The 121,896-nt window shown below is 40.8% G+C and overlaps 1 protein-coding gene, 1 long non-coding RNA gene and 1 pseudogene across 3 annotated transcripts; 2 read left to right on the top strand and 1 right to left on the bottom strand.

The window, feature by feature from the left end:
- Window positions 1–8,465: 8,465 nt before the first annotated feature.
- On the bottom strand, window positions 8,466–56,794 carry PARP11 (poly(ADP-ribose) polymerase family member 11). Of its 2 annotated transcripts, XM_036457544.2 has the most exons (8): window positions 56,588–56,793; window positions 30,871–30,999; window positions 29,932–30,052; window positions 27,361–27,436; window positions 23,305–23,377; window positions 23,095–23,225; window positions 12,000–12,151; window positions 8,466–10,494 (listed from the first exon to the last, which is right to left on the bottom strand). In XM_036457544.2, the coding sequence occupies exons 1-8, from the start codon at window positions 56,603–56,605 to the stop codon at window positions 10,178–10,180; spliced, it is 1,017 nt and encodes a 338-aa protein (XP_036313437.1). In that variant the 5' UTR covers window positions 56,606–56,793; the 3' UTR covers window positions 8,466–10,177. The 2 variants fall into 2 exon arrangements, with proteins under 2 accessions (XP_036313437.1, XP_036313438.1); XM_036457545.2 differs by lacking the exon at window positions 29,932–30,052 and having other exon boundaries at window positions 56,588–56,794.
- Window positions 56,795–56,829: 35 nt separating this feature from the next.
- On the top strand, window positions 56,830–65,411 carry LOC118729952. The gene is made up of 3 exons (XR_004991319.2): window positions 56,830–56,972; window positions 63,007–63,116; window positions 65,215–65,411. It is a non-coding gene; the product is annotated as an uncharacterized LOC118729952 (long non-coding RNA).
- A 27,503-nt stretch (window positions 65,412–92,914) lies between these two features.
- Window positions 92,915–94,065, top strand: LOC118729554 (annotated as a pseudogene).
- The last annotated feature ends 27,831 nt before the right edge of the window (window positions 94,066–121,896 follow it).

The raw sequence follows: 121,896 nt of genomic DNA, 5'->3' as shown, positions 1-121,896 counted from the left end.
CAGCTTTGAGGGAGTAAAAGCCGTGTACTTTAAAAAACGAGAGCTAGCAGAGGCATTTGACCACCCTCCCATTTTACAGATGTGGAACTGAAGCTCAGAAGAAGGAAATTGGTGGAAGAGCCAAAACTAGATTCAGACTAATGCAATTAATTGTAAATCCAACAAATATAAATGTGAATATTCAAAGCACTGATCTAAGAGCTACAAGAAGAAAAGAGTTAATTTCAACCTGGCTCTGAGGATTTGATAGTCAGTGATGGCAGGTTACTTAACTACAGTCCATGATAATCTAGATGTAGGCATTAGGTGCTATTGTTGCTATTTTAAAAATGTTTTTAATTTTTATTTGTGTGAGAGAGAGAAACATTGATTTGTTGTTCCACTTATTTATGCATTCCTTAGTTGCTTCTTGTATGCATTGTTGCTATTTGTTGATGAAAATGTACAAAAAATTCTCAACAGAAAGTCATCAGATTGGAAGGTATTCAAAATCCTGCTCTGTCCCCAGCCCACTAGTGTTATCTGGAATGGACAAAATACAAATCTGTGTTGGAAGCCAGTGGATGGATGGTAATGAATCTAAATCATATTCTATTTATGTTGCTTGGCCTTTCTATGCCTTGGCTTGTCTCTCCTGCATCCATTTCTTGTGCTTTCTGAGAGGTAAAGAGCTGTGTTGAGATCTGACACTCTATCATTCCAGTATGTCTTCCCCAAGACCATCTGGTTCTTTTACCATGACCTTACAGATCCTCTCCTTTTGGAACAATTCAATTAATAATCATAACTGTATCTAAGTATTGAGCAACTGGCATATGTCAGACACTGTGCTAAGTGCTTTTCTTACTCACACAGCCTCAGGTAATTCTCACAACATTAAAGACAAGGAAACAGCTATTCAGAGAATCTGGGCAACTTCCCCAAGGCTACACGCTCCAAAGTGGCAAAGCTGTTCTATAGCCTAGGATGGGCTGACTCTGAAACCTAGGTTTTTCATTATAGCACATTGTTTTCAAACACCAAATGCTAAACCCATGACACATATATTTTTAAAACATTGATCTTATAATACATATCTTATATAATAAAAGCCCAGTGACCATAACAGCAGAATGACCAGAACAACTGCTCGACCAGTCACTGTAAGGTGCACTGACCACCTCTCAGTCTCTTTCCTCGGCCAGCAGGATCCCATTGCCTGATGGCGAACAGGTACCTGAGGGTGGGTGGTCGGAGGATGTGGGTGGCACCAGGCCAAGGCCCCCGCCCCACTGGTCACCCCACACACAGAAGGCAACCCACGGCAGGCGGCAGGGAGGGGACTGTGTGGGGGGTGAGGAGGGGGCGCAGGCTCCAATCACCCAATGGCAAACTGGGATCCTGGGTGAGTGAAGGCGGGAAGCGGGGCCAGCTGCTGGCATCCGGGGAAGATGGCCCTGATGGCAGATTATGCCTAGGGACTGTACCCGTGCACGAATTTGGTGCACTGGGCTTCTAGTATAATGAAGGATATCAGTGCTAAGATGAGGCAAATATAGCCACATTGCAACAAAGTAAATTAAGATTGCTGGCTGGTCTGGAAGTCACGCCTGAGGTCTGGAAGTCAGGACTAGAAGTCACGCCAGCTCTGACACTGAAGTGTACCCTCAGGAGTCAGTTCTTCCTGTCCTCGTGAGTGGCAAGTTAATATCTGACCCCACCACAGTTTCATAGGGACACTGTGAAATTATACCTTTAAAACATTTATAGTGGACCAAGTTCAGCTCATTAAATTATGAGAGAAGTGTTTCAGAAACATGTGTGTTGGAATATCACATATTGGAATATCACAGATTCCAATTTTAAGCTAAATTTATGGCCCATCGTTTCTGACTCACATTTTGTAAAGAGTACAGAATGTGCCTATTGTGTTCTAAAGTATTACCTTTACAACTATAAGAAACTGAGTGTCTTGTTTGTGTCAAGGATGCAGAACTTTGGGTCTCCGTAACTTGAGGAGGACATAGAGCACATGGAGATAGCACTGCCAATAGATAAAGTGCTGGAGAGGAAGACAAGAAATAAGTTAGAGGATTACAGATTTTTAGCTTGTCTCTGAAAAGATAATATTTATGGATTCAGAAAGTACCCAGTAATTATTTACTGAGTTAAATAAAACTTCACATGCAAAAAGGAAAGAAAATAATAGTGAACAATAGTATATGAAAGGGTTATTTAGGAAGAACTTTTAGACAGGTAGGATTCTAAACTAGTGGGAAGAGGCTCACTTTTCCTAGCAATTATCCCAAATATGATACATAAAAGCCCAGGTGGCTTCGATGAGGGCTGTCCAGCCTGGTGGCAAAAACAGGCAGGATTACTTGGTCCTCTGACCCTACTCTCTAAAATGGGGAGGGATGAACTTGGTTCCCAGACCTGGCTGTGCCAGTTCTGAAGTTAGATGCTGCCACCTAGTGTTCGCCTCTCTCACCTCTCAATAACGTGGTCTCCCTCAGACCTAAATACCAAAGGCATACCAACACGGAATCTACATTAAGGTATTTGTTGAATGGAGTACCATACTTTTCCATATATAAGATGCTATTTTTTTTCTAAAATAGTTAGACTGAAAATTGAGGGAGTCTTATACACAGAAGTCAGCCAAGGAGGGAGCTGTGCAGGTGCATAGCTGCCCACATCTTGTCCAATCACCAGCCTTATTATTACTGACATCAGTTGATGTCATAATTGAGGTGGAGGTGGAGAGTGTGCAGATGCAAAGGGAACAGAGCCTTCTGAGCCCGTGAAGGTGTGAAAAAATAAAAAGACAAATACTGGTAAGCAATTGTCTTATTCTGCAAAATTCAAACTGAATGTAGTCAACTATGCAAAAGAGCATGGAAATAGAGCTGCAGAGAGAGAATTTGGACCTCCTCCCACTAAGTGTATGATCAGACAGTAGAGTAAATAGAAAGAACAACTCTTTAAGAGGCCAAAAAAAGAAGAAGGCCTTGGGAGGAAAACCAGCAAAATGGGCAAACTTGGAGGCTTAAGTCTTGGACTATGGAGCAACATCAGAGTGGTTTATGTATGTCAACCAAACTTATTCAATGTCAGGCAAGAATGTTTGCAAGCAAAATAAATATTGTTGATTTTACAGGAAAGGCAAAATGGTGCTTTAATTTCATGAGGAGAGAAGGGTTGGCCATGAGAACATGAACAAAGTATCTCAGAAAATGCTACCAGATTATGAAGATGATCTCACATATATAGGTAGTGACCCAGAAGATAGCACGGATACAACAGAAGTTGAAGAAATTGATATGTCTGGAACTAATAGTGATGAAGAAGAGAGCAGTGATGCAACAGAGGCTGAATAAAGTAATATGCTGCATAATATCATATTAGTGATATGTAAACATTACCTATGTTTATATATGTAAATATAAGGTGCTAGAGATATTTATGTAATATTTATTTATATAAATATTATATATGTAAACAATGTAGTAATTACTAAATAAAAATGTGTTCTGTTTTGTTTAAAATATTGATTTCTTAATTTTGGATTGGAAAAGTTGGGGGGGGCATCTTATACACAGAAAAATATAGTACTCTTGAGAAAAATATGAGTAGTCAGTACAGCCTTGAGACTTGAGAATCAGATTTCAGTCAGACCTTCCATGTGTTGACTACACAGAGGTGCTACAGGGAACATGCAGAGAACCTGTTGTGTGCACTTTGAATGGAAGACAGGCACAGATGATGGAATACAGGGGAAGAGATTACAGATCAAGGTAAGGATTGATTTTCTAACACCAAATCTCTAGAATTGCTTAGAGGGGGCAAGTGTTTCTTGTCACTGGAAGCATGCAGGCATAGCCTCGGATATTCTTTGCAGGAAAGTTGAAGAAGGCATTTAAAACAAAACACACAAAAAATAGTTGATTGAAGCAATCTTGAAATCTGTTCTCATACTAGACTTTGAGCACCCTGCACATGGGCATTTTACCATTGCAGCCTATGTTTAACATAGTGGGTGGTATGTAGTAGATATACTCAATGTTTTGTTGAATGAATGAATATATTGACTTACCATTTCCATGAAGGAAGAAAACTAGCCGAAATAAAAGTTACTCAATGACAAAGAAAAACAAAGCATTCTGACATTTAGAAGCTGGCCTGGAACTCAGACTAAACTATATTATTCTCCTACTGAACATAAACTCTCAAGATATCAACCTCAGACAAAGGTACTTGGAGACTGAGAAAATGAGATAAAACAAGGTCACTTCATAATTTTGTCTAAGCACAGACAAAAATAAGCTCACTATGCCACCTGCAGAATACCCAGCAGCCCAGCCCACCCTAAGCGAGTGCCTGCTGCCTCTTTACAAGTGGCAGTGCCTCCTCCAGTAGTCCTTCTTTCAGACTGAGATGCCCAATCAGAGACTTGCCTGCTTTTGACAGCTCCCAATGGAAGGCAAAACCCCATTTCCTTAGATACTCCCCAATCACCTAACCCTAACAAATCCTATAGGAAGTTCTTTCTAACTTCCTTACTAACATACTCTGTGGTTCCCCACGGCCTGTGCTCTCCCTCACTAAAATCCGACAGGGGCTGCTTCTGGTAGTCTTTGGCTAAAGAGAAATGACCAAGTAAATGCTAAGAGGGGGGAAAGTTTGCTCTTAACTCCAGTGAAGAGTGAATTCTGTAAGAATCCCAGGTCATCGAGAGCTGTATTAGTTACACAACACTGCCTAAAAGTGGTCTTACTTATTACCACTAATATTGACTGATACTTACTCCACAGCAGTATTTTATCACACACGGTAGATATTATCACTATCCCTATTTACAGATGAGGGAGCTAAAGCACAGAGAGTAGTCTCAAGTGCAGACAGCTGGTAAATGGAGGTGCTGGGATTCCACTTGGTCATCTGACTCCCAAGCCCACACTCCAATAAACAGGACTTGAAAGGTGTGAGAGGTCTGTGAGCTTGTGTTCTGAGGGCAGGCAGCAAGGCATGAGCAAAGGCACAGGAGTGATGAATATCTCTACGTAACAAGCATCTTGATTCTCTCAGTAAATTGTATAAAAACCAACATAATCCATGCTTATCTCTCCACATACCCTTCAGTGCTAGTCCTGGTTCCCTTAACACTGACCCACAGGGCCGGGTGCAGGAGTAGGGTTAGCACTCTGGTTCTTTAGGTGGCTTAGATTCTGTCACCTTAATTTTAATGATTAAAAAAATGCTCCAATCTGCCTCCATTCCACCTAGTTTTTCTCATCTCCCCAAAGTTGTGTGGCACTAGCTGGGTATAGCCAGGGGCACTAAAATCAACCCTTCACCTTCACTCATCTTTCAGGTCTCCACCGCCATGTGTCACTTCCCAGGGAAGCCTGCTCTGACCCCCTAGGATAGGTTGACTCCTTCATCACAGGCGCTCATACTGGTTTGAACTTCCCCTCTGGTAAACCTGTCATTCTTGTTACAGTTCAGCATCTGCCCCTCCCTGCCAGACTTTAAGTTCATCAGGGCGGGGCCATGTTGGACTGGCACACTGCAGGAACTCAGAGTTGCCACCTTGATGGGTGGTAGAGATTTGGGGGGAACCAGGTCAATTTCTTTTCCTTCCTGTTCTAAACTCTTGCTTCCTAATGCATCATGATCCTTGCTCTAGTGCAGTTGTCGGCAAACTCATTAGTCAACAGAGCCAAATATCAACAGTACAACAATTAAAATTTCTTTTGAGAACCAATTATTTTAAACTTAAACTCCTTCTAACGCCACTTCTTCAAAAATAGACTCGCTAAGGCTGTGGTATTTTGTGGAAGAGCCACACTCACGGGGCCAAAGAGCCGCAATTTGCCGACCACGGCTCTAGTGTATTTCTTGACCCAAACTCAAACATTGTCATCAGTCAGGCCAGATGTTGAAACTTAGAAATCTTTTAGGTGTTTTTCTTTTAACAATAGTCTGATTGGTCCTTCATAAACTTCACCTTCTGAAAAGTGAACCTTACCCCTGTGAGTTACCCAAGGTCACACTAAATTAATCTGCAAAGTCAGAAAACTCAGATTCAGCAACCCCCAAAATGGTCCTTGATCATCTTAAAAGGATAAAAGAGAAAACGGGCTTCAATACTGATTCTCTAAGGTTGTTAATCAAATGTGGACTTATAATGCCTGCAGATACTACGGTACATGTTATCTAGGAGACATTAAACTGAAATGAGCCCTTCAGGAAAGGGTGTTCTCTAAAAAGGAACAGGAAAACACATGGACAATCTGTTTTATAATTAATTAGAGGCCCAATACACGTGAATTTCGTGCACTGGTAGGGCCCCTAGCTGGCCAGCCCGGCCCCCTGGTCAAACTCCTGGACGAACTCCCAGCAGAGGGAACAATTTGCAAACTATGCTTTTATCATATAGGATATTGCAAAAATAATTGGAATTAAATTCTGATTGTGACTCCCCTACACTGGCTTAACAAAGTGAAGTTAGCATGAGCCAGAATAACCATCAGCATTGTATAACCTCTCAGGGGAGGGCCCAATAAGGCTTTTCAGTTGCAGAAAACACCAATGTCTTTGGCATAACCCTATGTTCCAATCTTATGAGAAGCCACTTAAAAATGAATAAGATAGATGCTAAATTCTTAGATACAGGGCCACACAATGAGAAAGTTCAAAACAAAGCCAGGTTCTTAGCCTGCAGTGCTAAAGAATGACAGCCAAGCAATTAGAGCTGAGAAAATGCATTCTACAGCAGGGGTCTGAGGTCATTGTCTGGGTGCTGGAAATAAATAAGACATCTTTTTAAAAAAACTTTCTACTGAGTTTTAGAGAGACAGGGAGCGGGAGAGAATCATTGAACCTGCAGCAATCTGGGCATGTGCCCTGATTGGGAATCGAACCAACAACCTTTGAGTGGACAGGATGATGCCCAACCAGGCCACACCAGCCAAAGCTAAACAAGACATCTTTTTAGCTGAGATGATCAAATACAGTTCAGTACAGGAAGGGGCAGGGGCAGAGAAAGAATACACATCCTACCAAAGCCTGGAGTTTTTGAAAAACATGAGAAGTAAATTACAGCTGCAAAAAAGTGAAGGTTAATGGATGAACTCTGAATGTCTTTTCTAAATATTTAGGACTCACCTCTCCTGTATATTTATTACTCACACTAACCAGGAAGCCCACAGAGAATTGTGCACTTCCCCTGGCCGGCATGGCTCAGTGACTGAGCATCAGCCTATGAACCAGGAGGTCACAGTTCAATTCCCAGTCAGGGCACATGAGAGGGTTGTGGGCTCAATCCCATTGCAGGGTGTGCAGGAGGCAGCCGATCCAAGATTCTCTCATCATTGATGTTTCTCTCTCTCTGAAATCAATAAAAATGTGGGGTGTGTTTTTTTTTTAAAGAATCATGTACTTCATATTTCTTTGAAATGTTCATTTCTTCCATCACCGTTGCCCCAAACAACATCATAAAATTATTCATAGGAAATGTGGTAGGGCGGCTCTTTTTACCAAACCTCTTCCTGCAGATTAGTACAAAGGGCTAAAAATAAGTACAATCACTTTGCTACAGTTTCTAACCAAGCATAATTTTTGAGAAGGCTGATGTTTTTTCTTTCCTGGATAATCTTCATTTCCCCTTAAATTTCTTGTTTACCAGAACAAAACCCATAATTTCATCTGGAAATGGACTGTTCCAAATGATATGTTTATTGAAAACAACACAAACATCCTTCCCGTGGAGAGAGGACAACCTGGGACGAAGCACACGAGGACCTGGAGGGCGGTTTCCAGTGCTGCTCCTGTGGCCTGGGAGGGGACCTCAAACCCCGGACAGCCAGAAACAAAACTATAAACATGTCACATTTCTACATCGTCAATCAGAGCTCAGTTGAATTTTCATAACAATGAACCTTAATTATAGCCCAACATTTAGACAGAGTGGAACATGACTTTAGTAGATGTAAAACTTGATTTGTTTCCATGGGTGGTGAGCCTTGATCATTCAGTCTCTCATTTTTCTCAGCTTTAAAATTAAGATATCTTTTGAAACCTTCCTTTTTTTTTTTTTTTTTTTTTTTTTTTTTTGCCAATAGAAGCTTCAAGATGAAGTGCAATGCCTAACTCACTTCAAAAGGAGTTACTGTGGCCTTGCTGGGAGGGGCTGGTTGGAGGCAGGGTGGCGCAGGCAGCATGGTCACCTCCGGAGCAGCTCCTCCGAGCCGGGCCTTGGTCTGTTTTGAAATTTTCAACAGCACAGAGTAATTTTCTTACAGGGTATCTGATTAGGGTAATGCAAACTGAGAACAAAAGACTTGACCCATCTGTGAGTGGGTTACACAGAGTTACAAGCAATGTACTCCTTCACTTTGACCTGAAAATTGAGGCTTAATAATGCATGGTGGAGATGAGACAGAAATCACAGAAACAAATATGAGGCATAACAGACAACCAAAACCTGCGATGGAGAGCTTTAATCATCACATGTAAAAACAGTATTCTCACATAGCAAAAGGGCTCCAAATTCTTCACCATCATCACCATAGTGTAGAGATGAAAGTCACACTAGTACAAAAACCTTCCTGCTCATAACAGCAAGATTAATGGAACTTTCTTTGTAAAAACATTTTTTTTTTTACCCTGAGGCTGTTATCGCCAAAGTGAAAAAGAAAGGTCACTATCAGCTGGAATTCATCCAATGTGAAATATTTTAAATCACTGATTCTTTAACCTGGAGTGGCTTCTCTTCCCTCGCCCACCCATACTATGTGATGACAAGAAGAAAAGGTGACAAATGGATGGGTCCAGACCAGCATGTATAACATATTGATACCATGATTCTCAACTCAATCTACTGATCAATACAAAACAAACAAACAAACAAAAACAACCTGAATTATAGTGTCAATTAACTCAATACTGTCACATTAAAAATGATCTCAATTGGCTTTCTTATAAAAGGAGAGTTAACAGTAAATTCTCAAATAGTTCTTTCTTACACTGTCTACTGCAGTTGTCTGGCGTCTGCCTGAATACCTTTAGGGCAGGAAGCTGTTGCAACATTACTTCAAGAATCGGACAGCAAAACAGAAAGAACAGGGAAACAAACTTCCATTAAACATGATGATGAATTTTGTCTAACTTTTCAAGAGAGTTAGCAGATTGTCAATTGCTACTGAAAGGAATAAACCAGATTTCTTCCACGCATCCAATGATTCAAAAAGGGGAAATAAATTCCGAAGTGAATTTTATAAATCCCTGTTGAATAGCTGTGTGTGTGTGTGTGTGTGTGTGTGTGTGTGTGTGGTGATGGGGAAGCAGATAAAAATATCTTAGAAGTAATCATTGTAAGAACCCCAAAACAAAAGGAAGATGTGCTTTAAATAATAAATAAAAGTTTTGCTTTAAAGCTGCAATGAACACCTTGTGCAGCAAGTCTCAGTACAAGAAATCCAGAACTTCAGTGGACGAACTGCAGGCTAATGACAGCTGTGGAGTTTGTCGGTTCGGACGCAGGAGACAGCAGAGGGACAGGAGCAATCTGAGACGCAGCCTGCTATCCGGGCAGTCAGAAGCAGGGCACTCTGCCTTGATTTTCTCCTTCCGGCTTGTCTGGCAGGACTGCAGATAATTTTCTTATTTCCTACTTCTCTCAAGAACACTCAGGCTGCTTCAGGGTTTCAGAAGACCAACAAAGCAACATGTCGATTGGTGGACAGTAACATCAGAATTCAATTTTACAAAGGTTCAGTTCCTCTGAAGGAACAAGTTTATGTCTATAATTTATTTTCTGGACATATATATAGGTATAAGTCTATCTCAACTGAAAACGTTCACCCTAGTAACACACACAGAAACTTTAAAAACTCTACATGACCATGCTAACTGAGACTCCGCTGATTCATTTTTGAGTGGTATCTTTTACCGCGAGGTGTTAAAATGGCAATGGTGTCCATCTTTAACAAACAAGATGGTGAACAACTAGCAGAAACAAAACAACAATAAAACCAATCTTAAAGTCAGTATGTCTTTTTATATGGAGTCCACTTTTTTTTCATATCTGTTTCAAAAGTGTCAGATAATTAACATTAGTGGCTAGATGACAAGAGAGCAAATCTTCCTGCTAGAAAGAATAAACTTCCTTGACCACTGAGATTTGTGAGTCGGATCAATGAAAGTCTATTAAGTACTCAGGATAGATCTGGTTGGCATCAAACACCACAAAGATCTTTGGATTCCAGGTGTCGTCCACACAGCTGTCATACAAATTCACATAGCTACCATCTTTGGAAGGAGGTCGCATGTATTTGGAGTCTCCATTTATATAATCTCCAATCAGCACTCGAGCAAGAAACATAGACTTATATGTTCTAAATAGATGTCGGTTTTGCAGGCTTACACCATGAATTTGGAAGGTGTTTCCATGTTTTATGTCATCTTTGCAGAAGCGACTGGAGTAAGCAGCATCTCTAGCAAAATAGGTTCCTAAAACAAAAAGAACCAAGAAAACAAAAAAGCTAAGATTAAAGACTGCTCTGAAGAATACATGAAACACAAGAAAAAACAGTCTGTTAGGGGAATAGACACATGGAATTGTATAATAGAAATGGATGTGAAATTTCCTCCTATGAAGATCTTTAAGAACATAAGTTTATCTGTTATGGATGGCTGTCATTCAGACTGCCGTAGGGATAGATTTGTTAGTATGGATCAGTCCTCACTACCAACTCCATCACACCATACCACAAAGTAGTGCCAGACTTGTTTTCAGAAGAAATCTTACAAAGAAATCCAATATGTAAGACTGATACAAACTATTTCTGTGATTAAAAGAGTGGCAGGACCTGAGTTTTAATTGCTTGGACTCCCTCCCATTTCTATTTCCTTCCACTGCTTTCCTCTCCCGCTTCCCTATACAGCAGCCACTGAAGCCCTGGAGAGCACAATGGAAACTGCTGGTCTACAGAGATGATTTCAAACCCCAGATACCACATTTCCATGAAACAGAGTAACAATTCAATTGTATTTCTGGAAATAATAGAACTCTCTGTCCCCAAGCGTACAATGCTGTTCACATCCGGCCATCCCAACAGAACAATTTCACCAGTTCATTGCCTATTTGGGAAAACTCAGTAAAGCATCTGACTCTTTGGAGGACTCAGGCCTAGAAGACTGACGTCATTATGGGAACGCTTATTCTAAAATTTTTGAAAAATAATTGCAATGTCTCGTATTACCCAGTACTGATGGAATTTATGTAACACTTTTTTGATCCTCTTACATTAAAGAAATAAAATAGACGTTTTGATAGTTTTTTAAAAAAAATTATTTACTTTTTTAAAATACAGCACACCCTAATCCTAAATGGTCGTTAGTTCTCTTGATGGAGGTAAGGTACAAAGCAAGAACCAGCAAAATAAATGTCCGTCCCTTACCTTCTCCCCCTCATCTCTCTCCTCAATTTGCTTGGGTAGCGGCATAAATTGGAGAACTTGGACTTTCACAACATTAGGAAAAAGGTGAGGATTTCCCCCAATATTCCTTTTTGCTGATTAATATTCTTACCTATCTTTTTCTAAAAAACAACACAAACAAAAAATACTAGTACCTAGACTGTGTACAATGTACATTAATTTATTTGATAGTTCTCTCTTTATATGACATAAAAGTCTTAGTTTTACCCAAGGAAAGGACTTTTATATATGAAAATTAAATGTAATGAAAAAATTAGTGAACATGGACATGATGCCCTACGAACTACGGGGAGCGGGGCGTGATCTGACCCGTTCAAGTACAAAGTCTTACTTCTATCTCGCACATGCAGGAGGGGCTTTTCTGTGGCTCAGAGCTTCAGAGGGTGTGCTGGGAACCTCGTACATGACTTTTAACTAATAACTATCACCCCCCTGAATTACAGAACAGTCCATTATCTCTAAAGAGAGAAGATTTGCTCTTAGGACCAGAATTGGACCTGGAATTCTGATAATTACCTTTTCCAAAGATAGCACCATGTATACCGTTTATCCTCCAATCAAAGTTATGAATGCAAATTGCTTCCACAAATTCACTGCTGGTACCATGAAATAGCATTTGTTCATTAATCTGAGGCACACCGCTTTTTTTTTTGAGCTGAGCCTTTTTCCTAAAAACACAATACACACAGACATAAAACACACAGAAATATACCATAAGTGGCAGTTATTAATATTTCAAGGAGCAAAATTCAGTAGAAAATGTGAACCAAAAAACCTTAACATAAATCATAAATGGACAAAGCAGCTCTAAAGAAGAATCTCAAATGCTCTTGGACACATAAGTCATCTTATCAAAAATTATTAGTTAACATTGAGACTTGAGGTTGCAAATTACAATAAAAACTATAGATATGTCAGATGATGCCCATTATTAAAAAGGTGATTTCCTAAACCAACCAAGTTTTACAGATGCCTAAAAATGGCAATATAAATAATTAAATAATACAAAGCTCACAGTGAACTTTAAACAATGAACCCCTTGAGCAGGGACTATGCCGTAATCTTTTTATCCTCAGAGATTAGAAAATATCAGTTGAATTAAACTGAATTAAGTCATACAGTTCAACCTCTTCCCAATGGACAAATCTCTTAACAATGTAGGGCTGATTATAACAGTAAAAAATAAAAAAAAAAAATACAAACTGAAAACAGCTTAAAAATCTTTTATAGAAAAATGAATAATTATTTACTTATACATGAAAGTTAAAAGTAATAAATTAGATGTGGTACATTTGTTAATAGATAACTCTTGAAAAGTAACGTTGAATGTAAAAAGAATATTGCAAAAAAAGGCATATGACTCAAAATAATACTGTATATTGAATAAGCATACATTATAGGTAATCCTATATAATAAAAGGCTAATATGCAAATTGTCCCCTCAACTGGGAGTTTGACTGGAGGGACGGGCCAATTCATCAACTGCCCTTGGCCCCTCCCCCCAAATCAGCCCCGATCAGGGTAGGCCAGCCAGACCCCACCTGTGCACAAATTCGTGCACTGGGCATCTAGTAAAGAATATAAAGATATGGATAAGAAGGCATCACACCAGCCTCATGAGGAAGAAGGAAAACAGGATGGGTTTGGGGTAAACACTTCACCTGTATCATAATGTTTTATATCTTAAAAAGAAAAACAAAACTGATACAAAGAAGAAGAAAATGTGACAAATATTAAAATGTTAAATTTGATTGGTAGTTACACAAGTGTCTGTAAACTATCTCTGCTTTTTCATTTTAAAAATAATTCATAAAAATGATTTTTTAAAAATGAAAAAGAATCCCTCCCCATTATACCTTTAAATAGCTATTTAACAGCTGCTTCAATTCAGGCCAGGGTCAAGTGCTCACTGCTTTGCAACACAACACAACCTATCTGCAATCAGCTATAATTGTTAGAAAATACGTCCACTCTAATTCTGAACCAACATCTGCCTTCCTATTACTTCTATTGATTTGTCTTAGTTTTTCTGTTTTTAATACAGAACAATTAAAATATTCTTATACAAAACTACTCTGAAAATATCCAAAATTAACTATGAACACTGACCTCGGCTTTCTTTTCGAGGTTAAATATACACAACTAGTGGCCCAGTGCATGAAATTCGTGCACAGGTAGGGTGCCTAGGCCTAGCTGGTGATCAGCTACTGGCCAGGGCCTTTCTTCATTCCACACTGCCCCCTGGTGGTCAGCGCATGTCATAGTGAGCGATCAAACTCCTGGTCGAACTCCCAAGGGGACACTGTGCATATTAGGCTTTTATATATATGGATTCTATCAACTATTCCTCACACAGCACGGCTTCCAGGCTGCTCTTTTTCCATCCCGGACAGCCTTTAGTTGACGAGAATTTGTTGGATCCTTTCTAGTTTATAATGTTGGTAGGAATTAGAAGCAAGAGTCCAGATATTTCAGACAGCACTGACTCTACCAGCACATACTGAATTTATTTTGTAGCAAGGGCACCACACTGTTGGTTTACATAAGTCTGAGTCAATTAAAACTCCCAAAACTTTCTCAAACCAGACTCCTCTCAGCTTTCTATATTTGTACAACTGATGTACAAACCTAAAGCAGTACTACATTTATTTCAATTAAGCTTTATTTTTAAATTCATGCACGAGTGTGGTCCCTAGGCATGGAGGTGATTGAAGTATGAGCATCTAGTTGGAAGGGCAGGTCCAGCTGACCCCTACGTTCCCCCCTCTGCCTGAGTCCCCAAGCCCAACTCCCCATGCTCCCCATGTGGAGATGTATGGAGATGTGGTGAGCACAGCTGAGTGCGTGGGGGCGGGGGGGGGGGGGGGGGAGTAGGGAGGGGGGCTCAGTGTAGGCCTCTGGGCCTTCCATCTGCACACAAAAGCCGGGCAGGCAGCGCGCTCTCTCCCGGGTGGTCTTGCAGACCAGCTCCTGTGCAAACCCACAGGGAGCCTGACAAGCTCTGTTGTCCTGGTGGCTATGACCCAGCTCACCCGGAAGAGGCCACGCGGCTGCGGTGCAGGCTCCTCACAGGCGCCCCGCACCTGAGCTCAGGGCTTCCCAGACACATGAGCCCTGGTGTCCCCAGGGGAAGGTAGCAGGGGAGTGAGTTCAGCAGATATCCCGCATTCTCACCGCACTTCCATCCCCATCACCTCCACCCCCAGGTATCTGGGGAGAGGTCACAGCCCCTCCCCCAGGCACCATGGGAGGTTGTTCGCTGCCACCTACCGCCAATTATGAATCCTCTGCCACCCAACCCTGGTTCCCCATCCCAGCCCAGGCCCAGCCCCAATAGGGCAATGGGAACCTGCTGGCCCAGGGGAGGGACTGGGAGGTTGGCTGGCAGGCCCCATCTGGCGATCGGGCCTGTAAGCCAGGGGAAGCTCCTGTGCTGAGTGTCTGCCCCATGCTGATCAGTGCACGTCACAGCAACCAGTCATTCTGGTTGTTCCATCGTAACAGTTGCTTAGGCTTTTATATATAGAGATAGCAATTTAAAAGTGAATAATTTATTTTAAAAACAAACATGCAACTTAGTGACTATGCAGAGGGAGAGGGGATACTTGTATTTAAATGATGAAAGAATTGGAAATGTATATGGTTATTCTCAGGAGTCATTTGACAATATGTATCAAAATTTAATGTCTATGCTTTGATCTACTATTGATAGTCTTTCAAACCATTAAACATGACTTAAAAGGATGTGCATTAAACAAATATTTATTGCAGAAAAAGCCAGCATGTTTTCACTAACAATAAATTATGTCTTTAAAAAAAAAAACTTTATGTACTTACTTTTTAAAAAATTCATACTTGTTGCTTTTCTAAGAAAAAAATCTTCTTTAAAAAAAAAGATAATCTATTGTTTTGACTTACTGTTTCAGTCTTCTAAGATCATTCTGACTCTGATTCATTCATACAGCAAATAAGCTACCCATTCTAGTTTTGAATCTTTCAAAAGTGTGATAAGCAAACCTTCTACATTTTCATCCAAATTTCTGATAAAAATGTTGAAGGGCTCAAGAAGAAAGAATACATGCCATTCAGGTTCCCCTCTGCATAAAACTTTTGACTGGGTATTAATTTTTCTCTTTATATATATTCACCTGGCAAACACTTCTCTATCTTGCCTCCATCATAAGAACTTTTTCAACCACTTTGTGGAAATCAACTTACACTAAGGGGCTCACCCAATTACTACTCTGGTGAGTCTTGTACTTGGGCATTAGTAAATCGACACAGTATTTTTCTAAGTAAACGTTGTTTAATATACATCCCTCTGAGATCAAGCTTCATGGTCTATAAAGATTAGAATCCACTCTAAAATCAGCATATTCAAACATCAATACTTTTCAGGCACAGATTAAAATGAATTTCGATTTGAAAATTCACTCTAGTCTCTCTTAGATAAATGAAGTGTTGGTTAGTTAAAGACCCAAGTGTGTGGACATTAAAACCTGCTCGATCACTGGACTAAATATAGTGTCACCAGTTGAAGGCAAAATGGAATGGACTGGTCAAAGCTTTGCAACCCCACAGATGGATTATTCTAGTGCCTACTGCTAGGGCACCTGTGAAATGTGGAGACTCTCATACAATGACCTTGGTGTTCCAGAAAGGCTAGTGTTAAGTTCTAGGGCCTCCTGGACTTCAGTTAAACTTTTGGGGAAAATCATAGGATTCAAACTATACTAGTCCTGCCCACTTTTGCCCAACCCCATGTGAATTTATTTTTTCTTTCTTTTTATTGTTTAAAGTATTGCAAATAGTAGTACATATGTCTCCTTTTTCCCCCCTTTAGCTCCCCGACCTCCCAACCCTGGCACATGTCCTCACCCACCTAGTGTCTGCGTCCATTGGTTATGCTTACTAGCATATGCATGTATACAAGTCCTTTGGTTGATTTCTTACCACCTCCCAAATCCTCTCCACCATTCCCATTGAAGTTTGACAGTTTGTTTGATGCTTCTCTGTCTCTGAATCTATTTTTGTTCATCAGTTTATGATGTTTATTATATTACACAAATGAGTGAGATCGTGTGATATTTGTCTTTCTCTGACTGGCTTATTTTGCTTAGCATAATGCTCTCCAATTCCATCCATTGCTGTTGCAAATGTAAGAATTCCTTCTTTTTTACAGCAGCGTAGTATTCCATTGTGTGGGTGTACCATAGTTTTCTAATGGGCACTTGGGCTGTTTCCAAATCTTAGCTATAGTAAATTATGCTGCTATAAACATCGGGGTGCATATATCCTTTCTGATTGGTGCTTCTAGTTTTTTGGGATATATTCCTTTAAGTGGGATTACTAGGTCAAATGAGAGTTCCATTTTTAGTTTTTTTTTGAGAAAACGCCATCTTGTTTTCCACAGTGGCTGCTCCAGTCTGCATTCCCACCAGCAGTGCAGGAGGATTCCTTTTTCTCTGCATCCTCACCAGCACTTTGTCATTTGTTGATTTGTTGATGATAGCCATTCTGACAGGTGTGAGATGGTACCACATTGTTGTTTTGATTTGCATCTCTCAGATGATTAATGACTTTGAGCATGTTTTCATATCTCTCTTGGCCATTTTCTCTGTATGTCCACTTTCAAGAAGTGTCTATTTAGGTCCTTTGCCAATTTTTTTATTGGACTGTTTAACTTCCTTTTGTTAAGTTGTATGAGTTCCCTATATATTTTGGAGACTGCTAGTAAACCTTTATTGGAGGTAATGTTGGCAAATATGTTCTCCCATGCAGTAGGCTGTCTTGTTTTGTTTATAGTTTCTTTTGCTGCGCAAAAAGCTTTTTATTTTAATATAGTCCCATTTGTTTATTTTCTCCTTAGTTTCCATTGCCCTAGGAGCTGTATCAGTAAAGATATTGCTATGACAAATGTCTGCTATTTTGCTGCCTATGGCTTCTTCTAAGATTTTTATGGTTTTCCGTCTTATGTTTAAGTCCTTTATCCATTTTGAGTTTATTTTTGTGTAAGGTGTAAGTTGGTAATTTCTGAACTTACTGAAAATATTTTAACACCCACCTCTCAAAGATCTCCTAAGACTGCCCACCCTCTCAGGGACTGGAATGCCAAAAGGGCTAAATTGATGTGCTATGCACTCTGAGCCGCAGCAGGGATGTCTTCATGCTCTGGATTGAAGTACATTTGCCTAGATTTGAACCAGTGGCTCTCCATCCTGGCTGGATACTTGCAGAACTTTTTAAAGATAATGTCAAACTCGAGGTTCTGATGTAGTGGGTCAGGGGTGGGGATAGATAGCTCTACTTGTTAAGGAGCTCCACAGGTGATTCTGATAAGCAGCCAGGGCTGAGGGTCTCTGATCTCAATCCACATTCTCACACATTCTTAATGAAATAGCAGCTTTCATTGTTCTTTTTTCCTTGCTACCTTTTCCTGGATCAGCCCAACCACCACCTCTCTCTGTTTGTAAACTGCTGAGATAAGTCAAATAACATCCCCCGGTTTCCATAAATTCACACATTTTCTAACTAAGCCTTCAGCACTGATGGAAATCCTATAGTTCCCAAGTTAGCTTTTTCTCCCCCATTTTCCACAATGGCCATTCCAGATCACTCCTTTTCCTCAATCTCTCCCTCTTACCCACACCTCCTTATATCTACAGGTGACCTCAATTCTTATTTCACAAAGGGAACTGAAAGTATCAGAATGGAGCTCTCAACCTAATTCCTATGCTCATCTCCTACTTCCCATTACTTATAATATAACTGGACCACCTTTGTCTATCTCCTAACATATGTTCTCTGAGTTCTATCCCATCACACATGTTTAGGAGACTTAATCCATCAATTTCCCTTGCCTCCCCTGTCCTTTAAACTCTCCATCTCCATAGGTTCTTTCCTATTATAATGTAAACATGCTCATATCTACCTGATCTTTTATAATACTTCAAAACACATGAAACAAAAACAGCCTTCCCAACGCTACATTACCCATCTCCTCAGATCTCTCATTCTATTCACTGCCAAGTTTCTTGAAATACTGATCAACATTTGTTGTAAATACAATACAGGGTGGGGCAGCTGTAGGTTTACAGTTGTAAGTACCTGACTGTTTATTATTGTATTATTTTTCCATATGAACAATTGTAAACATACTTCTGCCCCACCCTGTATAGCATCTACCAACATTGCTCTCATCAAAGGTACTAATGACCTTTGTGTTGCAGAATCCAAAGGATTATTGTCAATATTTATCTTACTTGGCTGTTCTTCACTATGTGACCATGGGTGTCACCTACTTATGTAAACTACTTTCTTCCTTTGGCTTCTGTGATCACATTCCACTAGTTTTCTTCCACCTTTTTTGGTTGTTACTTCTCAGCTCCTTCCTTAGATTTTCTCTTCCTCTATATCTTTTAGAGTTTAATCCTTGACCCTCCTATTTTCTCTATCGACATAAAGTCCCTGGTCATCTTATCAAAGTCCTATGGTTTCTATGACCCACATTTCTTAACTACTCCAAAGCCTTTATCTCTAGTCTACACCACTCTGCCAAGCTCCCAATCCATATATGAACTACTACTCCCTTCACATCCTCCCAAGACCAAAATCTGTTTCTACCCATATTTCCTTCGTCAACTAAGACAAGTCATAAACTTCAATGACATCTTCCCCATCTCCCTAACCCACCCCATTGCACACATTAAATTATGCACCAAACAACATCATTCTACATTCTTAATACTTCAAAGTTGTCTTCTTTATTCCTTTGGTCCACTTTAGTTCAAGCCACCCAATTTGTCTCAGTTTAATTACTGAAACAATTTCCTACAATGGCCTCCCTGCTTTTGACTTTGATTCATTTAAACCAGTTTCTAAGCGTTGGCACTACTGACGTTTGGGCTGGATATTTGCTTGTTGTAGGAGGCTGTCCAGTGCACTGCACAATGTTTGGTGTTACTGGCCTTTACCGAGTAGATGTCAGTAGGATCTCCCCATCCCACTGCAGGATAATAAGGATGTGTCCAGTCATTGCCAATACCCCCTGGTGGGCAAACTCACTCCTGACTGCTTTAAATCCCTGCTCCAAATATAGGGATGAATTGTCTATTTTTTTAAAATGCAAATCAGACCCATCTCTCTCTTGCTTAAAATTCTACAATCATTTTCCAATGTCCCAGGAAAATAATCCAAATCCTTTAGTTTGGTTTGTGAGGCTCGCATAGTCTGAGCCCTGCTAACTCTCTACCTTAACTGTGGGTCAGTCCAACTCAAGTAAAGCTACCAAAGAAAAGCACACAATCACCCAGTGGCTCTACTACAAACTCCTGCATGTTCTACCTCTGGAGTACCTTTCTAGGCTCTTCTTCAACATTCATCCTTTTTTTTTTTTTTTTTTTTTTTTAATTCTCTCAATGTTCTATGCTCCCTCTCATAATCAACTTTGGTCCATGCTGCTCCCGAAGTCTGGGATGCCCTTCCCTTCTCCCACCCATGTCTAGCTTAAATGACCCGTGCTTTAGGAATTGCTTCTTGATATTCCTGACCCCACAATACATATCCTACTTTTGTCAGCAAGGGTGGGTAGATACTCTCACCTGTGCCCCCACCTACTTTTTGTGGTTCAATAGCCTGGCTTCTTGTCTATGGTCTTACACCCTGTTATATCCCAATAAAGCCTGTCACAAAGGTGGCGCTAAAACGTATTTTTAGAAAAAGGGAGGAAGTCCTGAACAACATGCAAACTGATGCGTGATGCACTCACTGGTGAGTCATAGGTTCCATGCCATTGAGATCAACTTGGTTATATCAGTTCTTCAGGAAGATGACAACATGACAGGCTGTCTTCGTAATGAGACTCAGTATTTTCTACTGTCACAGTAGGTGCCAGGTTCATTTGCCATCACAGTTTTCTAGACACTGATATTACATAAAATCATTATGGGCACCGTCAGTAAATCTGACTTCAGTAAACTCTTAATATAAAATGCTGGGGAGTCACTGTACATTTTATCACTAGGATTTAACGGAAGAGTCAAATTAGAAGGGAGACTAATATGAACTTCACTTTGGAAACCAGATTAAAAATAATGAAGATTTCATCAGACCATCTGAGAAAAAACGTTATTCACTGATGATAGAAAAATAAAAATAAAAATAAAAAATAAAAGAGAGGCTTCCATCTTCCTCTAAAATAAATTATTAATACCTAACCAAGAACTGAATAAAACCTTCTAAACTCAGTATTGTCATAAATAAAAGTTGGCTGGTCCAAAGACTCAAAACTATAAAGAATAAAGCTGAAAACTCCTTATTTTATCATATAAGCTCTTATTAGCATCAGAGCATGAAAGAATTCCATGTATCATTAACAAACAAAAAGTCAGCCTGCTTTTAATGAGACTGCAGCTTTCATTGATAGATAATATGTGCTATATCTTGACAAATGTTAAATCAGTATGATGGCTACCTAAAGGTTTGTTGTATTAAACTCTATTATTTGAATTTTTTCTGAATAAGTACTAAAGGTCTGCTTATATAAAAAAATATTAGAAACAAAAAAAATAAAAATGAAATAAAAAAATAAAATATTAGAAATCAAATCTCATACACACCCTATATAATAAAAGCATAATATGAAAATCAACTGAATGACAGAATGATGGGGGCAGGGCCAGTGAGCAGGCTGTGTCAGGTCAGTCAAGACAAGTGCCAGTGGGCAGAAGGGGATGAGGGGATGGTGATTTGGGGGAGGGGAGTTGGAAGGGTGGGGGTCGGGGTGACCAGTGGCAGAGGTGCAATGATGGAGGCGGGGGGGGGGGTGGGGGGGGGAAGGACAGGGCCAGCTGCTCACCAGCCAGCACCATCCCCTGATGGGCCTGCCTGATTACCTCCTACAGAGGAGCAGTCCTAAGCCATCAGTCGGACATCCCCTGAGGGCTCCTGGACTGCGAGACAGTGCAGTCCAGGCTGAAGGACCCCTTCCCTGAGTGCACAAATTTTTATGCACCAGGCCTCTAGTATTTAATAAAAATATTTCAGAAAATCACATATTTTAGGTACTACTTGTTATTAAAAACACATTCCTCAGCACAATTTGTGATATCATTACATACAATAAACTGCAAATATTTACTGTTAACAACCATTAATCTATTAATCTGTTGTAAAAATAATGAACATATCTATCACCTTCCCCAGGTTCCTTATTCCTATGTGTAATCCCTCCATCCTGCCTCTCCCAATTGGTCCTCTATCCTCACAAATACGGATGTATTTTGTTATTATACATTTGTAAATAAATAAATAAACAAACAAACATCACAACAAACAGATTAATTTAGACAATACCTTTATGTTTTTGTAATGGGCTTTACTTTTAGGTTAAGTGCACACTGAGCAATCCAATGGGTCATTTCCAACCTAAGTTGAATAATAAATTGAGATTTTTAAATCTACAACATAAACTTCGGGCTAAACAGAAAATTTGCAGGTATGTTTTGCAATGGTCCTTCAAACAAAATAAGCAAACGACTATAGGCAAGATAGTGTAATTGTTTAAAAAGAAATTTGTGCTGTGGTAGCACAGCCAGGTTCGGTGAGCCTGAGAGGGGGTGGTGAAGGAGTAAGAAAAGACAGACAAGAGAAGAAAGCTGGGGCTGGGTGGGATGCTGCCCTCTCTGATGGAGAGGCAGAGCCACTGCCTGCAAGCCAAGCCTTTATTTTATAGCCAGATTCCAAGAGGCAAAGTAAGAGTGTGGTTACAACATCTTCTCGGGTTTCTAATGTACTCAATTGATCAAGCTTTGTTTATTTGCTGCACCTCCCACAGCCTGTATCACTTAGCCACGTGGGACCACAGGTTCCTACCAGAAGGTCAAGCTTATAACTATAGCCTCTGGCTATAATTGTGGTGGGACTTACGCGGCTTTGCCATGAGAGGATCGTGCCCTCTCATTAGTCCCAGGCTTGAACCTGTCCAAACGCTGTAGCTACTCTCCACAGAAATTAAACAATTCAGAGAGTTATAATTCAACATAAAAGTCTGAGCGAACAAAGCATATCAACAAAACTGAATAGCTCCCCTATTCCTCTGCAATGCTGACTAAGCCAAAATGTGCAGCTCGGAACCTTGAAAGGGGCACGTTTCTAGGCGTGTGCTAAGGAGAATGACATCTACCACTGCATTACAATGTGGTAAGCCAAGGGTGGGGAACCTTTTATTTTTGCCAAGGGCATCTGGGTATTTATAACATCATTCAGGGGCCATACAAAATTATCAACTTAAAAATTAGCCTGCTGTATTTGGTCAAACATTTAATTAATTCACCCCCAATGCCTTGGCAGGGCCAGACGAAATGATTTCTTGGGCCTTATGCGTCAGGGGGGGATGTTCCTCACCTCTGTAAGTAACGCCTTGCATTTACTTACAGAGCATCTCTCTTACTCCCTGAGAAGGCTGAAGGAGAGAGCTGAGAGACCAGATCAAAACAAAACAAGAGGAAAACACAGCAGCAGTGAAAATTAATATAATTAAATATTTGTGCTTCACTATCATTTCTAAGACTACAAAAGTCAACGAGAGGGTTCAGATTAGAAACTGTCTCACCTGCAAAAGAACTCCCACAAGTCTAGGTTTTGAATTCTCTGGATTCTTTTAATTCTGTTGCGATCCATTGTTTTCCCAAAGAGACTAGCGACTTCATTATATTCATGTGTTTGATTGTGCAAAGGAACAAGCTGGAAAATAGAGTTGAACAGTTTTGTTGAAGTCCTGTTCCATCTCTAGCACAGGACAGTCAGTCAGTTCTGCTCTTACCTGATAGGGCACGTCAGTATTCACATTCTCCCAATGTGGTGGCATGGGGATAGACTCATTTTCACAGATATAACTTTAAATAGCAAAAGACAAAACAAAATATTAGGATCTGATAATAATTACTGTGATTTAGACTTTTCTTCAATGCTGAATTTTCATGTTTGGGATACTGTGATAAATGCAATTAAGTGTAATCCTTGCTTTATTTTAAAATATTTATTGAATATCTTCTTGTGTACTACCTTTTTAGGTGCTGAATTGAGAACTTTAATGGAAAACATCCAACCTTACACAACATTAAAATTTCAAGAATAGTTGTTTCATTTTGTCTTATTTTTCTGAAATTTTCATAATTTCTTTAAAATGTAAGGAAGATTTTAGCTGAAGAAAATAAATTTCCAAGAAGAAAATGAAAACCTTGATTTAAGCCGAACTGGTTTGGCTCAGTGGTAGAGCTTCGGTCTGCAGACTGAAAGGTCCCAGGTTCGATTCCGGTCAGGGGCATGTACATTGGTTACGGGCACACCCCAGTAGGGGCTGTGCAAGAGGCAGCTGGTTGGTGTTTCTCTCATCGATGTTTCTAGCTCTCTATCTCTATCCCTTGCTCTCTGTAAAAAATCAAAAAAAAAAAAAAAAAATATATATATATATATATATATATATATATCTTTAAAAAAAAGAAAACCTTGATTTAAAAAAACTCCTTAAGATATTTATTCTGTCTATTATATAAAATCTCAACCCATCAGCCTTACATTCAATGTCTTTCAAGATCTAACTCAAATCTAAACTTTTCTGTTTATTGCCCACTATTCCTCCTACACAGTTCACATTAACTCAGTTAATATAGTCAGTCAGTACAACTTTTTAAAAACTGTCTACCATGTTTAACCTGTTAACCGGGGAGCTCCCTTTTTAATTATGCAACGTATAATGGGCGCATACTCTTTCACTAGGACGTGTCAGTACATCACGCCCGGTGGACGTAATTTCATATTATTATTTTTTATTTATACTTAAAATAAATGAAATATATTTTTTGTTTATTTATATATAAAGCACAAAGGAAAATACAAAATTACAAACAAATAGAAAAGAATACCAACAAAAAAATGGAAACATCGAATTAAAAAATTATAAATTTTACAAACAATTATAAAGATTACAAAAAATATATACTGTCCATTTCAGGGTGCAACATATATTTCAAGGACGTATTCATATGTCCTCCTTGTTCCAGATATTGTTTACGTTTGACGTATTTATAAGTCCCGCTCGGTTAACAGGTTAAGCCACTGGATGTGAACACAGAAAAAGAGAGCAATCTTGGGGAGCTCAGTGGCAACAGGCTGATACTGACATATTAACCCTCTGTGGTGACTGCAGGTCACTGGAAGAAATAAATTTCAAGCCTATCTTCAGCTTAACTTTTAAAAACTCATTTCAACTTTGAAAAGATCATACAATGACATGACTTAAAAATTAGTAAGTTGCCTTAACCGGTTTGGCTCAGTGGATAGAGCATCAGCCTACGGACTGAAAGGTTCCAGGTTTGATGCCAGTCAAGGTTATGTACCTTGGTTGCAGGTACATCCCCAGTAAGGGGTGTGCAGGAGGCAGCTGAATTGGGGTCTCTCTCATCAATGTTTCTAACTTTCTATCCCTCTCTCTTATTCTCTGTAAAAAATCAATAAATTATATATATTTTTAAATTAAGTAGATAGAGAATAGTTTCCCTCCCACTCCAGTCCTTAGACTGTCCAATTCTCACCTCTCGCCCCAACTTCAAGTAATATTGTTTTCAGTCTCTTGGGTATTATTCTAGAACTTCTGTAGGTTAACACAAGCCAATCTTTCCCCAAACAGAAATGGTAACTTAAAACATATGTCTTTTGCAGCTTTTATTTTTCACTTACCACATTCTTAGATATCTTTCTGCATCAGTAGATAGAGAGTACCCTTGTTCCCAGTCCCTACCACAGCGTTTGGCACATGATAGACATTCCAGAAATACTAGTTAAATGCAAAGATGCACAGAATTCCATGGTATGGAGACATCATAATCTATTTAACAAGTCCCCTATTGAAGATCTTCAGTTCTTTCAACTTTTTGCTACTGTTAAGAATGTTACAAAGAACTAGTTCAACCATTTGTCATTGTACATGTCCTCTAGTCAATTTTTAGGATGACATTTTTGAAATGGAATTTCTTAATCAAAGAATATATTCATGATTTTGACAGATGTTGACCAAACCTTTCCTTAAGAAAGGTTGTACTCACTGACATTCACACAAGAAAATTGACATATAGAGAATGTCTATTTTCCAATCTTATAAAAAAGGTGTGTTATTAAACTTTTAAATTTTTGTCAGTCTAATAGTAAAAAATAGTCTGATGTAATTTGTATTTCTCTTATTATGAAGGAGGTTGTATGAACTGTTCAAATTTTTTGCTCAATTTTTTTAACAGGTTGTTGGTCTTCTACTTAAAGATTCATAGAAGTATTTCATATACTACAGAGATAAACCCTTAGACTGTGATAATGAGTAACAATAGTTTACCCAGTTTTTATGAAGATTTTGTCTTAAGTTTCTTTTAGCTATGGAAAAGTTTTTTGCTTTGTTTTTATGTAGCCCATAGCCTTAGTTAACTGTTAATTCTTTTCCAATGGAAAATATATACTATTCACCTTGCATGTAATATTTCCTATAATAAATAAACATTTCTATATCAGCACATACTCACCACTCCTTCTGTAGCCCACCTAACTGTTCTTAATCTTTTAATATCTTATTAGCCTCCACTCTGGTGCACTGTCTCCCTCTCCTGTCTCTTTCCTATGGTGTGTGCATCTGTGAGAGAACAAAGCGCTGGACCCCCTCATGTGTTTCTCCTCACAAAACATACCAGATACAATAATGTGCAATTACAATATCATTTCCCATTATTATGTCTCATTTTTCTCCCAGATTACATACTCTTTGAAGATAAGTAATTCCTATACTTAAGAATGATAATGATATAGTTTATAAGAAAATAGTTTTCTCTACATTCCATGAAAATACTGGAACATTCATTAATTAAATAACATTTAAATCATGATGCTAAAATGTAAGCCAAGCCGAAACCGGTTTGGCTCAGTGGTAGAGCGTCGGTCTGCGGACTGAAGGGTCCCAGGTTCGATTCCGGTCAAGGGCATGTACATTGGTTGCGGGCACATCCCCAGTGGGGGTGTGCAGGATGCAGCTGGTCAGTGTTTCTCTCTCATCGATGTTTCTAGCTCTCTATCTCTCTCCCTTCCTCTCTGTAAAAAATCAATAAAATATATATATATTTTAAAATGTAAGCCAAAATCTCATAAAACAAACTAATAGAAACTTAAAATTTTTTATTCTTTACTCTAATCCTTTCAAAATATCTCCTTGGAAGGAGCAAATGGGTATCCCTTAAAATTCATATGCTAGTTCTTTTTTTTCTTTCTGTTTCATAATAAATTCTTTGAACAGCAAGAATTTCAATACTTGCTGGAGAAATTGTTCTAGAAAATAGTAGACAAAGTGTAAGGTTTTTCCCCTTCAATTTCATTAGATAAAATGGAATATTTTATCTAAAATATTTTTCTCTTCTGGTATTTATTCCCCTTTTCAGGCTCTATAAATCCAGAGACAGAAAAAGAAAACTCGCAATGGGCACAAGTAGCAGCACTCCTGTCCCTGCCCTCCCACCTTCCCAGGTCTCATTTAGTCACTGCAGCTCTGAAATTACTTCCAGGAGTGGCCCAGTGGAGAAGAGCAGTAATTACTTGGCATTCATAGCCCAATTAACTGGGTAGTTCTGTGAGGAAAGGAAACAATGGCATAAAATAATAATATTGCTATTTCATCAAGTAAGGTGCAATTCAGTACTAATATTAATATTAGTGCTGAAAGGATCAATATTAAGATCGTTAAGTGACCTACCAACCATTTTCAGTCTATTTCTTCCTCTATCAAATATTAAGAAAGAGAAGAGAGAGGAAAAGCCCAATGTTTCTACCCCTATTCTCATTACCGTACCTGAAAGCACTGATAGAAAAGGGGGCTCTTTTTATTAAGCGCTGTTTTCCAGTAGTGAGATTCACTTGCTTCATTTCTGTATACAAAGACAAAGATGTCAGATTAGTCATGGGAATATACTGTACTATAAATTGTCACTAAGGTGGATAGCCACCCTACATGAATCACAGAGCTTTGGGAGTCACTGACAAACAGAGCATTAAAAATACATATCTATCTATCTATCTATCTATCTATCTATCTATCATGCCATAAACGTGCTATTCAGGGAGGACAGCTTCACTGCTTGATCCATTCTCAGACAAAAGAATGCTAACATCATATGCTGCTCAGTAGGCAGCATCTATTCCTTTCTATACAATAATTGGGTTAAAGTGACATTAAACTAGAAGAGTTCTAAACTTAGAAAAATTAAGAGTACTAGAAGGAGAAAGAAATTATAATACTGAATATTCTATAAGTGGAAACTGTGTGTTAATTTATCAAAAATATTTGGAAATGATTTTAAAAAATACATTACCATTATAAAACATGTACAATTCACAGAATTTCAAACATCTGTACATTGCTTGCCTTCTCTTTAAATTGTATACCTAAACCAAAACATAGAAAACCTAGCTAGACTCAATACATACTAGCAATGAAGGACTAATTAATTAAAGGTATTTTCTTCTTTCATCTATGCCTCAACAGTGGCAGTACTTACCAAGTCCATTTCTGCATTCCCACAAATATGTGAATGTGAGATTCTAGTCCAGAGTTATCTAATTGGCATTATTCCATTACAAAATAAAGGGATTCACCCGTCAGGCAAATGTTGTATAAAGTATGTTCTGCCCTGTCTGTATTCTCCTAGACTCTTACACATTGGCGTTGCCACTGTGCGGGGAAAAGCAAGAGCTCAGCTCACACAGTGGAAACTGTGTTGTCTTCCTTTGAGTTCACTTTTCACCCTTTTTTAGAGAGAACCTGAATTAGCTTGTGGCAGAAAAGGAACTAATTTTGCAAATGCTATATATGAACTGCTATCAGCTATACTTCAGAAACAGTGTCATTATACTGAGGGTTAGGGAACTTGAGTTATTACATGTGACTCCTAGATGATTTAAAAAAAAGTTTTAATAAACTGCACTGTCTGAGAGAAAACTTCCCCAAAAATACAGTTTACTAAAAAATATTCTTTTAGAAACATGTAGCTTGCTTAATTATCTGCTTCGACAAACCTCATCTCCTACATGAGTCTGTGCATATCGTTATGTCTCAGTATGGCTTCAGAACTGGCCCCCATACACCAACTAAAATGCCTACCAGACACCTTTTGTCTAGACTGCAGGAGAAAGATAAATGCCAGGGTCCTTTAAAGGCAGACGGCCTATTTATCCAATGTCAAGTTGCCCTCGCTGGTTTGGCTCAGTGGATAGAGCATCGGCCTGCAGACTGAAGGGTCCCGGGTTCGATTCCAGTTCAGAACACATGCTCGGGTTGTGGGCTTGATCCCAACTAGGAGGCATGCAAGGAGGCAGCCGATACCTGGTTCTCTCATCATTGATGTTTCTATCTCTCTCTCCCTACCTCTCTGAAATCAATAAAAATATTTTTTTAAAGTTATGGTGAGTCAAGAATAAGAATCTAATGCTTCTAACTCTTGATTAAAAAAAAAAAAAAAAAAAAAAAAAAAAAAAAAAAAAAAAAAAAAGCTTTGGAAGATAATAATCACTAGAGATTTGGTTGCATCAACCTCTTACAGGACAATCCCCTGTACCGTTTCTGGGCCTTGGCTCATCCAAGGAAATCTAAGGCTTCAGCACCCCACCCTAAAGAAACACACCACTAATTGTCATAAAGACACTACTCACAGAAACTGGGAAGAACAGTGAGAGGGTTGAGCTGTGAAGTAACCAAAATGCACTTTTATTAAGGAAGCTTCTGCAACCAGGTCCCGTTTGCCTCTAAGCAGCAAAGAACTGGGACTACAGCAGTTTGAAAGTGAAGGGACTGAACATAACAGGTTTTTTTAAGGGGGAGTACCTCAAATCATGCCCATAAATCAGGAGTGAAATCCCAAGTGCAGCTGATTTCCAGATTTGCTGGTTAGTCTGTGAAAGAGCCCATGAAATCAGAAAAGGGCAGAAGGCAATGTCTGCTAAAGAAATAGTTTTCCCGCAAAGACACCCAGAGGTGGGTCATTAATCTGATCTTCAGTCTTAAAACGATCACAGACTTTGTCACTTCACCTCTCAGAGTGGTTTTTAAAATAAAAAGGTCCGTTTCTATTTCAAAAGACTGATGGGATCAGGAGGAAAACAATAGCTTAGAGTGTTTGTGTTCCTGAGAAGAGAAGCATTACATTAGTCTCTAGAAGCATATAAATACTCCTTTATAAAAAAGACAGGGTTGCTTAAGAAGATTTTAAATCTTGAATTGTTATAGAGGTATTTGTATGTATTACAAAAACGATTTACTTCACTGTTTACAAATGTATCAAACTGATCCTTGATACATCTTCAGAACCGTAGATTTTACCACATCGTATTCTAAAACCACGCAACTTTAAGAAAAAAAGCAACATACCTGCAAAGTCTATCTTGTAGCTGAATTTGGAAGTAGTAAAAGAAATGGAGCCACAAGGATTTGTTTTGAAGCTTTGTTCGATATCTTCACTGCTAACTGAACACTGAATGTTGGTATCCGGCTTTAAGACAAACCAGAAAGTTTCAATTACAGCTGTTCACCTTAATGGCTTGGCCACAGATGTGGTACTGTGGTCACAGAGACAGAGAATGGTGAAACAAGGGAAACTTAACTAATCACCGGTTCTAGGTCCCTAAACACCGGGAAAAATCACAGCTAAGCCAGGATGTTAAAAATAGTTTAAGGATTTCCAGCAAAGAAACTTAAAAAACTGGGTAAGCCTTATCCAAAATAATTACAATTTTCACAAATTATGACAATAATTATACTTCCTAAGTGGCTCAAAAATTAAATCTTCTTTAAATGGCTTTGCAAGTTTAAAAAAGACCACAAGCTTTAATCACTACCTTAACCATTTAACTAGCTGTGTGATTCTAAACAAAAATACATTAACTTTCTGAGCTTCACTTTGCCTATAAGACTGAGTGTTAACCTCTGCTTCTGAGTTGTCATGAGGATAAAGGAGAAAACATAGGTACAACACCTAACATAATACTTGGTGTACAGAAGTTGTTTAATATGGGCTGTTCTCTTCCCTTCTCTTTGTCCACCAAATAAACCTGGAGTTGCTCATATGTACTGATATCATGCAACTCTTAGTAACAACTGCCTTCAGTAAACACACAGTTTCTTCTAAATAAATTGTGTAAAAACCTGGGAAAAGGAAAAGGAAAAGAACTAAAACTTTTCTTTCAGTTAAGCTATCGGATATCCTTAGAGTTTTATTTCTTTCAGGTTTGCTTCTACCCATCTTCTCCATCAGCAAGAGGATGCTAAGTGAATCTAAATCCATTCTCCTACATCCAAGGAAAGAGATACCTGAAACATGTGCCACTTTCCACATTCTGCCAAGTAAAACCAGCCCCACTGGGTATCTGATGTGTCCATCTCGTCCATCTCACCACCTGCTGTTTTGGGTAGGAATTCTTCGGCTTTATGAAACATCTCCTGAAAAGGCAGAAAGAGGTAGAGAAAGAAATATTTTTTTCTAATAACCAACATACTTTTTGCATGTCATTTTTCTTCTTACAAATAACTATATTCCAAGTGTCTTTCCCCCAGTGACACTTCAAAAGTAGTATTCTATGCTGTACATTAGCTCTGAAGATGAACATTTTAATATATTGAATATCACTTAAGTAGGATATATCAATGCCCATTCAACCATTTAAGTAAGCTGTATCAAATCTATTAGCATTCCAGAGCCAGTGTAGTGTCAAAAATTTGTTGATCATACATTCTTTCATGTATTTGGTCAAAAGGATGCATGGTATCACAACTAATTGAGACCAAATACATCTGATTTTTGTTTTAAACACTCATTATTTCATTTAATGGCATGGAAGGATGCTTATAATATACTAGAGGCCCTGTGCACAAAATTTGTGCATGATGGGGTGTGTCCCTCAGCCCAGTCATTACCCTCTCCAATCTGGGACCCTTCAAGGGATATCTGACTGCTTGTTTAGGCCTGATCCAGGTAGGTCGGGCCTAAACAGGCAGTCAGACATCCCTCTCACAATCCAGGATTGCTGGCTCCCAATTGCTCGCATGCCTGCCTTCCTGATTGCCCCTAGCTGCTTCTGCCTGCCAGCCTGATCACCCCCTAACAACTCCCATGCCTCAAAGTACCAGGTACAGTAGCTGAACTCTATGAAGGGGACTTGTTACTTTTTATTTATGTTTTTTTTAATATATTTTATTTATTTTTTACAGAGAGAAAGAGAGAAGAATAGGTAGAAACATCGATGAGAGAGAAACATCCATCAGTTGCCTCCTGCACACCCCCAATTGGGAATGTGCCTGCAACCAAGGTACATGCCCTTGACCAGAATCGAACCTGGGACCCTTCAGTACACAGGCTGACACTCTATCCACTGAGCCAAACCGGTTATGGCTATTCATGTTTTTTAATCTCTCTCCAAAGAATGCTTTATACTTATTTTCTGGATTTTTCCTACGTGTTTTAATGTTGATTGGCTCCTAAGAAATGAAAAATAGCTCTGGCCAGTGTGGCTCGGTTGCATGTCATCCCATGCACTGAGAGTCGCTGGTTTGACTCCTGGTCAGGGTACATGCCTGGTTTTTGGCTCGATCCCAGGTATGGGGTGTGCAGGAGGCAGCCGATCGATGTTTCTTTCTCTCATCAGTGTTTTTCTCTTTCTCCCTTTTCCTTCCCCTCTCTCTAAAATCAATAATAAAAATAACATGTTAAAAAAAAACAACAAAAAAAACAGGACACCTTAGGATCAAGAGCTCATTTGTGTAATATAATGAACAACATAAACTGATGAACAAAAATAGATCCAGAGACAGAGAAGCATCAGATAGACTGTAAAACTTCAGAGGGGAGTTAAGGGAGGGAGAAGAGGTAAGAGATCAACTAAAGGACTTGTATGTATACATATAAGCATAACCAATGGACACAGACACTAGGAGGGTGAGGGCATGTGCTGGGGGTAAGGGTGGCTGGGGAGAGGTCAATGGAGGAAAAGGGAGATATATGTAATACTACTAATGGGTGGCCCAGTGCACGAAATTCATGCACATTAAAAGGGATTAGAGGAAATATTTTAATATTGCTATAATATTTGCCCTTTCTCTATACTGGCAGTGTCATAGATGAAAGAAAATTAATAAAATGTATATGAAAATCTTCCTCCTGTCAGAGTCTGGGGTGCACTGTGAGACCCAGAGTCAAGTCCCCAACCACCTGCACATTTCTCCAAATTGTGCGAGACCCAGACCCGGCTGGTCCCACCCCCACTGGGCGAGATCCAGACGTGGCCAGGCCCCACCCCTGTCAAGCACGGCCTCAGGTCCCCCTCCCCAGCCTGGTGCCATATTGCTCATTATGGGAACCTTGCCTTTGCTGTGGGTGCAGCCATCTTATGACAGCATGAGGGTAAATTTGCATATTAACTATTATATAGAATATGTAATACTTTAAATAATAAAGAATTTCTTAAATAAAAGAAAAGTAAGCCCTAGCTGGTTAGGCTCAATGGATAGAGCATTAGCCTGAGTACTGAAGTGTCCCAAGTTCAATTCTGGCCAAGGGCATATGCTTGGGGTTGCAGGCTCGATCCCCAGTAGGAGGTGTGCAAGAGGCAGTCAATCAATAATTCTCTCTGATCACTGATGTTTCTAACTCTCTCCCTCTCTCCTCCTCTCTAAAATCAATAAAAATATATTTTAAAAAAAGAAAAACAAATTTGGAGGGTTTATACTTGCTGATTTCAAAGCTTAATTCAAAATTACAGTAAACAAAAGGTGGAATAGAATGAAAACAGACATATAGATCAATGAAACAAAACTGACAGTCCTGAAATAAACCCTTTTATCTATTGTCAATTGATTTTCAACAAAGGTGCCAAGACAGCCAAAACTGGTTTGGCTCAGTGGATAGAGCGTTGGCTTGTGGACTGAAAGGTCCCAGGTTCAATTCTGGTCAAGGGCATGTACCTTGGTTGTGGGCACATCCCCAGTAGGGGGTGTGCAGCAGGCAGCTGATCAATGTTTCTAACTTTCTATCCCTCTCCCTTCCTCTCAGTTTAAAAAAAAAAAAAAAAAAAAAAAAATATATATATATATATATATATATATATATATATATATATATATATATATATATTTTTTTTTTTTTAAGGTGCCAAGACAATACAATGGAGGAAGAAAAGTGTTTTTGACAAATAGTTTTGAGACAACTTAATATCCCCAGGCAAAAGAATGAAGACTGACCCTACCTCATATCACACACAGAAATAATAAGGCAGTGGTTTCTTAGACCTGACACCAAAGAACAAGCCACCGAAGCAAAAAAAATACACAAATTGTACTACATCAAAATTAAAATGTTTTTGTACTACAAAAATACCATCAAGAAAATGAAAAGATAATTCAAAAACTAAGAGAATTGCTAATAACATATATGATAAAGGACTTGTATTCAGAATATATAAAGAACATTTACAACTCAATTAAAAAATAGGCGAATAATCCTGGCCATGTGGCTCAGTTGGTTGGAAAGTCATCCCGTACCCAAAGGTTGCAGTTTGATTCCTGGTCAGGGCACATAAGTAGGTTTCAGGTTCTATCCGAGTCAGGCCACGTATGGGAGGCAACTAATCAATGTTTCTCTCTCCCTCCCCCTTTCTCTCTCTCTATAAAGCAATAAAAACATATCCTCAGGCAAGTATTTTTTTTAAAGGCAAATAATCCAAAAAGAATGAAGAATCTGAATAGACTTTTCTCCAAAGAAGATATACAAATTACCAATATGCTCATGAAAAAATGCCCAATATCAAGTCATCAGGGAATGCATTCAAAACCACAATGGGATTTGATACATTTCACAATTACTATAATGTCCATAAATAAAAGAGATCCAAGATGGCAGCAGAGTAGGTAGAAGTTACACTCATCTTCTCTGAGGTTCAGACTGAAATTACAATTAAATAGAACAATCAACCTGAATAATGAACTGAAGAGGAACTGAACAAGTCTTATAACCAAGAATTTGCAGAAGAAGCCACATCAAGACTATAGGAAGCACTGCGATGTGAAAAGGGCTGGCCTGGCACCTGCGTGTGTTGGTTGAAAATCTGTAGAGATATCTCAGCTGCAAAAATCTCCCCCTGAGGAGTGTAGGGTCTCAAGCCCACATTGGACTCCCCAGCCCAGAACACCAGAACCAAGAAGAGCAGTCTATGTATTGTAATATCTGGCTATGAAAATCAAGGGATTCCATTTACCAGCAAGAGATGAGAGTCTGTTAGAAACCCAGGCTCCCTCTGAAAGGGCCAGCACACTAAATCTTGTTCACTCACTCTTAGTTCCCAGAGAGGGAGGTTGGATCAGACTGCAGTCATGTGAGGACAGACTGGGTCATATGGCTTCAGTGAGAGAGCTGAAGGGGCAGCTACCAGGGTCTCTGAACTCAGTCCCTTTCCCACACTGCCCACAGATGCCATCACTCCAAGGTCAAGCACTCTCCTTCATTCTGAATCAGCCTGGAGGAATGCACTAGCCCCACCCTTCTGACTCATGAGGATCCTACCATGCCCAGCTCCCACCTGCAGAGGAGAGTAAAGGAGAAAAGGAGTTGTGTGGCTCTAGGTTGGAGCCATATTTTGCTCACACATCCAACCAGCATTAGCATTCCTGTGCACAGCCCTTCCTTCATATGACCAAATCTTGGTCTGTTTAGACCTCACTAACTCTGCTGGCCTCATCATGAGGAATCCCTGACACCCCACCCTTCCACAAATGTCAATGGGCACCCAGATGGTGGCAGCTGACCTTGGTGTACCTTGATACTTTTGCTGAGTGACCTCAGTCCCAGCATTGGCACAAAGTGTGAATTTATATCAATAGATACAAAGGAAGCTTTTGACCAAATCCAGCACCCATAAAAAAAAAAAACTCAAAAAATGGGAATAGAGGAAATATACCTCAGCATAATAAAGGCCATCTATGACAAAACCACAGCTAAAATCATACCCATGATCAGGAACAAGACAAGGATGTCCACTTTGATCACTCTTATCCAAAATAGGACTGGAAGTCCCAGCCACATAAATCAGACAAGAAGAAGAAATAAAAGGCATCCAAATTGGAAAGGAAGAAATTAAACAGTCATTAAGCAAATGACATAATATTATATGTAGAGAACCCTAAAGATTCCACAGAAAAACTACTATAACTGATAAGTAAATCCAGTAAAGTAGCAGGATATAAAATAACATTCAGAAATTTGGTTGCATTTTTATATATCAACAGTGAATTATCGGAAAGAGAAACAAAGAAAGCAATTCCATTTACAATTGAATCAAGAAAATATAATAAAATACCTAAGAATAAATATAACCAAGGATGTAAAAGACCTGTCCTCAGAAAATTGTAAGATATTGAAGAAAGTAATTGAAAAAGATACAAATAAATGGAAGTATATACCATGCTCACAGGTAGGAAGAATTAAAATGTCTACATTACCCAAAGCTCTCTATAGATTCAATGCAATTCCTATCAAAATATCAGTAACATGTTTCACAGAATTAGAACCAATAATCTGAAAATGTATATGCAACAACAAAAGACCCTGAAGAGCCAAAGCAATCTTAAAGAAGAAGTGCAAAGTTGGTGGTATTGTATCACCTGATATCCAACTATACATACAAGGATATAGTAATCAAAATGGCATGATATTGGCATAAAAACAGACATGTAGATCAACAGAACAGAATAGACTTCACAAACAAACTTACACCTCTATGGTCAATTTCTATTTGAGAAAGTAGGCAAGAACATACAATGGAGTAAGGACAGGCTATTGAATAAATGGGCTGGAAAAATAGACAGATGCATGCAGAAAATGGAACTCGACCAGCAACGTCACCATACACAAGAACAAATTCCAACTGTATTTATTAAAGGTTCAAATGTGAGACCCCAAACCATAAAATTCCTAGAAGAAAACATAGGCAGTAAAATCTCTGACATTTCTCTTACCAATATTTTTTTTTTTCTGATATATCTCCTCCAGCAAGAGAAACAAAAGAAAAAATAAACAAATGGGACAATATTAAACTAAAAAAGTTTCTGTATTGTCTTTTTGGTTTTGTTGATGGTTTCTTTTGCAATACAGAAACTTTTTTAGTTTAATATTGTCCCATTTGTTTATTATAAATTATAGAGCATACTGTATTTGCCAATGATACATCTAGTAAGGAGTTAATATCCAAAATTTATAAAGAACTCACATACCTCAGCACCAAAAATCTACAAATAAATTAATGAAAAAATGGGCAGAGGACCTGAATAGACACTTCTCCAAAGAGATGGCAAATAGAAATATCAAATGATGCTCAATGTTACTAATTGCCAGAGAAATGCAAATTAAACCCCAATGAGATATCATCTCACACCTGTCAGAATAGCTACCATCAATAAAGCCACAAACAACAAATATTGGTGAGGATGTGGCTAATAGGGAATCCTCAGGCACTGTTGGTGGGAATAAGGTTTAGTACAGCCACTATGGAAAACAGTACAAAGAGTTTTAAAAAATTAACACTGGAACTGCTTTATGACCCAGTGATTCATATATATATCCAAAGAAGTCCTAAAGAATATATTCACTGCAGGGTTATTTAAAACAGCCAATATATGAAAGCAACCCAAATGTCCATCAGTGGATGAGTCATTAAAAGTAGGTGGTACATGTATATAATGGAATATTACCAGTACTCGGCCATAGAAAAGAATGAAATCTTACCATTACCAACAGCACAGGTGGACCGAGAGGGTATTATGCTAAGTGAAGTCAGTCAGTCATAGAAAAACAAATACTATATGATTTCACTTATATGTGGAATCTAAAGAACAAAATGAATGAACAAAAAAAAAACATTGCAACAGATTTTAGACTGATGGTTACCAGAGAGGAGGCAGGTTGGGGGCCTGGGTGAAAAAGGTGAAGGGATTAAAAATTAGGAATTGGTAGTTACAATATAGTCATGGGATATAAAGTACAGCAAAGGGAATCTAGTCAATAATATTGTGATAAGGTATATATGGTGCCAGGTGGGTGCTGAAAATATGAAGGGAAACACTTTGTAAAGTATGTGATTATCTAACCACTATGCTGAACACCTGAAACTAATACAAAACATTGAATGTAAACTGTAATTAAAAAGTAAAATAAAAAAAAACAGACAACAGCAAGTGTTGTTGAGATTGTGGAAAAATTGGAACCTTCATAAGTTCCTTGCTCCATTATGTGATATTTACTGGTAGGAATGTAAAATGGTGCAACTACTTTGGAGAAGTTTGCAGTTCCCAAAAAGTTAAACATAAGAGTTAATATATAACCCAGTAATTCCACCTTAAGGTATATACCTAAGAGCAAATATATACAATCATACAAATACATAAATATTAATAGGAAAATCCTATATACTAGTAATAAAACCCTATATGATAAACTCCTAATATGCAAATAGACCAAATGGCAGAATGACCTGCAAAATGACTGGTTGCTACGACATGCATCTGCCCCCCCTGAGAGGGATGTGACCGAGGGTGGTGATGTGGGGGGGAGGTTGGGGCCAGCCAAGAGGCGGTACCAGGCCGCCAGCCATGGCGGATACCAGCAGGGGCTCCTGATTGCCCTGCTTGCCGGTCACCACACAGATCAGTCCTGATCACCTGCCAGGCCTAGGGACCCTACCTATATATTGGAAATAGTCTCCTAGATTAAAAAATTAAAATCTGACAAGGCTACTCTAACACTGAAAAAACAGGATGATGCAGCGATGACATGTATGGACTCTGGCTTTCACATTTTGTGGTCAGCCCTTTGTCACACTTATAACTGTGTGACCAAGCCAATTACTTAATTTCCCTCTGCTTCAGTTTTTCCACCCATAAGATGGGGGAAATGGTTCTACTGTCTCAGAAGGATCATGTTATGTGCTTCTTTTTATAATCAGGGTAAAAAAATGTAGCTGCCCATACAACAGCAAGATGCTGTTCACTTGTATTAAAAGTATGGTCACCGGTGCATGCAGCATCCTGATTGTGAGAGGCATGTCCAACTGCTGGGATCAGACCTAAACCAACAGTCAGACATCCCCTGAGGGCACAGGCCAGGCTGAGGGCCTTGCCGCTCCCTTTGTGCATGAATTTCATGCACCAGGCCTCTAGTTACTCATAATAGCCCAAAAGTGAAACAACCCAACTTCCATCAATTGATGAATGAATGAAAAAACAAGTATTTCACAGTACAATGAGCTATCATTCAGCCTTAAAAATTAATGACGCACTAATAAATACTACATAGACAAACCTTAAATACATTTTGCTAAAGACCAGATTATGGATGATTCTATAATTGAAACGTACAGAGTAGGCAAATCTATAAAGACAAGAAGTACATTAGTGATTACTTAGGGCTGACAAGGAGGTGGAATGACTTGGTAATGGGTATGAGTTTCTTTTTTGGGTGATAAAAACGTTTTAACAATAAACTGGTAATTATTGCACAACCCTGGGAATCTACTAAAAATATTAAATTACACACTTTAAATGGATGAATTTTATGGTATATGAAGTACTTCTAAATAAAAATATTCCTTTAAATGCGAAGGAACATAGAATTAGACTCTTATAGCCAACTTAAAAATGATAGTCAATCTAACATGATACCTGGAACAAAAGATTCTAAAGAAAACAAGAAAGATATTCTAGGAGATGTTAGAAGCCTGAACAGATAGTGGACAACAGGAAATTTCATAAGAAATTGTAAATTACTTGAAAGGCTTTTCTTTATACATTAGAAAAAATCGGGATGATAGCTAGGTAAGTCTCTAGGAATACACAAGGGTCAAATCTCATAAGCTCCCTCATCTATTCCTATTCTGCCAGCAGTGTGCCTCCATTTGAGACCACACTGTGTTACTTTAGTTTTTAGACTTAGAAAACAATAGTATATTTTTTAACAGCTTTATTGAGGTATAGCTGACAAACAACAAACTACATTTAAAATGTACAATTTCATAAGTTCTGACACACATGAAACCATTACCATATAAAGATTATGAACATATATATCACCTCCAAATTTTTTCATGCCCTTCCCCTGCATCCACTAACCAGCTTTCTGTCACTATAATTGGCCTTTTCTAAAGATTTATATACATGGGAATCATATTGTATGTACCCATTTTTGTCTGACTTCTTTCAATCAGCATGATTATTTTTTAAATATATTTTTATTAATTTTATAAAGGGAGAGATAGAAACGTCAACAATGACAGAGAATCATTGATTGGCTGCTTCTTGCATTCCCCCCACTGGGGATCAAGCCTGTAACCCAGGCATGTGCCCTTGACTGGAATTGAACCCAGGACCATTCAGTCAACAGGCTGACGCGCTATCCACTGAGCCAAACCAGTTAGGGCAATATGATTATTTTGAGATTCAACCATACTATTGTGTAAATCAAGAGTTAATTCCCTTGTACTGCTGAACAGTATTCCATTATATGTATATATCACAGTTTATCCCTTTACCTGTTGGTGAACACCTGGGTTATTTCAAGGTTTTACTGTTATTAATAAAGCTGCTATAATTTTTATGCACAAGTCTTTGTATAAACATATGCTTTCTTTACTCTTGGGTAAATATGTAGGAGTTCAATAGCTAAGTCATGATAGATGTGTGCTTAAAATTCTAAGAAATAACTAAACTTTTAAAAAGTGATGTATCATTTTTTATTCCTATCTACAGTGAGTTAAGTTTTAGTTGCTCCACATCCTCACCAAGACTTTGTATAGTCAGACTTTTAATTGGTAGCCAATCTAATAGATGGAAATGTAGTGATATCTCATTGTGGTTTTAATTTGCATTTTCCAATGAAGAGTAAGGCTGAGCATCTTTTCATGTACCTATTTTCTACCTATTTGTCTTCTTTGTGCAGTGTCTGTTCAAATTCTTAACTCATTTTTATTATCCTTTTTTTTTTGTTATAGTTTTGAGAGTTCCTACTGCATCTAAATGCAAATCCTTTATCAATTTTTTTTATTGATATGGTTCTGGAGTCATATCTAAGAGATCATTGCTCATTCACTGTTACAAAGATTTATTTCTTTTTTTAATATTTTTATTGTTTTCTTATAGAAATGTAGTTTTTTCTTATGCTTTCTTCTATAAATTTACATAATTTATAGCTGTCATTTAGGTCCATGATCCACTTTTAAATTTGTTTGTTCATGTGGTGCAAAGTATGAATTGAAGTTCATTTTTTTCACCTATGGATATTCAATTATTCCAACTGTTTGTTGAAACAACTATTTTTGAACTCTCTATTCTCTTTAAAAATTGTTTTCTCTATCATGATGCCATAGCTTAATTACTTTGATTACTATAGTTCATACTGAATCTTTAAATCAGGTAGTGCTAGCACACCAAATTTCTTCTTTTCAAAATTGCTTTAGCTATTCTAGGTCCTTACAGTTTTGATAGGGATTGTCTAGCAATTTGTCTAAAGAGAATTGGCATCTTAACAATATGGAGTATTCCAACCCATGAATGAGGTATATCTCTTGGCTTATTTAGGTCTTAATTTTTTTCAGTAATATTTTACAGATTTTAGTGTACAAATCTTGCATACCTTTTATGCAAAATTGGCGCCTAAGTATTATATTTCATACTAGAGGCCCAGTGCATGAAAATTCATGTACTGGAGGGGGGTCCCTCAGCCTGGCCTGCTCCCTCTCACAGTCCAAGAGCCCTCAGGGGCAGGAAGTGACCAGGCGATTAGGGGAAGGAGATGATGCCCCCATCATAACTCTGCTGCTGCCGCTGCCAGCAACGCAAGCTTCGGCTGGCCCTGGTTACCTGAGCCTCAGGTAGCCCTGGACAGCTGGGCAGCTGCCATCTGAGGCTTGCCTGCGCCTTGGTCCTACTCTGGGCAGCTGGGTAGCTCCCTCCTGAGCCTTGCCTGCACCTTGGGCTGGCCCTGGGTGGCTGGGGGCTGAGGGGGTTGGGGGACTTTGGAGGCAGGCATGCGAAGTGGCCGGATCCACCTGGGGGTGGGCCCAGCCGTGCCACACACTTGCTGCCCCAGTGAGGCTGAGGGGACTGGGCACTGACATCTTGTGGCTGTGGCCACCGCCATCTTTGAGGGCATGGCCGTCAATTAACATATTCCTTCCTTATTAACTGTGGGTGCTGCCATCTTTGTGAGAGTGTGATGGTCAGTTTGTATGTTCCCTCTTTATTGCAAATTGACCATCATGCCCTCACAAAGATGGTGGCACCTATAGCCACAAAATGGCGGTGCCCAATCCCCTCAAGTCCTGCTGGAGTCCCCCAGTCCTTTCAGCCCCAGCTGGGAGGTGGCAGGTGCACAGTGCAGCAAGACCCACCCTCAGTCCCCCAGCCACCCAGCACCAGCACGAGGCGCAGGTAACCAGATCTGGCCGAGGCTTACGCTGCCAGCAGTGGCAGCAGCAGAAGTGTGATGGGGGCATCGCCTCCCATCTCTGAAGGCTCTTAGACTGCGAAATGGGGTAGGCTGGGCTGAGGGATTCTCCCCCCCCCCCCCAACTCCAGTGCATGAATTTTCATGCACTGGGCCTCTAATGCTATAACTAAAATTGCATTTAAAATTTCAATTTCTGACTGTTGCTAATATAAAGAGATACACTGATTTCTGTATATGGATCCTTATCCAGCATTATTAAACTCACTTCTTAGTTCTAGGATATTTTTGAACATTCCATCTGATTTTGTATTTAGGCATTATCTATCTATCTATCTATCTATCTATCTATCTATCTATCTATCTGAGGCCCAATGCATGAATTTGTGCACAGGTGAGGCCCCTCAGACTGGCCAGCAATCAGGACCAATTGGGCTGTCTTGCCCAGTCCCGATCAGGGCCAATGGGGGCCAGCCGGGGAGGGACTGCAGGAGGTTGGACGGCCACCCCAATCGGGGCCAGATGGCTGGGGAGGGACATGCCCTGTCGCCCAGTCCCAATCAGCTGTACCCCAGCAGCAAGCTAACCTACCACTCAGAGTGTCTGCACCCTGGTGGTCAATGGTGACATAGTGACTGGTTGAGCAGTCAACCAAGCAGTCAAACTGGTCAGACACTTAGCATATTACACTTCTATTATATAGGATATAGATATAAATGATATAGATATGTAAGTTCTGACACACATGAAACCATTACCATATGAAGATTTATCTCTATCTACCCTGTTTTCCCAAAAATAAGACAGTGTCTTAATTTTTTCTCCCAAAGTTGCACTAGGTCTTATTTTCGGAGGATGTCTTATTTTCGGGGAAACACAGTATGTATGTATCTTCTAATAGATGGCCCTTCTTTTTGTCTTTTTTGTTTTTTGTTTTTTGCCTTATTGCACTGAATATGATCTCTTGTAGAATGCTAAATAAAAAATTAATATCATTTCCTTGTTCCTAATCTTAGGAGAAAGTATTCAGTCTTTCACTATGAAGTTTAATGTTACATAGGTATTTCATAGATGCCCCTTGTGTCAGAGGTCCCCAAGGTCACCCTCAGGCTCACAGAAGGATTCACAGGACTCAGCTGTTGTTCTACTCATGGTTACAGTTTATTACAGCAAAAGTATACAGAGTGAAATAAGCAAAGGGAACAAAAACATGTACAAGCTTCCAAGTGTTCTCTTCCAGTACAGTCACATAGAACACAGTAAGTTCTTCCAGCAACCAGTATGACAACTACTGCAAAGTGCTGCCAACCAGGGATGCTCACCTGAGCCTAGATGTCCAGGGTCTTTACTGGGAGTTAGTCACATTAGCATATGCTGAAGTTCCAGAGCTCCAGAGGAAAAGCAGATATTCACTATAAATCACACTGTTAGTATAAACTATCTGAACAAACTGGTAAAGCATGGCTCTAGGTGTCAAACATATAAATACACTCATCAGACAAACCATTTCAAGAGCTCAGTTCCCTGGTGCTAGGCAAAGAGTTGTCATGGAAACAGGACTTTCTTGAGATTGTACAGGTTTTGAGCCACACAAGACTACAGAGTTAACCCTTTCCCACACTTCCTTTATCAGGCTGAGCAAGTTTTCTTCTATTCCCAGGTTTTTGAGATTTTTCCTGTATTTTGTCAAATGTTTCTTTTTAAAAAAAAAAATATATATATATATATATATATATATATATATATATATATATATATATATATATATATATGACTTTTTACAGAGAGGGAGGGAGTCAGAAACATCGATCAGAGAGAAACATTGATCAGCTGCCTCCTGTACACTCTCCACTGGGGATGTGCCTGCAACTAAAGTACATGCCCTTGACCAGAATTAAACCTGGGACCCTTCAGTCTGCAGGCCGACACTCCATCCACTGAGCCAAACCTGTTTCGACAAAATGTTTCTTTCTAAAAACACTGCAATGATTATATGGTTTTTCATTTTACTTTGTTTATATGGTGAATTACATTGATTGCTGTTCAAATATTAAACCTTGCATATTTTGGTATAAGCACCATTTGATAATGATGCAACAACCTTATTTATTGCTCCACTTGATTGGCTAAAATTTTGTTTAGAATTTTTGCATCTATGTTCATTAGAAATATTGGTCTGTAGTTTTCCTGTAATATCTTTGACTTCTTTTCTTTTGGTAGCAGGGTAATGACAGCTTCTCAGAATGAGTTGTAAAATATTATCTTCACATCCATTTTCTAAACCTTTGTGCAGAATTGATTTTATTTCTTCCTCAAATGTTAGAATTCACCAGTGAAACCATCTGCAACTGAAGTTTTCTTTGTGTATAGGCTTTTTTTTTTTTAATTCAAATTCTTTAATAGATTAGGATAGTCATGTTATTTATTTCTTCCTGAAGTAGCTTTGGTAGTTTGCATCTTAGAAACAGTTATGCCCATTTCATTTAAGTTGTCATATTGATTGACATTGTTGTTCATAACATTCCCTTTAACTAAAGGCTCAGTGCACGAAATTCATGCATTCGGGGTCGGGGTCGGGTCCCTTAGCCTGGCCTGCGCCCTCACAGTCTGGGAGCTCTCAGGGGATGTCCAACTGCCTGCTTAAGCCCCTCACTCCCAGGGAGCAGGCCGACATCCTTAGTGCTGCTGCGGAGGCAGGAGAGGCTCTTGTAATTGCGGCTGCATTCGCCAGCTTCTGGCTGAGCGGCACTTCCCATGGGAGTACACTGACCACTAAGGGGAAGCTCCTGCATTGAGTGTCTGCCCCTAACGCAACATAGTGACTGATAATTCTGCCATTCAGTTGATTTTCATATTAGTCTTTTATTATATAGGATATTTATAGAATACCAGAGGTCTGGTGCACTAAATTCGTTCACAGGTGTGGTTCCTAGGCCTGGCTGGCGATTGAAGCATGAACGTCTGGTGTGGAAGGGCAGGTCCCAGCTGATCTCTGGGCCTGGGCAGCACCTGGGCCCCTAGCCGCCACAAGCCTCCCTCTGCCTGATTCATCAGGCCCCTGCCCGGCAAGTCAGCACCTGGGAGCCAGGTGGTGGTCCCGCTCCCTGCTGCCATCACTAGTCACCATCTGTGGGGTGTTTGGTGGGGCGATTGGGCCCCCACCCAGCTCCCTCAGCATCTGGCAGCCAGGTGGCAACCCCACCTCCCACTACTGGTCACTGTCCGTGGGACAATAGGACCCCCCCGCCCCCAACCTGGCTCCCTCATTGCCCAGAAGCTGGGCAGCAGCCCCACCTCCCTCCGACACCACTGGTCGCCCTCTGTAGGGCAACAGATGCCTGGGAGCCAGGCAGCAGCCCTGCCCCTGCCGCTGGTCGCTGTCAATGGAGTGATCAGCGGGGTGATGGGGCCCCGCTCGCACACACCTTGGCCTGGCACTGTCTGTTCACCTGCTCCACCATCCTGCCACAGTCCCACTCTTGTTGGAGCCCATCAAAGCCAGCAGCACCTCCACTGCTGCCCGCTGCCAGTGCCAAGTCACTGACACCCATGTTCCGTGCCGCCCCCTTGAAGTCAGCAGTCATAGTGAGTGGTCAAACTCTCCGTCAAGGGGACAATTTGCATATTAGGCTTTTATTATATAGGATGTAGTGATATTACCTGTCTCATTCTTTTCTTTTCCTATCTTTCTCCCTCCCTCCCTCCTTTCTCCCTTCCTTTCTCCCTTCCTCCTTTCTTCCTCCGTTCCTCCTCCTTTTCTTCCTTCCTCCTTTCCCTTCCCGTTCCTTCCCTTCCCTTTTTTGTTAATCCTCACCTGAGAATATTTTCTCCATTGATTTTGAGAGAGTGTGGAAGGGAGGTAAGGGGAAAGAGAAACACCGATATGAGACACATCGAACGGTTGTCTCCTGCATGTGCCCGACCAGGGCCGAGGAGAGAACCCAACCCAGGTACATGCCCTTCGGTGAGTGGGCCAACACTCTATCCACTGAGAAACACCAGCCTGAGCTCGTTCCTTTTTTAAAATAAATTTTATTTATTGACTTGTGAGAGAGAGGAAGGAAGGGAGGGAAAGAGGAAAGGAAGGAAGAAGAGAGTGAGAGAGAGGAAGAGGGGAAGAAAGGGAAAGAGGGAGAAAGAGAGAAGAACACTGATTTATTGTTCCATTTATTCATGCATTCAATGATTGCTTCTTGTATGTGCCCTGACCAGGCATTGAAATCACAACTTGGCATATTGAGACCACACTCTAAACTAGTGGTTCTCAACCTTTCTAATGCTATGACCCTTTAATCCTCATGTTGTGGTGACCCCCCCAACATAAAATTATTTTCGTTGCTACTTCATTACTGTAATTTTGCTACTGTTATGAATCATAATGTAAATATCTGTGTTTTCTGATGGTCTTTGGCGACCCTGCTAGTGGTCTCAACCTGTGGGTCTCGACCCACAAGTTGAGAACTGCTGCTGTAGAGTCTAAACCAACTGAGTTACTTGGCCAGAGTCACCTATCTTATTCTTACTATTGGTAATTTGTAATCTTTTTCTCCTGATCTCTCTGGTTTATCAGTAGTATTGTTGTGCCCCCAAAAAGTGCTTTAGGTTTTATTGATTTTCTGTTATTTTTCGTGATAATTTCCATTCTAAACTTTTATTTTCTTGCTCCTGCCTGAGTTTAATTTTCTCTTCTTTTTTACTTTCTTAAGGAGGAAGCTGTAATCATTGACTTGTGACACTTTTTCAATGTAGGCATTAGTTTAGCTATAAATTTCCTCTTAAGTACTGTTTTAGAAGCATAGTACAAATTTGACATGTTGTTTCATACTATTTCCCCTTTTTTATTTCTTTGACCAATGGCTTATTTTTAAATGTGTTATTTATTTACCAAATCTTGGGAATTTTACAGGTCTTTCTATTGATTTCTAATTTAATTCCATTTTGATCAGATAGAACACTTTATGATTTGGTTCCTTTTAAACTTTCTGAGACTTGTTTTATGGCCCAGAATATGGCCTATCTTGTTAAATGCTCTTTGAGTAGTTGGAAAAAAAAAAAAATGTATTTAGCTGTTGTTGGGTTATAATGGTTTTTAAGTGTCAATTCAGTCAAGTTGGTCAATATTGTTGCTACCCTGTTTCCCCGAAAATAAGACAGTGTCTTATATTAATTTTTTCTCCCAAGGTTGCGCTAGGTCTTATTTTCGGAGGATGTCTTATTTTCAGGGAAACACGGTATTAGTGTAATAGTTTGCTATATCCTTGCTCATTTCTATACTTATTTTATCAATTATAGAGAATTTAAGTCTCCAACTATAATGAAATTGTCTATTGCTTCTTACAGTTCTATTAGTTTTACTTCATGAATCTTGAAGCTCTATTATTAGGGGTGTAAATGTTTAGGATTGTTACTAATTCCCTGGCCTCTTTATCACTAGGAAGTGGTGTTCATTACCTCAGAATCATTACACCTGGAATCTACTTTAACACTAATATGCTTCGGAAGCCTTCTCCTCCCATTTATTTTTATCCTATTTTGCCTTTATATTCAAAGTGTGCTTCTTGGACACAACATATAGTTGGGCGTTGCTTTTTTTAATCCAGTCTAACAACTGCCCTCTAATTGGGGTGTTTAGAGCATTTATTATGGTATAATTATTGATATGGTTAGGTTTATCATCTTGCTATTTGCTTTTTATATGATAAATCTCAATTTTTTTAAAGTGCCTTTAAGTAGACACTTCACCAAAGAAAATACAGTGGAGCAACAGCAAGTTTACAGTTGTGAGTATGCAAAACACAGAATTTATTCTTGTATTATTATTTATTAATTATTGCATTATTTTCCGTATGAACAACTGTAAACTTACTTTTGCCCCACCCTGTATATACAGTATATAAGGAGGTACAAGTACTCAACATTGCTTCGTTCTCCTATCAATGAGAACTCACTGTGGGGAATGAGTTTTCATTTAGACAGTATTTTTGTGTGCTGTGTGACACAGGCTGAAAAGGGTGCAACATTCAAAACTGTCTGAGCACAGCTATACAAATAGCAAAAAAGGTGTTGTATTACTAAAAGATGTTACAAACATGGAACAGTTAAAAGTAATAATATGCTTAATATGCTCCTAATTGTAGCTGTGTGTCAACGGAAATAATAAAAATTAGTGTCGGCACATTCAGAGTATGTGCTCTCAGAAGCTGTAAGAAAAAATGGCAGTGTTTGCAAAATTACTCCTCCCACTTAAGTTTGCTGGTTGTCAAGGGAAAAAAGGTGCTGATAAGTTTCTGAGAGGAGGACGAAGACAAAAACATTTCATCATGATGCTAATTATACCAATAAAATCTTTCTTGGTTTCTAGAGGCCTGCTTATGTATCGCTGACATATTCTCAGCATCTTAAATAACCTGAACCCACTACTTCAAGGTCAAAATACCCCAGTTTTTAATGCTGATTTATAGATACCAGATACTTCAAAGTCACCAAACAGCTCAACTGCTAGAACATGATTTCTTCTCAGAATCTGATGGTTTTCTTTACTCACCAGAGAATGAGACTGGTTTTATTATCATCATTATCATTATAAGTACATATAGAACAGAGCCACTTGTTACAACAAAACATAAACAGGTGTTTTCCAGAGACTAAAATAATCAAAGAATGATTAATATCTTTCCTCCTTTCTTCCAAACACTTCATCCCACAGTTATTTAATGTTATCAGCATGTCAATTTGGCAACTCATAGAGCACTACGAATGGTTTTCAGGGAGAAATCTTCCCATAATTTCTCAGTCTGTATGTGATCTTGATATTCTATAACATCTGACATCCAGCAAATACCAGTTGCAAATCTTGACAATCTCTGATTATAGCATGAGGGTTCGTAATTTAGTAGAAATATTGGGTTAAAAAAAAAATCAAACTGCTGAGTCTAATCTATATCTTAAGCTAGTTGCACACTTTGTAAGAGGCTGCAAAAAATATATTTTTCAATGACAATACAAACCACTAATTTTTAAAATACTGCTTTACTGTTTAAATTGATGGTCTGAAGGAGTCAGGAGTCAGAAAGTTTGACAAACACTTTCCTAGGGGTCACACTTACCCCCATGATTGCAAAAGCCATCTCTAAAGGCTGAGACCCAAACTGCATTTCTCCTCTGGCCTCTTTCTCTGCTGCCAGACTTACCTACCTACCTGTCTCTTTGACGTCATTACTTGAATGCCTCACAGGCACATTAACCCTGTAATAGGCTCCGAGCTTTTTATCTCTACCATCTCTCCCCTTTTCCCAATCACCCCATCTCCATGAAAACATTTCCTTCCTGGTGGCCAGGGACCTAACACTCACCAAATGCAGCTTGAACTGATTCACTCTGCTCTCCCTCCACTTCCACCTACTCAGTCCAAGTACCTTCATCTCCACCCAGGACTAGACTACGGCTTTGTAAGTGGTCTTCCAGCACTTTCTGAGGCACTTCTGTCAAGTTTTCAATTGCTGCTGGAACAAATGACAACAAACGAAAGAAACACAAATGTATTACCTTACAGTTCTGTAGAAGCCTGATATGGGACTCAGTGGGCTAAAGTCAAGGGGGGCTTGATTCCTTTCTGGAGGTTGTACAGAGGAATCTACTTCCTTGGCTTTTCCAGCTACTAGAAGCTACCCATGTTGCTTGCTTTATGCCCCTCGCCCCTCCCCCCAACTTCATCGCCAAAACCAGCAACCTTCTCTCTTTGCCTATTCTTCCAGTTACATCTCCCTCTGGTGCACTTCTTCTGCCTCCATATTCCACTTGTAAGAACGCTTGTGATTACATTGCGCCCACCTATATTAGTCCAAAATAGCCACCCTATTCTAAGGTCAGCTAGTTAGAGATCTTAATTCCCCTTTGCCTTGTAACCTAACACATTTCCAAGGATTAGAATAAAATAGGGAGGCCATTATCCTGACTATCACTCTCTAATACACAACTCATTTTCTATATAGCAACCAGAATGGTCTTTTTAAAAACATGTTGCCGAAATCGGTTTGGCTCAGTGGATAGAGCGTTGGCCTGCGGACTGAGGGGTCCCAGGTTCGGTTCCGGTCAAGGGCATGTACCTTGGTTGTGGGGTGTGCAGGAGGCAGCTGATCGATGTTTCTAACTCTCTATCCATCTCCCTGTCTCCCTTCCTCTTTGTAAAAAAATCAATAAAATATATTTTTTAAATAAATAAAAAAAATAAAAAACATGTTCATGTCACTTCCTATTTAAAATCCTTTAATGGCTTCCAACTACTTTAAAAAGAATCCTAAATGTATGCCACAAAGCCTGGCATAGCCTAGTTCCTACCTAACCACTGGCCTCGTCTCCTGGTTCACTGTGTTCCAGCCACACGTAGCTTCTCTCTGTTCCTCACACACCAAACTCCCTCTGCCTCAGGGCTTTTGTGCACACCATTTCTGCTGTTGGAATAGCCCTCTTTGCCTCCCAACCAGCCTTTACCTCGGTAACTCTAGTTCAGTCCTTCAGATCTCTGTAACAGTGGCTTTACCTGACCTTCCAGCCTCGTACCAGCTCTTCTCGTTAGACATTGCCTTGGTATTCTTTTTTCTTTTAAAGTTTCTACAATTGTGGTTAAATGTTATTTGTGTAATTATTGACATAATGTCTGCTTTCCTGCACCAGACAGAAAACCCATTGAGCCCTGGGGTCTAGTCTGTTCTGTTCACCACTGTAAACCCTGGCACCTAGCTGTGACTGGCATATAGTAGGTGCTCAGTAAATAAATGAGATCCATTAGGCATAATTTCAAAAGCAGGGAACTCTCAGACAGTGAGCTGCATGAGCACCTCCCCATTCTGCCTGAGCGTTTAGGCCCAGTGGGTCACACTGAACATCTCATCGCCTCCCTTCCCTGAAACCTCTACTGCAAGCATGTGCCTCCAGCTTTATCCCACTGTTCTCCCTGGGAAGGCCACCTTCTTTCTCTACTCTGCTCAGGTGTTATACCACTACAAAAAAGTTCTAAAAACATGGGTGCTACAAAATTGTCCTGACTTTCTCTAGCTCAGAATTCTTCCTTTATCTCTGACTCTCTGTGACTTCCCTCACAGGTCCTTTTTTACTTATTTTAAATCTTATATCCTAAGTTAGATCGGAAAGAGTATGTGTTTGGAGCAAGAAAATTCTAAATTTAAAATCTCTGTCCTTATCCAGAAAGTTGGCCAAACCTTGGCCCTTAGAATTGTCACTAAAAAAATGAGACTAATAACTTATTAATTCCTACCCCACGAAAGTGTAAGATGACCTAAGTTTGGGCATACTCTGTTTAGCATTTCCCCCAGCCACCAAACACTGGCATGTCACACTTACCCTCAGCTTGGCCAAACTAACTCCAGTGTTAGAACAATTACAAAGAATGTCAAGATTAAGATATCAGTACATAAGCCCCTGACTGTACGTTGGTACTAAGAACACATCTGCACAGACCCTATGTTCTCTCTAGAACTTTCATTTCCAGACACATATCCTCCCCCTGACTTGAGGGTATGTCTATAAAACACACCAGCTGACTCAGAAGATACTACATAGATGTTTGTTACCACTGCCCACAACCCCTCCATCCTCATTCTCTGAAGATGCCGATACTGAGCCTTTACTCTTTAGAGCCTTTACATCTTTGCCACTTCCCTTCATTTTGTCCAAACTGTACTTGCCATTCTCTTTCACTTCATGGGCTTTGATCATTTTGCTTCTTTTGACCTTCCCATACACCTACTTTTATATCTTGAACACCTAGCTCAAGTGTAAACCTTCCTAGTCCCACTGCCCTCTCTCCTCGCTGCTGCCAGATACCCTCTGGTATCACTTTCCCCGCTAAAGTATATTACAAGACCCCTGAGAGGCAGGCTCTGATTTGACCCTGATTTGTGACCTCCCTCCCAGTGTTTAGAATGGTGTTTTGCATGTACCAGATACATTATGAAATATTTGTTGACTGAGTGAAATAATAAATCATTGACCGAGTGAGTCTGCTTTACACATACTAATTCTGAACTGTCAGGGGTCCACCAGAACTGTCCGCCTCCCAGTTGGAGGGGTCACGGCTATAGGTGCACACTCGGCAGATGTATTCACCAGGGTGAGTGCTGGAGCCATGGAGCTCAACAAAACAATGTGCTGAGAGGAACAACAACAAAAGGTTAAGGGAGAACGTTTCAGGGGTAAAAGATGGCAGTACAGCTAAGACAAAATTATAATTCCATGATAAATCATAGAAAGAAGAAAGCCAAAGGAATACAGTCTCAGGGTCAGGGGTGGGGGATGGGGGGAGGAAGGGATTATGAGAAACACCTCTAATGGCATTAATGTAACAGAAAAAAGAAGAGGTTGAAGACGTAAATATTGCCACTGTATGTAGTGATTCAAAAGCACTTTGTGACCTCCTAGCAAGTAAGGGTTAGGAGCAGAAGTAGGGCTGGAGGAGCTGAGATATGAGTAAGAATGATAAAAAATATGACTATTCTTTCAAAAAGTTTGACAAAAAAGGAGATAGAATCATAGTGCAAGGGAGTGTGGAAGCAGCTCTGAGTATGAAAGAACGGAGAAAATGGTGGCTCAGCAGGTAAAGCATGGCTCAGGCACACAACCGTTCCCACGGCTACCACCAAGCAATGGAATGGGGTGAAAGAGGACATGGGGACTGACAGAGTTCTGCTGCTTACTCACCTGAGTGTTCTTGGCAAAGCCATCTCCCCTCCCTTAGCTAACCTGTCAGATTATCCTAACAGTACGAGTTAAGAAATGCAAAGGGATTTTACAAGAGCTTATTACTTTGTATAAAGTAAGGTCATATTATTGTAATAGATGGTTTGTCATCTTGAACAGATGTTTGCTGTTTTTCATTTCCACTCATCAGTGTGAAAGAGAGAAGCTAAAACTCCCCCATATATGATACTGGTCTAATTATCTCCATCCCAGCAGAGAGGGTGAGACGATTGACAAGGAGACAGAGAAAGGCAGGATAAACCCTTCCAACTCCTTTCTAGAGATGTTGCCACTTCCCTAAATGAGGACATTAGTCAAGGGCTACCTTCACCGGGTGGACAGAGAACTGCCAAGAGCTCGTATCAGAACTGAGTGTGCCTGCCGCTTCTGTCAACCTGCTCTGCCTTAGCAGGGACACTCTGTCTACCTCAAGGTGCCTGGTCAGGGGCGGGCTTCGGCAGAATCATCACTGACCTCATGACTTCCATGAAAAATAAAATTATGTTCTTAAATAAAATTTTCATTTTGTAAAACTGAAAATACATTGTCTTTGAAGTATTTTATTCATAGTGCACTTTGCTTGCTTGTTGACTTGTCTCCTTATTCAGCATTGCACTTCTTCTATCACTAAAATTTCTTCCTTCATTTAGAGAGGTATCAATTTCCAACTGCAGAATTAATAATGTTATTTTTAAAAAATATATATATATATTTTGATTTTTTTACAGAGAGGAATAGAGAGGGATAGTTAGAAACATCGATGAGAGAGAATCATCAATCAGCTGCCTCTTGTACACCCCTACTGGGAATGTGCCCGCAACCAAGGTACACGCCCTTGACCGGAATCAAACACGGGACCTTTCAGTCCACAGGCTGAAACCGGTTTCGGCTTAATAATGTTCTTAAAGACTGTTATGAATTAGTAGCCATCTCTCTTATGTTTGCCATAGCTTGGTAAACTTGGTTTTCATAGGTGGGAGGGATGACAGTGCTCACAGAAAAATATGCAATAACTGATACGTTATTATTTTCTAGTATTGTGTGCAACTTGGCTAAGATTTCTATAATATAAAAATAGAAGAGTTGTGAGAACTTTGTCACTGGAGTATAGTATGCAATCCGTCTAAGAGCTATATAATATAAAAATGAGAGTGCTGCAAAAACTATGGTAATGGAGAAACGAAACCAAACTGACAACCAGCTTAAATATTTGTCTGCTAAAGGTGGATGACTCATCAATGAGGAAAGGAAACTGAGCTGTCAACTATTTTATATTTTATGGTGAAACTGCCTTTCAACCCATTAGCAGTGTGATGAAAATGTTTGCTGTGAAATGTTTGTAACAAAAGTGCCTGAGGCAAAGATGTTTACAGTAAAACTACCCATTACCTGGGGTATATTTCCTCACAGTATCACACAGAAGGTGAATTTGCAGATCACAGGTGGAATAGTAAAGTCATGGTTACTAACAAAAAGACGAGAAACTAGGCAATTAAGTCAATTCCCTTTCTTCATATAGAAGAATTTATTCTCTCATTCAATGGAAAGAAATAGTAAACAGTGATTTAAATTGATGAGTAATGCAAAAGTTATTTGCATTTACCTTTAAGATCGTTGGGTTTTTAAAAACCTTCCCAATTGTTTGGCTTACAGTAACATTAATTTCATTCGATAAGCACAGCTGGACTATCCAGATGCCTCTTCTTAATAAAAGAAATTAATGAATTACTAGAGAAATCCATATGCAGAATGTTGACTGTATTTTTAAAAACTAAACTGTCTTTGTTGTCAGCATTCATACGGTTTAGAGGAAGAAAAACAACATCAGTAAGTAAGCAAATCCGGTAGCATTAAGGCATATTATGGTAGTATATAAGGGGTACTATGCAGAAGGTCAGTACTTTTGACTAAAGTCAGTCTACTCTACTGAAATCAAGCAAAATTGTTAGGGTTATTACAAAGAAAACAGCATTTCTTACAAAGAATCGAGATAATGATATAACCGACCACATAAATGAGACACTCATTAATGCCTTTATAATCCTCACAAACATACAAATGACCCAACAGCAAATGCTGATGTGTATGTGATGGAGGAGGGAGAATAGTGAAAGCAAAGGACTCTCTCTAGCACAAACACCTTTATTAATTCAACAAATATTTATTGAGTGCCTACTAAGTGTGCCAGGCTCCATTCTCTGACTGAGGACACCACAGCAAACAAAACAGACAAAACTCCCCGCCCACAGAGAGCTAGGATATAGTGAAGGACTTAAAACATGTGCCTTTAAGCAAGTCATGTATCTGGGTGACTAAAAGGTTTGTTACAGAGAAATCAAGACAAGAAAGACTGCCAATACAAACTGAACACACACACACACACACACACACACACACACACGATACAAAATGAAGATTGTTGATGACAGGAAACTGAATATATAGAGAGCAAATTCTCATATTTCTAAATTATTTTTGCTAAAACCAAATACCAGCAACTACTTTCTCTGATGTAGCCTAGTATAGAGGGCTATAAGTATGAACAAAATAAATAAATAAATAAATAAATCTCAGATGACCACTGTTACATGATGAACTGGGATAGAACAACAGGCAACCAAAAAATGCGTACTAACAGACTAGTTTTGGTTGGATAAAAACTTTAAAAAATAATAAACTAGCCTGGCTGATGTGGCTCAGTGGTTGAGCATCCAACCATGAGCCAAGAGGTCACTAATTCCATATCCAGTCAGGGCACATGCCTGTGTTGTGGGCTCAATCCAGGAGGCTGCGATCTATGTTTCTCCCTTATCTATGTGTCTATCTCTCTACCCCTCTCCCTTTCACTCTCTAAAATCAATAAAAACATATTTTTTAAAAATCTAACTGAATTAACTGATAAACTCTCCAATTTATCTGGATATATATTCTGGAAATGAAAGGAAAATATTAATTACATAAAAAAGTTTTTGAGAGTATGGACACGGTTATAAAGTAAATTTAGGCAGATATCTCTGCATATGGAGTAGTTTCACATATTTAGTCCAACCATTTGTTGAAATGTGATTCTGCCATTTCCCCCAGTCAACTCATAAGGCATCAACAGTTTACATTTGCCACGTTACAAAGTAATTTCAACTCTAACAAGAGATTAATGGAATATTCTTGGCAAAGAGATTGCACTCTTTGAGGGCTGCACATTAAATAAATATATAAAAGCAAAACAGACAAAAATACATGCAGGCATAATGCATATACCAGAATCATACGTAAGAGACAAAACTTGCAGCTGAAACATTCCAGGTCATCACTTCTGTCCACTGAAAAAGAAATATCTAAGAACTTCACAATCGAGAGGCTTAGAACATAACCTCGGTCCCCCAAGTTTTAAATGACTGTTCCCCAAAAAGGGAAGTAGTGACAGTTCCTTCCAGGCCCATTCAAGACCCGAGGGTCGAATCCCTTAGCTTTAGGGAAGTGGGACTGGCAAGTACACCTAAAGCAAAGGAAGAGTAACAGGTCCGAAGCCCCATAACTCCAATTAGAAAGCAAAACAGAGTTTAAAAGGATGAAGGGAGGAAAGCGGAGAAACCACAGCAAGTAAAATAAGCAACTAATGGGAAAGCAATACCACGTTGGAAAACCCACCAGGCCATTTCCACCTCTCAAAGGTAGTGCCGGAACTCAAGATCCGGCCTGAAGCAGGTGAGGGGGAGCGGTTCCCGGAAACCCCTTCCCGCCCCTCTCCCACCAGCCCCGCCCATTGGGTCCGCCCCGTCCCGCCCGGCTACTCACCGGATTCGCTTCCCACATAACGGTGGCGAAATCGAGCGGAGAGAGCCTGGGGGAAGGGGCTTGCCGCGGACCGGGTGTTGTTTTTTTTCCCAAGGGTTCTCGGGACCGAAGGGATGGAGAGGCAACCTTCCAGCAGGCCTTCCTTCTCCCGCCTCTGTGTCACAAGCCAGCGTCTTCGGAGCACCGAACCTCCCGACTTCCGCCCGGAGCGCTGACCCCGCCCCGCCCCCGGAAGCCGCCCCGCCCCTACCGCTCCCTCCGAACTCGGCAGGCTGGTAGTAATGCGAGGAGCTGGCGAGTGTCTGGATTGTAATGAAGTTTAAAGGGCTCCTAGTAGTGCTAAATCACCATGGCAACATCCCCATCAAAAGATCCTCGGGCCACGGTTGGCTGTATTTTCTCCGATAGTTATTGGTCGCCGTGTACTGAGCGTGGTGGCCAAGAGCCACACAGGCCTGGGAACTGATCCCAATGCAAGCAGTGGCATTTGGGACAGGCTTCACTACCGGACTCAGTTTCTCATCTTCAGAATGGAGATGATAATAGTATCTACCTAAGGGTGTAGTGATGTCACTTAAAGTGCCTAGCATGCTATATGACATACAGCAAGAGCTCAAGTGAAGGTTGTTGGCCAGATACTGTGCTAGGCTCTCGAGTGGACAAGATTGACCTCATGAGGCTTAGATCAGAATCTAATGAGGGAAAAAACAAACAAAAAGTAATTTAGATCAATAAGAAGGTGCAGTATGGTTTTTAGGTAGCATGGCAAGTGCAGGGTTCCATGAGAGCATACTTACCTAGGATAGGTGTCTGCTCCCCTCCCCACAAGAAGTTTAAGGATGTACTTCTGTTGAAGTTACCTGGGTGAAAGAGCTAAGAGAGGGGAAGCATTTTCTAGTTAAAAAGTAGACTCTACCTATTGGAAATGAAAAAGAAACAATTTGTTATTGAACCTGGTCTTTTCTATACCTTCATACATTTAAAAAAAAAAAAACGATCAAAGAATACCTACAGATTTAAAACATGGTATTATTTTAACTTAATACGATGTGGATATTCTTTATTACAATACATATAAATCTATTTCATCATTTTAAAATCATCATTTTAAAGACTCATGGCATTCCATAGTTTGTATGTGCTACAGACATTTAAGTAGTTTTCAATTTTTCACTATTTCAAACAATGCAGCAATAAACATTCTTGTATTGACATTTCTGTACATTTATCCATGTACCTCCTTTAATTCTAAGAAATTGAATTGTTCAATAAGAAATTATGGAAATTTCAAATTTTGATACATATTGCCAAACTACACTCAAAAATGGTAGGTAAATTTGCAATCTCTAATTTATACTTCTAAATGGATTGAGGTAGGGATCTTCACTTTGCTTTCACTTTACTTTTTGCCAAATAGTTAGCCAGTTGCCCCAATATCATTTATTGAGTAATCTATTCTTTCTCCACTACTTTAAAGAGCCACCATTAATCAAAAATTAATTTGTGGGTATGTCTTTTTTAGCATTCTCATCTATTCTATTAGCTATGTGCTAGTTTCTATGCTATACCATACTTATTATAACTTTGTAATATATTTCCTCTCTTTATTTTAAAATTTTCAAAGTCATGAGTCTTCTTATTCAGAAACACATCTCATGAATATAGGTTTTTATATCTTTACACAAAAATTCACGTAGATTTGCACAATTCTTGTGAAGTTTGTTTCTAGATATTTTATAGTCTTTGTTGTTATTATGAACGAAGAAAATTGTTTTTGTGTAATGTTGTATTCTACCACCTGTGCAAATGTTTTATTAGTCTTAGTAACTTTGTCAGCTGATGTCTCTGAATTTTTATGTCAATGATCATATTGAGGCAGCTAGAAAAATCCCTTGGCAAGTGGAATAGGAAAACTGAGACATAGTTAAATGTCCAAGGAGTTTATAGCCATCTAGTAAGTCCTATCTTCCCTAAATCAAGGACACTTAAGAATAAATAATTTAGCCCTAACTGGTATGGCTCAGTTGGTTCAGTGTCATCCCATGCACCTAAAGGTTGCCAGTTCGATTTCTGTTCAGGCTACATGCCCAGATTGTGGGCTCAATCCCTGGCAGGAGGCATGCAGAAGGCAGTTGCTCAATTTTTCACTCTCTCATAGATGTTTATCTCTCCCTTCCTCTCTTTCATAAAAAAAAAAAATCAATAAAAATATTTTTAAAAGAACAAATGGTTTACACTTTTCCTCCTTAACCAGAGGTTAAATAGCTTAAATCACCCTACTTAGGGAGATAGAGCAGTGCCATTTGTGCCATTCATACCCAAGGACAGATGAAGTTAAGGGAATAAATCTCATTTTAGCACATCAGCATAAAACTGATGAATATTCTATTGAGATCCTCCCCTAAGACCTTCCCCTAAACACTCAGCATTTAAAAACCTCAAAACAAAGCTCCTAGCATGTGAAGGGTGAGGATCATGCCCTCACCCTTCCCTTCTTCATGCTCCACAGGTGTGTGTCTCCTAAACTCTAAGGGACCCCACGAGACTTGCAACCAGCAATAGACAGCAGCAGCTCATCCTGGGCTAACCCCCTGACCTGTCCCCAATGTCCCCTTTTCTCTAATTTCCCAGTGAGTCAAAGCAGCCCTATCTTGGCAGATTTCTTTCCTATTACAATACATTTCCAGATGCCAAAGCAGCCCCACCTAGGTTTCTCCTGTTGCTTCTTCTATGCTAAGCCCTTCCTTGTCTCACTGTCCCAAGCTTTAATAAACATACCCTCAAAATCACTTGGATTTGTGTTGTAAAATCTTTCATACACCAAGGCTAGTGTAGTCCTGCCCCACACCTTACCAGCCAGCCCTAGGAAGACCTGCTCATGGCCATCCCCTTTCCAGTAACAATATCACCTAAGAAGAATGCAGTTTTCTATCTTCCAATTGCATTGGCCAAAACCTCATAAAAGTTTTGAAGAAAGATAAATCAACTTTCTCATAAATTCTATTACTATATTCATTTCTTATTGACTTATTAACATAATGAAATACATACTAGTAGATTTCCTAATGTTGAATCTATCCTTTTATTCTGTTTCATTGTATATTTGTTATTCTTTGAATACACTCTTAGGTTCAATTTGTCAACCTCTTTATTTTTTTATGAGAGAGAGAGAAAGAGAGAGAGAGAAACATCAGTGTGTTGTTCTACTTGTTTATGCATTCATTGATTGATTCTTGTATGTGCCGTGATTGGAGATCAAACCCTCAACTTCAGCGTATTGGAATGGTGCTCCAGCCGACTGATCTACTCAGCCAGGACTAATCTTTTATTTAGGATTAAAGTTTATAATTAATGAAATTGGTCCATTGTTAATAGGTTCTTTGTGACTGTCTTTAGCAAGCTTTGTTAAATGAACAGTAATAGTTTACGTAATTAACTCTTCATCAAAGTTGGAGTGGATTTTTACAAAGCAAGTTGAACCAAAAAGATTAGGACTAGGCTCTCAGCCTTTTGTGGGGTTGGACCTCTACTTCATTTCCTTAAAACCTTGGGGTTGCCTGAGCTGGCAGTCACAGAATGGGATGGAGAAAACACAACTGATTTGGATATATAGCAGGTGAATAACCTTTTATAATATAACTAGAGGCCCAGTGCATGGATTTGTGCACTGGTGGGGGACGTAGCCTGCAGGGACCAGCCCTCTGTAGGAGCACCGCTCATCCCACTCAGCCAAGTGGTTGTGGACCCTCACTCTGAGCAGCTGCTGAGTGAGGAAATTAGTCTGAGCTGATATTTCAGGGTAATGTCTTGGGTAAAGGGGTGTTCTGTGTTCAGGAGGAACCTGGCAGAGAGCTTTGCACCCCAATGCCACCGGTGAATGTCCTTGATGTGTGATGCCTAGTCAATGGCACCATTGGGGATGTTCAGGGCAGCTGTGCTCCAGGATCCTCAGCCCTCAGGACAGCCTTCCCAGGGGGTCCACAGTCATGTCCCCTTTTGCCATCAGCCTATGCCAGCTCCCTGCACTCTTTTTCTAGAACACACCTCAGAGGGCCTGCATCAGCTGGTGGGGTCAGGCCAGAATCTGAATTGTCTCAGGTATTTGATAGGTGCAGACACTCGGCCTCACCCTGCGCCTGGTCAGCCAAATGGCACACCCACTGTGGGAGCACACTGACCACCAGTGGTCAGCTCCTGTGTTGAGCATCTGCCCCCTGATGATCAGTTTACATCATAGTGACTAGTCAGTCATTCTGGTCATTCCGCCGGTCAGTTGCTGGCCTTTTATATGTATAGATGCTGTATTTCAAAACAATATAGAGGAAACATATTTCATAAACTGAAAATAGCTGTGGAAATGTTAGATAATTTTTTATTATTATTCTTTATTTAAAACCACTTAGAGAGCAAGTGTGGGAAAGGGCCTTAATGATCATATAGGCCTCAGGTCACAAACTGCTAGCTAATGAGCGTTAGCACACAGAGTATTTATTTTTTTTCTTAAACTGGATATTTCTCATTAAATGATATGGTTCTCCAGCTTCCTTTAGACCAGTGGTTCGCAACATGGGGCACAAGCACCACAGGAAGGCAATTAGATTTTTTAAGGGGGAAATTCAAGAATGAGTTAACAGTGAATTTTTTTTATTTCTTATGGTTCTAGGGGCCTCATATCAGCATATAAGTATATAAGTATATATTGTGACATATTTATGCATTTTAGTTTTCTATTATATGTTTTGAAACTTTATTTGCTATTTTTTCATATCACTTCATATTATTTTTTAAAACAATTTCTTAGTGATTTCTTCCTCAGTACTTCAACTATACTTTCGTTCTTTTATTTTTCTCTTTCATGGATGCCATGCTCTTTGGAACCTTGTTTAGACTAAGTTAATGGCCTTTTAGGTTTCCTAAAATAGTGAATAGGAGTTCACTTTTTGAATAGTAAAAATTATGTCACAGAGAGGCATCAGAATTTTAGAGATGCTTAGGTGGGCATGGCCAAGAAAAAGTTGGGAACCACTGCTTTAGACACTGTATTCTCATATGCCAAACACATGGCCAGATCCTACAGACCCATTTAGACCGGGAATGTGCTCTCAGGTTTATCTGAATTATCAGACCAATATTGCTCATCCACGTTAAAATGACCTTCCTGGGCTCTATAGATATTTGGATTTGTACTAAAAATAACCCACCTCTTATTTTGCTGAGGAAATGTTATGGATCTGGGACTTCTAAAATATCCTTATAGAAGATACCTTCAGCCGAAACTGGTTTGGCTCATTGGTAGAGTGTCGGTCTGCGGACTGAAGGGTCCCAGGTTTGATTCCGGTCAGGGGCATGTACATTGGTTGCGGGCACATCCCTGGTAGGGAATGTGCAAGAGGCAGCTGGTCGATGTTTCTCTCTCATCGACATTTCTAGTTCTCTATCCCTCTCTCTTCCTCTCTGTAAGAAAAATCAATGAAATAGATTTAAAAAAAAGAAGATACCTTCACTGCTCTCTCCCATACCTTTCTCAACCGTGGGCTCAGTCACTGGGTCTCAACCTCCTAGTGTTTCAATAGATTACTCTCTGCATGTAATGCCTGAAATGTTGCCTATTAGAGAGTCCGGTGCTGGGAGTGCTTTCCTCTGCATCATAGTTCTGGCAAAGTGCCACAGGGTAGAAACTATGCGTACTGACCACGATCACTGGTTTTCTCAGGAAGACCAAACAAATGGAAGACATTTTACTTTATCTTTCATGTTTTCTGTATGTGTCTGGATGGCAAAGTCTTAAATCGTGCTCAACTCAACCCCACTCCCACCTGGTGGAGTTTATGAGCTCTCTGAATGCCTGAAAGGGTGGGAGGAAATGCTCCAGGGGAAAGGAGAAAGCCGAGGAGAACGATCACTGGAAATCATGAAAATAATCAGAAGACATGTAGTTGAATGGCAAAGTGAATGTGTGTGTGAGAGATCAATCTCTGAGAAAGACAACCCTATCTAATAAAGAGGGGATATGCTAATTGACTGTCATGCCCTCACAAAGATGGTGGCACCCAGTCCACTAAGCCCTGCCAGTGTGCCTGCCTCTGGAATTCCCCAGTCCTTTCAATCCCCAAGCCGCTCAGTGCCAGCCAAGGCTCAGGTAACCAGGGCTGGCCAAGGCTTGCACTGCTGGCAGTGGCAGCAGCAAAGGTGTGATGGGGCATTGCCTTCCCCAGATCGCCAGGACCCCTCCCACTCCTGAGGGCTTCCGGACTGTGAAAGAGGGCAGGCCGAGCTGAGATGTCCCCCCTCCAGTGCATTAATTTTCTTGCACCGGGCCTCTAGTAGAAAAAGAAAATAGAACCAACTAAGTGGTGAGATGCAGGATATAGAACATATTTATTTCAATGTTATTTTCATAATAATTTTGATTTTTAAAGGCTGCATTTATTGCCAGAAATGAAGCACTAGGAATGCATATGGAAGACAGGCTGGATTCGATACAAAGGAGGAACCAGAGACCAGAAGAAGATGCAAAAGGAGAGATGGGGTACAGGAATAAGGGGGGAGCGCCATTTGTGCCCATCAGCCTTTAGTATAAAGACCCAGCCTCAGTATGAAACAGAGCCAGCAGTGAGGCAGCCCCAGAAGCAGCCCTGCTGCTGAGGTCTAACATGTTAACAACCAGCAGGAATTAAGTGGTGAAATCAGCAGATGAAACATTTGCTGAAGCAAAGATAAGCATTCCTGGGAAGGAATTTTTCAAAAAATCAAAATGAGTCCTCTAAATCTTCCTAATTAGGAAACATGACAAGGAACTAAATTCAACACTCCCCCCCTCCCCCCCAAAATGAAGTGCTCACCCACACTAAATGGAAAAGCTGTATTGAAAATACCACTGATTATTGGTTTTAGCTGCTCAGGGAAATTATCTAAGCACAATGATGGGCATCAACATGCAGCTCACAGCAGCAGTCAAAAGCAGCAGCTGAGATGTGTGGCCATCCTAATTAGGGGATGGAGAATTCTGAAAAGGCTCTGGAGTGGTGACATTCCTGGCTAGGCTTTCCTTCGAGGAATGCCACATTAGGGTTTTGGTTATTGTATTGTGAAAAGGGAATTGATAGGAGTGATGTGGAAAAGGATAGCAGAAATGACTTGGAAACAAGTGAGAAAAGCTTTGAGGCTAAAAGCAGAAACCAGGAAAACACCTCCATAAAAAATCATTTGCAGAATTAGAGAGGGAGGCGAATAAAAGCCCAAGATGGTAGAAAGAGCAGCTGGGGGTGTACTGTTTGCACTTGGGTCATTCCACACGTGTAGGGCTGTCGCCTGTTCCTTATGAGCACATGGTGGGAGTGGGGTGTCAAGAAATTACAGCAAATTATCTAACATGAATTACTCTTACATTCTTCACTCAACAAATATTTAGCAAGCACCCTCCATGTTCCAGGCACTATCTATAGCTTCTTAAGATATATCTGTAAACAAAATAGAGAAAAATTCCTGCCCTTGTAGAGTTTATGTGCTGGGATTGGGAATGGGAAGGCCTTGGGCTGGGAGTACAATAATGTAGCAAACATGGTACCGATGGAATAAAGTAATGAGAACTATAGAAAAAACATATATAAGGTAAGGAATATTGAGAGTAGTCAGGATGGTCCTCATTGAGGAGATAACATTTGAAGTAAAATCTGGAGGTAAGGAAGCAAGCTGTGTGTGTGTGTGTGTGTGTGTGTGTGTGTGTGTGTGTGTGTGGTGTGTGTGGAGGGAGGAGCAGAGATGTACAGATTGAATGGAGCCTCGTAGCAATTAACAAATACTTCCATGGCACCAAGTATGTGCCTTCCAAGGTCATAAGCTCTTTATATATATTAACAAATATAATTCTCACAACAACCCTAAAGTAGGTACTCTTATTACCCTCTACGTGGCCAAAGAGCGAAGATCCAAATGTAGTGGCTGGCTTCAGAGCCAGTGCTCCTAATCACTCCCCTATCCCATCTCTCAATATGGCTTCCATCCATCTGCTTCTGCGTCAGCCTTGATTACCAAGTAGCAATTGGAATTCAATTACTCTCCTAGGGTAAATTCATGTTTTGTTTTGTTTTGTTTTGTTTTGTTTTGTTTTGTTTTAAAATGAGCATTGCTCACTGCTTTAAGCACTTATGAAGCCCCACCATCTTGCCCTTTGCTTCTTTCTCTAGCCAATACAAGATCTTTCTATGGCAAGTTCATTACTCGGGTCTATTGTAAATGTCTGTGGGTGGAGCTTTGGTTCCATTTTGGAGGGTAAGCCGGGGAACAATGGAGCAGTGCTTCAGTCTAGGAGGGAGAACACAGCGTAATTGGATTTTAAAATTATATAATTGCCTTTTTTCTACTCCAAAGGGCACTATTTGGAGGTGTGTTTGTGACACGATGGTCACCAGCTCTTCTTGTGCCCTCTGTGTCCTGTTCTCTCACAGACTTGTATACCAAAAGCTATTGTATACTAAAAGCCATTGAATTATACACTTTAAATGGAGGAATTGGATGGTATGTGAATTATATCTTAATAAAGCTGTTAAAACAATGTTTTAAATAGATAGGATGTTGGCTTACACCTCCCTGTTTACCTTCCTTCTGACCTCTTTCCTTCTTCAAAGCTTCAGGGGCCCAGAACCATGCTCAGAAAGATGTTCACCACTGCTAAACACAAAGCACTCCAACCAAAGTTACAACTTTGTTTTGACTCCAAGGCTTACATCATTATGCCAAGGAAAATAAATGACTTTTCCCTACTATACCTTTAGTACCAATTTTCCTCAATAGGAAAAAAATCTTAACATTTTGATGTTCAAACAAATATGTATAATATAAAGTAGAAGGAAATAATTCACATGCACGAGAAGGCAGTGGTCACATACTGTTTGAAAGTTTCTTGCTTATGGCTGCCTTCTTCCAGCTGAGGGGCTGGGTGGGGCACATGTCCCCTGCCCTATGGGAGAGATGTCATGCTCACATCTAGGACAGTAAGGAGACTTGGGCTGATCCAAGCTCTAGCTAGCTGAGTGATATTGAGGAAGTCACATCCCATTTTGGGGCCTCAGATTCACATAAAAAAGGTGAGATAATGGAACCAGGTGATGTCCAAGGTCAATGCCAGATCTCATAGTCCAGGGTTTGGTCTCATAAAGAGACAAGTAAGATGCAGGGCTCATATGTCAGTGCCAAGATGCCCAGAGATATAAGAGACAAAAGATTGCTTCCCAGCCTTTGAGGAACTTTTCATTTACTGGAGGGGACTCAAAAGAGAGCTACATATAAGACTTGACAAAATGGTGAAGTAAGTATGTAAACCATCCAAAGAATGCAAGGGACAGGGAGCAGCTGAGAATAATGAATGAGCAGACCTCTGGTCCAGATCACCTAGCTTTGACTACCTGTGGAACCAAAGAGACAAAAAATCTGTTGCTCTGCCAACCCCTGGGTCCTTTGGGCAGATTGCTCTAACACAGAGGCAGTCATTATTAATCTTGTGGATGGTTTCAAACCACAGAGTAAGAAACTCTTAGAGGAGAAATGGGATCTTAGGATCTTAGCCATCATCCAGTCCCCCTCCCCACCCCATCTACATTTAGTCTTTGGGGATGCTTGTCTCATGCTTCCAATATTTTTATTTGATAGAATATCCTTAACATTATCCCCAATCCTGAGTAATCGTAAAACTGGAAGAGGGATGCATATAATATCTTCCTCTTCACAGCCCAGGATGGAATATGGAATGATTTTAAGACAAGTCTCATTATTAGCATGGAGTTGCACAAGATCTGCCTAGCAATGACTTGTCAAAAATCATTGCCCTAAAAAAATTAAGTTCTTACTGTCTATTGTGGAGTGCTCAAGCATTTTTCTATCTCATCTTTAGAGCCATTCCCACTCCCTAAGGATATTTCTGAGCATCTTCACGTGTCTAATCATATGCCGTTGCATGTCGTAAACTTCCTTGAATTAGAACTGATACTAAAAGGAAATAGAAAGGAAAATCCACTGTGATCCGTCCCATTTAATTAATTTATTTTCATTTGTTCTGGGAAGATTCCATTTCATTAATCTAGGAAAGTTTCAGCCCTAGTCTCCTGGATTAATGCTTTCTGGAAACTAAACTAAAAATGTCTCTGGATAGGATCTTGTGGGAGGCCTTGTTGGATTATATAAAGATATTAAATATTTCCTTCCTCCTCAGAGGTTTCTTTCAATTATCCTGCAGAAGGAATGGATCCCTAATAAATTGTTCAAAACTGGGTTTTTCTTCCCCCCTGGAAAAAAAATGTGGCTATTTCATCACTAGATGGCGCTGGCACACAAGAAAGAATAGTTCTGATTTAAAAAAAAAAAAAAAAAGTGAGCACAAACTGTGTAATAATAAGCCAAAAAATTCCTTTGTTTCTGGATGGGAAAGATCAGTTTTTGTCAAGCACATGTCAGAATAGCTTTTTACAGTAGTAATAATCTAATTGTACTCTTTTACCCTAAATCAACCAAATGGTCAAGACTGAGAAATAAAGGTATTTATAATGAACTATAACTTTTAAGCATGTAGTATCAAAAAATAAAAATGAGTGGTCAGGAGACTTCACTGTATACTATGACCAAGGGTGATACATTTTAGATTCTTACTCTGATATGGAATGGGTGTTTGCCAGTTAGTTAGATCATGACCTGTGAACTCAGGTAACTTCAAATTAATTAGAAATTAAAATAGAAACTCCCCTACTTCCCCACAAACCATTGTTTTAACACATTTGGATCTGTTTGAGGATTATTTTATATCATTTGATGAATAATTTACTATTTGTACTGTAACCATTAACCACGTCCTGATAAACTAATACATACCTATCTAAATTAAGTTTTCGAATCTTTGGATTTAGAATGGAGCATACGTGCCTCTACCTTCCTTCCAGCGCCTTGCCTACCTTCATCACCCATGGTAATTTCTTTCACATTAACAAGGGCTCATGCAGGCTGTTTAAACTCTTGCAGTAGCACTCAGAAGCAGCCCATTGTATTTCTAGGCAGTTCCAATAGTTGGGAAATCCTTCCTTAGGTAGTTCTTTATAACTTCCACTTACATATTCCCATTCTTCCTTTTGGAGGTAGAATGCAGAAGATACTGTCTTTTTAAAAATATGACTGTTTCTTAAATATGTCAGGCTAAAATGGCATTTGTTTCTTCATCTATTTTTCATATAGCATGGTTTTTTTATTTATCTGGATAACATTTTCTGATTTGTCTTAAAATGTGTTCTGATTGCACTGCCAGCAAACTGTTAGCTATCTTGATTTCATTACTATGAGTCTATTAATAAAGCCAAAATTTTATTAGCTCTCTTCATTGTTTTCTCTTTGGAGCCTTTATGTCAACAGAAACTCCCAAGTCATTCACATGGATGGGTAGATCAGATCAGCCCAATCTTTGTACATATAATTAATTTTTAGAATTAAAATGCACGTGTTAAGCCCTAAGATATCATGTGGATTTAAGTTCATAGATGTGGTCTGTCAAAATTACTTAGAATTGTTTAGCTCAGATCTGGTGCCAGACATACCTGGATTTAGAATTTTGTTCCTCCCCTTATGACTTGTGTCATCTTGAGCAAATTATTTCATCTCTTAAATCATCAGTTTTCTCATCTCTAAAATTGAGAAAATAATACTACCTGCCTTATATATAAAATTATTACATATTATTTACATGTAATAATTTTGTGGGAAAAGTATATTTAATATAATCCATGGCACATAGCAAGTAACCAGTGTCTGTCATTATTACTAGTAGTAATAATATCCCCTCACATTAATTATCCTTCTCCACATCAAATGAAAATCTGATAAGCTTCTCCTTTAAGACACAGACAAAAATACTATTAGGGAAATGTAAAAAGAGAGCTCTCCACAGTTCACCATCACAGTTGCTCTGCAGCTAATCAGCACTTTGTAGGTATTGCTCTTGCCCCAGCCATGGTTGTACCCACTGGCTCTCAGCCAATTCATGTCCTATCCACCAGGTGATTATGATAGGTCTTGTCAAAAGCCATGCTGAAAGCAAGTATGGATTTGGTGCCTCTTCTTTTTACCAGTCTAATATCCCTATCAAAAAAAGAATAAATAAAGACATGTTTTGTTTTCTGAGATTTCGGGTTGGCTCTGAGTGATCCTTGCTTTTCTAAAGACTGACAGTCTACTTAATAATCTGTTCAGTTGATGGGTTAAAGTGGTGAAATTGTGGGTTATTTCCCCCTTCGTTTCTATTATTATAATAATGTTTGTGGAGTAAATAGCTTTTTAAAATTCTGTTCTAGAATTCTGCCAGGGATAATTGTCAGGCTGACTGGCTTATAGTTTTTATAATATGCCCTTTTCCCCCTTCATGAGAATTAGGACAACTTTGTTCTTCTCTTGTCTATCAACAGTTCTTCTATTCTCCAAGCTTGTTCAGAAATTATTGACAATGGTTCTCGGACTTCTTTGCGAAACCTGGGATGTGATTTGTCTGTCTGGAGATTGAATTTATTAAGGCGGTGGGGGGGGGGGGGGGGGCGGGTGGGGGGGGTGGTGGTGAAAAGGACATCACATTAGTTTCTAGCTCTGGCTTTATCGTTTGCTATCTTAGTGGGCACGAGCAGGTCTTTATTATATTTTAGCTTAAATTTCCCCATCTGTGACATAAGGCATTTGGACTGGATGAAGTTAAAGGTTCTTTGAAGGTCTGATGTCTGTGTTTCAAGTAATCTAACTATTTTTACTAACTTTTCTCATTTATCTTGGCTTTCAGTTTCCTCTCAATAAAATTTGTTCTACCCTTTTAAAATTTTGAAGATATGTTTTGATTTAGAATCCAAACATCTTAGTGTGGCACTCAGAATCCAACACTTATGTGGCCCTGACATTTAATTCCAAGTTTATTTCCTCCTCCCAGGTACATACCTTCTCTCCCTTCTAGGTGGACCTGGTTGCTCTCCCATGCGTATTTTGCTCTGTCCTTTTCCTAAGGTCCCTGCTCTAGGTGGAATGTCATTCCAGCCACCTCTCAGCCAGATTGCGATTCTTTTGCGCTCCCAGATGCTGTGCTCCTCTCTCTGAATTTCTGAAGCGTTCAGTGCAGATCATCTAACACCTAATCACAGTCATTCCTGTGGCGTTTGGATGTGTTCTTGCATTGTATTATTATTGATTTACACATCTGGGGTACCTTCCTCCTGCCCTCTTCCCCTCCCCTTGTTGAGCACTGTCTGTTCCGGAATCTCAATAAACTCTGGTGGGTTGTTAAATGAATTCTAAGCCATTATCAGTTTTTCCTATTCAGAACATTGAGGTAATTGTCTAATCCATGCAAGTTTGTTTTTCTTCTTTGAAGTCCAAAAAAGATGAGTGCAGGCAGCTTAATACTAGAAATTCTAGAAAGCATTTCTTTAAAAAAAAATGGTTTAATAAACAAAATCAGTGTCTCAATGAATAAGACAATCTATTTTTTAAAATATCCTTAGAAGTAACAAGGTGGCTATGACATAGCAATCTGCTCTATGATTAATGAAAATCATTCTTCCATTTACCCTTTCAGGAGGATTTATTTTTATTGATATTTTTAATAGAAAGCATTTGATTTTAAGACAAATAAATTTGAGAATATAATTGATAATGAAGTCAAAACTATCTCACTTTTCTCCCTGTGCTAGCACAGATATGAGATGTGAGACCCCAGATTCAAGATCTGGGACTTAGAGGGCAAGATCATTGTAGATGAATTGAAGCAAGAAGTTATCAGTACCAGCAGCAAGGCAGAGCCACCCCAGGGTGCCTCTCTGGTCTGGTCTGCTAATGGGCACATGGACAACCTGATGCGAGTGTGGCAGGTGACCATCAGCACCAGTAGAAATTATGGCAGAGCTTTAGAAACAAAACACTGATCTTCTGACTTGTAACAAGAAAAAAAAATTAAGAGAGGTGAGAAAAATTGCCAAATGCACAACATTACTAATTGGTTTGGGATCAAGTGTGACTCACAAAGCCTATCACATGGTAATTTAACCTTTCCTATATTGGCCAACACCGCCTAAAGCTTTGGGTTGGACGCCATGTTTATATATTATCTAATAAATGGCACAGTTACATTTCTTAGTAATGGAGAAACCACTTTTGTTTGTCCTGCATCCTAGCAGTTATACACACCAGCACACACGGGTTGTATTAATATGTTAGCACGTGAGAAGGGAGGATTGGCCTTTCCCCCCTACATTTGTGAAACATTTGTTCATAGTAAGTTATAAGTTATAATGAGTAATCATTACAGAATAGTTTGAAATCACACCGTTGCTGTGAAAGTACAGTAGGCGTGAGAAAAGACTTATCATGAGCTTGTAACAGAAGAAAAATAAAGTCTTCCCCCAAATAAGATACTCATAAGCTCACAAAGCATGCCAGAAATGAGCCCAGATAAGGAGGCATTCGTGCATGCAAACCTGCACTGAGGATCTCTGTGAACCAGACCCTGTTCGGGGCACAGGCGTTAGGGATGTGGAGGCAGAAAAGATACATAGACTTTGGTCACAAGAAGTTCACTGCCTTGGAGGAGAGACCACCCAATGAACAGATGATGACTGTGTGGTATGAGAAGCACTATAACATTGATTTGTGTGTCCACTGTGGCCGGGAGCCTAGTAGAATGAGAAGGAAGTGAGCGTCTTTGTTCTTGCATAGCGCTGGAAAACACACACCCCTAACCCTGCTGAAACTTCCCACGCATGTGAGAAAAGGCTCACTAACTTCTCCAACCATCACTGCCAGTGCCTTGGAGTGGTCTTCGATCACCAGGAAAAAACTATGAACCAAGAGGCTGAATCACACACTGTTACTATGAAAGTTGCAAACTAGCAAATCACTTCCAGGCTTCCAAGGCAGTGTTTATAGAGCTCTTTCACTGCCCTGATTGGGGTGATAAGCACAAATTTGCCAGGCAAATATAAGTAAAGATGGTGCTTTTAGTAAGCTCATAATAAATGGGAGTGTTTATAACTGTTAAGCATAATGATAACACTGGAACTCCCTACAGGAAAGCAAAAGTAAAAGTGTGTAAAGAAACAGCCTGGCTACACGCATTGCTGGCGTGAGAATGTAAACTCCTGCACCCCGGTCCTTTGAACTAACAGCCATCCAAAAATTGCACCACCTTAGCCACATCTCCATTTTTTCCAAAGAGCACTATCTAACCTTGTTATTTAGAGTCAAGGAAGTACTTTCCTTGGGAAATCCTATGCCTGTGAAGCCAACCTTATCCTTCACATGCCTGGATGCCTGACCCCCAAGCTCCCTGCCCCCAGCCTTCATCCGGTAGTAAATTCCCAGCCAGGCCTTTGCCAGGACAACTTATCCCCTCTCATGCCTGGTCTCTCTCTGATGAGAAAGAAGGGGGGACCGCCTTTCCTCCCCACTCCCCTGCTGACACCCCCAGTGAAAAGGGAGAGATCACCCCCTTCTTCTACCTGAGAAAATGGAGGCCTAAAAGTGTGTCCAAGATCGCACTTCTAATAAGGGCCCCTGCAAACCTGGAGCAGGAAGTGTGACCCAGGGCTGTTTGTGAGCCTCCTAGCTGTCCACACATCCTGCCTCCCTCCAACAAGAGGCCAGGCCTCCATTTCCATCTCTGCTTCCTCCCACCCACAGAGGTTCTCAATGGGCTAAGGAATGAGGAGGTGGTCCTAGTTCCCTTGGTACTGGGGCATCATTGGTCCAAGAGAAAAAGAGATGGGTTGGAAGATTTCCCAAAGATTTCCCTACTGGGAAACCCCGTACCACAATGAAGGGGGATGGGTTAGGCAGCCATGTGAAAAAAATACTCATCAATTACTGTCAGGGGATTCCAACAGTGTAGAAATACGTGTTCTGTGGAGCAGATTAGGAATGGGACCCAGGCTCTGCCCTTTACCAGCTCCTGGACTTGGACCCATGAATGTCTTCAAGCTTCCCTTTCTGCATCTATAAAATGGGAACAGTGAAGACTTTCCTCATCAATTTGTTTTGAAGATTAAGTCTAATAATGCATTTCAAGCATGTGGCCCAGTAACCTGCATATTTAAAGTACTCAATAATATCTGCTTTATTCTATGAAAATGACTTTGCCTTAAGTGGAGAGGTGGTTTCTTTAAACATTAAATTCTGCAATTTAATATATTAATAAAATGTTAATGTATTAATAAATATGTGTATCTTTTTAATATTAAGGAATTCAAGATGGCTGCCCAGGTAAACACCTAGCCGCAGCCGCACACAACAATTTCAATAAAATACAACTAAAATATAAAATGGACATTACCCAGAACTACAGGAAAGTCGACTGACTGGAAATTCTACAACAAGAAGCAAGGAGAAAACCAGAAGGATGAGTGGAGGAGCAGTAAAAGCTTAAGGTACAGAGACACGTGGCATGCGGAGAGGACAGAGCCAGAGAGGAGGGAGGCTGAGTGCCTGGCTGGTGTTCCCTAGCGGAAAGGAGATAAAAACTCTGACTGTGTTGGGCCCCAGTTCTGACTGCTCTGAACCCCAGTTCTAGGCCAGACCCCGGGGACCCAGGCTCATCCATAGGGAGCTGGGCTGTAAGGTGGAACCCCAGGGGAGCGGTGAAAGGAGGACCCGGAGGTGCGCACATTGCGTGCAGAGAAGGGACAGTCGGCTGTGCCATAGGATTGCCCTGGCGGGAAGGAGACAGGGGCTCCAGACTGCTCTGAATGCCACCTCCAACTCCACTTCCAACTGAACTGAACCTCAATACCGGGCTCATTGGGGGAAAACCTACTGTTTGGTAGCAGGCGAAAACCGAGGGCACCTTTCTCTCAGAGACGCTTGCAGCAAGTACTGAAGGACCCTGAGACCCAGGAGCCGCAAAGAGAGGGGCTGACGGAAGCCAAGGCTGTAGGCTCCCCCCTGAAACTCCGCCCCATCTGTAGCTGCGAAATGCAACAACGAAATAGATCACAAACGAAAGAAATGGAGGACAAAAAGCAACTGGATATAGAGTTCAAATCTATGCTTATAAGGTTTTTCAAGAATTTCCTAGAAAAGATCGATAAGACCTATGAGGATATGAAAAGGGATCAACTAAAAATAAGGAATCAATAAGAAATGATAAGGGATCAACAAGAAATGATAAGGGATCAACAAGAAATGATAAGGGAGCAACAAGAAATAAAGAATACATTGTCTGAAATAAAAAATATTATACAGAGTCCTAAAAACAGAATGGAAGATCGCAAGAATCAAGTCAAAGATTTGGAACATAAAGAGCCAGAAGACACGCCTCCACAGAAGCTAGAAGGCAAGAGAATCCAGAAAATTGAAGATAATGTAAGAAACCTCTGGGACAACTTCAAGCGAACCAACATCAGAATTATGGGGGTCCCAGAAGATGAGAGAGAGCAAGATATCAAAAACATACTGAAAGAAATAGTGACAGAAAACTTCCCCAACCTGGTGAAAGAATTAGACTTACAAGTCCAGGAAGCGCACAGAACTCCAAACAAAAGGAATCCAAAGAGGACCACACCAAGACAAATAATAATTCTAAAATTCCAAGAGCAAAAGACAAAGAGAGAATATTAAAAGCAGCAAGAGCAAAGAAGGTAGTTACCTATAAAGGAGCACCTATGATTGTCAGCTGACTTCTCAACAGAAACCATGCAGGCCAGACAGGAATGGCAAGAAATATTCAAGGTGATGAATAGTAAGAACCTACAGCCAAAGATAATCTATCCAGCAAAGTTATCACTCAGAATCGAAGGTCAGATAAAGAGCTTCACTAATAAAAAAAAGCTAAAGGAGTTCATCACCACCAAACCAGAATTATATGAATTGCTGAAGGGGGTTCTTTCAGAATAGAAAGTAAATAAAGATAAAAATTATGAACAACAAATGCGTAACTATCAACAAGTGAATCTAAAAAACAAGGAAATTTAAAAAAATCTGATGAACAATATTAACTGTTGAATATAATAGAATCAGAGGTATGGAAGGGGAGTGAACTGACGATTCTTGGGGAAAAGGGGAGAGGAGGATGTGGAAGAGACAACATAAACTGTGCACCTATGGATAAGGACAATGGGGAGTGGGGAAAGGGCAGAGGGTGGGGTGGGAATCTGGTGGAGGAGAGCAATGGGGGGGGGGGGGAAGGAACATTTGTAATAATATGAACAATAAAAATTTATTTAAAACAAAACAAAACAAAACAAAAAACACCTAGAATGTTTTCCAGAGTAAAAATTTTCACTGGTGCTTTCTCTCTGAAGGCTTAATGAGACCTTTCCTAAGAGCACAAGAGGAATAAATAGTAGGAGAGAAGTCATGAGTCTATTCTCTTCAACTGTGACTAAAGTTTTGGGCTCTGAGTGTCCATGAAGGTCTTTGCAAGATGCCGCTAGGAGCATGGTTTAGAATCCAAAGTGTGCTGCTTTGTTAATCTCCAAATGTGCAGGTTCCAGCCCTGAAGTCTCCACATCCAAGAGGAATTTCTTGGCCTTCTCATGTTGAGTAGAGCCTTCTTAGAACACTATGCAGAGACACATTTACATCCAGACTTGGAGGCCTGTGGAAAAGTAAATAAGAGAGAATGAGGAAAGTAGCATCTACATGTACTGCTTCACATTCTCTCCTCCCAGCTTTGGAAGCTCCAGCCAGACAGGTCTGGGGGATTTTAAGACACCATGCATCTCACTTTCACATTTCCTTATTGTGTCCTAGAGGCCTGGTGCACGAAATTCGTGCATGGGGGTTGGGGGAGCTCAATCCTGGCCTACACTCTTTCCAATCTGGGAATGTACGACTGCCGGTTTGTGCCTGCACTTTTACCAGATGACAGCTTCGTTGTTGTTTCTTTTCATGCTTAAATCCATTGGAATTAATAGGTATTCAAAGTGTGTATACATTTTGGGGGGACACCCTGTATATCTCTAGTCAGCGGTGAAAGGAAGCAACAGCAGATCTGGAACCCCCAGACTGGGAACCTTGCTCACTACCCACATATCTCCCCACTCCACTTTCCACCTTCGCTTGCAGAAGGAGAATCAATGTTTTCTCTCATTAACTTGGAAAAGCACATGCTGCCCAGCAGGAGTGCGCTAGGCTCCAGGCGAGTGAGGCTCAGTCAGGGCAGCCTTCGCTCATGGGTGCAGGCTCCCAAAGTGCACATTCCTCCCCTGCAGTCACCCTGACTATCCCACCGTTTCACTGAGAGGACAGAACTCCTCGCCTCCTCTGGGTCCCGATCTTGAACGCTCTCCCAAGGCACCTCAGCAAGGGCCCCCTGTGCCCACCAGGTGTGTCTGTCTGCACCTGCTCCCTCCTCAGCACCTGCATTAGCTCCACGGAGGTGATCTCATCCCTGCACTGGCCTCCTTGGGGACAGGGCATCACCACTTTGCCCTCTCACTGTCATCTCACAGGCACCCACCTTCAGCACCGAGAACACCCGGACAATCTCCAAAGGACATAAGCATGCCAGAGGGGACATGCTGGAGTTGATGGAAGTGTGGGGGAGGGGCGGGGAGAGGGAACTTGCACGCATCATAGTCCAGGACTTGCAGGTGTGGGTGACAGCACACTGGGGGACGTTCGCCGGCCAGAGGGGGAGGAGAGGATGCACAAACCGGAGGCCTGTGGTTGTGCAGATTCGCAAACCCCATGGTTCGGCCAGGAGGACATCAATCTGGCCCACCACGATGACTGTCCCTGTGATTGCGCACCTTCTGGGCCAGGAGGAGGGACTTGCACAGCCACTCCTCACTGCTGATGGCCTGCAGGTGCTACTTCAGCTCTACCCACAGGCTCCACTTGGCGCGTTCATGGCTGCCACGACCACCATATGGGGAGTATAGGACGCCCTCCGCAGGCCCACCTTCTCTGTCCAGAGGCTCCCCGCATGCACTGCCCACACGCCCAGGGTAGCCAGGGCAGGGAGGGATGCCTGCCTTTGTCGCCTTGGCTTGGCAACAAAGCCAGGCATCCCTTCAAGCCCTGGCTGCTTTGCAGCTCCACACCTGTGCACTGCCCACAAGCCCTTTGTGGGCCGGGTGGGGCGGAATGCCTACATCATCACTGTGGTGATGACACAAGCATCCCAGCTCTGCTGCTGCCATTTTTGTCATGGAGTGAGCCTCAGTTTGCATATTCCCTCCTTATTGGCTGTGGACGCTGCCATCTTTGTCATGGAGTAGTGATCAATTTGCATATTCTCTCTTTATTAGATAGAATAATCTTGCCAGGAGGCTATGGAACAAATGAAAGGTATTGACATGTCCTTCCACCGTCTGTTGGAACTCCCAGCTATGCTGCAAGGAAGCATAGACAGAAATCTGCTGAGAATCATGTGAGCCACACCACAGCCCCTGCCTCTCTGGGATCTCCCCCTCTCCATGGCCCCTCTTCTGATGTCATCCTAGAGCTTCCTTAAATGTTTTGCTTGGTCCTTAGAGGTATTATATGGTTTTTCACTTCTTTAATCACACTTTAAGCCCTTTCAACTGGGCATCTGCCCAACTTCCTCTATTGTCACTGTTCCCTACAAAGTCAGTGACCTTCTTCTTAAATCTGGTGACTTTACTAAGCCAACACTCCCCAATCCCTTGGCCTTCCTGAAGCTGGTGATCTAGCTGATGGTTCCTTCCTTCAGGAAATACTGCCCAGTGCATGCTCAGTTGTCTTCTTTGGGCAAGAAAGTACGTATGAACTGACAATTGAAGCAATGATCTTTGAACTGACAATTGAAACAATGACCTTTTTCTGTCTTTGCTGCCTCCCCAATCCAACCAACAACACACATACACACATGCTCCTAGGGTATCCTGCAGAACCACTTCCAGACCTGTGCTTCTCTCTCTCTCTCTCTCTCTCTCTCTCTCTCTCTCTCTCTCTCTCTCTCTCTCTCTCCCTCTCTCTCTCCCTCTCCCTCTCCCTCTCTCACTCTCTCAGTGAATTCACCCAATCTTGTTTTTCTTCTTGTTTTTTTGGCACTGGCTGTGATGATAACTCCCACCGGCTTTATTTCTAATTGTGGCTCTCAGGTCTACTCTGTCGCATTGTTAAAAAGGTGCCTTGCCCTAGCCAGTTTGGCTCAGTGGATAGAACATGGGCCTATGGATTAAAGGATCCCAGGTTCAATTCTATCAAGGCTATATGCCTGGGTTTCAGGCTCATTCTCCAGAAGGGTGTGTGCAGGAGGCAGTCAATTAATGGTTTTCTCTCATTATTTATGTTTCTATCTCCCTCTCCTTTTCTCTCTGAATTAAAAAAAATAAATAAATAAATAAATAAATAAATAAATAAATAAATAAAAGGTGTCTCCACTTGGTGTCCTCTCAGATTCAATTACTAGAACTACCCATATCTACCCCTTACCAACTTCTCTATGGGCCTTTAGACCTATATCTCTGAGTTTTTTCTTTCTTGCCCACTCTTTTTAGCTAGCTCATGAGATTTGCTATGATTATGTTTCTATCACTCCATGTGCCACCTATCTCACCTTTATACCATTACCATGGATGAGCTGGCCCTGCTCCTTACATTATTTAATAGTCTACATATTCACTAAATCCCATCCCTCAAATTCACTTAGACATCCTCACCTCTCTATTGAGGCAAGAATACACACACACAAACCCACACACAAAGAGAGAGAGAATCTCTTCTAACCTCACTTCCTCCTCTAGCTGCCATTCCATTTCTCTTCTTCTCTACACAGCAAAACTCCTTTAAATAGTTATTTATACTCACGGTATCGAGTCTCTCTTTTGCCACATTCCCTAGTTAGGATTTCATAGCACCCTCCCCTCCCATTCCCTCTACTACTGCTAAGATGTTCTTAGGAAGATCACCAAATATCTCTTCATTATTACAACCTATTGTCATTTCTAAGTCCTCCACATAGTCTCTTAGCAGCATTAGACAGAATAGATTACCTCATTCTTTAATTAACTTCCTTCACTTGGGTTCTTTGCATTTTCCTTCTTTCTTCCTGGATACTTCTCAGTTTCCTTTGCTGATTTTATTTTATTCCCCACTTTTTAATATTAGAATGCCTAGGGCCCAGTCTTTACACCTCTCCTCTTTTCTAAATACTCTTTCTTGCTGACACATCCAGTCTATGGTTTTAACTATAATCAATACACTATGATACCTCACTTATAATTACACTAGAGGACCAGTGCATGAAAATTCATGCACTGGAGGGGGTGCGGGGTCTCTCAGCCTGGCCTGCCCCCTCTTAGAGACTAGGAGCCCTTAGGGGCGGGAGGCGACCCAGGGATCAGGAGAAGGTGATGTCCCATCACACCTCTGCTGCTGCTACTGCTGGCAGTGCAAGCCTTGGCCAGCCCTGATTACCTGAGTCTTGGGTGGCCCTGGGTGGCTGGGCTGCTGCCATCCAAGGCTTGCCTGTGCCTTGGTCTAGCCCTGGGCATCTGGGGAACTGAGGGGACTGGGGGACTCCAGAGGCAGTCACCCTGACGTGGCTGAGGCAACACAGTGCTGCCATCTTGTGGCTGTAAGTGCTGCCATCTTTGAGGGCAGGGCAATCAATTAGCATATTTCCTCCTTATAGGCTGTGCCCACCTCCATCTTTGTGATGGTGTGAGGGTCAATTAGCATATTCCCTCTTTATTAGATAAAATGTGTACATACCAATTGCCTATTCACAATCTCTGGTAGCTTATAACAACAGTATTTAATAGGCATCTGAATGTATCCAATAAATTCCTAGTCTTGATACCAAAACCCACTCTTCCCACACAGCCTTCCTAACCTCAGTTAATTACATTATTCTGGTTGTTCAGGGTAGAATCTTACATTCCTATCTTTCTCTCTCCTCTCATACTCTATTTTGATCTTTCTGCAAATCCTGTTCTCTTTACCTTCGAAATACAGTATGTACACAATATAACCACATCTCACCATTTCTAAGTCTACCTCCTTAGTCCACAATGTAATAGCCTTCTAACTGGTCTCCCTGTTTCTACCCTTGCTGCTGTTAGTCTGTTATTAACAGAGCTCTCAGGGTAATCCTGTTAAGTGCAAGTCTGATCATGTCACTTCCCTGCCTCCCATGACAATCAGCAAAAAAGTGCTTACAATGGCCTTCATGTCCCTCCATAGTCTGGGATTCTGTTGCCAGTCCCACCCCCATTTCCAACTGCTCTCTCCTTTGCCTACAACACTACAGCCATGCTGGCCTTTGTTCCATCTCAAACATGCTAAGCATGGTGCCACCTCAAGACCTGCACTTGCTCTTCCCTCTGCCTAAATGTTCTTCCCTAAATATCTACATGGCTTACTTCCTCACTTCCTTCAGGTCTGTATTCAAATATCACCTTCCCAGTGAAGAGGCTTCAACTAGTCTCAAAGCTCTCTAGCTGGAATTACTACCAGGCTTGACACTTTTTTTCCCATAGCCTATCACTACCAAACACACTCACACACATTCATTCATTCTCTTTCTCTCTCTCTCTCTCTCTCTCTCTCTCTCTCTCTCTCTCTCTCTCTCTCTCTCTCTCTCTCTTTCTCTTTCTCTCTCTCTCTCTCTCCACACTAGAGACCTGGTGCATGGATTAGTGCATGGACTCATGCACCAGTGGGGTCCCTTGGCCTGGCCTGCACCCTCTGGCAATCTGGGACCCTTTGGGGGATGTCAGATAGCTGGTTTCGGTCTGATCCCTGCAGGCCCGATCCAGACAGGAGGGAGCCCAATTCTATGTGTTGAGAGTCTGTCCGCTGGTGGTCATAGCAACCAGTTGACCAGTCATTTGGTCACTTAGGCATATATATAATATTACATTATATATTATTTATATAATAGAGGCCCGGTGCAATAAATTCATGCAAGGGGATCAGCCCTCGCAGCTGCAGCAGCTTGCCTTGGCCCTCGCAGCCCAGGCTTCATTTGGTCTAATTAGCATATTATGCTTTTATTATTATACTTTATCATAGATATATTCTTTTTTTATTTTTACTTTCTTTCTTTTTTTAAATCATCTCTCTTTCCCTACTAAAATGTAAGCTCTGTGATAGCAGGGATTTTTGTCTGTCTTGTTCACTTTCAAATCCTCATTGTAATGTGTCAGACAGGTAGTGGACACATAATGACTGACTCAATGAATGGCTCTCTCCCTTCAAAATGACATTTAGATTCCTCCTCTAACTTCATTCTTACTACCGGCCCTGATTTAGGACTTGCCTTCCCAGGTCTGTATTACTATAATATTCTGTGCATTGGTATCCTTATAGTAAAAGAACAAGACTAAGAGACATGTTTCCTGATTCCCAGCCTATAGTCCATCCATATTTATGTATTTTTAATGATCTATTAGAAGTGTCCAGCCACAATGACTGGTTTAGTTGGGGATTCTGGGAGAGCATGGGCTTTAATCATGCCTGAGACTCCTGTTCAAAGAGTTATAGGAAGAAACACCATTGCCCATCCTTAGAGGTTTTAAGGTCTGAAATTATATTCTTGTTAGACTCTATTGTTTAAAAAAAAAAAAACAGTACAAAAAGTGAGTATATTAGTGGGAATGGAGGACAAACTCAATAAAATAAGCACATTCTTTTTGGAACCCTTTGAGTTTCTGGGAGCCCCATTTACATGGGAATAATAAGGCTGAATTGAGTGTACATGACATATCTGTGATTTTTATAACCTTTGCTCCCTTCTTTGCCATATGGCAGAAGACTTTCTCTCTAAAACCAGGAAAAACAATGGTGCAGCAGCATGGCCTTGGGCACTGAAAACTCCAATACCTAGCACGACTAAGCAGAGACTACACAGGAAGGAAGAAGTGGGGAAATGGAAACCAGAAAGGGATGGAAAGGGATCATCACTACTCAGCTTGGCCAATGGTTGCCATGGGGGGAAATGTTGGGTCTAGAAATTTTGTGAAAAACTGCATATCTGAAACTTGATGTAAAATCTCCTAACTTATAAATGTTGGCAAAATATTCAAGTTTCTTTAAATGCTGTTTGGTCCCAAAAATCCAACTCTAGGCTAAGTAGCCTTGTGAGTAGCTTACCTACCAAAAAGCATGAAGAGAAGAGTCATACTGACTGAATCTGGCTCTGGGCTCTCTACCTATTGGATCATGAACAACATTATTTCAAGTTACTTAGCCTAAGCTTCATTTTTTCCCATCTCTAAAATCAGGAAAGTGTTTCCTGGATTGACATGATGGTTAAGTGAAATATTGTAGCTGGTACTCAATATTAATTTCCCTTCTTTAATTTCTGCCTTCTCCTCTCTTCCTCATTGCACAATAAACTGGAAAGAAACAGCTCCTCTGCATCCTTACTTGAAACAAGCTAAGAAACATTTTAAATCATTTCTCATGCTTTTCTAGGACAGTTGACCAGGACAGTTGAGCCTAAATGCAGAGTACCAGTTGCTTGTCAGACCTTATTTGCATCTGTGACAGAAAACATGCCTGAACAGCTTTTGCTGTTGTCTTGTTTTTGTTTTTGTTGTTGTTGTTGTTTTATTTCTAAAAGGATAAGAGGATAGAGGCTTATTAAAGAACATTCTTTCCCAAATTAAATTCTAGCAGTACAGTCTCCTGTGATTCTGACCGGGAAGCAAAGGGAAGACCAGAGCCAGCGGAGGAAGCCCTCCAGCACTCACCGGTTTTCAAAGAGCCCTCACAAAAGTGGGAAGGAGAGGCACAGTACCAGAGAAGAAAAGCAAAGACTGTCAGAGGCATGTAGTCATAGTGTTAGCAAGGCTGGGGCTCAGAATGAGTTGAGACTTGTAACAAGTGCCCAGGAACAGCAACAAGAGCTTTGTGCAACCACATTCTGAGCAGGAAGAATAGGGAAGGGCCAGCGCCAGTGTGTGGGGCAGATGGTGTAATGCTAGCAGACCACAGATGCCAAGCAGAATTATTCAATTCCTGCCTAGCTTCCATCTTCTCTATCTCCAGAAAGGATCTTCAAACTGGAAAGGATAGTATAAACAAGGTAAAGAGAAAATTGCAGCCCTAGTTGTGAAGCTCCTTAGAAAATAAATAACTTGCCTCTAAATAAGCTCAGGTCTCCAGATCCTGACAAATTACATCCCAGGGACTAAAAGAACTTGTAGATTTAACCACAGAACACTGTCAGCAACCTTTCAGAAATCTCAGGAGTGATGCCAAAGGATTAATGATGGGCAACTGTCCGAGTTATCAAAGAGGGAATATATAGGTTCTGGAACATTTGCACTGTTGAGTTTAACTTTGGTCTCCAGCAAACTCTAACTTGAGTTATTGAAGAGTTAGATTGTAATCGCTTCAAAAAGGAAGTGGTAATCTCAAGAAGCCAGCACAAATTCATGTAGAACAAACCATGTCATACAAACATCATTTTTTCCCCCTCTTTTGAAAAGGGTTCCAAACTGACCAGATTGTCCCAGAGGTAGGGAATCTTTCAGCAGGGCTTTTGGCAAAGTTTCTCATGGTAAAATGAATATAGTAAGACTATATGATCTATATCTGGGTAAAGGCACATCTGGGAAAAGCACTGTATCCATAAAACATTGAATGACTGAGCCAAGACATACAAGGGAGGTACATAGAACAAGAAGCCATTGGTCCTTGTTCGAGGACCTGCTCTATTAAAAGTCTCTCAATGACATGAAAGACTTGACAGTATATAAATGTGACAAGACACAAAATGAAGAAGTATGAGTAATATGCTGCCTGACAGAAACAGGATATGGTTTGCCTGAACAAGGAACCAAAATAAACACAATGGAATTTAATGAGGGAAAGTGAAAGTTTTTCATTTTGATTCTTACAAAACAACTCAGTCATTCAAACTATTGACAATAGTTAATGTGAAAAAGTCTGAAGCTTTTTAGTTAACAGAAAGCTCAATGTGAGTCAAAAATTCTGACATTGCTACAAAATAAAGCATTAATGTTTGGTAGACAGTATGGAAGGAAGCTCAATGGTCACACCAAGGATTGTGGGGGTCCATCATCCTGCCTGCGGGAATTGAGTTTGGTTCTAGGCACCAAGTTTCTCCTTCATATTAAGCTTTGTGAGCCTTTGTATTTTTTTGTAATTAGAAAAGAAAAATATATTCATTGTAGAAATATTAGAAATATAGAAAAATTTAAAAATTTACATTTTTCTGTTTTTTTAAGTCTTTATTGTGAGATGGAGGCATATAGAGGGAATATAAAAATGTGGCTTATATAGTGTATATTCTTTTTTTAAAAATCAACATTATATTCTGACTTACTTGTCCAATTCATTATACATCCTTTGAAAACACAGTTTTAATAGTTACACAACCTACTATCATATGGCTATGGCTTACTATGTTTTAATCGACTGACCCCTGGATATTTAGGTTGTTTCCATTTAGAAGTGGTGGCAGGGAGGTGGCATCAGGTTTTAAAAGGGAGATTGACAAAGTGGTGAGCCTTCCAGGGAGGCCAGCCAGTTCAGTGAAGGGTTTTAGAAATCATGTTGTGAGGGGCAGTTAAAAACACTGAGGCTGTTTATCCCAGGGAGGCAGCTGAGCGCCCTGATAGCTGTTTTCAAAGCCTTGACGAGCTGTCAGAGGGGAAAGGGAATGAATTAGTGTTGTGTTCCTCCAGAAGGTTGAATGGAGACAAATGGAAAGAACTCGGAGGGAGTCTGATTTCAGGGCTATTTATAATGATTCCTGCAGTCCGCCATGGCTGAGATGTGCAGCGAGGGAGCAGCACCTCCGCTGTGGGGAGCATTCAAGCGGAGACAGGATGGCCACCTAGGGCAGGGATCTGTAAAGAGGATTCCTCCACTGAGTGGGAGGCTGAAATAATAACCTCAAAGATGCCTTCCAACTGGAAGATTTGGTATTTTTAAGTATAAAGCTGCCCTCCTTTGACCTTGTTCACATGAAGAATTTACGGCAGATAAAGAGCAAAGAAGTTCATGTCATTAATTTTACTGCTAAATTGTAGCTCAGAGATACAGTATACATCTTGGTAGTTGGTATTGGCTCACGACTACACAGTCATCAAAGCATTTTCATAAAGGCCTTATAATGTAATTCTTGTAGCAGCTTTGTGAAGTAGATACTGTCATTATTTCACTTTTAAAGGTTGAAAATTGAGACTACAGTGCTAACGTGACAAAGCCCAGTCCTCCAGCTCGTTTCCTGAGCTTTCCACAATGGTATGCCACTCTTCTGGTGTGAGTCCATGTGCTCTTTCCCCGGCTGCCACCGAAGGCCCTTTGTCCTTTACACTGTGTGTGTTTAGTGTCTCTGCAGCTAGGGTTTTTATATCCTTTATGGCAGGACTATATATTATTCTTGCTACTAATGCTCTCTCTAAAATGCAGCTCTCATCATGCCAGCCCGTTTAGAATAGTTAACTTCCCATTATCTTCTACAGTGACTCTTAACCCAGTTATGAGGGTTCTGGGGAGAGGAGAGTGGTGTGCATGTAATTATCTAAGTGCTCACCAACAAAAAGGGGGGGAAAATTATATATATATATATATATATATATATATATATATATATATATATATATATATACATACATACACACACACATACAGAGAGAGAGAGAGAGAGAGAGAGAGAGAGAGAGAGAAACACGATCAGTTGCCTTCCATACATGCCCTTACTGGAGATCCAACTGCAACCCAAGTATTTCCATACATGCCCTTACTGGAGATCCAACTGCAACCCAAGTATGTATTCCTGATCAGGAATTAAACCCCAAACCTTTTGGTGTATAGAATGATGCTCTCAACAACTGAACCATTCAGGTAGGGCTCCAAATATTTTCATCACCCCAAAATAAAATCCCATACCATCAACCGGTTATGCATCAGTCAGTCTAGCAGGGGAGTGGTTAGGGGGTGATCAGGCTGGCAAGCAGAAGCAGTTAGAGGTAATCAAGCAGGCAGGCAGGTGAGTGGTTGGGAGCCAGCAGTTCTGAATTGTGAAAAGGATGTCCAACTGCCTGTTTAGGCCCAATCTGGGGTCCCATATTGGAGAGGGTTCAGGCTGGGCTGTGAGAAACTTCCCCTGCACATGAATTTCGTGCACCAAGCCTCTAGTATATTATATTTACTCAGTGCATTTAGAAATAAAGGGAAAGCAGTGGACAAGTTTTTTCATGAAGTTTGTTTTATATCGTAGCCATTAAACTAACTATGCATGAAGCCAGCAAGATAGCCCAATATGCCTTTTGTAAATGTGTGGCTTCTACAACCATTAATGATTTGGGACAACTGTCTCAATTTCATTGTAGTCTTTTAAAAGAGAAGAGATATTACCATGGGCTTTATTCCTTTTATTTTCAGAAAAATTAAAAATATGGAAAAACACTTAACTACTTCAAGCTGTAGGATGTTTAAGCACTTTAACATCTACAAAAATCCAATCATATCTCTTTATTTATTATGATTCTATCTCAGAAAAGGCTTCCTTCTTTTAGTCTCTTTTTGACAGGGAAAAGATAATTTATCAAGAAAAATAGAAGCAAATGGCATGTTTTCTGAGCAAAAATATTTACCTAATTGTCCATCTTCAGGATGCTATTTCTCCCTCAGGAACAGAATGCAGGCTCTGTGACATGGAAGAAACAAAAGGGATTCAGTCTGGTGGGAGTTACTTATGCTTTCTACCCCTCAGCTCAGTTACAAGGCTATGGCCAAAACAGAAATTCAACTAAGTAGCATTTTTTTGTCCTAAAAACATCTAAAATTGATCTTGCCAAAACCGGTTTGGCTCAGTGGATAGAGCGTCGGCCTGCGGACTGAGGGGTTCTGGGTTCGATTCCAGTCAAGGGCATGTACTGGTACCTTGGTTGCGGGCACATCCCCAGTGCGGGGGTGTGCAGGAGGCAACTGTTCGATGTCTCTCTCTCATCGATGTTTCTAACTCTATCTCTCTCTTCCTCTCTGTAAAAAATCAATAAAATATATTTTTAAAAATAAAATAAAATAAAATTGGTCTCAAATCTGTATTCTGGGGAGAGAATCTAAATCTATTCTAACAAGTAATTAAACAAACAAAACCCCTAAAATCACAAACTCCTCTGGCGCCTATCTACACCCCTCTTCCTAGCTGTACCCCTCCTCAAAGGCCCTATAGTGTGACCTCCTCACACAGCCACACTCACCTAGGCCAGCTATGGTCACCGTAGAGCTCCTTCTGTCGACATAGGGGATGTGGTGGGCAAAAGCCGCATATGAAAACACAGGTAAGAGAAATAAAAAGAGAATTAACACTGTGAGATTATTTTCTTCCTAGTGATTCAGGTGGGGGGGGGGGAGGGGGGAAAGGCTAACATTTTTCTCCAAATCGTTATTTCCCTCCATATTCCTAATTCGATCTCAAAGCTTGTTCATTTACTTCATTTAACAGAAAGTCATTAACTACATCCTCTGCTCTCTGCTGTATTTTCTATAGATATAGATTTTGAATCAATGGTGGGCCCTCATAAAGGATTTAGAGTTTAGACAATTTAGAATTATGAATCAATTTCAATGTCTACAGAAAGAATCCAAAGTTGACAAATTATCTTCTCTCCTTGTGTGACCAGCTATCGCACTGTACTTGAGAGACTGGTACAGTCCAGAGAAGGGAATAAGGAAGAGGGAGATGAGGATATTTGTTTTACAGAAAATATATGGAAGTATATTTTAGCTTATTGTATTAATCTTTTATTCTAAGCAACTGTGAATTTTTGAAGAAGTAAACAAAAAATAGCCAGTTAGAGAAAGAAGTATTGCACATACACACACAAAAAGGTATTATTCACAGCTCTTAGACATGCGATTGTGGTACATTTAGCTCCATTTCATTTCAAATCACATCTATGAGCATCTTCTAGGTGCTCAGTACTAGTTCTAAAGCAGTGCTGTCCAATAGAAATATAAGGCAGCCACATATATAATTTTAAAGCTTCCAACAGCTACCTTACCATTAGAAAGAAATTGGTGAATGGAATGTGGTCTGGCCTTCAGGCCTCCTACCCCACCCAGCATTCCCACCCCTTCTCATGAACCTCAGCCTCCTTGAGATTCTAGGGCAAGCATGTCAAACTCATGGCCCATGGTCAGTCAACATGCGGCCCACAATATTTTTGCAGCCCAGCCAATATAATGGTATGTAAGAAATATTTTAATAAAAATTTCATAACTTAATTTTTACAATATCCTGTATACATAATTATTAATAACAAACTACAACATTTGCTAATGACTGATTGCTATTAATATAATCGTGTTGCATTCATTCCCCTTATGCATCTTATGCGCAGGCTCACCATTTCTCTCCACTAATACTAGCAGCAAATATTTTAGCAGCCTATTGCCACACCATTAGTCTTGGACTGACTTGTTTGGTGTGTACAACAGGAAGTATTTTACTTTCGGAAAACAAGAAAAATAGGTTTATTTGCATTACACTTATTAATTTGTGCAGTTATTCAGCGTCTGATAAATTAATGTTCAAGAAAAAATAATAATTTTTATTAAAATGTTCTATTGTTTTTATGTTAATGATTATTCATTTATTTCAGCCCTTTGTACTCAGCATGTCTCTATCAAAATAAACATACGTTTCTATGAAAATTGAGGGTGGTTTTTTTGTTGTTTTTTTTTTGCAGCCCACATATACTTAAACCTTGTTTATTAGGCCTGTCTTAGCCTTTGAGTTTGACATGCTTGTTCTAGGGCCTCCCCCAAGCAGTTTCTTCTCCCTAGAGGCTTCCAAGACCTGTCTCTCTGCCTGGAGGCTCCTCCCCTGCTCCTGTTACAATCCCTTGTCATTGGTAAAGAGTAATAAGTGATGGCTGATAGAAGCTGATGTGTACTCAATATTTAGGAATGCTTTCACTTTATGAAAAGTAATAACACTTTCATCCAATCCTAAAAATGGAATCCAATGGTAGAATTTTGGACTTCAAGAGGATTTTCATCTGGATTGTGTAGATTGTTTCTGACATGGAGCTTGAAGCCAAGGGAGTGAGTGGAACTGTCAACCCACTATGCACCCTCTGCACCAAGCCATGCTCCCTGGCACAGAGCTTGTCCCCTGAATGAAAGAATGACTTTCCTAATTTTCACCAAGCCACAAACATGTTTTATAAGGGGCCCTCTAATACTGTCATTGGATAAGTTCTGTTGAACTAGAATGTGCCTATTTGTAATAATTTTTAGGTCTCGACTATGAGACTCTCATAGGAAGAAACAGAAGAAAGAAATATTAATCATGTCAATAAATCTTATTTTGGACTCAATATAGATCACCTCCTCCCCTCAAGACTAGTTCCAAGGCATTCAGATGGAGTTTCCGTGGCAGTAGGAGTTGTGGGCTTCTGTCTCCTATTCTCTCAGAAGTGAGCCTTATTGAGAATTAGGGGAGAACAGTCCCAACCAAGTGTGGGAGCCTTTGGAGAAAGGTCTCAGGGACATGGCCTTTGGAGACCACCATCCTGGGGTAACAAAACCTGCCTTACAATATCATCCCTACTTTAGGCAACATTGGGAAACTTCCCAAATATTCCTTAACTTTCTCCCTTCCATATGATAATAGCAATCAATCATTAAAAAATTTTGTTGGTGCATACTGCATTCCAGCAGTGACAGAGGAAGACACAGCCAGTCTCTGGTCCCACAGAGCTTCACTTGGGTCTCCAAACTAGTTTCTCCCAACAGAAGAGTTTAGGTCTTAAGTGGTCCCCAGGTATTTGATGTTGAGAGTTCCACCATTCCTAGTGCCCCACTCAGGTTCCTAAATGCTAAAGAGTTTAGTTAGGAGAACACAGTGCCCATCCCCACATACACAAGTGAAGTTATTTCTTTCCTGTGTTCTCTTACTGCTTGTTCAGTACAGTAAGTCTTCACTTAACATTGTCAATAGGTTCTTGGAAACTGTGGCTTTAAGCAAGCTCATATGTAGTGAAACCAATTTTACCTAGGCTGACTGATAACCATAAGACAAGTTCCCATGGCATAATTCTGGTCACAACATCACCAAACTTCTAAATAAAGGCCCCAAACACTGTCCAATATTAAACATGGAAATAAATGTGACCTATAATACATTTAAGAAAGATGAATTTTAAAAAAGTAAGAGAATTCTTTTCCAACCCATTTATTTCAGTTCAGGTTCATGGGTGGCAGGAGCTCAGGGAGCAAGGCAGGGCCCACCCTAGAAAGACACTTTTCCATTGCAGGGGCACTCACACACCCACACACACAGACTGGGACAATGGAGACACCCAATTAACCTAATGTGCACCTTCTGCACCAAGCCATGCAGGTGTGGGAGGAAACCAGAGTCCTCTCAGTTTTCCTAAATACCAAACCAGGTTGACTTTCAGGACAGGACCCCAACCCCATGTCACCTTATCCAACTTCTCCAGGTATCAGTTGATGAGCATACCATCCAGGATTTAACTTTTCCTCATCAAGGCTCTTAAACCATCTGTAGCCTCACATTTATTTCTCATCAGATATTTGTTGAGCACCTGTATTAATTTTTCAGTGAGTCTAGATAAGCATAATCCCCACCATTGATAAAATCATGGGCCAGTGGGGGAGACAAGTATGTAAATTGTTTTGCTCAGGATGATAAGAGCCATGGTAAGTCTGTTAGGAAAACAGAAAAAATAGCCACTAGAGCTGATGACTACTAGGAAGATGTCATGGAAGAGATTGTTTTTAAACTGAACTGTAGAAAGTGAATAGAAATTAACCATATAGGGAAGTGAGGGAAGACAATTCTAGGCAGAGGGAACAGAGTTTATTAAGTGCCAGGAAGTCGTGCTGGGTCTCCATCCTATAAAGTGATAGACATGATTCCTTCTGTAGCATTAATCTCTATCTGAAAACCTGGGAACTAAAGAGACAATCGATCTGTACCCCTTAGTCCTCTACCCACCACACACACACACACACTTAGCCTGCAGTGATGGGACAGGCACAGGATAATTGCTATAGACACTCTCATTCTGAAGTGGGGACAGTAGGGAGGATACCGTAATCCTGAAACTTGGCAGCCCACATGTGGTCAGTTCTTTGATTAGAGACCAAACCCTGGGAATTATTCACTGAGGCTCTGGGTTCTACTCTCTGTATTATTCTTCATTTTCCATAAAGGTAATCTGAATTTGCCATTTGTGACTGGTTCATTTTTTCAGACTGTTTTCAGCCCATAAAGTCTGGAAATTCAAAGACTTGAAATTTTTTAAAATTGATTTTTAGAGAGAGTGAAGAAGAGAATCATTGGTTTGTTATTCCACTCATTTATGCATTCATTGGTTGCTTCTTTTTTGTCCCCTGACTGGGATCAAATTCATAGGCATGTTGTCTAGGGATGATGCTCTAACCAACTGAGCTACTTGGCCAGGGCATTGTCTTAAAACTTTGGAGAACCTCCTATGAATCGTACTGTGGTTTATGCCATTAGAACATAGCCACATTTATAAATCTCTCTCTTTTTCTTAATCTTCACCCAAGGACATGCTTAGAGAGAGGAAGGGTGAGAGAGAGAAACATCAATGTAAGAGAGAAAACATTGATCAGTTGCCCTCTGTATACTAAACCTGGGGATCAAATCCTCAATCTGCTATGTACCCTGACCAAGAATGAACCCGCAACCTTTCATTGCACATGACAACACTCAACCAGCTGAGCCACTCTGGCCAGGCAACAAATCTCTTTATGATAAATCACCATCTGCCCTGGGATTCTGATGAAGCTGCCAAGGATTCTTTAAAGAACTGGGTTTTTTGTTTTTGTTTTGACTGAACAGTTCTCTAAGACATTGCTTTAAATCTTTCCACAGTCTTACAAATAATTTTATAATCATATTCTGTTTCATCATTGCACCATGTTTTTCTTAATTTCTTAAATTTTACTTTTCTCCAGAAGCCATTCTTTTTTAATATATATATATATATATATATATATATATATATATATATATATTTGATATTTTACAGAGAGGAAGGGAGAGGGATAGAGAGCTAGAAGTATTGATGAGAGAGGAATATCGACCAGCTGCCTCCTGCACACCTCCTACTGGGGATGTGCCCGCAACCAATGTACATGCCCTTGACCAGAATCAAACCTGGGACCTCAGTCCGTAGGCCGACGCTCTATCTACTGAGCCAAACGGTTTTGGCCAGAAGCCATTCTTAATGCAACATTGCTTTCCATCTGGAGAATAGGGGATTTGCAAACTCAGCAGATTCTCTCTCCCTAGGAACCGCCTTAGCTAGATTACCCATTGCATGAGGTACATTTTCTATTTTCCACATTATTGCAGGCAAGAGTCTTGCTAAACTTTCTGTCACTGCATAATGGAACCTCTTCTCTCTAATTTCCGATAACTTTTTCCTCACTTTTCTGTAATCCTTGACCCATAGCCTTCTCAAAGACATCAGGCTTCTGCTGACAGTCTCTTTGAGATGCTTTAAATTTTCACTAGTAATCTTCTCAAGGCCCTTCCAGCTTCTACCCTCTACTGTCCCAAAGCCACTCTCATATTTGGATTTTTTTGTTGCAGCAGTGCCCAATTTGTCTCTCACTTCCACACCCACTTTGGACTTCATTGTCTATTTACATCAAGCCTGCCCATCAAGCCTGCTGGTCTCCATTACACAGTGGGTAAATGATTTTCTTCTAAGATTGGCTTCTCAGAGGAGCTGACTTAAAAAAAGGGGGGGGGGGCTGAAAGATGGGGTTAGGGAAAGATTTTTATTTGATGCTATTGTCAGGAACAAACAAGTCCATACACCAAAAAAATTCTCAGGACATCAAATATTTCATCTGGAGAAAAGTATCAAAATTCTGTAAGAAACATTTTTAATTCTCTGTTTTAAACAAAAAAACAGAGAATGAGATCCATTTCTAACATTTTAGGAGGCTGAAGAAAAAGTATAAGGTTACATTTATGTTAGGCTAAGGTGGCTTATTATTCTTTTACTTTTATTTTTAAACAGAATTGGCTTGACAATGGAGGGTGTGCATGGCAGAGTGGGGGACGGGGACGCTGTAGGCTGAGGACTCACACAGACCTGGGCCAGTTTGGTAACCAGCAGCTTCTTCATCTCTAAAGTGGAACTATAATTACCTCAAAAGGTTGATGTGAGATTAGAGGAAATGTAATGGATGTGAAATTGCCAAGTGGAACATTATCATGTGATAAATAAGCTGCTTTGAATTTGTTAATAGTTAGTATGGAAATAGCACAAATGACTCCTCATGTTTCCTCTGAAGTATCCTCTTGTTTTCCGAAATGTCTGAATCAGGAGTCGTGTTCCCACTCTTTGTAGTGGCTGGGAAGGCACAGGAGAAGAGCAACTTCTCTCTTGTTCTCTTAAGAATTATGTTCTCCACAGAAACGTGCTCTTTCCTGCTCCTCCACACAGGCCTTAGCCTGCTCACTGCCTGTCAAAATGGTGAAAGAAACCACTTACTGTGATGTTTTGGAGGTCAAGTCCAGGAAGCATTGAAAAAGGTTTACAGGAAGCTAGCCTTGAAGTACCACCCTGATAAGAAGCTAAATAAAGGAGAGACGTTTAAGCAGATTTCTTAAGCTTACAAAATGCTCTCTGATGTAAAGAAACAGGTATTATGTGACAAAAGAAAACAGGCAATTAAAGAAGGTGGAGCAGGTGGTGGCTTTGGCTCCCCCAATGGACATCTTTTGGAGGAGAAGGAATGATGCAGAGAGAAAGGAGAGGTAAAAATGTTGTTCATCAGTAACCTTAGAAGGTGTACATAGTAGTGCCACAAGAAAAATAGCTCTGCCCAAAAACCAATGAACATGGTATGTGACAAATACAAAGACAGGGCTGTAGGAAAGGAGCAGTAGAGTGCTGAGGTACTGGAATGCAAATGATAATTCATCAGATCCAACCTGGAATGGTTCAGCCAGTTCAGACTGTGTTCATGGAGTGCCAGGACCACGAGGAATGAATCCATCCTAAAGGTAGATGTAAAAGGTGCAATGGAAGGAAGATAGTTTGAGAGAAGATTCTAGAAGTCAGGAGACTGTATTATTGTTTTAGGTCAAAAGAACCATGCTGTTTTCACTCCATCAGGAGAAGACCTTTTCATGAGTATAGACATACAACTAGTTGGAGAATTGTGTAACTTTCAAAAGCCAATAGCTACTTTTGACAACCGAATCATAGTCATCACTTCTCATCCAGGTCAGAGTGTCAAGCACGGAGACATCAAGTGTGCGCCAAATGAAGGCATGCCAATTTATATCATAGACCATATGCAAACGGTCATCTAATCATTGAATTTAGGGCAAACTTTCCTGAACTATGAAAGTGCCCAAGAAAATTAGATTCTCTCCCATTCTAATAAAAAAAGACTCAAATTTAGGAGTATGCATGTGAAAATGTCCAGGATGCACATTAAATCTATTACCAATGGGCTATTATTTCAGGGAAGAAACCAGCCCAATTTAATTTTATTTCTGCCTTAAATTCTCCCAAATCTTCCTCACTCTGCCTCCCAGAAAGTCCTTCAATTCTCTCTCTAAAGCAGCCCTTAAAGCAAGAGGCTGGAAACCAGTTCATCCTCTACGGTGGTGCAAGCTGGGAAAAGCATAGAATTGGAAAAAAGCAAGAATAAAGAAGGTGAAAATGAGATTTAGAGGAAAAGGATCTTTAGGATATTGGAGAAGAGCAGTTGTTAGGAGCCACGGTGCTGTATGTACATGAAAGTAAGGTATGAGGAGGAGACTTGAACAAAACCAGAGACGCAAGGAGAGAGAGTTTGAATGAGAGGAGTTTGTAGTGCCTTTCCAGGAGAGGAGCTAGGAAGGAGTGAACAGGAAGAGGGGTTTATTAGACTTGCTAGAATCCTGGGAGGCATCTTCTCCTCGCTTTTCCCATGCCTTGCTCTTTAGATGACTCACCTTTTTACATAATCTGTATTCTTTGCCCCTATCCTGCTTAGAATGGGCCAGGCTGTCTTTTGCCCTAGAGATGACAACAACTTTCTAACTAGCTAACACACCCTGCCCACCAGTCTATTTATCTCACAACCAGAGTGATCTCTCTTTAATCTGATCTTGTCCCTGACCCACCCCACACGTCAAACATTTCAGTAGATTCCTGTACCTTCAATATCAAGTCTGAACTCCTCATTGTGGTATATCAGGCCTTTTGTGATCTGGCCCCTCCCCACCTATCAGCCTTGCCTCTCGAATTCTCTGCTCCCACCTCTCCAGGCAGCCTGTCCTTCCCAGAGCCTGGCTCCTACACCTGCTTTGCTGTTGTTCTGGCTCTCAGTCTTTTCTCTTTCATCAATCTAACCTCAATGCTTTGAACATACTGTTTCCACTTTATGCCAGATCCTCCCCTTCTCCATTTAACTTCCATAAGGTTTTTAAGTTTCAGCTCAACCACTTTCTCCTTGAATCCTTCCTTACTATCACCACCCAGACACACATAACACAATCTCTCACCTACCCTGACCTGAAGCGGCCCAGGCTCTGTGATTATTTCTGTATTGGTACTTAGCTCAGCGCCAGTTGGTCTCAGACGCTGGGAAGAGAACTGCTTCAGGACAGAGACCCAACCTTAGTAGCATCTAGAATGCTTTGTATGGTTTCTGGAAAGTCACTGTAGAAGGTGTTCCACAATGTTGACTGAATGAATGAACTGATCAATGGTCACTGGTAGCCAAGAAAAGGTAGTCAGAAAGGACCCAGGTAAGGAAAGAGGTCTGGGAATGAAGAGAAGAATGATAAAATAGAAAAGAAAACAAAGTGTTTGGATAAAAGAAACACACTTTTGCTGGGGGGTATCTGATATTTTAGGGAAGGAAAAGCACCACATCCAAGCAGAATGTTGGATTCTTTCTGCTGCATCTGAAGGAAGAATGGGGATGGGATGGGATGGGGATTGCAGACCCTATAATCAGCACCACTCAGGAGGAATCACCTGCCTCCGGTTCCAGGGCCCCATCTTCTGCCCCTCCAGATGTCTAATGTCTTTCTTGACACTAACGGTCCCTGTCATTCCCTTCACTACATCCCCAAACCGTCACACACATCCCCCCTTACCCCTCCAGGGACAAGCTCTCCCTCTCCCACTCCAGAGTTCCACTTTCTTCCTTCACACTCATCCATTTTATTTCACATGCTCACTCCTTCCCAGCCCAGCTACCCAAAGTCATCCGTTTGGCCACATCCTGGGAGCTCAGGCTATTGTTCATCCATTTGTCTGATTCCTCCACCAAGGCATGTGCCTCCACGGTTCAGCTTCCTAACGCTTCCCAAGGACTCCCACATTCTGTGAAGACAATCAGAATATAAAGGGACAACCATTTTTTAAAAAATATATTTTATTGATTTTTTACAGAGGGGAAGGGAGAGGGATAGAGAGCTAGAAACGTCGATGAGAGAGAAACATTGACCAGCTGCCTCTTGCACACCCCCTACCGGGGATGTGCCCGCAACCAATGTACATACCCTTGACCAGAATCGAACCTGGGACCTTTCAGTCCGCAGACCAATGCTCTACCACTGAGCCAAACTGGTTTCGGCGGGACAACCATTTTTTAAAGCCCCCAAGGCACTAAATTGCATCTGTGCAAGATACCACTGTGATTAAGGCTTCTTAATGTTGCAAGGCATAGCCTGGAGCTGAAGATTGGTGTCCCTGCTTGTAGAGGGTCAGTTACTCGGGTTTTTATCAGCCTCCTAGGCAGAGTAGGAAAGGTAAGAGAGAACCAGATCAAGGGAAACCATCCCCTGCCAGCAGCCTCCCATCCTCTCTCCTGTCCACAGAGCCAGAGCACCATGGTTTATTTTCTACTGTTTATTTTGCAATTAACGTAGAGAAGGAGCCTCTTTTTGATGCGCTAGTTCAGGGGTTCAACGCGTCTAGCCACCTTGACCCCTTCACCAGCCTCCGACGTCGCAGTGGGGCCGCCCGACTGGGAGAGATTTATACTTATTTTTATATAATGGAAAACTCATTGCGGACATCGAGTTACTCACTTTGATTTGTTTTCTTTGGAAGAAGCGGCCGCCGGCGGCGGCGTCTGCAGCGCCCCAAGCTGGGTCATTAATATGGCAGCAACAGCAACAAAGACCTTTACAGCCCCTGCCTGTAAACCATGGATAAAGTTCAAGCATTTATTCTGTTTGAGGCCTCCCAGTGTCTATAAAAGCCCAGCACGATTATATGATCAGTGTCAAGACCCACTTTCCCCTCTTTGTGCTCCGGGATGCATTTCCTTGCCCTGTCCCTCCGTGTTGCCACCGCAGCTGCTCTGGCTTTAATAGCAGCCCAAGGCTCACACTATTGGAGTGTTCCTTAGGCTTTGTTTTAAACATGGTTTTTGCTTGTGTTAACTACCGCCTGGCTCTCTGACACCCGTGAATGGGGCTATGCGGGGCTGTCAATCAACAACAATAATAATGCCATCTGGGTTTGAATAATACTAATGAGAAGAAGAAGAAGAGGGATACTGTGTATTAACATAGCACCTTTGTCCCAGAAGCTCAAAGGGTGTTTGGGATAATAATTCATTCATGCTTGGAGCACTGCTTGATGGTAGATATTATGATCCCACCCCAGGGGACTGAGACACAGAGAGGGCAAGTGACTGGCTCCAAGGTCACACAGTAAGTCAGAGGTGGCACAGAGCTTCGTTGTTTTGAGTCCCCCAAAGCACTGTCCCTATGGGATCACACTGAAATGCAATTCTCTTGTGCTCCTGTTTTAAAAATCTCTCTCTAAAAATAGGGGTAAGCTCAGTTGTTCCGTTCTTTATGTGATGAGGAAAAAAGAGAAAAAGAAAAGAATCTTCTAAGGTGGAGGAGAGCCCATCCAAGCCAGGAGAGAGGGAGCAGAGGGTAACGGGACACCCATGTGCCGCTCTGAGAGACACCTGGGACCTCTGTAGGGGAAGGAGGATGGCAGAAGCATGTTAAAGCAAATTGATAAAGAGGAAGAAGCTCTCCCATGCAGGCGAGAAAGCAAGCCAATTACTGAGCCAAAAAAACTGACAAAAAGCAGCCATCTGGAAGGATGTTGCTGAAGACACCAAGAATTCCCCCGTTTTCTTACCATTCGCAGCAACATGGATGAAACTGGAGAGCATTATGCTAAGTGAAATAAGCCAGTCAGAGAAAGATAAATATCACATGATCTCACTCATTTGTGGAATATAATGAACAGCATAAACTGAAGCACCAAAATAGAACCAGAGTCATAGAAGCATTGAACAGACTGTCCTAAGAGGGAAGGCTGGGAGGGGGGGTGTTGGTGAGGGGGTAAAAGATCAACCAAAGGATTTATATGCATGCATATAACCAACGGACACAGACAGGCGGGACGGGGAGGCGGGGAGGGAATGTGCTGGCCGGGGGGGGGCGGGGGGGAGCAGGGAGAGGTCAATGGGGGGAAAAGGGAGACTTACTTTAAACAATAAAGAATTTAAATTAAAAAAAAAAAAGACTGCATATAGTATGTATCAGAAAGCACATTCCCCAGGAAGACCTTCCCACCATAAGACACAAAGGGAGGTGGAGACAACTAAAAGGCCTTCAGCCTACTTTTTATTTATTTATTATTTTTCTTAATATACTTTATCTATTTTTTACAGAGAGGAAGAGAGAGGGATAGAAAGTTAGAAACATAGACGGGAGAGAATCTTCTATCAGTTGCCTCCTGCACACCCCAGACTGGGGATGTGCCCAAAACCAAGGTACATGCTCTTGACCGGAATTGAACCTAGGACATTTCAGTCTGCAGGCCGATGCTCTATCCACTGAGCCAAAGCAGTTTCAGCTTCACTGCCTACTTTTTAAATAACCCAATAGGAAATTTAGGTGATGGGGGGAGGGGGGGAGCCTATACCCATAGTACTCTGCCAACAAGGAACCAGGGGAGGGCTAGCGCACTAGGGATAAATTGCTTGCTGTAACTTCCCAGGGTATGCCTGCATACTAGATATCTGACCTTGCAAAACCATCATTAAAAGTTGTGCTTTCTCAAAGATAGACCACATTTTGGGACATAGGCAAAGTCTCTTCAAATTCAAGAAGATAGAAATCATATCAAGCATCTTCTCAGATCATAATGGCATAAAACTGGAAATTAACTACAATAAAAATAATCCAAAGAAATCAAACACATGGAGACTAAACAGCATGCTATTAAACAAGGACTGGGTTACCAGAGAAATCAAGGAAGAAATTAAAAACATCCTGAAAACAAATGACAATGAAAACACAACTATCCAAAATCTATGGGACACAGCAAAAGCAGTTTTGAGAGGGAAGTTTATATCCCTACAAGCCTATTGCAAAAAACTAGAAAAAATGGTAACAAATTATCTAACTCAACAACTCAAAGAGTTAGAAAAAGAGCAACAAGAAAAGCCCAGTGTAAGCAGAAGGAAGGAAATAACAAAAATTAGAGCAGAGATAAACGACATAGAGACCAAAGAAACAATACATAAGATCAACAAAACCAAGATCTGGTTCTTTGAAAGGATAAACAAGATAGATGAACCTCTAGCCAGACTAACCAAGAAACAAAGAGAGAGGACCCAAATAAACAAAATCAGAAATGAAAGAGGTGAAATAACAACAGACCCCGCCAAAATACAAAGGATTGTTACAAAATACTATGAACAACTCTATTCCTACAAACTGAACAACCTGGAGGAAATGGACATATTCCTAGAGAAATACAACCTTCCAAAACTCAATCAGGAAGAATCTATTAATCTCAATAGAACAATTGAGAAGAAATTGAAACAGTCATCAAAAAGCTTGGGAAGAAATTGAAACAGTCATCAAAAAGCTTCCAGCAAAGAAAAGCCCTGGGCCAGATGGCTTCACAGGAGAGTTTTACCAAACATTCAAGGAAGAATTAAAACCTATCCTCCTAAGACTATTCCAAAAAATCCAAGAGGAAGGAACACTTTCAAATTCCTTCTATGAAGCCAGCATCACCCTAATACCAAAACCAGATAAAGACAACTCAATGAAAGAGAATTACAGGCCAATATCCCTTATGAACATAGATGCCAAAATCCTCAACAAAATTCTAGCAAATCGGCTCCAGCAGAGCATCACAAAGATCATACACCACGACCAAGTAGGATTTATTCCAGGAATGCAAGGATGGTACAAAATCCCCAAATCAATAAATGTGTTACATCACATAAACAAATTGAAAGATAAAAATCATATAGTCATATCAATTGACGCAGAAAAAGCATTTGATAAAATCCAACACCCTTTCCTGATAAAAACTCTCAACAAGGTGGGAGTACAAGAATCATACCTCAACATAATAAAAGCTATATATGATAAACCGACAGCCAACATCATACTCAATGGGCAAAAACTAAAACCATTCTCTCTAAGAACAGGAACAAGACAGGGTTGCCCACTCTCACCACTCCTGTTTGACATAATACTGGAAGTACTAGTCATTGCAATTAGACAAGAAGAGGATATAAAAGGCATCCAAATTGGAAAAGAAGAAGTAAAGTTATCCTTATTTGCAGATGACATGATATTGTGCATAAAAAAACCAAAAGACTCCATTAAAAAACTAATTGACTTAATAAATGAATTTGGCAATGTAACAGGATACAAAATTAATGCCAAGAAATCTATGACATTTCTATACACCAATAGTGAACTTGCAGAAACAGAGACTAAAAAGGCAATCCCATTTACCATCGCACCAAAATTAAGATACCTTGGAATAAACTTAACTAAGGAGGTAACATGGAAAACTACACGACACTGAAAAAAGAGATAGAGGAAGATGTAAACAGATGGAAGAACATACCATGTTCATGGATTGGTAGAATCAACATCATCAAAATGTCCCTACTTCCCAAAGCAATGTATAGGTTCAATGCACTCCCAATTAAAATACCAACGGCATATTTCACTGACCTAGGAAAAACTCTTCAAAAGTTCATTTGGAAAAACAAAAGACTCCGAATCGCCACAGCAATCCTGAGAAAGAAGAGTAAAGTAGGAGGGATCTCAATACCAGATTTCAAACTGTATTACAAAGCCACTGTTCTCAAAACAGCCTGGTACTGGCACAAGAACAGACATATAGATCAATGGAATAGAATTGAGAACCCAGATATCAACCCAAATCACTATGCTCAGTTAATATTTGACAAAGGAGGCACGAACATATAATGGAGTCAAGACAGTCTCTTCAATAAATGGTGTTGGGAAAATTGGACAAATACATGCAAAAGAATGAAATTGGATCACCAACTTACACCATACACAAAAATAAACTCAAAATGGATACAGGATTTAAACTTAAGACGGGAAACCATAAAGATCTAGAGGCATTCACAGGCAGCAAAATCTCAGACATATGCCAAAAGAACTTCTTCACTGATACTGCCCCTAGGGCAATGGAAGCTAAAGAGAAAATAAACAAATGGGACTACATCAAAATAAAAACCTTTTTTACAGCAAAGGAAACCATCAACAAAACAACAAGAAAGCCCTCTGTATGGGAGAACATATTTGCAAATGTTATCACTGATAAAGGTTTAATCTCCAACATCTACAGACAGCTTACACAACTTAATAAAAGGAAGATAAATGACCCAATTAAAAAATGGGCAATGGATCTAAATAGAATCTTCTCAAAAGAAGACAGAAGGCCAAGAGGCACATGAAAACATGCTCAAAGTCACTAATTATCTGAGAAATGCAAATCAAAACAACAATGTGGTACCATCTCACACCTGTCAGAATGGCCAACATCAACAAATCAACAAATGACAAGTGTTGGCGAGGTTGCGGAGAAAAAGGAACCCTCGTGCATTGCTGGTGGGAATGTAGACTGGTGCAACCACTGTGAAGAACAGTATGGAACTTTCTAAAAAAAACTGAAAATGGAACTACCATTTGACCCAGTAATCCCACTTCTAGGAATATATCCTAAGAAGCTAGAAACATCAATCAGAAAGAATATATGCACCCCTATGTTCATAGCAGCACAATTTACAATAGCTAGGATTTGGAAACAGCCTAGGTGCCCATCAGCAGATGATTGGATCCAAAAACTATGGTACATTTATACAATGGAATATTATGCAGCCATAAAAAAGAAAAAATTCTCATCGTTTGCAGCAACCTGGATGGAATTGGAGAACATCATGCTGAGTGAAACAAGCCAGTCAATGAAAGAGAGACACCACATGACCTCACTTATTTATGGATGATAAATAACATTATAAACTGAAGAACCAAAAGATAGATATAGAGACAGTAAAGCAACAAGCAGACTGTCAAATTACAGCGGGGAGGTTGGGGAGATCTGGGGGAGATAAAAGATCAACCGAAGGACTTCTATACATGCATATAAGTACAACCAATGGACACAAAACTCTGGGGCGGGAGGGTATGTACGGGGGGGGGGGTATTGGTATATGTACAAAAATAATAATTTAATTTAAAAATTTAAAAAAAAAAAGAAAGAAAGAATTTCCCTGTTTGGACTAAAATTGCATTCTGCACTTTGCAGATCACACCAAGGGGCCAGGGCCCTAGCTGCCCCTTCCCAACTCCCTCAGAGAAATTCAGACCTGACTCTGTCACTTCCAATCTGTAGAATCTTATCTAACTTCTCTGTGCCTCAGTTTCCACCTCTGTAAAACTGATGAATAGCTATCTCAGTGGGTTTTCTATCCCATTACAATAACTTCTGAATTGATTTCCTCAACTTTAATCTCCCTCTGATATCTATCATTGGGTTGTTATGAGGTTAAAGAAGTTCATATATAAAATTCCAAGAAAAGTACATGACACATACTGGAACCTTAATAAATGTTAGTTATTATTGTCTTAAGTAGTAATACATTTGTCATTGTTGTCATTACCTTCATCATCACTGTTATCATCCTCTGGTTTGCTGGCCACTTACTCCTGGACAGAAAAGAAATAACCCAATCACCATGAAGGGAGCGTTCAGCCATATTGAGGACATTACATGGACAAAGACACATAATTCAGCCATGCCGGGCCTCTTCTACTTGTCAGTGCTGGTGCCGGTTCTGGGAGCTGCACCCTAAAGGGCAGCTCTGTCATTCTCATTTGCAGCTCGTGATAATTTCGTCTCCTCTGATAGACTCTCTAACAAATGCTGGGTAATGGCTAGTTCGGCTGTCTTGCCCAGCACACCCACGCTCCTCGTGTCAAGCAGCCTTTTCTCAGAGGATACAGGTCACCTCTACACGATTTCTAGAACGCCTGCCATGTGGTAGACTCTGAGCCGAGGACTACAAGATAGTATTGGGAAGGCTTTTGTCAGGGGAAAATACACTTCCTTGGTGGAAGACATAAGTCATATGGGAACAATTCACTAACCTTTCAGGCCTCAGAATCAGGGCTTGTTAAAACAGACTGCAGCTAAAATGGCTTTGAATGCTCATTGAAATGCTACTTTTATTCTTGTTCTTTGGAACAAATAAAAGTTGTAAGAAGGGTGGTGTTCTGATCAAAGCCACATCCCAGGAAGATGCACCTTGCTATACTGTAGGGAACAGAGAAGGCCGGGAGAGATGGAAGCTGGAGAAATCAGTTCGGAAGTAATTGTAATGGGCTACAAAAGAGCGAGAAGTGCTGTACTAAACAGCTAATTGATTTACCGGTTTTGAAGTCTTCCAAATAATTACATTTCTAGTCCCTCTTCCTGGCGGAGAGCCTCTAAATGCTTGAGCTGACACCTTCTGCCCCATAAGTTCCTTATTTATGGTGTCGTCCCCTTTGTTTTTGTCCCTGACCCAGTCTAGAGACACTTTATCACGGGCTGAGTCTGAGGCACTCTCTAGTTTCCAAGGCGAGCATTCTTTGGCAATAAACAAACAGATTTACGATTCCTCCCCAGACCTTCCAGGCAGAAAGACGCTGCTTTCACATCTCCACAAGCTGGGCTGAGTCCTCCCTCTTTGCGTCTCTTACCACACCGGAGTGTTCTGACCTTGCATTTGATGCTTTCACTCACATCTTCTCATTTTGTACAGATAGACTTTGAGCTTCTTGAAGATAGAAGCCATTTCTGTTCCACGTTTGAGTCCCTTTATAGTGTAATACCTGACGCTGCATAGGTGCTGAAGAAATTTATTTTATTAAAAGTATCTGACATTCTTCATGTGTTCAAGTATAGAATGCCACCTCATACATAAATACCTCTGTGAAAGCATCTGGCTGACAGGATTTCTCTTTCAGGTGGAATTTTATGATATCCACACAAGAAGGCAGTGTTTGTGAGGTCTGCCTTCAAGAATAAGAAGTCACCTCATTAACAGAGTAGTACTCAGAAAAATGCACAGTTCATTTCTTCCTCCTCCTGTCCTTCTCTTCCAGCAGGCACATGAAAACCGGCTGTGAGACACTTAAACAAGGCACTGTGGGAGATCAATTCCTGTCCTTAAGAAATCCAAAATCTGGTGAAAAATACCCATAACTTTATTTTATAAATTGAATTTTATGTTAGCAACAAAACAGAAACAAACTCATAGATACGGAGAACAAACTGATGGTTGCCAGATGGGAGGTCAGTTGGGGGACTGGGTGAAAAGGGTGAAGGGAATTATATAAACTGCCAGTTATAAAAGTCATGCTGATGTAAAGTACAGCATAGGGAATATAGTCAATAATATTGTCATAACTATGCATGGTGCCAGGTGGGTACTAGACTTATTGGGGGGAATCACTCCTTAAATTATATAAATGTCTACTCACTATGTTGTACACCTGAAACTAATATAATATTGTATGCCAACTGTAATTGAGAACTTTTTTAATTTATTAAAATAACTAGAGGCCTGATGCACGAAATTGGTGTAAGAGTAGCCCCCCCCACACACACACCCCCACCCCGGCTGCCAGCACCAGCTTCCCTCTTGCATCTGGAACCTGGGCTTCCCTCGAAGCCTGGCTTCATCCGGAAGGTCGTCTGGTCTGATTAGCATATTGTGCTTTTATTATTATAGATAAGATATAGATAGTGCAGTCACGTGAAAGAACAAGAGGGGATCCTGGCTTACTGAGCTGTCACTAGAATGGGCATATGTGAGTGAGCTCTGGTGGAAGCCGCATTTTCAATAGACAAGAAGGAGGAGGAGGAGAAGGGCTTTGCCAGCTGGAGGCCCAGCACTGGGGCACAGGGCACTCAGGGAATGGTGAGTAGCTTTCCAGGAGCAAAAAGGCCAATAGTGTGGCGGGTGAACTGCAGTAAGATGGAGGGGGTAGTGGCGGATCTAAATAAGACACGGTGAGGACTTTGGATTCTACTCACAGGCAAGAGCAACATCTGAAGCTTTTGGAATGATGATATGCACCCCAAATTTGGTTTGATGTGACTGTTGGCTCAAATGGGAAGCTGGTATTTACCGTGTGGCCTGAGGTAACTGGTCCTTTTCCTTGAGCTGCAGGAGAAAGGCGAGTTTGAGCCAGAGATGTTGGACACCTTCTTCTGTGGTCTAGTGCCAGGGGGGTTCCCCGCTTAGTGAGGGATATCTTTGTCCTTGGAGTGGTTTTTCTTGAGGAAAGGGTAGTCCCTAAGAATCCTCTCTCCCTTCTCTCTCTTTTCTCTGGGGGTTGTCTTTACATTCAGCTTGGTCTTGAGCATCTATAATCTCTTGAGTGGATTGACCACACAGTGGGCAAGAGCCCCAGAATGCCTGCCCCTCCTCTGGCAGATGAAAAGCTGGCCATTCCTCGCCATGCCATGGATTTTCCTGGAGGCCAGCAGCGGATGCCACACCATCATGGCTTGAAAGGATTCCATGCTGTCTGCACAAACAGAGACTGGAGACTTTGGGAACAGCCTACCTCTCACCTCACTCCCAGAAAGCCTCCCTTTTCTGGCCCATGCAAACAGGCTATGAATTGTGACTCTCACTTCTACACACTGATGTACTGTGGGGCTGAGGCTTGGGGGGTTTGCCTTTAAAAAATAAATCTCTCCATCTCCTCTCTGCATTAGACATGCTTGTCTCTGAGGACCTCTCCTTCCCAGACAGCCCCGTGGCAGACAAGAGGATTCTCAGGAGGGGGTTGACGTGACTGCAGGCACCCAGGCGACTTCCACCAGCCCTGCCTCCTCCCCTCCCTACACACACTTACCTTCCCACATTGTGGCCCCTCTGCCCAGTATGCTCTTTCTTTCCTGCTGTGCTTGGGAAACGCCTACTCATTGCTCAATACCTGACTTTAAGGGCTTTTATATGTGATGACGTCCCCAGCTCCCAAGTAGAGAGCTACTGGGCGTGCCTCAGTGACAGTGCTGATGAGGATGAATTATGCTTGTTTAGATATCATTCTCCCAACTAGACTTTGAGCTGCATGAGGGAGGGATGAAGGCCTCAGCAGTCGTACAAGATGTGCAACGCTCAGTTCTCTGGGCTGCTATTCACATAGCAGTCCAAATCTACCCTGCACAATCCTTAGCAGCAGCTTGGGGATAGTTGGATCTTATGTTTAATAGGGTCTGGCACACAGAATAAAATTTGTTTATTAAACCTAATGGAAGGCCCCTGCTTAGATTGTTACTCCTTCTGCCCTGATCCTATAAAAGAGGGGGCGAAAAACACTAGTTAGCCCAACAGCCTTGCAATGAGAAAACATCCAGCCCCTGGAGACAGTACACTTATTACAGATCTAGGAGGGGATTCAAGATCCCAATAAGGTCTTCAAACAGCTAATGACTGGTCCAGGGAGTTCAAAGAGGTTTTATCTCATGGGTGCAATCAAATTAGGATGCAGTAACTGCATGAAGCACTACTCTAAGAAGTCTTCTGAGGCAGCATCAAAACAGTGGGAAACAGTGCAGGGTGGGATGGTGAAATCTGTCCCAGTGCAAAAGGGAAATGGAGGCCTCTGTGCCATGTGGCTGCCATTTTTCTAGTCTTGTCTTGGGCTTGTGCCATGAGCTGTGTGGCTATTGATCAGATTATAAAGTAGAAGTTCCTGAGCTGTTGTGCCCTCATGTTTTCAGAGTCTGAGTGGTCCATGAACTTTTGTCCCTTGCCCGAGTTTCTCATCTAACCTAATGAGTTATCTTTCTTTTAGAGTTTGAAGAGGTGGAGGGTCAAAGGGGAGTTTATAATCTTCCCTGAAAAAGACTATATAGGAGATGGGGTGCCCAGAATTCCTTTCAAATAACAGACAGTACAGGGTACTACCCCATCCTCTTTCAGATGTCATATTTTCTCTGCCAGCTATATGCTCCTCTCCCACCCATGTACCCCCCTCCCTGCCCATGCTACACTGAGATCAGAAAAAAGTAAAGATAGAAGGGTAGAAAAGAACCTCTGAAAGACAGTTTTAATAATAATTACAAAGATTCTTATTACTGAAGCTCAGTAGGTGGGCACTGGGGGGTAGGGAAAGGATCTGGTTTACATTGTATCATTGGGAGAAGACCATGAGGGTCCTGATTAAGATCCCAGGCTCTGGGACCCCCCCACCCAGGCTCAACTCCAGCTCTTTAATCACCAGCTATGTGGCCCTGGGCCAATTGTTTGATTTTACTTCTCAGTTTTTATGTATGGGTTTTTTGTTGTTCTTGTTATTTTCATAAAAGGAAGCTAACAATTACACTTAGCTCACAGAATCAGAAGGACTAAGTGAGTTAATCGTAGGAAGTGCTTAGAGTAGGGTCTGGGTGGTGGTAGGTTTCCAGTGTCACTATTGCTATTGCATTACTGTTGCTGCATTGCATTGCTCTTCCAGCCCAAAGAGGAAGGGAAAATGGACTTGGAACAGAAACACTTGAGAACAGAGGAAGGGCCACACAGTAGACAAATACGCCTCCCTTTATCACGCCAACTCCATTCTCCCTCCTATTGTTATTTCAGCTCCTGTGGATTAGCTGAAGCTTTCATAGCCTCACACTGGCATCCTTCCTCAGGCTGGTCCCTGAAGAAATGCGTGATCAAGTGCCCTCCGTACGCTGGGCACTCTGCTGGAAACATTCACATTCATCCTCAATCTCAGACACTGCCATGGGCACTGTCAGCTGATGGTCATTGTGCCAATTTAATTCAGGCATCAATGGGAATCCTCAATTTGGGCTGTGGTGAAGAAGGAAACTTCGTTTTGTGCAAATAGCTCAAGGGTACTACAGCCTGACTGTGGAAAGCCTTAGTCCTACTGGTTGAAATAGAGCTCCAGGAACTGCTTTATAAAGGCTGGCTCCGATGGCAGAAACCTTGCAGTCAGGCACTCTTGCGCAATCAGGTAGGTTAGCACAGAGGCCTCTCCTAGGAGTGCAGTTTGGGTGAGAGGCCCCTGTGCAGAAATGGCTGTTAAGCTCTGTTTTTTTGTTGTTGTTTTGTTTTGTTTTGTTTTGTTTTTGAGCCCCATTAGTCACCAGGAGCCCTTAGTCCTCAGGGTTCACAGTGCCAACCAATTAATAAAAGGCCCTTTGGATATCTTTCGCTTACAAGGTTTTCAAATCCCATGGACAATTCTGTAAAGTGCTAGGCTATTTATGCATTCACTCATTTATTATTTATTCTTTTAACAGATGCAAATTCACTTTGAGAGTAAGATCCTGGAGGTAGGAGGAGGGGATGCTCAATCACCCCTCATGCATTCACACCTTTTGATCCCTGTGCCTGGGATGCTGGCTCCTCCCTTGGCAAATCCTTATTCATCCTTCAAAGTCCAGCACAACCATAACCTCCTCTGAAAGCTGCCCTTATTGTCCTCCAACCTCAAAGCAGAGTTAGTAGCTTTCTTGTGAATTCTTTTTGCCTGCACTGAATCATAGACTTTCTACTTCCCTGTAAGCATATTGAAAGCAAATCCTAGCTTACCTCAGAATGCCTGGGGTCTGATGTCTAGCCTGGTACAGGGCAGGTGTCCAGCAGTGTCAAGTGAGGCCCTTTAGCCTCGAATATGCCTTTGGGGCCATGTCTTCTATATGTTTAAAACTTGTTTTCAAGTTGTGAACACAAGGCTGCCAAAGGGATTAAAAGCAAATATAAGGAAAGATTTATCAACAATCATGATCATAAAACTCTAGAACAATTTACCAGAGATTCTGGGATTTTTTTTCTTGGGTAACATTTACAAACAAGATCATGATTCTGTTTGGAGATGGGAATAGAGCACCTGGCTCTCCACTGGCCTTCTCAGCTCCAGGAGTCTTTAAGTAGACCGCTGGACATATGTCGGACTCATGGGGGTGGGGGGGATAAGAGGAACCAACTCACCCCACCTCCACACACTTGCGCACCCTTTCACTCTGTGTAGGGTGCCCAGCCTTTGCCTTCTGCCCAAGTTACATTCTCCTTCCAGCCAACTAAGGCCCACCTTTGCCACAAAACCTCTTTTGACCAGGCCCTTCCTAAGGGAACACTCCTTCTTCTGGGTTCTGGCCGTGTGACATTTACCAGGCCTCTCATTGATTTGGGAATATGTTACTTGACTTCACAATGGGAAATTGTTTTTAGAGGGGAAAAAAATGATTTCTCCTAGGCCCCTTCTTTCCTCCCCAGTGCCAAACAATTTGGAATACCAGTGCATGCATGTGTGTGTGTGTGTGTGTGTGTGTGTGTGTGTGTGTGTGTTGGCATGGCAACATAATGTGTATAATCCGAGTCGGAGATACTGGTGTCATACATCTGGAGCAAAACAAACTCATGTATGACACCTTCCAGCATACACAATGTCTTTGAAACATTGCAATCTCAAAGAAGCAAAAGCAGTTCCAAAACAGGGTGGAGAGCTGACATTCTTTCCTTGCCTGTCGGCTTGCCCTTCCCCCTGCCCACCTCCCCATATACAGAATGGAAACTTTCAGGGAAAGAATTCTGACCAGCTGTTGTGAGAGACCACACAGATTTCCCCACATCTGCTAGCATACAGCCGGTGAGCTCATTTCTCCGGGGGATGCAGTCTGAGTCTGTGGGGTCCACTTAAATCCACCTTGGGAGGGACTGAGGAGGAAAGAGGAAGTGGCCCCAGGTGGAGGGGGAACTTTTTCACATCAGAAAATTCACTGGAGACACTGAAGGGCAAGTGATCCTGCAGCCCCTTTCCCTTACTAGGAGAGTTTGCTTTGCTGTCATGGTTAAAATAAGGCATTATCTAATTTGCAATTGATTTTTAAAAGAACCTTAACTCCCATCAAGTCTCTTCCCCTCCTGCAAAATGCCCAAATTCAGAAGCAATTGCTGTTAGAAAATATTCTACAAAGGAATATGGTCCTGGGCTGAGGCAGCCTTGCCCAAGCTTTCTTGTGGTAAAGTAATATTCTAATTTGTACGGTGCTCTCTCCTCCACAAAGAACTTTCACTCCTGGTATTGCATTCAATCTTCAAATGACCCTCAGGGAAGTCAGGGTGGATACTGCTAGCACAGTGTTAGCACCAGAACTGGCACGAAGAGGGTATTGCCATTGCCATGGGCATCAGCCCTGGCTGCTAAGGTTGAAGCTGCAGCTTATAGAGGTACCATGGATTGCCCAGGTTCACAAAGCAGAACTGGCACGTGGATGCTTACATTTGACTTGTAAAACCATGACTTTTCCTTTGCAAAATAGTGCAGCCATCTCTCACAAAATAGAAGCTTCTTTCTGAGCGAGCTTCACTCTTTCTCCCTTTTCTTGGGGCCCCTGGGATTCTTATGGGTATGACACAATCACTTCCCAAGTTTTGGCTCCATACCCTGGCAGAGCAGCAGAGAAGAGGTTCAGTGAGAATATCGGCCCTTTGGAAATTCCATCGTCATCCTCTGAATGGATATCTGTGGGTACCAAAGCGTGCCAGACCAGGAGGTTGGAGACCAGGATGCCCTGGCAGCATCTGCCTCAGCTGACCAGCTGTAGCACCTCATGTCTCCTAGGCCTCAATCCTGTTTATCTCTAATGTGAGGGGACACTCCAGGTGACTTCTGCAGACTCTCTCAGCTCTAGTCTTCTATGGTTCCGTGACAGACAGGGAACACAGGTGAGAATTTCCCAGAGGGAACCTCTGCCTCTGAGACCTTACCTCCACAGTCATCCTCCAGCCCATGCCTGCTATTAGCCTGGAGCTGGCTTAGCCCTGCCTGGCTTGGGGACACCATTGTGCAATATCAGTGGAAGGTTTGGGTGAGGGGGGCTGAGGCAGCAGGAGGGAGACCCATTGGGGTATTTTTTCAGATGCATATGTCCCCTCTCAGGCAGCCCTTTCAGAGCTCTGGACAATGTGCTCTTTTTGTCCCCAGCTCTTTCAGTCGCCTGTTCATTCTCTTTGCATCTGCTGTCACACAGGACATCCCGGCTGGCAGGCGACCATGGGGACACATTGTGCTCCCTTAATGAAGCATGGGCTGGTGATATGGGGGTGTCGAGAGCCTGCAGGCTAGGGGTGAGCAGAGGGGCACCCCATCTTTCTAACTCCAGGCTCTTCTTGAGGGAAAGGACAATTGGCCCCTCTTTTACCTCTCACGGTTCATATGCATGTGCCTCAAAGAACGGAACTAACTCCATATCAAAGCCTTTGGAGATTGGACCGCTGAGGGGGTGAGCTGAAAAAGAAGGTTTAGGTTTTCCTCGAGGAGAGGCTCTGCTGGCAGGGGGCAGGGAGCTCCTGGGAGGAGCACCAGCCAGGAGCATAAGGCCTATATCCTCCCCACAAAGAGACTCTTCCCCTATGCCAGCCCACAAGATGAGTGGATAAGGCAGAACCTGGGCGGTCCCTTTCATTCCTTCAAAACTGACTGTGCCATCACCCAATGAGGGTTAGCTTCTAAAAGGTAATTCTTGCATTCAAGAGTGTCAGTGAAATGATCTCTTAGGGTTCCCTCAGGTCCTAATGTGTTGTGGTTGGAGGCCTTCTCCATCTGGCTGAAGAAGAATGGCTCCAGGAGTTCACAGGATGTGGGCAAAGGCAGCACAACTTCCCGCAGCATGAAATGAGCCACTGGGTTAGATGGTGAGGTTAGAGATGATTGTTCTCCTCACTCAACTGTTCTTCAAGAATGTCCCCTATTATGTCCCTTCCTTGTCCAACAGTAAAGAACCATGACATTGGTGGAATCCTGTGGGAGAGGAGGTTTTTCCTCTGAGTAGCTTCTAGCCGCATCTGTGATCCTTGCACCAGAAGATGATGCTCCCAACGCTGATGAGTGTCTACATAGTGGGTGTGGCTGGAGGGTACCAACAGGCAAGGCAGCCCTGATGTTTTCGGACAGGACTGCTCTCTGTAGTGTGGGCTCTGCCTGCACTCCTAGGGCCACCAGAAGCCCCGTTCCCAAAAGAGACCCCTCACTCCCAGGCTCCTTTCCTACTTGCAGGGGTCGCCTCGCAGAAGCCAGGGCTCACTACGCGGTTGCGGTCTGCGTAGATGTCCTCCCAACTGTTACTACAACTTAGAGTTTGCCTTTCTGGAATGTTTACTGTACACCCCCTCCCCCCATACCAATCCACCCCTCACTCCTCCTGGCCTACTCACCCGCCCCCCACGCTAAAGAAAAAAAGCCTGGGCCTTGTCTAACAAGGCCCCCTGTCCCCTTTAACAAGCGAAGTGTGCTGGCATTGCGATTGGTGGTCTTCTCCCTGAAGGTCGTTAATTAGTACAGAATGTAGACTTCAGTTGTCTTGCCAGCCCCGATGAAAACGCAGCTGGCAGGTAGCCGAGACGGAGGAATTTGTCATAGGTTAGATCAGCCCCAGCTCTAAGAACCAAGTGTACAGCTTATGCAAATAGTTTTGCTTAGCATGGATCCTGTGTTCTTATCCCTACCCCCCACCCCGCACTACACTCACAACGTTTTTTTTTAACTGAAAGGTGGGGAGGGAGTGGGGGAACAAGGAAAGGAGGGAGAACAAGCACTTACTTGCCAGATCTCATTCTAAATCAGAAAGGAGCAAATTGCTTTTCCTAAAAAAAGAAAAAAGCAGGGGGAAAAAGAAGACAAAACACCCATCCTTTGGTCTAATGAACTGAGCATTTGAAAGCTGAATTGCTCAATAAGAAAGGCTAACAGTAAGTGTATTTGGAGAGAGACTATTATCCCCATCAAAACCCATTCATGCTCTCTGGGAGGCCTGCAGAGCACCTGGGTGGGGCCTTGGAACACTGGGTTCTATTCCTCTGTTTGCCATGACGGTGGGTGTGTACCTCCTCAACCCTGCTTGGGTTACTCCAACTCTGGCAGCCTTGGTTAACCAGAGTATCTGGGCACCCACGGATTCCAGGAGAAGAAAGGCTATGGTGGCTTCTCTCAGCACATGTATCTGACTAACAAATCAGTTCCAAGCTGTGTGACCTAGGATTCATTGCTTAACTCTCTGAGCTTCAGCTTCCTCACCTATAACAACAGGGATAGCAATTCTTCCCTCAGATTGAAGTATTGTTCCTCATACCTATTAAGAGTCAATTAATATTAAATGGAAATAAATGAAGCAAGATAATAAGATAAAGGAATGAACATGCTGCCTGGTGAGCTGTAGATACTCAGAAAAATGCTGGCTGAATCTTAACTAGCAGCCTAATAATGGTGACAAGACCAACAAATAATCAAGAGAAAAGTTGAATTTTAAGATTACAATAAAGCATTCAATGCATCAAGTTGGCTCAGTGCCAGTTGTATTGAAGATGCGGGTGAGGTGGAAGTAGGGAAAGAGAACCTCTGGGTTAATATAGAATAGGGTTTCTCAACCTCAGCCATTGACATTGAGACTGGGTAGGTCATTGTTGCATGCACTGGAGGATTTGGGGAGAGACTCTCCTCCTATACAGTGTATGATGGTTATTAGGATCCTTTATCTACTAGATGCCTGTAGCAGCTTTTCCAGTTGTGACACCAAAAATGTGACATTTCCAAATGCTCCCTGAAGGGCAAAATCTCTCTCCATTGCAAACTACCATTGATCTAAGATCATTTCCTCCAGGCAAACAGATCAGTGATCTGGTAGTTCCATGGACTGTGGGCATGTGATACTTTCATTTCAACTGCTACCTAATATTATGGCAGAAATGACAGATTTTTGCTCAGTTGCCACAAGGGTCAATGAAAAGGGTATCAATGACTTCTGGTTTCTGATCTGGCACAGAAAGAACTGGGAAGTCATTACTTCATTCTGTCAACCAGCAAAAACCTGAACAAACTGAAAATTCAGCAAATCTTAGATCATAAGAGAAGTGAAGTTGCAAGGCAAACTACTGCCCCCCAAATTGGAGAGGCAAACAGGAAAATACAGAAAAATTACAACTTATTGCAGCAGAAATACCAGCAGAACCCTCCGTGGAAACCAGTACCAAAGTAAGAAAGTCCAAACTGTAACTGACCAACTGCTGGACGTTCAGGACAGACAAGTCTGAGAGTTCAAAACTCAGGGAGGTGTCCACACTTCTTTTACCTCCAGAATCTCAACCAGGTTCTTACAGTAATATCAGGGGCGGAAATCCCTCGTTCTTTTGGCAGAGGGAGGAGGAAAATAAAACTTTTTTAATTTTTTATTATAGTTGATATTTAATATTATTTTACATTAGTCTCAGGTGTACAGCATAGTGGTTAGACATTTATATGATTTAAGAGGTGATCCCTGATCCCCATGACTATTTTGTAACTACCAATTTGTGCTTCTTACTTCCTTCACTTTTTTCACCCAGCCTCCACTCTCTCCCATTTGGCAACCATCAGTTTGTTTTCTGTATTTATGAGTTTACTTCTGTATCTATTTTGTTTGTTTGTTCATATTGAAAAAGAAGCGTTTTGAAATGTGCCAGGGCACTCTGTTTTTCCTTACAAGGCCTGCCATTAAGGGAAAGTATTCACCAGAATCTAACTTACTGGGGGCTTATCAGAGACCAATCAATGAGGGAAGAGAAGTACTTGTGGGAAACAGAAATAGCCCACTCCAGCCCACTCTAACCTTCCTCATGGGAGAAAGAAAATACTCAACTCCAGCCACTCTAAACATCCTGTTCCACCTCAGGCATGGGAGTGGCGGGGTGAGAGGCACTTGTGAAGTTCACAGTCCAGGGGCACAGGCTCTCTGTCAGACTGAGCCCTCATCATAGAAGGCTTCCCCTGCCCCACACCTCACCACTCACCACCACGTTACTAAAGACCTGTGTACTGCAGTTCCTTTTACTCAGGGTGCCATGTACAGCTAACAAGAAAAAATTACAAGCATACTAAAAGGCAAAGAACAAAGTTTGAAGAGATGAAGCAAGCATCAGAACCAGACTCAGATGTAGCAGTGATGTTATAGTTATCAGACTGGGAATTTAGAAGAACTATAGTTAATATTCTAAGGGCTCTATTAGTAAAATAGATTAGTAATGTAAGCAGAAAGATAGAAATTCTAAGAAATAATTTTTAAAAAGGAAAGCAGAAACAGAAATGAATGATGCTTTTAATAGGCTCATTAGTAGATTGGACACAACTGAGGAAAGAATCTCTGAGCTTGAGGATATCTCAACAGAAACTTTTAAAACAGAAAACCAAAGGGGGAGGAAAACTAAAAAAGAGAGAGGAAGAATATCCAAATCACATGAGACAGCTACAAAAAGCATGACATGTATGTAATGGGAATACCAGAATGAGAAGAGAGAAAGGAACAGAGAAATATTCGAAGTAATAACAACTGATAGTTTTCCCACATTGATATCAAACACCAAATCACAGATTCAGGAAACTCATAGAATAGCAACCAGGCTGAATGCCACAGAAACTACATCTAGACATAGCATATTTAAACTATAGGAAATCAAATATAAAGAACAAACTCTTAAAAGAAGCTAGTGGGAGGGGGATCTTCTTTATAAAGAAACAAATAATTATATCCAACTTCTCAGAAACCATGTGAATAAGAAGCGATTAGATATTTCAAGTGTTCAGGAAAAAAAGTCCCATCAATCTAGAATTCTGTATCCTATGAGATTATCTTTCAAAAGTGAAGGATAAAAATAATAATAATAATAAACTTTCTCAGAAAAGCATTAAGGGAATTAATTTTGAGTAGATTTGCCTTGGAAGAAATGTTAAAAGAAGTTCTTCAGAGAAAAAGAAAAATTATGTAGATCAGACACTTGGACCTACATAAATAAATAAAAAATAGCTTTAGAGAAGCAAAAGTAAAATAAAAAAAATTTTTTTTTAAATTCTCAATTCATCTAAAAGATAACAGTTAGTTTAAAATAATAGCCCTTGCCAGGTGGCTCAGATGGTTGGAGCATCATCCTGAACACCAAAAAGTTGAGGGTTTCATTCCAGGTCAGGGTACATACCTAGTTTGCTGGTTCCGGATGCATATGAGAGGCAACTCATATATATATCTTTCTCCCTCAAAAATCAATAAATCTATTCTCTGCTGAGGATTAAAAATACTAATAATAGCCCTGGCTGGCATGGTTCAGTAATTGAAGTGTCACCCCCATCCACATCACAGGGTCACAAGTTTGATTCCCAGTTAAGGGCACATACCTGGATTGTAAGATTAATCCCTATCTTGTTGGGGCACCTGCAGGAGGCAACCAATCAATGTGTCTCTCTTACATAGATGTTTCTCTCTCCTCTCTTTCTCCCCTTACTTCCTGTCACTCCCTCTGAAAATCAATGGAAAAATATCCTCAGTAAAGACTAAAATAATAATAATAGCAACAATCTATTAGATTTTGTATGCATTTATATATACTCACACATGCTTATATCTAAGTAAAATAAATGACAACAATGATACAAGGAATGAGAGGGAGGATTTAGGATTACATGTGAAGTACTGTAGCTTTATTTAATGTGGACTTGGATAAATTGTAAATATATATTGCAAATTCTAAGGCAACTACTAACGAAGTTTTAAAAAAAGAAGTGTTATTGATATACTACAAAATAAAAAGTGGAATAATACAGAATACTCAATTGAAACTACAAAAGACAGTAAATATGATATAAAAAACACAGGCACAAAAGCAAAAATAGACTATTTGATTATGTCAAACTAGAAAACTTTTGCACAGCAAAAGAAATAATCAGACTTAAAATGCAATCTGTGAAATGGGAAAAATGTTTGCAAATCATATATATGATAAGGTATAAATAAATAAATACTCTTACAACTCAGAGGAAATAAAACAAGTAAAATGGGCAAAGAACTTGAATAGGCATTCTTCAAAGAAAGCATATAAATGTCCAGTACACAAAAAATAATGAGACAGAAATATTTTAAAAGAAAACAAAACTGTCATTATGTGCAGATTAATGATCACCTATTTTGAAAATCCAAGGTGATATATTATTTAAATTGTTAGAATCAGGAAATGTCAGATAATGTTAGATAAAAGATCAGTAATATATAACTTCCCTATAAATTAGCAATAATAAATTTGAAACAAAATAACATTTATTATAGCAACAAAAGTCTTAAAATACTTAAGCAAATATTTACTAAGGAATATATAAGGTCTACATAAGCCATGGAAGTAACCTAAATATCTATCAATAGATGACTGAATAAAGGAGATCGATATGTATATACAATGAAATTTTAGCCATAAAGAAGAATGAAATATTAAAGAATTTGAAGATGGCAGCACAGGTAAATGCCTGTATCGCCCCAAACCACTAGGCTGCCTGCCTGGTCGCCCCTAACTCTCATCTGCCTTCCTGATTTCCCCTAACCACTTGGCTGCCTGCCTGATCACCCCTAACCACTCTGTCTGCCTGCTTGATGGTCCCTAACTGCTGTCCAGCCATCCTGATCACCCCTAACACCATCTGCTTCTGCCCCCACTGCCACCACTTCATCTGGAAGAACCTCCAGAATGACATCCAGAAGGTTATTCATCTTTACAACCTAATTAGCATATTATGCTTTTATTATTATAGATTATTAAATAGTATTAGGTAATCTATTCATTTAAAGTAATCAAGTTCCTGATTAACATAATGTAATTGTGTTAATAATATATATAGAACTTTTGCTTCCTAGGCAAATACAGAAAAAAACTTTTTTTTCCTTACTTTAGAAATAGTCTTATTTTTCTAATGGAAAACATACTCACATTCTTAAGAAGCATAACAGAGATAGTGAATTCCTTAGCTGAGAAACAATTCCCTTGAGCTTGGAAATCCCAAGTGAGCTCCAATGTCTTACTGCGCAGTTATTTTTATTGTCTTATTCTTAGTTTTTAAGGGTTCTGTCAGATTTCATTATGTTGCATTCCTGGTTCCTCCTCACACAGGGCACCACTTTGCTGGGGTTGACTGGCAATGGATGAACAGATTGCTCTGACACATGTTTCTGTGAAAAAGTAGCTAAGGGACTAGTTGGCTATCGCCACTCACCTGGCTCCTTTGGTTTTTATTGTCGTAACAGATTGAACTAAAATTAACTTCTAGATACAATCAGCAGGGTGAGCATCCTTGAGAAAGTATATGCTTTTACAAGGTCAGGTCTTTAAAGACTAAACATAGAGATTCTAGCAAAACACCCTAGGGGATTGGACTTGTTTGGAAAAGTCAATGTAGGGGCTGCAGTCTTTGGGAAGGTCTCCTCAGATGTCCCTGACCTTTTGGAGAATCCTTCTTACAGACATTCCAACAAAGTCCTGTGCTTCCACACACTCAACTACAAAAAAGACTGTGTTCACAGCCCACAAAGGGGTGCACCTAGAGCTCCCAGCCCACGTAACTGGGGGGGGGGGGGGGGAGAGCTGATCCACTGGGCCCTATAGAACACCTACTACAGAAGGCCACTCTACCAACTCAAGGAGTCATAACATCTCTACCCAATACCTAGAAATAAACACAAGGAAGCAGCCAAAATGCAGAGATAAAGAAACATGTCAGAAATGAAAGAAAGCAAACTACTAGATATAGAGTTCAAAACCACAGTTAATAAGAATACTCTAAAAATATTCTAAAAACCTCAACAACAACAACAAATGGAAAAGGACCAGTCAGAAATTAAGCATACACTGACTGAAATAAAAAATAATATACAGAGATTCAAAAGTAGAGTAGGAGATTCTGAGAATCAAATTAACAATTTGAAATATGAGGAAGCAAAAATCATCCAACCAGAAGAGCAAATAGAAAAAAGAATCCAAAAATATAAAGACAATGTAAGGAGTCTCTGAAACAATTTCAAGCATACTAACATTCACATTATGGGGTTGCCAAAAGAAAGAGAGCAAGATATTGAGAACCTATTTGAAGAAATAATGACAGAAAACTTCTACTTGGTGAAAGAAATAGACTTATAAGTCCAAGAAGCAAAGAGAGTCCAACACAAGAGAAACCCAAGAGTACCACAACAAAACACATCATAAATAAAATTCCTAGGGCCAAAGACAAAAACAGAATCTTTTTTTAAAATACATTTTATTGAGAGGAAGAGAGAGGGATAGAGAGTTAGAAACACCAATGAGAGAGAATCATTGATCAGCTGCCTCTTGCACACCCCCTATGGGGGATGTGCCCGCAACCAAGGTGCATGCCCTTAACCAGAATCGAACCTGGGACCTTTCAGTCCACAGGCTGACACTCTATCCACTGAGCCAAACTGGTTTTGGCCAAAAATGGAATCTTAAAAGCAGCAATGGAAAAGCAATTAGTTACATAGAAGGAAATGCCCATACCACTGTCAACTGATTTCTCAACAGAAACTATGCAGGCCAGAAAGAATTGGGAAGAAATATTCAAAATGATGTATAGCAAAGACCTACAATCAAGATTACTCTACCTAGCAATTTAGAATTGAAGGTCAGATAAAGAGCTTCACAGGCAAGAAAAAGTTAAAGGTGTTCATCACCCTCAAACCAGGATTATATAAAATTTTGAAGGGTATTCTTTAAGAAGAGGAAGAAGAAGAAAAAGAAAGATAATAAATATGTACAAGAAAATGGCAACAAATACATGCCTATCAACAATTGAATCTAAAAATCAAAATAAGTGAATAAGAAATCTAATGAACAGAATAAACTCCCGAATAAAATATAATCAGAAGCATGGAAATAGAACAGACTGATAATTCTCAGAGGGAAAGGGGTGGGAGGTGGGAAGAAATTAAACAAAGATCTCATATGTATATGAACACATACAATAGGGTGGCAAAGGCCTGGGGTGGGGCGGGAATCATGTGGAAGGGATAATGGGGGGGAAATGAGAAACATCTGTAATAATCTCAACAATAAAGATTTTACAAAAGAATGAAATGCTACCATTTGCAACAACATCGATTGATATAGAGATACTATGCTAAGTAAAATAAGTCAGACAGAGAAAGGCAAATACTATATAATTTCACTTATATGTAGAATCTTAAAAAAATAAAATAAAAAAATTGAAACAAACTGATACAGAGAACAAACTGATGGTTGCCAGATGGGAGGAGCATTGCAGTACTGGGTGAAAGAGGTGAAGGAAGCCGAAGCATCGGCCTGCGGACTGAAAGGTCCCAGGTTCAATTCCGGTCAAGGGCATGTACTTTGGTTGTGGGCATATCCCTGGTAGAGGGTGTGCAGTAGGCAGCTGGTCAATGTTTCTCTCTCAACTATGTTTCTAGCTCTCTCTCCCTCTCCTTTCCTCTCTGTAAAAAATCAATAAAATATATATATTTTTAAAAAAGAGGTGAAGGGATTGAGTACAAATTGCCAGTTATAAAAGTACAGCAAAGGGAATATAATCAGTAATATTGTCATAACTATGTATGGTGTCAGGTGGATACTAGACTTATCAGGGGGATCACTTCATAAATTTTATAAATGTCTAACCACTACGCTAGCCAGCTGAAACTAACATAATATTATATGTCAACTGTAATTGAAAAAGTGAAGAAATTCTAAGATGGTGGCAGATTAAGTGAAAGCTACACTGACACTCTCCCAGGGCCAAACTGGAATTACAATGAAAATATAGAAAAACCATCCTGAATAATCAACTGAAGACTAGCTGGAGAGAAACCTAATAACCAAGGGCCTAAGGTGGAGACTGGTAGGAAGTTAGTAGGCACAACAGGCCTGGTCATGCTCCCACAGGCAACAGCTGAAGTTCCAGGGGGATATCTCAGCTGTGCAGGGTTCCCATTGAAAACACTGGGGTCTAAACCTCAAGCTGAGCACCAGAGCTGAGAAAGGTGCCCACATAACTTCTGGCTGTGAAAAGCAGCAGGGTTTCTGTCTACCAGAAAGAGATGGCTAAAAATGCAGGCAACCTCTTAAAGGACCAACACACAAAATTTCACATGCAGCCATTCACCTTTGGCTCTAGCAGAGGGAGGGCAGAGTAGACTAGGGCTGTGTAAGGAGGATCCAGGATCTGGGAATAGAGCTCGGAGAGCAGTTGCCTGGATTCCTGTGTTGATTCATTCCCCCTATACTGTAGAAAGCATCTTTTCTCAGACAGACCTTGACCATCAGGCAACTTTTGCCTGCAGGGGAAGCAATTATTCCATCCTGTTGGAAAACCTCTCATCCTATCCTGTGGAGTTTCCATATTGCTGTGGGCTACAGCCAGAGGCTCATTAAGAGACTGGGAATAACAGTCAGCCTGCAGGCTGAGTAAGATCTCTAGGTGCTTTGAATCTTTGCCTGGTCTGCTTCTGGACCTGGGGCTAGGAAAAGCAGACCTTGGTGTGCATCTTGGTCCTGTCCAAATGTACCCAGACTCAGCAGAAGGAGCCACAGTTTGATGCATGGATTGGTAGAATCAACATCATTAAAGTGTCCATATTACCCAAAGCAATCTATAGATTTAATGCAATCCCCATTAAAATACCGAGGGCATATTTCACAGACTTGGATCAAGCTCTCCAAAAATTCATATGGAATAAAAAAAAAGACCCCGAATAGCCACGGCAATCCTGGGAAAGAAGAACAAAGTTGGAGGGATCATAATTCCAGATATCAAGCTATCGATATATTACAAAGCCATGGTTCTCAAGCCTGCCTGTGACTGGCATAAGAACAGACATATAGACCAGTGGAACAGAACAGAAAACCCAAAAATCGACACAAGCCATTATGCTCAATTAATATTTGACAAAAGAGGCAAGAGCATACAATGGAGTCAAAGCAGTCTCTTCAATAAATGGTGTTGGGTAAATTGGACAGACACATGCAAAAAAATGAAACTAGACCACCAACTTACACCATACACAAAAATAAACTCAAAATGGATAAAGGACTTAACTGTAAGACGGAAAATCATAAAAATCTTAGACAAAGCTATAGGCACCAAAATAGCAGGCATTTGTAGTAGCAATATTTACTAATACAACTCCTAGGGCAATGGAAACTGAGGATAAAATAAACAAATGGGAATACATCGAAATAAG

The sequence above is a fragment of the Pipistrellus kuhlii genome, unplaced genomic scaffold (assembly GCF_014108245.1).
Source record: "Pipistrellus kuhlii isolate mPipKuh1 unplaced genomic scaffold, mPipKuh1.p scaffold_m20_p_3, whole genome shotgun sequence".
Classification (NCBI taxonomy): domain Eukaryota; kingdom Metazoa; phylum Chordata; class Mammalia; order Chiroptera; family Vespertilionidae; genus Pipistrellus; species Pipistrellus kuhlii.
The sequence above is the reverse complement of the archived record's forward strand: the minus strand, read 5'-3'. Positions and strand labels throughout refer to the sequence as shown.

Coding starts and splice junctions, on each gene's coding strand:
- PARP11 (XM_036457544.2), bottom strand. Junction 23,378..27,360: donor TTTTCTATCAGTGCTTTCAG/GTACGGTAATGA, acceptor TGCTATTTAAAG/TTATATCTGTGAAAATGAGT. Junction 23,226..23,304: donor ATACTGACGTGCCCTATCAG/GTAAGAGCAGAA, acceptor TCTATTTTCCAG/CTTGTTCCTTTGCACAATCA.